Here is a 140,475-nt window from a genome sequence, read left to right on the forward strand (position 1 = left end):
GATTCCCCTGCACTGCGTGCAGAGCAATTCCGGGCTCCCCATCAAACCCGAAAGGAGCCTTGATTTCCTTGATGGCACTCCAGAGAAACCCCAGGAATATTGACTCAAGTCATGTTGGATCCTGAGGTCACTGCAGCAACGAGAAAGAGCTCCGTGTACCCCCAGTCATCTCGAGGTGAGAGCTGATTTACTCCTTCAAATCAAGAGGAATGCCAACTGTCCACAGCACCACAAGAGGAGGCTTCTCTAAGCTGTACGTCTTTGAGAGAGACGCTGAATTTGCGGCCTCAAGTGGAATCGACCCCGAGGTGCCCTGACTCGAAATCAGGCCGGAATTCCTGCAATGACTTGACTGCAAGCTGGATTTCATCTCACAAGATGAAGGGATGTCTGAAGACCCTGGGGAGACACTAGGGAAAGCCCTAGCTCCCTGGCCATTCTCGAGAGGCGTCCTCCCATCCATTGAGCAGCTCGACAGCAACACGGAGTTCAATGATTCCAAAGGAGATGATGCCTGACTCCTCTGGAAAATGGGCAGGTATCCCAGGATCCCAGTGGCAACAGGAAAGGGACCCTGGGTCTGCCGCCTCACCTCGAGAGGTGTTCCTATGGCCCTTTCAAGCCGCGAGGAGACTCCCGAGGAGTCCCTCGCAACTAGACAGGAGTCCTGACGTCGCTGAACACACCCGTGTTTGGAAGGGCCATCCTTGTCGTAACTCGAGAATATACCCCAGGTTCCCGCCACAACTCGAGAAAAAGCAAGAGACTCTCCCCTTGCCGCGAGATGAGGCCCGATTACCCTGCACTGCGTGCAGAGCAATTCCGGGCTCCCGATCAAACCCGAAATGAGCCTTGATTTCCTTGATGGCAATCCAGAGAATCTCCAGGAACTCTGTCTCAAGTATAGAGGGATGCTGAGGTCACTGCAGGAACCAGAAAGAGCTCCGTGTACCCCCAATCATCTCGAGGTGAGAAATGATTTCCTGGCTTCAAATCAAGAGGAATGACAACTGTCCACAAGCACCACAAGAGGTGGCTTCTCGCAGCTGTATGTCTAGAAGAGGGACGTTTAATTTGCGGCCTCCACTGGAATCGACACCGAGATGCCCTGACTCGAAATCAGACGGGAATTCTTGCTGTGACCTGAGTGCAAGCTGGATTTCATCTCACAAGATGAAGGGATGTCTGAAACCCCGGGGGAGACAGGAGAGAAAGCCCTAGCTCGCTGCCCCATCTCAACAGGCGGCCTCCCATCCATTGGACAGCTCGAGAGGAACACGGAGTTCAATGATTCCAAAGGAGACGATGCCTGACTCCTCTGGAGAATGGACAGGAATCCCAGGATCCCAGTGGCAACAGGAAAGGGAAACTAGGTCTGCCGCCTCACCTCGAAAGGTGTTCCTATGGCCCTTTCAAGTCTCGAGGAGACTCCCGAGGGGTCCCTCGCAACTAGACAGGAGTCCTGACGTCACTGAACACACCCGTGTTTGGAAGGGCCATCCCCGTCGTAACTCGAGAATATACCCCAGGTTCCCACGGCAACTCGAGATAAACCATGAGACTCTCCCCACGCCGCGAGATGAGGCCCGATTTCACCGCACTGCGTGTAAAGCAATTCCGTGCTGCCCATCAAACCAGAAATGAGCCTTGATTTCCTTGATGGCACTCCAGAGAAACTCCAGGAACACTGTCTCAAGTCTAGAGGGATCCTGAGGTCACTGCAGGAATCAGAAATTGCTCGGTGTACCCCCAAACATCTCGAGGTGAGAACTGATTTCCTGGCTTCAAATTAAGGGGAAAGCCAAGTGTCCACAAGCACCACAAGAGGAGGCTTCTCGCAGCTGTACGTCTGGGAGAGGGACGTTGAATTTGCGGCCTCCACTGGAATCGACCCCGTGATGCCGTGACTCGAATTCAGGCCGGAATTCTTGCTGTGACCTGAGTGAAAGCTGGATTTCATCTAACAAGATGAAGGGATATCTGAAGCCCCTGTGGAGACACAAGAGAAAGCCCTAGCACTAAGCCCCTCACAACAGGCGGCCTCGCATCCATTGGACAGCTCGAGGGGAACAAGGAGTTCAATGATTCCAAAGGAGACGATGTCTGACTCCTCTGGAAAATGGACAGGAATCCCAGGATCCCAGTGGCAACAGGAAAGGAAACCTGGGTCTGCTGCCTCACCTCGAGAGGGGTTCCTATGGCCCTTTCAAGCCTCGAGGAGAGTCCCGAGGGGTCCCTTGCAACTAGACAGGAGTCCTGACGTCGCTGAACACACCCGTGTTTGAAAGGCCCATCCTCGTCCTAACTCGAGAATATACCCCAGGTTCCCGGGGCAACTCGAAGAAAACCATGAGACTCCTCTCTCGCCGTGAAATGAGGCCCGATTCCCCTGCACTTCGTGCAGAGCAATTCTGGGCTCCCCATCAAACCCGAAAGGAGTCTTGATTTCGTTGATGGCACTCTAGAGAAACCCCAGGAACACTGTCTCAAGTCAAGAGGGATCCTGAGGTCACGGCAGCAACGAGAAAGTGCTCCGTGTACCCCCAATCATCTCGAGGTGAGAGCTGATTTCCTCCTTCAAATCAAGAGGAATGCCTACTGCCCAAAAGCACCACAAGAGTAGGCGACTCTAAGCTCTACGTCTGGGAGAGAGACGTTGAATTTGCGGCCTCCAGTTGAATCGACCCCGAGGTGCCCTGACTCGAAATCAGGCCGGATTTCCTGCAGTGACAGGACTGCAAGCTGGATTTCATCTCACAAGATGAAGGGATGTCTGAAGACCCTGGGGAGACACTAGAGAGAGCCCTAGCTCCCTGGCCATTCTCGACAGGCGTCCTCCCATCCATTGGGCAGCTCGACAGCAACACGGAGTTCAATGATTCCAAAGGAGATGATGCCTGACTCCTCTGGAAAATGGACAGGAATCCCAGGATCTCAGTGGCAACAGGAAAGGGACCCTGGGTCTGCCGCCTCGCCTCGAAACGTGTTCCTATGGCCCTTTCAAGCCGCGAGGAGACTCCCGAGGGGTCCCTCGCAACTAGACAGGAGTCCTGACTTCGCTGAACCCACGCGTGTTTTTAAGAGCCATCCCCATCGTAACTCGAGAATATACCCCAGGTTCCCGCCGCAACTTGAGAAAAACCAAGAGACTCCCCCCTCGCCGCGAGATGAGGCCCGATTCCCCTGCACTGCGTGCAGAGCAATTCCGGGCTCCCCATTAAACCCGAAATGAGTCTTGATTTCCTTGATGGCACTTCAGAGAAACTCCAGGAACTCTCTCTCAAGTCTAGAGGGATGCTGAGGTCACTGCAGGAACTAGAAAGAGCTCCGTGTACCCCCAATCATCTCGAGGTGAGAGCTGATTTCCTGGCTTCAAATCAAGAGGAATGCCAAGTGTCCACAAGCACCACAAGTGGAGGCTTCTCGCAGCTCTACGTCTGGTAGAGGGACGTTGAATTTGCGTCCTCCACTGAAATCGACCCCAAGATGCCCTGACTCGAAATCAGGCCTGAATTCTTGCTGTGACCTGAGTGCAAGCTGGATTTCTTCCTACAAGATGAAAGGATGTCTGAAGTCCCTGGGGAGACATGAGAGAAAGCCCTAGCTCGCTGCCCCTTCTCAACAGGCGTCCTCCCATCCATTGGACAACACGAGAGGAATACGGAGTTCAATGATTCCAAAGGAGACGATGCCTGACTCCTTTGGAAAATGGACAGGAATCCCAGGATCCCAGTGGCAACAGGAAAGGGAAACTGGGTCTGCCGCCTCACCTCGAGAGGTGTTCCTATGGCCCTTTCAAGCCGCGAGGATACTACCGAGGGATCCCTCGCAACTAGACAGGAGTCCTGACGTCACTGAACACACCCGTGTTTTGAAGGGCCTTCCCAGTCGTAACTCGAGAATATACATCAGGTTCACGCCGCAACTCGAGAAAAACCATGAGACTCCCCCTTCACCGCGAGATGAGGCCCAATACCGCTGCACTGCGTGCAGAGCAATTCCGTGCTGCCCATCAAACCCGAATGGAGCCTTGATTTCCTTGATGGCACTCCAGAGAAACTCCAGGGACACTGTCTCAAGTCTAGAGGGATTCTGAGGTCACTGCAGGAACCAGAAAGAGCTCCGTGTACCCCCAGTCATATCGAGGTGAGAGCTGATTTCCTGGCTTCAAATCAAGAGGAAAGCCAAGTGTCCACAAGCACCACAAGTGCAGGCTTCTTGCAGCTGTACGTCTGGGAGAAGGACGTTGAATATGCGGCCTCCACTGGAATTGAACCCGAGATGCCCTGACTCGAAATCAGGCCAGAATTCCTGCAGTGACCTGAGTGCAAGCTGGATTTCATCTCACAAGATGAAGGGATGTCTGAAGCCCCTGCAGAGACACTAGAGAAAGCCCAAGCTCCCTGCCCTTTCTTGACAGGCGGCCTCCCATCCATTACTAACCCTAACCCTAACCCTAAACCCTAACCCTAACCCTAACCCTAACTCTAACCCTAACCCTAACCTAACCCTATCCCTAACCCTACCCTTACCCTAACCCTAACCCTAAACTTAACCCTAACCCTAACCCTAACAGGCTGCAGAGAGGGACTCCACTGACCCCCAAGAGACTATGATCATCCTCAGGAAGAAGAAGGAAAAGAAGATCCCGGATGAGCCCCTTCAGGATGAAGTCACATAATCAACTCCTGCTGCTTGGCCTCATCAACGTGATTTTGAATTTAACTTCCGTTTCAACTCAGGACAATATTTTCATCTCATGGGCACATTCCTACGCAGACTTCCACAACACCTCCAACTGCTGGGTGAACCCAGTGGCTTTGTGGGCCTAAACTTTGGCCTTGGTTACCAATCGGCTGGGTAGGCTGCTGCACACTGGGATTCCCTTTTGCCCATGGCAGCATAAAGCCTAACCTACAACAAGCCCTGGTAAATCTACCTTATTTACATGCTAGGTGGACAAGGTCTGTGTTTCAATGGTATGAGTATATTGCTGCCTTATTCATACCTTCTATTGGGACAACAGATATTATGGTTAAAGTAGAAGCCTTGACTAATTTCACAAAACAAGCCCTCCTATTTGTTGCTAAATCCATCCAAGCCTTAAGTGAAGAACAAATCTAAATGGGGAAAGTGGTAATTCAAAATAGAACGGCTTTGGACATGCTCACAGTTGCTCAAGGAGAGACCTGTGCTATAATTAAGGTTGAATATTGTATATATATTCCTGATTTATCTGGCAATGTATCATCTGCTTTAGATGACATAAAAATCAGGTAAATGCAATGTCAAATGAAAACATTACAGAAAGGAATGTCAAACTATATTACCATTGTTACAGTTGCCTTGATAATTCTGCTTTGTAGACCCTGCATTTTACAATGTATTATGAACTTTGTAACCCAAAGGTTGGTGTCGTTCTCCCAAATTGGCGGTCGGAGAGCCAGGGTGCAATATATCCCTATGAGTGATGCTCATACTATGAGTTAAAAGCATCAAGTGGGGGGAATGAAGCAGGAAACAGACAGAACAGTTTCCATCCTGAAAGCAGGACTCCATCTTGGGCCAGACTGTGGACTTTGAGCTATATGCCCAGTATCTATGGAAACGACATAGCAACTGGAAAACCATACCCCATCCCCCCATGGAAGAGCCCGAGGGCTCATACCTAGACTCTCCATAGACTAAAAGAATACCCTAATTATCTGTGTAAAAGAATAGAATCATAAATTCTATTATGCTTATTGGGGTATGACCACAGGCCTATTGATAATTGTCCACCGTTAACTACCTAGGCTTAAGGCATACGAATCATGGGCTTAAGGCATATGAATGACGGGTTAATTTTGATTGTATCTTTCTTTTCCTTTGTTGAGACTAGTTTCAGAGAATTTGGGGAGGTGGGTTTGAGCACATACACTTAGGGTATATAAAGTCTTCAGAAAAACACTGGTCGGTGTCCTTGGCTAAGAGGAGACTCTGCCTTGGGCCTGCCAGTGTAATAAACTGCACTCCACTACCTGCATTGTCCTTCTGAGTGAGTTTGTTTCCCAGAATGTGTGGCTACAACAGCATCTCCTGCACTGCAGGCAAACTCTTTACTGTTGAGCCATACGAGGGAAGACTCACTCATTGTTAAATCAATGCTAATCAAATCTACACAAAGGAATCCCCTCTCACCAGTCAGAAAGGCCATCATCAGAAAGATCTCCAAAGAATAAATGCTGCAGAGGATGTAGGGAAAATGGAATCCTCCCACACTCTGAGTGGGGATGCACAGGCATGCAGCCACAGTGGAAAACAGCATGGAGGTTCCTGAGAAAATGAAATAGAGGAGCCATGGGACCCCGCTTCTATGCTCAGATCCAGAGAACACCACAATTTGAAATGACATGTGCACCCCTGTTTTCAAGGAAGCACTATTTACAATAACTAAGACATAGAGTCCACCAAAATGTCCAGTGACAGGAACATGAAGTCTGAGTGGTCCATCTATACACTGGACTACTCCTAGGCTCCGGGAGTGGAATCAGGACGGGAGATTGTGGCCTTTGACCAGCAGCTGGTTGGAAGAAGGGTGATCGGTCCTGAGGGCAGGGGGTTCCCTGAAGTCTGTGGACCCCAGTGCCCTGATGGGCTTCATCCCCAGTGGGAACGTGAGCAAGGCCTGAGCCCCTCTGATGAAACCACAGCAGCACTGGCTCAGAGGTCTCCTGAGGGTGTCTCAAACTCTGACACCGTGTTTTACAAAGGAACAGGAGAATGAAGCTGAGCTCCTAAGGGCCAGTCCTGGCTCTGACTTGCTTCCAAAAGACTACCATCACCTGCATGGGGTAGGCTTTGACCCACTTTCCCCCTCCTGGTCTTTCCTCTTCCTCCCAGTGGTGATTGCAGTGACATTTCCAGCCTGGACCCCTCTCCCAGGCCACATGCATCTCTCCATCCACGGCCTCTACATCTCACCTTGGGGGCTAACAGGCCCCTCAAGGAATGTGATCCTGCTGCTCCCCATGCCCAGGAGGCAGTCCCAACTTCTCCAGCTGCTGAGCCCAGACACCTGGTGTAACCAAGCAGGAGCCTGTGGAGCCCTCCCAGGACAGACCCCGTCCCATATCCTCTGCTGTAGCTCCTCTCTGAAGTATGAAGATAGCAGCATCTGATGCACACTCCAGGAGTTTTACAGATGCTAAAATCCCCACTGAGTGTAAGAAGTTAACTACTTGATGGGCATGAACACTTCACCCCCAGAGCATCCAGTGCCTGAGGGTTTGTGAGGTTAGCCACCTGTTACCTCACCAACCAGAGAACCGTGCACCAGCGGATCACAAACTCTGTGACCCCCTCCCTCGTGCGACCTGTAAACTGCTTGCTGAAATCTTTCAGGGAGTCTGGGGTTGAGAGCACAACTATCTGTCCTCTTTGTATTGGTACTTTTATAATTATCACTTCCTTCACCGCAACCTGGTGTCGCAGACTGACTTTACTGCACTCAGGTGTGTGGGCCCAAGTTTGGTTCAGTAACACGGGGGCCTCCCAGGCTCCCACTTCCTTGTGCCCCAGGGACTGTCAGCACCTCCTCCAGAGCCCACGGCCTGTCCCCACACTAATTCTCCTCTACCCCCAATCCCATAGCTACTGGTTACATCATGGTACTGATGATGACATTCAGAAGAGCCAGCTTTGTGAGGTAGACATTTCTGAACTTGACACTGGGCCCCTTCCCATGGGTAGGATGGAGTGACTGCTCTCATGGGCCTCATGGTGCAGGAGCTCACCCGATGAAGACAGACCTGATCCTTTCCAGGTGATTGCATAGTCCTCATTCTCCCCAGACTCCTACCCACATGGCTGCTGCCTGTGCTGGTCTATATGGGATCTTAGTAATCTAAAATGAGTGTGATTTTATACACAGATAATGGGCTTCCCTGGTGGCTCAGACAGTGAAGACACCTGCAGTGTGGGAGACCTGGGTTCGATCCCTGGGTTTGGAAGATCCCCTGGAGAAGGGAACAGCTACCCACTCCAGCATTCTGGCCTGGAGAATCCCATGAGGATCCTGGCAGGCTAAGCCCATGGGGTCACAAAGAGTCGGACATGACTGAGCAATTTTCACTTTAAATGGATTGAATGGTGGCCCCAAAAGATGTGTCCTCCCCAGAATATATGAACTAGACCACATCTGGGAAAAGGGTCTTTGTAGGTGCATTTGAAGATGTTGAGATAAGGTCATCTTGGGTGTGGGTGGCTCTCAATCCAATTAGCAGGTTCCTTGTAAGAGACAAAAGAAGGGAGACAGACACAGAGGACAAGCTGCATGAAGACAAAGGCAGAGACGGGAGGGAGGGGGCCAAAAGCCCAGGAACCCCTGGAGCCCCAGAAACTCGAAAAAGCAGGAAGGACCCCATCCTGGAGCCCCTGGAGGCCCACACCGCCTTGATGTCAGGTGTCTCCAGAACTCAGGGAGGATGAACTTCTATTGCTTTAAACCACCCAGCTTGTGGTCATTTGTTAGAGAGGTCACAGAGCAGCCACACAGCCCCTGCTCTGTAGGATCCTGGAAGTGTGGGTCTCAGTAAAGGCAGATGGAGGCTGGATTATGGAACCCTGCACTGGGCCCTCAGAAATGCTAAAGCAGTGGCTGGACCCCGGTCAAGTCTAAAGCCTATCCCCTAGGGCTGCACATGCCTCCCCAGGTTCTTACACCTGAACAAGTGGTATAACATGTCAGTCCTGACTGAGGACATTTAATGTCACTGTTCACACTGCTAAGTTCATCAGTTACACAGGCGAAAACCCAGTTAGGATACTTGCCACACTGATGATCAATTCTGAAGATGGTCAGGGGTGGGGCCTCACATGCAGCCAGCAGCGCTTCCACCAACTCCACCCCCTTATCCCACCCCTTCCTCCACCCCACCCCCCAAGGAGCATCCTCAGTGGGAGCGGGGGCCCAACGGAGGCCTCTCTAAGTAAACCTTGGTTGAGCCCCAGGTGAGCTGCTTCTGAACCTCATCCATCATTCCCAGATAAAACACCCTAATATGAGCAAAGACTTCACAGGCTGGAGAAAAGGGTTGGGGCCACCTCAGCGACACCGTGCTTCCCAAGTTGGTACTGACCCAGGGGCTCTTCTGGAAGCTTTCTGTTCCCCTACCTGAGTTACCTCTCCAGTCCTTCTCCCACTGCCTTTTCTCTTGCTTCCTCACCACCACCACCCCCCGACCCCGGGGAGATGTCCAACAGCAGGAATGGGTGACACACCACTTCCTCACCTGGCCTAGAGAAGACCTGATCACAAACAGCAACCGCAAGGCCGTCTCGCCAGCCCAGCCCACACACCCCGCAGAGTATGGCGTTGAGTCCAGCTGCAGGCGCTCTGACACCTGCTTACTGAGACCTCAGCCCAGGCACACCTGGAAGGGATGGCCGGCGGCTCAGGGGAGCCACCTCCCCCACCAGGGGCTCCCAGGTGCAGAAATGGGCCTTGCTGTGCCTGCCAGGTGCAAGGAACAGGAGTGGGTCCTGAGGGTCAGGATTCACTTGGGGCTGGAGCTCTGGCTTGTTTTCTAATCATTTTATCTGGCCCATGAGTGGGAGGTAATTTCAACAGGACCCTCTCCTAATGAGGGGAATCCACAAGTCAGGGAGAGGAGGGGTGGGGTGTTGAGACAGGCCCCAGTGCCTGGGTGAAGCGGAAGTCTCTGGAAGACTCAGTGGAGGGAGGCTGCATAGTGAAGCCCAGGGTCACTGCCCTGTCCAGGAGCAGCTGTTTGTTAGTTCAGGTCCTGCTCTGAGGGGCTCAGGGTCAGACCTGACCAACAGGTGGGCTGGGGGTGCTCTGAAATGAGGGCTCTGTACACGATTCCTAGGTGCTAAGCCCTGTGGATACCTGCCCAGGTGAGCCCCATGCCCTTGGAGGAGCCTGCCCACCAGAACCCTGTGCTCCTGGGAGGGGCACGTGAACGAGCGCCCCCGGTGCAGCAGGCGCAGAGTAGCTCCCCTGCGGGCAGCGCCAGGATGAGATGAGCACCAGGCACGCAGTGGGGCGCTGAGCCCACCCTGGGCCCATGCAGAGTGAGGAGGTGGGGAGGCGGGTGTGGCCGCTGTGCTGTATGAGGGAGGCCCCACCTGACACCACGGGGCCTCCCCAGGACAGCAGACAACCTGCCCCGGGTGGTGGGAACGCCTGGTGACCCTGCAGGGGCCGTGAGAGAGGGAAGGGCCAGGCCAGAGGGGAGTGAGTGCCCAGGCAGAGCAAGGGGGCACAGGGCCCAAGGGGGCCTTTGTGGTCTGAGGGGGAATGTGCAAACAGGCGGTGAGTGTGACCCTGGGAAGTGGCCCTGGTAATGGGAGACTGAATCTGCCTCAGAGGGACAAGGCTTCCAGATGATCCCAGGACAGGATGTGAGACAGGAGTCCTGGTAAAAGACAGTGAGTGAGACCCTCTAAGAGGAGGCTCTGTGAGCTGCCCCAGGAGGGGGCAAGGGGGCAGACGTGAACCTGCTGTGAGAGGGCTCTCACTCTGGGCAGGGGTGACGGGGGCACATGTGAACCTGCTGTGAGTGGGCTCTCACCCTGGGAGAGGGTGAAGGGGGCACACGTGGGTGGGCACTCATCCTGGGTGGGGGGCACACACCCCGCTCCATGGCTGCACGTCTGTCCTTCTGGGTGGGTCACTTGGCTGCTCGGAGCCTTAGCCTCTCAGCCTGCTTGTGGGCTGACGGTAGCACAGACTGACCAGTCATTTGCTCAGAACAGCACAGAAAGGGGCGTCATGGAAACTCCACAGAGCGTCATCAGGACGGGACTCACGGCCCCTGTTTCCTGCAGGTCTGTCTGCAGGACCCAGAAAGCAGTCTTGCAGCAGAGCCTGGGACTGGCTCAGTCTGGTGGATGGTGGAGTGACCGCTCCTGTCCACAGGCCCTGCCTGCATTGGCCCTTCAGGCTCCAGGTCGGGGAGCCCGTGGGGTGTGGGTCCCGCTGTGCCCACCAGGGAGGCCTGGAGGACCTGGTGAGGAAGCACTGGTGTGGCCCTCACCTGTCCAGAAGCTTCCAACCCAGGGTCCAGCGGGAGCTCTTGCCCTGCACGTGGGTTTCGAGCCCGCAGCACACACGAGTTTCTACGGCTCTGCTTGTTCCCTGCACGCCAAGCCCTGACACCAGGACGCCCACCGCCCGAGAGGAGGCTCGGCCGACCTGGCTCCAGCTGCTGCTTCTGGGCCCCTCCTGACCGCGTGCCCCGCAGCCCCCGTCACCGAGTCAGGCCGTCGGGTGCCGTCAGGGTGTGGGGATGAGAGCACAGGCCAGGCCCGGGGGGCCACGCCAACCACGGCCGGTGCTGCGGCTGTAAATGCGCCCTCCCCGCCCCCCAGGCGGAGACCACCGCCCCCTACAGACTGTCACCAAGTCAGTGCACGGACCCTGCTCGGGCCCTAGCCTGGCCAGGGCTCTCTGCCTCAACAGGTTTACTTCTTCCATTCGGGTTCAAGTAGGCAACTATGAAACCAAAGCTGAGGCCAACACAGCACGGGCTTTGTTCAGAGGCCAAAGAACGGAGAAGTGGGAACAGAGCTCACAGCTCAACTTCTCGCCCACCTGGAGAGAATGGTTTGATTTTAAAAGTAAAGACAAAGGGGGAAGGAGGCTGATCCTGGGAAGGCAGGTCCGTTTAGGGGAAGGGCAGGCCTTTCGGAGTCAGTTGGGTGCCACCTCCTTTTTACTATTTTTGGTTCTTCATGTTCCGTCATGGCCAACGGCTGGTGTATCACTTAATATAATGATCAAGTTAGCAGTGAGCAGTGACCTGAAGTGAGATCTTAACTCCCTGCCCAGGAATGGAGCCTGGGTGCGAACCAGGAATCCCAGCCACCAGACCAGCAAGGGCTAGAGGCTAGAAGCTATTTTTCCTCAGATCTTTGCCCCCAGTGAAAAATGTTTTTACCATGGAGGCAGAAACTGTAAATGCAGATATAAAATTTATTATTAGGGCCAAAGCATAACAACAGGCGGGAGAACACATAGAGAAATGGTTTGTTAAGACAGAAGCACGGCAGGGAGCAGGTGTGGGTGTCCTCCCAGTGAGGGGGAGCGCAGCAGAGGCGGTTAAGTCATTCATACAGAGCAGTTCTTCCGGGCCTTTGTCTTCCTTCAGGCTGATTACCTGGTTTCTCTTCCCACACCTGACCTACTCTGGGACCCTCCCCTGGGTGCACACTCACCTCTCAGGCAGGAAGGGTCTCGAAGTGAAGGCTTCTGGGAGGAGCAAGTCTTATTATGGCCTTATTATTAACTCTTGAGTTCTGACCCAAGGAGCTTTTCTGCGCATGTGTAGTGTCTCCCTTGTCCCAAAAGTCTGAGGGCAGAGATCCCTGAATCCTTTACTCACACAAGCTTTCGCCCTCTCTCTGTCTTTGTCCTTGCCATGACTATTACCTTAAGGTGTTTACAAGAGACAACACTGGCTATTTACTCTCTGTTGTTACTTCCATTTCAGAGGGCAAACAGGAGGCTGACTGTAAATACCTAGACTGAAGCCCACCTCTCTCTTCTCTCAGAAATGCTAACAGTTCTAAGTATCCAGCCTGAAGCCCACTTCTTCATGTCCCATGAAATGCAAACAGGAGGCCAGTTATAAATGTCTAATCTGGACCCCATCTATCTGTTACATCAATAATACACTAAAATCACCACACAATGAGACTCAGGGTCTGCTGTTGTTTGTAGCTTCCTCTCTTCTCTCTAGACCCTTTACCTTAAAGACTTTTGTTACATCCTGCTAAAGGTGTGAACAAGGTTAAAGGGTTGAGAACAAGGACACCCCTATTAAAGGTTTCAGATGCTGCTACAGTACCCCCTGATCCTTTCCTGAGAATACTGCGGGGTGGGGTGGGGGGGTGCGAATTCAGGCTGCAGGGCAGACAGGTTGCTCTGGATGCTCATGTGGGAAGGTGGGGTACAGCAACAGGCTCTGCCTGCAAACCCCAGAACCACTCCTGGAGTGGCAAGAAGGGGTGGGGTCTACTAGACCTGGAGGAAGGGGCGGGGTCTCAGGGCTCCTGGAGTGACAGGGGGAAGGGGTGTCCCCCTGCAAGACCTGGAGGAAGGGGTGGGGTCTGCAGGACCTGCTGCGAGGCTCCAGGCTCAGCACAGGCTGGGTGCCTCAGGGTGCAGTGGGGCTGCCCAGGGGAGGGGCCCTGAGCCACTCACTCACCACCCTTCCTGCACCTCCTCCCTCGAGGGTGTCTGGGTGTGTCTTCCCCCAGCGACAAAGGGCGAAACCCTGACAGTCACTCCCACCCCGTCCCCTCAGGGAAGTGCACTAGAGACTTGATACCCGTCTGGAGGCTGGTCACATGGTGGTCTCTGCCCTCACCCTCCAGAATCCCAGTGCCGAGAAGGGGAGCCAGGGCTCAGCATGAACCTCATGGTTGATTCAGACAGCATAGGTGCAGGGGGCTGCCCCTAATGGGAGGGAGGCTTTAGATCAGGGCAGGACCACCTGCTGCATGAGCTTTCCGGGGCAGCGGTGACAAACCACCACACGCGGACACTCTGAACAACAGAAGCCTGCCCTCTCTCAGTCCTGGAGACCAGACGCCTGAGGTCAGGGTGTCCCAGCGCCGCACTCCCTCCAGAGGCTCCAGCCAAGGGCCCTTCCTGCCTCTTCCAGTTTTGGGGGGTCCAGGAGTCCCTGGAGCCCACACTGTTTCAATGTGTCCAAAGTGGTTTGTGAAGTGTTATGCTGGAGATTTCTCACTGGGTGATACTTCACATTCAGGTAGACCTGCTGAAGTTGACTGTGATCAAACAGAGACATTAACTGAGAACAATCAACACTATACCAGGCAGGCGATAGACGACATATTTGAAATAGCCAACTCAAGTACTGAAAATCACTGCATTAACTTGGTTAATCACTTTGATGTTTGGGCCTGCAGCCCTCCACCCTCAGGCCTCAGCTCCCAGAGTGTACATTTCACAGGAGAAATTGATTTCCTGCTTCCAAGCGGACAGACAGGAGATGAAACCCTTAACCTTACCTTGAATTGTGCCGTTTAACATGACCCTGGGGACGGGAGGAGGACTGGCCAGTCTCTAGGACCTGCAATGGTCTGTTTTTTTTCTTTATACTTCTCACTAGCTTTGCCTGCTTACTCAGATGTGGGTTGAAGTTGTTCTTTGTGTGCTCACAATTTACTCACTTCAGAAGCCACATGGAGCCATCAGAGAAACTGAATTTCAGAAGATATAGCTAATCAGAAACCCAAAGTTCATTATTCAGAATTGTTTGTTTTTCCTGGAGTAAATAGTTACTAGAACCACAAAGTAAATAATAAAAGTTAATGCCACTACAATATAACATTTATCATGGATTCATTTGAGCTTTATTTATTTACACACAAAAGTGAGCATCTGAACTGCCCCTTGGTGTGGGCAGCAAAACCTTTCAGTAAGCTCCCCCAGGTTGAGTAAGAAATAGGAGAATTTTCTCTGCATTTATCATGCACTAGGCTGGGTATGAGGAATTCACAGATACTGCGACTTTTAATGATCTGAGGTATACGTGTTACCGAAGCAGGTCTGTGTTTCCCGTAGGGCATGTGTTCTCCAGCATGCTCAACCCTTTGTGATTCCATGGACTGGAGTCCGACGAGCTAGTCTGTCAGCGGGGTTTCCCAGGCAAGAATTCTGGAGTGGGTTGCCATTTCCTTCTCCAGGGCATCTTCCCGACCCAGGGAAGAGGAGTTAGGACATGTCCTGTGGATCAAGGGTAAGGGGGAACACCAAACCTTTGGGTGTTTGGTGTTTCTCCTGGCCCAGTTCAGTTCAGTTCAGTTGCTGTCGTGTCTGACTCTTTGCAACCCCATGGACTGCAGCACTCCAGGTCTCCCTGTCCATCACCAACTCCGGGAGTTTATTCAAACTCATGTCCATCGAGTCAGTGATGCCATCCAATAATCTCATCCTCTGTTGTCCCCTTCTCCTCCCGCTTCAATCTTTCCCAGCATCAGGGTCTTTTCCAATGAGTCAGTTCTTTGCATCAGGTGATCAAAATATTTCAGTCTAATTGATGATCCACACACAGGATTTTCCCTGACACTCTGCTTGGCCAAGGAGCCAGTTGAGCATGAAGAACTGCTGCCACCTTGTGGCTACATCTAGTAGTACAACTTTAAAACCAGTTCTCAAGGAGTCTTGCTGTTCAGTCGTGTCCAACTCTTTGTGACCCCATGGACTGTAGCCTACCAGGCTCTTCTGTTCATGGGGTCTTCCAGGCAAGAATACTGGAGTGGGTTGCCATTTCCTTCTCCAGGGGAACTTCCCGACCCAGGGATCAAACCCAGGTCTCCTGCATAGCAGGCAGATTCTTAACCAACTAAGCCATCAGGGAAGCCTAATTCTATTCAAAAGGCCCAAGAGGCTGTAGATGACACCTGCCCTTCAAGTAATGTCCCTAGGAAAATCATCAGGAAAAGAACTCAAAGCAGGGCCCAGTCTCAAGAGGTACATTGTACTCACACAGTCTATGGTCCAAAAGCATTTGGAAACATACTCCACATGACCACCTTCAAAAGCGAGGAATCACCTCATATTGCTCAGACAGACCAGTATCAAAAGATCTACTGAAACTAAGTCCCACAGAGGGCTTAAGAGAAAAAGATATCCTCCTTTCCTCTTGTTGGTATGCAAATGCATACAGGAAATATGCAAAGTAGCACAGGGATTTCTTTAAAAAAAAAAAAAGACTAATATATTGCCCTTACTTTTCTAACACAAGTTATTAGAAGTACGACCTAGCTTTTTAAATACACTAATCAAGTACTTAAATACATAAGGCTCATAGAGACAGACAGTCCATAGTTTTGACATTTACTAGGAAGAAAATAAAAAATAAATTTTAGCGATACCATCTCACAGCTGTCAGAATGGCCATCATTAAAAAGTCTACACATAAATGCTGGAGCAGTTGTGGAGAATAAGGAACCATATATAATTGATCAGTGACAATATACTGATGTGAACATTTTAGTGGCATGTATAAATACATATTGAGTAGTGTTATGATAACTATTAGTGTTGGCACAATGATTATTTTCTCATGTCTTTTTCATATATTCCTTTTGAGATTCTGTTCCATTATATGTTATCACAAGATATTAACATAGTTTCCTACACTATAGAGTGGGCTTCCTTCACAGGTCAGTCAGTAAAGAATCTGCCTGCAATGCAGGAGACCTGGGTTTGATTCCTGGGTTGGGAAGATTCCCTAGAGAAGGAAACAACAACCCACTACAGTACTCTTGGCTGGAGAATTCCATGAAAAGAGGAGACCGGCAGGCTACAGTCCACAGGGTCACAAGAGTCGGGCATAACTCAGCAACTAAACCGCCACCACCACACTATATAGTAGGTCCTGGTGGTTTCTTTCGTGTGTAGTATGTATCTGTTAAGAATACCAAACTCCTAATTAATCCCTTCCTACCTTTTCCCTTTGGTAACCATACATTTGTTTCCTATTTTTGTGAGTCTACCTCTGTTTCATAAATAAGTTCATTAGTATCATTTTTCTTACATTCATTCCACATATAACTGATACCGTATGATATATGTCACTCTCTGACCTCACTTAGTATGATAATCTCTAGGTCCATCTATATGTGGATGTAAAAGGCATTACTTCATTCTACTTTATGGCTCAGTAATAGTCCACTGGTATGTGGTTGTCTGTACATGGAAACACATAAATATATCACACCCTTTCCATCCATTCACCCGACAATGGACAGTTATTAGGTTGGCTCCATGTCTTGGCTGTTATAAATTCTACTGCTATGAACGTTGGGGTGTGTGTATCTTCTCAAATTAGATTTTTTGTCTTTTCCAGATATCTGATCAGACATGAGACTGCTAGATCATATGACTATACTTTTAGCTTTCTACAGAATCTTCAAGCTGTTCTCCATATTGGCTACACCAATTTATATTCCTACCAACAGACCAGGATGGTTCCTTATTCTCCACAACTGCTCCGCATTTGTAGACTTTTTAATGATGGCCATTCTGATGGCTGTGAGTTGGTACTGTCTCTGTGAGCCCTACATATCTAAGTACTTGATTAGTATATTTAAAAAGCTAGGTCGTAGTTCTAATAACTTGGGTTAGAAAAGTAAGGGCAATATATTTGTCAGATGAGTCAACAGAATCTTACTATATATAGTTATATGTTGACCTTATTTTAGGAGTCTGGCAGGGTGATGGTGGCAAACAAAGGATGAGATTTAATAGGAGATAACAGACTGGTTCCAAATAGGAAAAGGAGTACGTCAAGGCTGTATATTGTCACCCTGCTTATTTAACTTATATGCAGAGTACATCACGAGAAACGCTGGGCTGGAAGAAGCACAAGCGGGAATCAAGATTGCCGGGAGAAATATCAATAACCTCAGATATGCAGATGACACCTAAGATGACCTTAGGGCAGAAAGTGAAGAGGAACTAAAAAGCCTCTCCATGGAAGTGAAAGAGGAGAGTGAAAAATTTGGCTTAAAGCTCAACATTCAGAAAACTATGATCATGGCATCCGGTCCCATCACTTCATGGGAAATAGATGGGGAAACAGTGGAAGCAATGTCAGACTTTATTTTTTTGGGCTCCAAAATCACTGCACATGGTGATTGTAGCCTTGAAATTAAAAGACGGTTACTCCTTGGAAGGAAAGTTATGACCAACCTAGATAGCATATTAAAAAGCAGAGACATTACTTTGCCGACAAAGGTCTGTCTAGTCAAGGCTATGGTTTTTCCAGTGGTCATGTATGGATGTGAGAGTTGGACTGTGAAGAAAGGTGAGCGCCAAAGAATTGATGCTTTTGAACTGTGGTGTTGGGAAGACTCTTGAGAGTCCCTTGGACTGCAAGGAGATCCAACCAGTCCATCCTAAAGGGGATCAATCCTGGGTGTTCATTGGAGGGACTGATGCTGAAGCTGAAACTCCAATACTTTGGCCACCTCATGCCAAGAGTTGACTCATTGGAAAAGACCCTGATGCTGGGAGGGATTGGGGACAGGAGGAGGAGGGGACAATAGAGGATGAGATGGCTGGATGGCATCACCGACTCGATGGACATGAGTTTGAGTAAACTCCAGGAGTTGGTGATTGACAGGGAGACCTGGCGTGCTGTGATTCATGGGGTCGCAAGGAGTCGGACACGACTGAGCGACTGAACTGAACTGAACTGATACTTATATATGTAGAAGGGCATATAATTCTCCAAGCAAACAGTACTATTTGCTTTTATGACATCAATTTTGAATGCTTGTGTGCCACTTAATGACAGTGTTTATGTCCTGTAAGCAAATTGTTCGGGAAATAGTTTAAGCTGAATTTCAATTTTCTGTGCTGATGGCAGAGTTAGAGCACCTTCCCTGAGTCTTAAGGGGATATTTTACATTTCTGACAAAGTCTCTTACACTTTAGCGGGTTACTTTTAACAATGTTTATTAGTGCTATAACTACAAAGATTACAAAAAAATATAGAACGGATGCTAGATCTCCAATGATAATATATCGGTGATCAAAGGAATCTCTTCCAATTCATGTGTGTTAATAGGTCCACTACTGGGAATCAAAAAAAAAAAAAAAAAATTAGCTAAGAGGTATCAATGTTACACCTTATTGTTTTGATATACAAACTACTGGGACAATTGCCAAAATGACAGCTGGGAACATTAGGGATAAGACACCCATTTAGTGTGATGTGAAGGGGGAGTGTTGAAGGAGTTAGCTAGCATATAATTCTCTGGGTCTCCTAGAGGGTCAGATGAGAATACTGTTAGAATTATTAAGACTAAAAATAAGAACAAAGCAACCAAGGAATCCTCAACTTTGTAGTTTGGATGAAATGAGATTTTGCTAGAACTGGATGAGATCCCTGTTGGATTACTAGACTCTGTTTCATGAAAGATTAGTAGTTAATCGGCTGCTAAAACTGCAATTAAAAAAAAAAAATGGGAAGATAAAATGGAAGGCAAAGAATCCAATGAGGACCAGAATCCTCCTGTGATCCTTTTGAATAACTCAGTGTCAATGGGAAGAATGGCTAAAACAAAACTTGACAAACCTGTTTCTTCTCAAAGGGACATTTAGACTCATTGCAACAGGTAACACATAAACACTACAGCTATTAAAGAAACAGTAAGCTGGTTCTAATGTTCATAATTCTAATACAGTGTAAAATCCACATACAGGCTTCTTGCCACATGAATAAAGAAACAAAGAACACGGAACCTCCATTTCCATGTAAGTAACAAATAATCCATAGATTGTCTACATATTGGTACACATGACTTGTACTTCATGTACAATGTATTGCTAGAAATAAATCTGTTGTGATTTCACTTGCAAAAGTAAACAAATACAAAGCAAACAATGGGAATTTCATAATGATATTTGATGGGGACAGTAGATCAATAAATGCACTGTTAACAATTATGATTAACATCTTGAATTTTCAAATGTTCATCATTACTGTTTTTACAGTCAAAACACAATGATGATTTTTCCTTTCATTGCCATGTTTCAATTCCAAGTAAGAATATTGATGACATTCATTGTGTTGTTAGTTTTATAAGGTTTTTTCAAAAATTTTCATAAATTTGTAGTAGGTTTGGATTTATTAACATGGTAGAATTGTTTGTGTTATCCTAATGAATTTGGATGAGTGATCTTGGGGATTAATTTTTTTTTTAATATATAGGGTAACTGTTAGTAGTCTTGGGTAATGCAAAAGCTATGGCTACTAAGCATGATGCTGAGGTTTGAGTTAAAAATTGTCTTGGGTATATTCCCTTTCTGTAATGATGGAAATACAGATTAAAGTCACAATGCAATATCTGTTCACATTCACTAAACAATTAGAATCAAGATCAAATATTAACAGCAATGTAGAAAATCAGAAACCATACGCTTTGCTTGTGGATATGGAAAATAGCAGACTATATGCATAATAGTTTGGTATTTCCTCAGAAAGATAAAAATACACTTACTGTTTATTTCACCAATTGTTTATTTCTCTGCTCTTGGATACACATGTCAATAACTGAAAACAGCTGTTTAAACGACAACTGGTACACAACTATTCCTAGCAACATTATTCACAATAGCCCAAAGGTAAATGAAAGGTTGCTGCTGAGCTGTGAACAATGCCAGGATTCTTGGCCTCCAGAGAGGAATTCAATCCTGGGCCAGTGACGAGGCTTGATCGCTCAGAGTTTTTGTGTATTACAGTTTTATTAAAGTACAAAAGAGATAGAGAAAGCTTCTGACACAGACATCAGAAAGGGGCGGAAAGAGTGCCCCCTGCTAGCCTTTAGCCAGGTGATACACAGCTACTAGCAGGCTGCTGATTAGAGGACGGCAATGTCTCAAAACTCAGGGACTGGCACCAGGCCTCCCACCCACATGTAACAGTGGCACAAGGTGAGCTGTCCCAGCCCTAAGTGATCAACAGGAATCCTGAAGAAAGACAGGCTTCCAAGCAAAAACAGTCTCATTAACATAGCTTAAGAGAACATTTGCATGCGTAAAACACACTGGTTTGTCAAGTCAGTTCTGAGTCTTAGGCGGAACTGACTTGAAGAAAGACAGAGTCTAGGGTAAATACATAGTTCATTAACATAGCTTAAGAAAAACATTTCCATAAGAAAAATGCATTGGTTAGCTCAAGGTTTGAGAAAAGTTAAGTTCAGGCGGAACCAGGGGTCATCATGGCAACACAGAATTTTATTTTATTTTTTTTGTTTGTTTGTTTTTATTTTTATTGGGCTCTAGGGGATGGGATAGGGAATACCTCTGTAAGTTATGTCCCACTAGGAAGATGTCCATTCTAACTTTCCTGGGATAGCTTTCGGAGCTTTTTCTTTTTCTTGGAGCCACTGCTCTTGCTGGCAGCAGCCTCTTCAGGTCCACTGCTGAGTGGCTCCTCCTTGGACAATTTCCGCTTTTTCTTGGGGACCATCTTGTTTTCTGACTCATCAGGGTCAGTAACTGTTTCCTCTTTGGGAAAAGATTTCTTCCTCTTGGGAAGACTTCCAGTACCGGCTGTCTCTTCAAGATCACTACTAACTAGCTCTTCCTTGGAAAAAGATTTCCTTTTTTTTGGGTTTGGAAAAAGAGACAGATGGGTCTTCCATTCCATTCTCCTGAAGAGCCTCCTGGGGCTTTTGCTTTTTCTTCTTTTTGGGTCTTTCACTTGTCTCCTCACACTCCTCCGAGGCACTGCTATTTTCTGAAGAAGCCAGGGCAATTGCAGCCAGCCTTTTCTTTTCCTTCTTCAAGCGTTTCTTCTCCTGTTTCTCGAGCTTCCTAGTAATCTCAGCAGCCGCTTCCTCTGCCTGAACCATTGCCTCCTTCATGACATCCAGATTCTTTTGGGGAATCTCTCCAGTCTCATAGAAGGACAGCCGCTCCTCAACTTGTTCTCGAAGCTTCTCCCCAAAAACACTGGTGGGCACCTCAGAGAAGCAATCGATTCGTGAGGCAATACTCCATTTGTTTGCCAGGTATCAGAAGATTCGACCTTTGTTCTTGGCAGCTGCTCGGCCAATGAAGGTAGAGTGGAAAATGAGTCCATATTTTGGGGTGTTACCCCTTGTCTTCAAGGCTCTGGAAACTTGGTCCCTTTGCTGGGCCCAGGGAATCACTCAGACACCAGGACTGGCCACAACACAGAATTTTAAAGAAACCTCTTTTTAAATTTGCATTTTACATTTACATTTAAAGTCGCTCAGTCGTGTCCGATTCTTTGTGACCCCATGGACTATACAGTCCATGGAATTCTCCAAGCCAGAATACTGGAGTGGGTAGCCTTTCCCTTCTCCAGGGGATCTTCCCAACCCAGGAATTGAACCGGGGTCTCCCGCATTGCAGGGGGATTCTTTACTAACAGCTATCAGGGAAGCCAAAAATCTGACACTTGTAGTTTATTTCCTCCATTCGGAGACGCCTAGGCCTTCCTACCTGTTACCCTCTCGTTCCCCCCTTTTCTTTTAGGAGAATTATGTTGCCTAAGGAAAGGGGCATCATCTCTAAATTGGTAAGGCAACATATTCTCCTAACCCTCATATTGAGGGTCTCTGATCCAGGGGCCCCAAGTAGTAGTTGGAGGAGTGGCAGGAGTTTGAGCAACCATTTGTAACTTAAAAGCCTTCATGCAGCTAGAAACAAATCCAGCTACACAGTTCCAGATGCAGGGAGCAACAGCAAAAACAGAACAATCAGCAAAGTTGAAAGTCACATTATGTCCACAATTAAGATACAAAGCGTTGCACCAGTCCATATTAGGGTTATTAGATGTCATCAGATTAAGAAGAGGCATCACGTATGGTTGCTGTTGTTGAAGGTATTTGCAGACTTGGAGAAAGTCTTTTCCTTGAAGTGGAGATGTCCACCAAGGGAAGCCTTCCACTGATGAAGACCCAGCAGTTAGACCAATTGTGGAATGTGGCATAGGAGTGAGCCCAGGACAGGAAGGCACTGTCTTGAGGATCAAACAGCAGACTCAGGACTTGTGGAGTCAGCAGAAGCAGGCTCACATAGATTATCAGGCCCATCTGAAAAGTAAAGTCAGAGCATAGGAAGTAAAGACATAAAATGACATCACTTAGTTCTGGTCAGGGTGCCACCTCTTAACTCAAGTGTGATGTACCCACAAATCAATTCCTGGCCCTTTGACTGCTGTGGGAGGAGAAAGAATAACGTGGTAAGGGCCTTCCCAGAGGGGCTCGAGGGATGGGTCCCCAGACCCCAATGTTTTTATCAAGATCTTGGTTCCTGGCTCAAATAGAGGCTTGCTTGACTCAGAGGCTGGGTCAGAAGTCACCTCCCAGAGTTCCTTTAATGCCCATTGAAAAGCTGAGAGCTGAATTAAATAGTTAGTTAATTCTAAGGCTACAGGGTCTAAAACAAATGTCTGTGAATAAGAAGGGACTTCCATAAACACATTCAAAGGGGGACAGTCCCTCCTTTTGGGGGGCAGTTCGAGCCCTCATTAAAGCTATGGGTAGAACTTTTAAGCATTGCCCTGCATCTCTTGAGTTAATTTGTGCAGAGGTCTCTTAATAATGTCATTAGCTTTTACAACCTTTCCTGAGGATTGGGATCTCCAGGAACAGGGTAAGTGACATTCTATTCCTAGAGCTTCTGACAACCCCTGAGTTACAGAAGCTTTAAAGGCGGAGCCATTGTCACTCTGAAGGCTCCGTGGCAGCCCAAACCTGGGGATAATTTCATGGATTAAAATCCTTATAACCTCCTTAGCCTGTTCACTACGACAGGGAAAAGCCTCAATCCATCCAGTAAAAGTATCCACCCAAACTTGTAACCAAGAATGACCATTTGCTTTTGGCATATGAGTAAAATCAATTTGCCAGTCCTCTCCAGGATATTTTCCACTTTGTTGTAACGCAGATTTTGCTAGCTTTTCTGTCTTTCGGTAATTTTTCTGACAACCCTCACATCCTTTGATAATGCTCTTTAAAGTTTTCATTATATTTTTACCTTCAAACAAACGAGAAGCCATCTGGTAAGTACTTTCAACACCTAAATGAAAACTCTGGTGTAAACCCTTAAGAATTTTCCATTGAACATTTTCAGGAATTATTAATCTTCCATCTTCGGACCGTAACCATCCTTTATCAGTAATCTTTGCTCCTCTTTTCTCGTATCTTTCTAATTCTTCTGCAGTATATTGTGGTTTTTCCTGTTTCATAGGACCTGTCCAGATCAAAGGCGTCTGCAGTGAAGGAGTTTCGTAAAGTGCTGCTCTTCTGGCTTCACGGTCAGCGAGTTGACTATACTTGGCTACTTTACTCCCATCCTTGCTGTGCCCTTTGCATAACAGCTACTTCTTCAGGACAATATATAGCAGTCAGAAGTCTCTCGATCTCTCTGAAATGCTTTATAGGTTCTCCTGTTGCCATTTTAAACTGTCTCTTTCCATATTGCACCATGAGCATGGAAAGTCAAATAAGCATACTTAGGATCAGTGTAGATATTTACTCGCTGCCCTTTGCTTAACTCTAGAGCTCCAGTCAGAGCCACAAGCTCTGCTGGCTGAGCACTTGTTCCCTGGGGGAGAGATTTTGCTTCTAAAACCTGTTTAGCTGTCACCATGGCATAACCTGCTTCCCATCCCAAACAAAAAACTGCCATCTGTAAATATTTTCATGTCAGGTTGTCAAATGGAGTCTTCCCAAGCTGCATAGTTTAAAGTTAGAAATTCCCAATGGTGATTAGGTGTCTCATTTTCCTTCTCAGGAAGGAAAGTGGCAGGATTTAAGTTCCCACAAACTTTAAGCTTAGCTATTGGTCCTTCTAACAACAGTGACTGATATTTAAGAAGCCGACTGTCTGTCATCCAAGTATTAACTTCACAGTTTAAGATTCCACCCCTACAGGCTGCTGGTGAGGCCCTCAGGGTTGCGTCAAAACACCCAAGGCCATACCTTTTCTTTCAGTGTCAAACAAATTAAAGTCTGACCCTGTGGGCGAGCTCAAAGCAGGAGCTTGCAGGAGAGCAGTGTGAAGAGCCTTAAAAGCCTTGTGAGTATCTGGAGACCACACCAGTTTGTCGGTTTGGGCTTGTTGAGTTTCAGTTATAAGTTTCTATAAAGGCCAGGTAAATTCCCCATAACCCAGAATCCAAATGCAGCAGTAGCCTGTGATTTCAATTGTCTTAAAGTCATAGGTAGGGGATGATTTAGTATAGGTTTAATTCTAGAAAGCATATTGAAAAATATTTGGCTCGTTTAGGGATTTCAGACAATAGAGTATAAGAATTAGGCACCATGGGGTGTAAAGGAACTGCAGCCTCATTTATTATTTGTAAATCTTGAACTAGTCTCCACTTATCATTTGACTTCTTTATACCCAAAATATGAGTGTTGCATGAACTGTTATAGGGAATTAATAGTCCCTGCTCCTTTGAATTCTTGATGATGGGTTTTAACCTTCCTTAACCTCAGGTTTCAGTGGATACTGCTTTTGATGTGGAAATAAGTGCAGGTCTTTGAACTTGACAACTACAAGAATAGCATTCTGTGCTCCACCCACAAATTTTCCATCAGCCCACATTCTAGGATTTACATTTTGTTCAATTAATGGGAGAGAAAGGGAGGGCTCCATATTCATGAAAACAGAGGCATGGACCTTGCTCAGTATATCCCTCCCCAAAAGGGGTGAGGGAGACTCTGGCACGATCAGAAACTTGTGTGAAAATAGCACAGAGTCCCAGTTGCAGCTTAGAGGACGAGTGAAATAATAACGTTTGGCTCGTCCTGACCTTCCCACTATGGAAGCAGATCAGAAAGAAAGTGGACCTGGACCAGGGGCTTCAATAAGCACAGAGTAAGTTGCCCCAGTGTGTAAAAGGAAATCGACGGATTGGCCCCCACAGTTATTAGTAACTGGGGTTCCTCACGTGTGATTAGGATGGGAGCTTGTGTGGGGACCCCTGGGGACCTTCAGTCCTGGTTTTCTTGAAACCTAGGTCCCTGAAACCTATGCTTCTGGGGGCAGTCTCTTCTCCAGTGTGGTCCCTTGCAGACAGAAAATGGAGCTGGGGGCGGCTTAGACACCTGAGGGCAATCCTGCTTGAGGTGCTCCTCCTTTCCACAGTAATAGCAAGCCCATCCCTTTTCACCTGGGTCCCTCTAGGCATTTTTCTCAGGCTGTTTAAGAACAGTTCTGACAGACATAACAAGGGCTTCCGCCTGTTCCCTTGTCTTTCTCTGCCTTTCTTTCTTTTCCTCATATTCCCTGTTCGAGCCAGGTACAACAGATTATCTAAAGACTGCTTTGGTCCATACACCTATTTTAATAGCTTATGGCGGATACCTGGAGCCAACTGAGTGAGAAATCTATCCTTTAATCTATCTATCTATCACTCTCCCCTCTTCACTTTCAGGATCAATCTCAGTGAATCTGTGATGGGCTTCCTTCAGTCTATCTAGGAATTTACCAGAAGCTTCCTTCTCTTCCTGTTCTGTGTTTGCCAATTTGGCAGAGTTTAAAGTCTTAGCACGCGCTTGCCTGAGTCCTTCAAGAACACATCGGACAAAATGACTCTGATCCCATCTTCCTTTAGCCGTGTTATAGTCCCAGTCTGGTTCTATAGTTGGGACCGCCTGATTCCCAGTAGGGAGGGGAGCTATCTCGTCCTCCCTCTTCCCTACTGATTCATTACCAAGCCATTCATCTCCAAAGCAACAGCTTTCCTCAAAACTCAAGGTTTTGAGTTGGGAGTTAGTGTTTGTCCCAGAACATACATCAGTTCAGTTCAGTCACTCAGTCGTGTCCAACTCTTTGTGATCTCATGGATCACAGCATGTCAGGCCTCCCTGTCCATCACCAACTCCCAAACTTTACTCAAACTCATGTCCATTGAGTCGGGGATGCCATCTAACCATCTCATCCTCTGCCATCCCCTTCTCCTCTCACCTTCAGTCTTTCCCAGCATCAAGGGCTTTTCAAATGAGTCAGTTCTTCACATCAGGTGGCCAAAGTATTGGAGTTTCAGCTTTGACATCAGTCCTTCCAATGAATATTCAGGACTAATTTTCTTTAGGATGGACTGGTTGGATCTTCTTGCAGTCCAAGGGACTCTCAAGAGTCTTCTCAAATACCACAGTTCAAAAGCATCGATTCTTCAGCACTCAGCTTTTTTTATAGTCCAACTCTCACATCCATACATGACTACTGGAAAAACCATAGCCTTGACTAGACGGACCTTTCTTGGCAAAGTAATGTCTCTTTTTAATATGCTGTCTAGGTTGGTCATAACTTTTCTCCCAAGGAGTAAGTGTCTTTTAATTTCATGAGAATTAAAAGTATGAGAATTATTTGGAGCTAATTAATTTTTTTAGAGGACACATGATCATCTCTGAAACCCAGGTCAAGATTGCTCTTCTGTGAGTCACACTGACAAGAGAAATCTCATTTCAAAGGAAGTTTCTCTCTATAACAGATAGAAGGAAGACAGTCTTGAGAAACTCTTTATCAATAGGAGAGGCTAAGATGTAAATCTGCACAACAACCATACCCTTCTTTCCTTTTGTTTTTATTTGTTTATTTGGCTGCACCGAGTTGACCTTCATTTAGTCAAGCCAGATATTTAGCTGCAACATGCAAACTCTTAGCTGTGGCATGGGGGATCTAGTTCCTTGATCAAGGATTGAACCTGGGCACACTTCTTTAGGAGGGCAAAGCCTTAGACACTGAATGGTTTCTCCAAAGAACACACAAGGTACACACATTACTAAACTGGTTTGTGCAAGTCCATTAGTTCATACAACACTGCATGTTTACAATGATTTAAATGGTAGATGGCATGCTATTTATTTTTAATTACAATGGGAAAAACAAATGTAGTATTGATACATGTTACAACATGAATAAACATTACAAACATTTTTAGTGAAAAAAATTCCATACAGAAAAGGCCACTATGATCACATATTCACCTTGTCTGCTTTAAGTCCACCAAGGTTGTCCAAATGACCAAAAATCTCAGGAACACTCCAAACAAAAACTAGATGAGGATGGGAAAAAAGATATATTCATACAACTGGGACACTGCTAAAAGTGGAAGTAGGCCTGTGAATTACATTATAATGTGGAAACCATATGATTTCCTGATTTCAGTGGTTATGTGCTGGTTCCGCAGAAGAAAGCGTTCATTTTGGATAAGACACATGGAGTATTTTAGGTGATGTGGTAAATGGAAGTACTTTTTACCATTATTAGGAGCTTTCTCTACATTATAGATTACTGGAAAGTAACTTATTTTTCAAAACAACCACATCAATACACAAAAGAAAATCAGGTAAGACAGGCATGAAACTTTCTTATAGAGGCCAAGACTTACCAGATCAAGTTCAAGGGAAGCTGTGATAATCATTGTCCTTGCAGGAGTATGGCATGAAGAAGCACCGTGGAAAGAGTCCATTAGTAGCCACCATGTCTTAGGTCCTCTGGATGACCTACTGCAGGAGAAACAGACTTTACAAATAAAATTTTCTACATAACTTCATAAAAAGGTGTTTAGAATACATTCAGTAAAGTTGAATAACCTGAAATCAATATACAAAAATCAGTTGTGTTTCTATACACTACTAACAATCAGAAAAAAATTAAGAAAATCACACTTATAATTGCATCAAAAAGAATAAAACATCTAGCAACAAATTTAACCAAGGACATAAAAGACCAGTAGTCTATTTCCATATGATAGAAACTAGATAACTAGAAAGCACTGATAAACCAAAGAAAACACAAATATATTTATTCCACACTCAAGCACTGGAACAATGAGTAATTAGAATGTCCATTCCAACCAAAGCCATCAGCAAATGCACTGCAATCACAAAAAAATATCCAATGGCATTTTTCATAGAAATAGAAATATTCCTAATATTAGTCTGTAACAACTAAGGACCTTGAAAAGCCAAAAAGACTGAGAAAAAGAACACACCTGCTAGCATTTTCCTCTCCAACTTCAAACTACATCACGGAGCTGTAATAACCACAACAGTGAGGATCTGGCACGAACACAGACACATGGACTCGAGGAAAGAATAGAGGGCCCAGGAATGAACCCTCATGTACGTGGTCAGTTCATGAAAATCAAACCAGGAACGTGCCAAGAAGAAAGGACAGTCTTCTCAAGAAACAGTGACAGGAAAACTGGCCACCTACACTAAAGAACATCACTGGTCATCCTCTAGATCATCTAACAGAAACTTAACTAAAACCCCACCATTTGGCACATGGACCGCTTTCCCCCCTGAGTCTGCTGAGATGGACCTCCGGTCAGCGATCAGCTGGACACAGGAAACGTCTACTTTGTCCTCATTTTTCCCTCCTGCAACGCCTCCCTGCTGGCGGGCACTGAGGCAAGCCCGCTCCTCTCAGCCTGGAAGCAGCCCCGTTATCCAGAAGCCCGAGCCCTGATGGCCCTGAGACAAAGCTCCCGCCAGCTGGTCACCGAGCCCAGTCTGAAGGCAGAGCGTCCTGCACCGGCGGGTCAGAAGAGGCTTTGGCGCCCCCTGCGGGCCGCCGGAGAAGAGCGGGCAGCCCCGCGCTCACACAGCCCAGCGGGCTCCCCAGAAGCAGCTCTGCGGCGAGCGCTCAGACTGGAAATCCAAACTGAAATGGAGCAGAACAGCTCCATGACCCTCCTCAAAACACGGTAAGGAACAATCAGAGCCTGTATGGAATGCCGCCATAAAAAGGAACACATTTGAGTCAGTTCTAATGAAGTGGATGAACCTAGAGCCTATTAGGCAGTAGTCAGAAAAACGAGTATCATACATTAACGCATATATATGGAATCTAGAAGGCTGGTACTGACGAATCTGTTTGCAGATTAGCAATGGAGAAGCAGACAGAGGCAACAGACTTATGGACAAGGCTGGGGGACAAGAGGTGGGGGGGTGAATGGAGAGCAACATGTGCACCAACATGGGTGAGTAAGATGGCCAACAGGAATCTGCTGTACCACTCAGGGGCTGACACTGGGGCTCTGTGATGACCCAGAGAGGTGGGACTGGGAGGAAGGAGGGAGGGATAATCAAGAGGGAGAGGACATATATACACCTATGGTTAAGTTATGTTGATGTATGACAGAAATCAAACCAATACTGTAAAGCAATCATCAATCAATTAAAAATAAATAAATTTTCTGTTTGGCTCAGGAAACTCAAACAGGGGCTCTGTATCAACCTAGAGGGGTGGAATGGGGAGGGAGATGCAAGAGAGGTTCAAAAAGGAGGGTATATATGTGTACCTATGGCTGATTCATATTGAGGTTTGACAGAAAACAGCAAAATTCTGTAAAGCAATTATCCTTCAATTAAAACAAATAAATTTTTTAAAAATAAAAAAGTAAATATGTTTAAAAAAAATACGGAATGAAATGAACATAAACACAAACTCTGCAACTGACACCATAATTAAAAAACTATAAAAATTTTAGAAAACAACAAAAGGTCTACATGACCTGTGGTTTGGTGATGAGTTCCAACACACAACAAAAAAAGCCAACTTACCAAATTTTTAATATAAATTAATTAAATCACTGACTTTTAAAAATGTATACCTTTACCTGGTGAAGGACCTTATTCAAGAAAACCAAAAGACAAACTGTTAAGGGAACCACTGACCACCCACCCTTGCCAGGCTCCAGAGAAACCACTTGCAGGAGTCATCCTGCAGCAGGAGGTCCTGGTAAGGAACCAGGAACTAACAAGCTACCACCAACCAGGATTCTGGAGAGGTCAAAAGGAGATGGGAGACTCCAGTCCAGAGGTCCTACCAACTTTCCAGGATCCTCCTCACTGGAATCCATCTCGGCTGAGTGACGCGTGTGCCCCCAGGAAGGATCCCAATTCAGAATGACTGGCAAAAGACAAACCAGAAACTAACCCAATGACCATAAAACCTGAGACTGTGAGGCACGTGGCAGAGCAGTTCTTTCCGTTTCCCTCACCCTCCTGCCCTCTGCCCCGGCAGCCCTTCCCAATAAAGCCTCTCGCTTGGACAGCACTCCTCTCCTCGAACAACTCATTTCCAAGTGTCAGACAAGAACCCACGCTCAAGCCCTGGAAGGGATCCGCCTTCCTTCATGAAAACCACATTCCAGGAGAAAGTATCTTCAAAACACTATCTTGCAGAGAAGGAAATGGCACCCCCTCCAGTATTCTGGCCTCAGAAACCCCATGGACAGAGGAGCTTGGTGGAATACAGTCAAAAAGCCGGGCGTTTCTGAGGGGAGGAAACAGTCCCAGGAAAGTTGAGGCGCTCACCAAAAGCCCCAGAGCTTTTGATGGCACAGCCAGAACTGCAGCTGAGGATTCCCAGCTGCCAGGCCTCTTGATCCTGGCCTCTCTCACCAGATACATGGGTGGGAAACTAGAATCTAAAATATGCCCTGGTGGCTCCGTCGTAAAGAATCCGCCTGCCAGTGCTGGAGATGCAGGTGTGATCCCTGGGATGGGAAGATCCCACGTGCTATGGAGCCCGTGTGCCAGTGCTGGAGATGCAGGTGTGATCCCTGGGATGGGAAGATCCCACATGCTATGGAGCCCGTGTGCCACAACTGCGGAGCCTGTGTGCTAGATCCTGGAAACCACAACGCCGAGCTGACATACTGCAACTACTGAAGCCCGGGAGCCTGTGCCCCACAACGAGAGGAGCCACTGCAGCAGTGAGATGCCCGCACACCACTAGTTATGGCCCACGCTCACCCAAACTAGGGAAAAGCCCACACACAAAGACCCAACACAGCCAAAAATAAATACAATCGTTTTCCTAAAAAATGCATGTCTGACAAAGAATCTGTACTCAAACTGTCCAAGAACACTAGAGTAAACAAGTCCATTCATAACTGGTAAAGACTGAAATAGACACCTGGCCATGGAGGGTATACTGATAGTAAACTATCATACAAAAACATACTCAAGATGCTAGTGGAATACACGCAGAGCGTGCAAAGGTGCCTAAATGGAGGGCAGGGAGACCCAGTTAAGAGAAGGGACTCAGGATCAGGAAAGGAAGTGAGGGAAGGAGGCTCATCGTCATATTCAGAAAAGTCCAACCAGAGAGTTCTGCAGGCGGAAGAGGAGGAAGCAGGCTGGAGCTGTGTAGGGGATGAAAGGGGGAACTAAAGCAGCGGCCCCCAACCTCTAGGATCTAATGCCTGCTGATCTGCAGTGGAATTGGTGTAATAATAATAGAAATAAAGTGCACAAGAAATATAATTCACTTGAATCATCCCAAAGCCTTCCTCCACCCCTGTCCATCAAAAAATTGTCTTCCACAAAAACGCCTGAAGTCAAGGAAGGAATTTCAAGTGTACTCAGCTGTCCCAGGTTGCTGGCTTAGGAAGATGCCAAAGCAGGGGTGTCCCAATAGGTAGAACCTCCCTTGCGAGGGGTCCTCAACAGACCTCCAATAGCCTTGGATATGATGGGAGAGACTTCTTTCATTTTTTAAATATCCATGTGGGATAAACTTAAAACCTAGCAATTCTATTACAGTCCTCATAATAAAGTTTTCTTTACTGATCTGTGAAGTACCAACTGTGAAGACCACTGTTCTAATAGACCTCATAGTGTTACTGACCCTTCCATGGATATAACTATGTGAAACTGAACTTATTCAATAAAAATTATGAGGCATCTGCCCTGAGCCCAGCACTCTCCCGAGGTTGGGGATGCAGGGAAAATACTCCGTAAGACGCACAGCTGGTAGGCACACTCTTTAAAGAAGCTGTTTACCTTTTCACCCATAGTTTATCCTCAATGTCAACACTTGCTGATTAAAGACCGTGCTGTGTAGAAAGTTCATCAAAAACCCAGGAGCCAGGGTTCCTGGAAGGATATCCCATTCTCCCTTGGACAGTCCTCCACCCTCTCTGGGTCTGTTTCCTCATCTGTAAAAACATGGACATCTGACTATAATTCATTCCTAGAAACCAAGCCTATTGAGGGAGAGGGGAAATATCACCCAGGCCTACTCTAAGGCCTGCAATGATGGGCCAGATTTACAGAAAAATATGTCCTCACTGGTTTTCAGTTAGACAGACAGATACAATGCAAGAAGGAGCCCCTGGCCCTGTGGGATTTGCCTGGGAAACTTGTCTAGGAAATTCTTACTCATCAGGAGATGGCTCTGAGCTGAATTTCCACAAACAAGGGCACCCATGCAAAGGACAAGCCTGCAGAGCTCTGTGCCCATCAGCCACAGGAAGAGACTGCCTGAAGGTTCCCAACAGCTCAGCATTTACAAGTGACCTCCCAGAGCCTTTGCCAAACTGCTGGGGCACCATTGGGTTTTCCGTTTCCTTCCCTTTTCTCACTCTTTTCTCAAAAAACGCACATCTCTTCATAGAATGCCACAGTGGAAGGAAAATAGACCTTCAGTTTTTAGCCCTCAATTTACAAAAAAGTTAGAGGTTCCAGGGGTTTTGTTTTTAAGCCAAAGAACAACATAATTTAAAATTTTTAAACGTTTAAAATGAATTTTTATTCAGTTCCAAGATACCAAACTCATTGCATACGGTCTCCATAGAAAGGTCCCCTCAGCAGGACAGCCACAACTCCACATTGAAAGGACAGCAAGGTGCCCTCCCCCCTTCTGTTCCACTGGGTGGCCACCAGGTTTTTTAATCCATGCCCCTCTAAGGGGTAATTCTGAAACCTTTCCCTTTCCCTGGGCTTCCCTGATAGCTCAGCTGGTAAAGAATCTGCCTGCAACGCGGGAGAGCTGGGTTCAATCCCTGGGCTGGGAAGACTCCCCTGGAGAAGGAATAGGCTACCCACTCCAGTATTCTGGCCTGGAGAATTCCATGGACTATAAGTCCACAGGGTCCCTAAGAGTCAGACATGACTGAGCAACTTCCACTTTCACTTTTCCCTTTCCCATTCCAGCAAGAGGTCAAAGGCTGGCAAGACTGCAAAAGAGAAGGAAACAGCGCTGAGCCAGCCGTCCAGAGTGGGGCTTCCCGGGGTCCCAACAGGTGAGATCTCCATGAAGGATAAATACCTTGGACTCTCCATTGGCCAAAGGCAACACTCTCACAGCAACGGCCCCTCTCAGGTTCTGCTTCCAGAGACCTCACTGGGGGCACTAGGCTGCTTGGGAAAACCATGACTGAGCTTTATGCCAGGGGGTAGGCTTGGGAATGCCCTCAAAGCCTTATCCCAAGGGTGAGCCCTTCCCAGGACCGCCAGGCTAGGGGGTGCCAAGGCTGTGCCAGCAGGTGGATGTAATATGTGTTTCCCTGCACGCACCACCTCTGGGCTCCAGGCCCCTCACCTGCGGTTCACGCGGACCCTAGTGGGACAGGAACCCACAAAAGGGGCACACGCGTCCACCGTACGCTGGCTCCCAAGGCCCCCGCCAGCTCGCCTGGGACACACGGCAGGAGCTGGGAGGAGGCGCACAGGTGCACCAGGCACCCTCGGCCCCAGACCCACGCAAGGGGCGCTCCTGGGAGAGGCGTGGGCCTCACTACAGGGCCCGGAGGAACCGCAGCCAGGGCCAAGCAAGCCCCGCCGCACCCGGACCGCGTCCACGTGTAGCTGGAGAGTCCATGCACTCGCTGGCCGGGCGTCTGTCCCTTTCCCGCCAGCACCAGGGAGGAAGCGTGCCCATGCCCCACCGCAAGCAATGTGCGGTGCATGAATTCCCTCCGCACGCACACCATGCCAGGCTGGACTCGCCAAGGCCAATGCCGCCAGGAGAACCACGTGGTGGGCCTGGCTTGGGCCAGCGGGGCTGCAAGCCCTTGCAGACAGCCCAAGGTTTTAAATGGAAAAAGGACTTGAATAGACCCTTCTCCAACTTTTCCTCACCTTTTCCTTCAGCACCTCCAGCTCCCGGCAGGTCCTGAGGAGATGGGGCTCCTGTCAGTGTGAAAGGACGCCACAGGGTCCCAAAGGTGAAGCCCCAGTGCGTCCTGAGGAGACCCAGCTTCCATCAGCATCGTCTCCCCCTCCAGTTGTCTGGAAGCCCAGGTCTGGTGTTTCCATCTCTTGAAGAATTTTCCACAGTTTATTCTGATCCACACAGTCAAAGGCTTTGGCATAGTCAATAAAGCAGAAATAGATGTTTTTCTGGAACTCTTTTGCTTTTTTGATGATCCAGTGGATGTTGGCCATTTGATCTCTGGTTCCTCTGTCTTTTCTAAATCCAGCTTGAACATCTGGAACTTCACAGTTCACATACTGTTGAAGCCTGGCTTGGAGAATTTTGAGTCATTACTTTGCTAGCGTGTAAGATGAGTGCAATTGTGCAGTAGTTTGAGCATTCTTTGGCACTGCCTTTCTTTGACCTTTTCCAGTCCTGTAGTCACTGCTGAGTTTTCCAAATTTGCTGGCATATTGAGTGCAGCACTTTCATAGCACCATCTTTTAGGATTTGAAATAGCTCAGCTGGAATTCCATCACCTCCACTAGCTTTGTTTATAACGATGCTCCCTAAGGCCCACTTGACTCCGCATTCCACAATGTCTGGTTCTAGGTGAGTAATCACACCATCATGGTTATCTGGGTCCTGAAGATCTTTCTGTATAGTTCTTCTGTGTATTCTTGCCACCTCTCCTTAATATCTTCCACTTCTGTTAGGTCCACACCATTCACACCACACCTGTGAGCTCTGTTAAGCTCCATACATATGCCAGCACCCACTGCTGGAGGGTGAGGAATAACAGGAACTCCCCCTCACTGCTGGGATGCATGCACAGTCACTCTGTAAGACAGCTGGGCAGTTTTTTCCAAAGTTGAACAAGTTTCACCTTGGTATCCAACAGCCATGCTTTCAGTCTTTAGTCAGCCGGTTTGAAAATCCATCCCCAAATTCAAACAGGGACACAATTAGCACAGCAGCACTAGTCATGATAACCAAGAACCTGAAGAAACCGGGGTGCCCTTCAACAGAAGCATGCAAGCCAAGTGAGTACATCCACGTCAAGGCAACTAGAATATGCCACCCCAAAATACGACTCTCTGGCGTAAGGATTACTTCAGTGTAAAGCAAGAGAGAAAACTGAGTAGTGATTACCCTTCTGTGAAGGACATTTACAATAGAGAAAGCTCCGCATTTAAGGGCTGTCCCTCTTTGCACCAGAAATAGATGATTAAATCTCAAGTAGCTCTTATCAATGGCAAAGTCCAGGCTTAAATCCGCAAACAATCATTTGCTTCTTTACTGCGTTTTGCATGATAACCTGTCATAATGGCTTCCCTCTCCCCCAAGGTCTTTCTTTTGTTTGCATCTGAAGATGGCATTTAAGGTGATGAAAGTGAAAGTCGCTCAGTCTTGTCCAACTCTTCGCAACCCCATGGGACTATACAGTCCATGGAGTTCTCCAGGCCAGAATACTGGAGTGGGTAGCCGTTCCCTTCTCCAGGGGATCTTGCCAACCCAGGGATGGCACCCCGGTCTCCCGCATTGCGGGCGGATGTAAGGTGATGGCTTTGAGCATTTCAGGGAGTGACTCAGTTTTCCAGGGTCAGTTCAGTTCAGTCGCTCAGTGGTGTCCGACTCTTTGCGACCCCATGAATCACAGCACTCCAGGCCTCCCTGTCCATCACCAACTCCCGGAGTTTGCTCAAACTCATGCCCATCGAGTCAGTGATGTCACCCAGCCATGTCATCCTCTGTCGTCCCACCATCTCATCCTCTGTCGTCCCCTTCTCCTCCTGCCCCCAATCCCTCCCAGCATCAGGGTTTTTTGCAACGAGTTAACTCTTCGAATGAGGTGGCCAAAGTATTCAAGTTTCAGCTTCAGCATCAGTCCTTCCAATGAACACCCAGGACTGATCTCCTTTAGGATGGACTGGTTGGATCTCCTTGCAGTCCAAGGGACTCTCAAGAGTCTTCTCCAACACAACAGATCAAAAGCATCAATTTTTCGGCGCTCAGCTTTCTTCACAGTCCAACTCTCACATCCATACATGACCACTGGAAAAACCATAGCCTTGACCAGACGGACCTTTGTTGGCAAAGCGATGTCTCTGCTTTTCAATATGCTATCTAGATTGGTCAAAACTTTCCTTCCAAGGAGTAAGCATCTTTTAATTTCATGGCTGCAATCACCATCTGCAGTGATTTTGGAGCCCCAAAAAATAAAGTCTGACACTGCTTCCACTGTCTCCCCATCTATTTCCCATGAGGTGATTGACGGGACCAGATGCCATGATCTTAGTTTTCTGAATGTTAAGATTTAAGCCAATTTTTTCACTCTCCTCTTTCACTTTCATCAATAAATAGGAGGTAGACATGTTATTAAACTTCTGGGTTTTTTCCTGGTAATATATTTTTTCTTTGTTGTGTTTTTTGTGTGTGTGTTTTTTTTTAATGGGGAAGTCTCAACTAAGAACCTAGAATAGTACAGGAAAAATTTTTTTCCTCCCACACACATGCAATGAAATACTGCTTAGCAAAAGAAAGGAATGAGCCATCACCCCAAAGAAGGACAAGGATAAACATTATCTAATATGTACATTGTTAAGTGAAAGAATCCAGTTTCAAGAAGCTGGACACAATATGATCACCTGTGCAGAAGCTTCGGAGCCAGTGTCCACTGGGAGATCTTGCCCTGCACATGGGTTTCAACTCCACAGCTCGGATCAACTTCCAGAGACTGTTTGCTTTTTAGACACAAAGCAAAGTCCTAATATCCAGTATGTCCACTGCCCATGAAAAGGCACATTTGATCTGGCTACAGTGGCATATTGGGCACCTACCAACCTGGGGCGTTCATCTTTCGGTGTTGTACGTTTTTGCCTTTTCGTACTGTTCATGGGGTTCTCAAGGCAAGAATATTGAAGTGGTTAGCCATTCCCTTCTCCAATGGACCACGTTTTGTCAGAACTCTCCACCATGGCATGTCCCCACATGGCATGGCTTATAGTTTCATTGAGGAGTTAGACACTGTGATCCAAGTGATCAGTTTGGTTAGTTTTCTGTAATTGTGGTTTCCATTCTGTCTGCCCTCTGATGGAGAAGGATAAGAGGCTTATGGAAGCTTCCTGATGGGAGGGACTGGCTGTGGGAGAATCTGGGTCTTGCTCTGATGGGTGGGGCCATGCTCAGTAAATCGTTAATCCAATTTTCTGTTGATGTTAGTGGGGCTGTGTTCCCTCCCTGTAGTTTAGCCTGAGGCCAAACTATGGTAGGGGTAATGGGGGTAATGGCAGTAATGGCAACCTCCTTCAAAAGGACATATACCAGGACTGTTGTATTCAGTGCCTCTGAACCCATGGCAGGCCACTGTCAACCCACGCCCCTGCCGGAGACTCCTAGACCCTCACAGACAAGTCTGGTTCAGTCTCTTGTGGGGTCGCTGCTCCTTTCTCCTGGGTCCTGGTGTGCACAAGGTTTTGTTTGTACCCTCCAAGGGTCTGTTTCCCCAATCCTGTGGAAGTTCTGTAATCAAATTCCACTGGCCTCCAAAGTCAAATTCCCTGGGGGTTCTCAGTCCGTTTGCCAGATCCCTAGGTTGGGAAATCTGCTATGGGTCCGCGAACTTTCTTAACAGTATGAGAACTTCTTTGGTGTAATTGTTCTGCAGTCTGTGGGTTGTCTGTTCGGCAGCTCTATGGTGGGTAACCCTGAGTGACCCAGGTCTGCTGCAGCCAAAGCCCCTGTCCCTGAAGCAGGCCACTTCTGACAGATTAATATATATATATATATTTTTTTTAATCTATTTTAAAATAGACTGAAAACCTCTTAATAGTCACAAGGCCTGCAGGGCTCTAAATGACACTTGCCCTGAGGAAATGCCCAGGGGTAACTCACTGGAAAGTAACAGTTGCTCAGACTCAAAGTGACCCCTCACAAAGCTGCTGCTGGCCGTCATCATCATTATACAAAGCTCAGGCCAGCAACGTCGATCTAGAAGAAGCAAGGGTGGAACACAGCGCTCACCAACCTGCCCTATCTTCTGAAAATGGACACAGGGACTTCTCTGGTGGTCCAGCAGCTAAGACTCTGCACTCCCAGTGCAGGGCGTCCAGGTCTGACCCTTGGTCAGGGGACTAGATCGCACAGGCCACAACTAAGAATTTGCATGCCACAACTAAACATTCTGTGTGCCGCAACTAAGACTCGGCGGAGCCAAATAAAACTTTTAAAAACAAATTTAAACTAATAAAAATAAAAATGGATATAAAATCTCATCAGTAAGCCAGGCACCCATGACAGATAAAGCTTCAACCTGAAAAAATATCAGAAAAAGGCCCTGCAAATTGCAATGCTTCTCCCACTTAATAGTAACCAGAAGGCAAGGCAGACGCATGTCACACTTGACAGCAAAAGCCACCTTCTTTCTACAAAGAATGTGATGATTTTGGAAGAGCAAGCTGGCTTTCATTGAGAAAGAAGATAAAACATGACAATTCCACAGGAAGGATTAGTCGCTCCCATGGTATTAGTTAAGATCGAGAATCCGAAATAAAGAAGTAAGTTGAATACTATTAATAATTATTAGGAGGTAGATGTATGTGTCTGAACTTCAATGTAGCACACGGTTTTCATGTGACTTTTTCTGGGTTTGTTTCTTCATTAGGGTTAGTGACTTTGAAGGTCCCGTCTACTGTTCAGATTTAAAAAATGTTGAGTAAATGATTTCATTAATAAGACTGCAGATTACAAATGCATGCATTTGAAATATAACAGATGCCATGTGAATGAAAATAAAAATGACATGTGTACCTAGCACTGAGCAGTTTTGTTGTTTTTTTTTTTTTCATCTAAAACTTTCCTTATAGTGGAATTCTTAAGATTTCCAACAGGAACATGAACTATATAGGACATGAACATCAACTATGAACTACATACTGGGACTTCCCTGATAGCTCAGTTGGTAAAGAATCCACCTGCCAATGCAGGAGACCTGGGTTTGATCCCTGGGTCAGGAGGAAAATGGCAACCCACTCCAGGATTCCTGCCTGGGAAATTCCATGGACAGAGGAGCCGGGTGGGCTACAGTCCATGGGGTCATAAAAGAGTCAGACACAAATTAGCGACTAAACAACAACATAGCATACCAGGTACCCCGGCTGACTCTCACTACAAACAGCTACCAATGTTGAAGGAAAACTGTATGACATCTTTTAAAATGCATCAAAGAACTGGCAAGTCAGCAAGGAATATACATGTCAAACAAACTTAAGCAAAGGTTGGAATTCAGATAGCAAGTGGAGCTTTGAGAGTGGGCAGCGAGGGCACCTTGCAGAACAGAGTAAGTTCTCCCCCTCCCCCCAAAAAGGGAGGTCTCTAGGGAGGGCCCTCCAGAATAAGGCAAGATCCCAAAGGGTTACATCTTAGTGGAAAGAAGATGGTACAGAAAACAGCCTATATCAAGTCACGGCACCAGATGGAGAGGGGTACCGTCCCCCTGGGAGAATCTGTAACCACTAGACAGGCCCCAGGGACTGCAGCCCAAAGTCGCACACTGTACAAGATACACTTCAGGTAGATAAAGAGAAATCCCAAAATGAAAGGATCCAATGCAAGAAGGAGTAAGGGCCAACTAAAGTAGTCAATAAGAAATAAGTGTATCTAGGGGATTCCCTAGTGATCCAGTGGTTAAGAATACGCCTCCCAATGCAAGAGTCATCGGTTCAATCCCTGGTCTGGGAAGATCCCACACGCCACAGAGCAACTGAGCCAGGGCATCACAAATACTTAGCTCACGAGCTGCAACTACTGAAGCCCGTGAGCCTCGTGCCTGCACTCAGCGACAAGAGACGCCACCGGCCGCCACAAGGAGGAGCAGCCCCCGCTCGCCCTAACCAGAGAAAGCCCATGCAGCAGTGAAGACCGCACAGCCAGAAAATGAAATCAAACAAATAAGAAACAAGTGAATCTGAACAAATACAGGACTAATGCTGTCTTCCAAAATTTAAAAAGAACTAAACTACACACCTATGGAAAAAAAGTTAAGGCAGGAGTACTAGGAATTAAAGTGTGTTAAGGTCCTAACTGCTTGGGAGTAAAGAGTAAAGACACTGACTAAAGTTAGAATTTGCAAAGTTATGTAAATTGAAAGATACGCTACGTTCATGAAACAGAAGATCAGTATCATAAAAACATCACCCCTATCCAAATTGATATGTGATAAATTCAATTCTAATAAAATTCAAAGCAATTCTAATAAAAGATTCCAACAATTTTTAGGGAATTTGATAAGCCCAATCTAAAATGAAGATAGCAAAAAGCCAAAGCCTTACCAGATACCAAGAATTGTTATATAAGAACTTAAAGGGACTCCTCTGGTCCCTTTGGCTAAGACTGGCCCAGTGTTTAAGACTCCTGCTCCCAGTGTAGGGGACCTGGGTTTGACGTCTGGTCTGGGAACTATATCCCACATGCCGCAACTAAGAGTTTACAACCTGCAAGTAAAGATCCCATGTGCCACAACTAGAAGATCACAGACCCTGCGTGCCACATCTAACACCTGGCACAGCCAAATAAATAAATAAAAGTTAGGGGAAAAAAAAGAATTTAGAAATTAAGTCGATGGGATATTGGCACACAGACAGAGATAGATGGTAAAGAGCCCAGAAAAAGACCTATACATTTGTGGACACTTGATGTACAATAATGGTTACTGGTGACTTTAATGATCCACAAGAAAGGAATTTATTTTTCAATACATAGTACTGGCTTAATCTGAAGTGCTTATCAAAAAAAAGGAAAAAAATTAGCTCCTATCTCAAACCATATAAAAAATTACTATGAACAGACTAACGGCTTTAGTGTAAAAGGAAAAAATCATAAAATGTTTGGAAGACAATATATGGGGAAATACCCTTATAAACTTGAAGTAGGGAGGAAGTTCTTAAAAAGAAATAAGAAGTGCTAACTATTAAGAAAAAGTTAATAGATGACATTAAAATTAAGAATTTCTGTTCATTAAAAAATATTAGACTGACAAGACAAGCCACAAACTGGAAGTGGATGGTTTGGGGCGGGGGGGGGGGGGGTGTCTCTGTATAATAAAAAGACAATTCAATAAAACAATGAGGGAAAATATTTAAGCAGCTGTTTCAGAGAGGCTGAAAGCTGAACAATCCATTAGTGCATGAAAAGATGCTCAACCCACTGATAACCATGAAGATGCAAACCGAAACCACAGGAGCTATCACTGAGCTTCCAACAGATTAGTACAAAGCTTAAATCTGACAATACCGATGTTTGGAGGACATGAAGTGGGAAGAACTGTCCCTTGAGCTGTAAACTGCGGACACCACTCTGGAAATGACCTGGTGTAACTCTAGTCAAACTGAAGGTGCACACACTCTAGGATTCAGTCCTCCTCCCTGGGGTGTATCCTGAGAGGCTGCACACATGCGCCCCAGGAATGGTCATAGTATCACTGTCTGTCTCAGCAAAGTACTGGAAACAAACGTCCGTCAAAAATAGAAAGAATACGTAAATTCTCACACAACAGAACATGAATCAGTGAAAACGATATGCAACATGGATTACTCTCAAGAACACGTTAAGCAAAAAATTTAGACCTTGGAAAAAACAAGATGATGTACTGAGTTCAAAAACATGCAAAATTAAATAAAGTAACGTTGTTTAGCAACACAAACACATGTGTTAAAACTAAAGAAAAGCAAGAAACAGGAATTCCCTAGCGCTCCAGTGGTTAAGACGCAGCACTTGCAGTGTCATGGCCTGGATTCAGTCTCTGGTCAGGGGACTAAGATCCCACAAGCCACGGGACCAGAAAACCAGTAGAGAAAAAAGAAAAGCATGAAAACAGTAAAAGCGAACTCCGTGATTCCGTGGGAGGGAGTGGGGCGGGAGCAGGGAGGGGCGCTGCAGAGGCAAAGGCAGCACTCTTCTGTGAGGGCTCGGTGGCAGGTGTACGAGTGCTCCTCGCATGCTCACCCTTCGGGCGCTACCTACTCTTTTCTATCTACTCAGTATTCAGCAAGACAGCTTACAGAATTAACCAGTGTTATTTCTGACTTTAAGCCGTGACTTGAAGCATTAACCTGGGCCACTGACTGAGTTATACTCAACCAGGAGCGTCTCTGACAGGGGCCCACCCAGCCCTGAGACTAGAGATGAGGAAGGCCTCAGCGTCGGCTCCTGAGCTGGAGACCACTCCCCACTGGGCCCTGGAGCCTTCCCCTCAGGACAGGAAAGGCAAGGTCAGCAGAGGAAGTGGGGTGGGTGGGGTAGGGGGAACAGGTTCTACTGCCAGAGCTTTTAAGACCAGAAGCTGAGTACATTTCTGAGGTGACAATGAGCCCACCAGGGCTGCTTTCGGCAGACTCCCAGCAGGAAGTGCCGCCTCTGAGCTCCTGTCACTGCTCTTTAGAGTCGAGTGAGCAACTCTCAGCGCTAACCCTGCCCCCCGCTTCCTTCCTCTGAAGCTCAAGGCTGACCTCTCCAACTCCTAACAAGCGGGTAAGAGCCCACGTCCGGGCTTTCTGTACCATCTGTGACTACATCGTTGAGGTCAACCATAGGCGACCCTCAGACTCTTAAGCTACTGATCCCCACGAGGACCTCTGAGAGGGCCAGACACCTGGAGCAAACGCCAAAATCACTCGCTGCTAAAACGCCTACTCTTTGTGACCTCTATTATTTCAATCATTGAAAAATGTGGCTGGTGAAAGTAGATTATGGTAAATTATGGTCTCTAGGATGATATGCTTTGTGCACAAAATGTACTTGGAGGTTTTCATTTCCTGTGAGGTTGGAGTCCCTTCCTCTGGTGGTGTCCATTACCCTGCCATACACCAGGTCTGAGAACCTATGCCACCCGTGTGGCACTATCCTTGGGGGAATTCCAGGATGGTAGAGACTGGGTTTTTTTTGTGGCAAACTGTATCAACTGAAGCTCTGTCCACAGAGGCTGCCCTTTTGGCATTCTAGACTGAAGGCTCAGTTTATGTGCAACAAAATCAAGGCACGTGACCCTTTAAAATATCTCCCCTCCACACACATACAGACACGCATGAGCACACAGACGCAGCCAAGAGTTACCTAGGACGGGAACCGGGTCAGACCTGAGAGGGTCACTCACTTTCCTATCCTAGGCATTTTTCTTCCTCAACTCTGCACGTTTTCTCTCTTCACCCTCACAGGTTGTTGTTAGATCATCCTCTCCTAACTAACACATGGTAACACTAGATACCAACTGTGGACTCAAAGACTAAATAAAGCATTTTACATGCATTACTTCATTAATAATTCCACCCAATAAAGCTAGCGTGAGGTCATCATTATTCCCACTACACAACCAAGGAAATGGAGGCTTAGAGAGATCAAGTACTTCGTCCAAAGGCTCACAGCTAGTAAGTACAAGGACCAGATATGTTAGGCTCAAGTATCTTTGACTTAGAAGTTCATGCTTCTAACCAGCAGCCTGTACCCCAGAGATTCTCTGCTGTTTTTTGTTGTCAAGTTGCTCTATTGTGTCTGACTCTTTGCAACCCCATGAGCTGTAGCCCACCAAGCTCCTCTGTCCATGGGATTCTCCAGGCAAGAATACTGCAATGGTATTGCCATTTCCTTCTCCAGAGGATCTTCCTGACCCAGGGACTGATCCCACATCTCCTGCATTGGCAGGTGGATTCTTTACCACTGAGCCACCTGGGAAGCCCTCAGAGGTTCTTAGTTGAGGGCAGTTCTGCCCTGGGAGACACAAGGCCTCCTCTTGAGACATTTCCATTTGTCACAGCTGGAGGTAGACGGGAGCTGCTGGCACCTGTGGGCAGAGGCCAAGGGTGGTACTCAGCACCCTGAAGTGCACAAGACGGCCCCCATGACAAAGACTCAGCAAGCCCCAAACGGCAACCACGTCAAAGCTGAGAAACTGCTCTACTGGAAAAAGACAGACAGAAACAGTCTCTGACCTAAACTCTCGTAGTTTAGGTCATGGTTCACCACGTTCTCATGCCATGTTACACACAGATACCAAGGAAACCATCACGTGTCCTCTTTCATCAACAGCATGCCAAACCCTCATCACACTGGAGGTCTCGCTAGCCCCACTGGCTGAGCATCCATTCATTCCAGTGTTTACTGAGCACCAGCTCCATGCCAGGAAATGATCCACACAGTGGGAACACCTAGAGAAACAAGGCCCTGTCACTGCAGGGCCTGAGCTGCTTGTGGTCTCACAGGCAGACAGGTGAGGAAACCCGTAACATCACAGGAGGTAAGAATGTACCGTGAGACCTTAGATGGATGCTAGGAAGTCAGAGGAGGAGCTCAAAGTCAGCTGAGGAGGGAGTGGGAAGGGTGGGTAGGACTAGGAGAAAGTTTTCCAGAAGCATTTGAGCTTGAAGCAGTTAACCAGGCAGAGAGAATCCTTTCCTTCCCGAAGAACCCCTCACCAGCCCTTTCAGAGGACAGCCTCTGAAAATCCAGATGGACCACCTTAATTAGAAAGCTTGGCAGAACTCCTGAGAAAAACAGGGAGTACGCAGAGCAGTCCCTAATCCTCTGAGTACAACCTGGACAACCTGTCTCAAGACAGACAGACCACAACCTGGCTTCCCCAGTGGTTTGGGCCTTCTTTGACTGCAGTCTGAACCAGTCTCTCTGGCTTCAAACCATCCCGCACCCTGCAGCAGGAGGAAACCGACATGTTCACAGCAGGCCCTGTGAACTACATGCTTGATTTCCCATAATTCTCAAAACAGTTCTCTGAAGTAAACACTGTTACCGCTGTCCCACAGATGAGGAAACCGAGGCACAGCAGTGGAGTAACTGGCCCTCAGGACAGAGAGCCTCTAACCAGGGAAGCAGAGATACACACCTGACCCCACAGTCCTTGCGGCCTCCATCTGCAGGGACCTTTCTAACGCAATCCAAAGCACGTCGTGGACTGTGACTCTTCACCACCTCACAGAGCCCTCCAACATCGGTCATCCTTCTGTGCTCCACACAACTTCTGAACAGACTGCTGGCATTTCCAACACTGTACTGTGATTGCACACGTGCTCAGCTGCATCTGACTCTTTTTGACCCTATGGACTGTAATCTGCCAGGCTCCTCTGTCCATGGGATTTCCCAGGCAAGAATACTGGAGTGGGTTGCCATTTCTTCCTCCAGGGTCACTTCTTGACCTCCAGGGGCACTCCCGCATCTCCTGCATTGGCAGGTGGATTCTTTACCACTAAGCCACCTGGGAAGCACATACCATGATTACCATGTGGCTAAGAGCGCCCTGATCGCGGGATCCAGCTCCCTCATCTCCACAGCCTGAGCCCCCAGTGCAGTGTAGACACATCAAGCACAGAAAACACCAGCTGTGTAAGCAAGCCTGAACTCGCTGGGCCCAAGCAACATGAACAACTCAAAGCCAAAGGGGCCTGCCTCAGGGGCCCAGAGGCCTAAGGAACACATCCCACTCCGTTTCACCAGTGAGTGGACTTCCCTCGGGCCTACTGTCAGAGTCAGCAATCCAGTCACACTGGGGACAGAACAGGTTCTCTCAGCCAGCTTTCCCTCCAGCACTGGAACAGTCGTGATTCCTCCTTTGGTGTACACCAGAGGCGGGGGTTTGGGGACACATTGTACAAAAATAAGTATATTTAAACATTAGAACCTTAAAAGGAAAGGGTATGTGCTCCCTACTCGTTCTCTCTCTGCCACACGGCGTGCATACACAGTGGCAGGGCCAGAGCAGCCTGCTCAGTCCACGAGACAGAAGCCTGGGTCTGAGCAAGGAGAGCCACACGATCAACGGACCCTTGCTTCTGGATGACTCACAGAACAGAGACAGCTGCCCTGACCAGTTCTGGACTGCCCACTTCCAGACTGTTACGGGACAGGAATAAATTTCTATATCCTTTCAACCACTGTATTTTGGAGCATTTTAGATTGTATGTAATTAAAACAAGGTGTGAACACTGCCCAGGGATTAACCTAGCAAGATCTTTGTCAGCAAAACGACAACATTATCAACATTCTCCTAACCAAACTACCTAGGGTTTTGTCATTACTGTACACTTTTAAAGAAAAAGTTTTCTTGAAAAGGTGAGTTGAATCACGCTGTGTCTAGAGGAGGACGAACAAACTGACCTCCTGGTTTGTTTCATCCTTGAGTCTTAACAGACATACCTCAGATTTCCAAGTAGCCCAGGCTACTCTGGACAGTTTGACGGGGGAAACTCCAGCTTGGCTCTCCTCCTCCAGATCATTACCTGAATCAAAAACCAAGTGGGAAATCTGATGAGAACCTGTAGGATTCTAAGAGCTGCTCTGTATCCACCAAACACAGGCAAATGCAGAGCACTGAGCGCAGAGCCTGGCACAACAAAGTCAGTGCTCAATAAATGTTACACTGGATTGTCACTGGGCTGCTGCATGCCAGACCCTGTGCTGGAGAGCTGGGACACAAAGATGAATAAACCTAGTCCCAGTCCCTACAACTCAGGAAAGCCCCCTACACTCAGGAAAGCCTGCTGACCGAAAGACATAGCACAAGGTTGATAAGCAAAAGCAACGAGGCTGTGCCCAAGGAGTCTTGCAGCACTAGCATTCCCCTGGGATGTCCCAGATCCCGTGCTTCTCACTCCAGACCCTCACCCCGGTGACATGTCCCTTCCCATAACTGTAGAGACCTATGATGGATGCTAGATCACCACAGGACAGCTCCATCTGAATGTTTTACTGCATTTACTACAGACATGTTCAAAACAAAATTTATCTTCCCTCCTTAAACCCCCTCCCCATTCTGTTCCCTACCCCAGCGAGCAGCATCACATCCACCAGTTAAAAACTCGGAGCCAACCCGGACCTCTCCCCCAGCCACTAAATCCCCCATCTAAGTCATCACCAACTTTGGTCAAGTCTACCTCCAACACATCTCTCCCCACGTTCTGCCTCTAGTCTAACTCGAGGCAATGGTCATCTCTCACTGCCACAGTTCTAATAGCCTCTTAACGGGTCTCCAGGGCCATTCCCTTTAGTCTTCACTAGAGTGATCTTTCTAATCCACAAATCTGATTCTTAAATGTGTCCTCACTAACCCAAAACTGCAAGTCCACAACTAGGTTTAAAAGCCTCCCTAGGGGAGATTCCACTACAGGATCCGTGGTTGGTGAACTAAGGATACCTCATGCCCCATGCCTGCTTCCCTTCCCCAAAACAAGACCCCTGAGGACCAGACCATAGATTAGTCTCTTTTATCTCTGTCCCCAGGCAGCTTTCTCACACATTCCATCTTCAACTAAGAATACTCTTCCCCTTTTCTGCCTGCATTTCCTTCAGTTCTGTTTCCTGGGGAACAGAAGCCTTCCTGGAGTCACCTAAACTGAGTGAGGTGCCTCTACTCAGTGTTTCCAGAGCAAGAACTTTTCTGCTTTTCTTCCATCAGATCAGAATTGCCTACATTTCTGTATGTCTCCCACGTGAGTTTCTGAGTTCTGGGTGATGATGATGATACAAAAAATAACAGCAACAAACACACACAGCATTTACTTTGTGCCAGCAAGCCTTCTCTACACTTTACCCCTGTTATCTCACTGAACCTTTATAATCGGTTTAGGAGGCAGATTTCATTCTCAACTCTCTTTAAGAATGAGGAAACTGAGGCAGGAGGCGAGGAACCAACGTGCTTAAGGACACAGTTGGCAAGCACCGAGACAGGATTCAAACCCGGCTGCTTGGTTCCACAGCCGAACTTTGAAACCACGACGCCGGTCTGGGTCACTCGCTCCATCCTCAGAATCCACGAGGAGCTGAACCAGTCTGCCGAGCGAACGAAAGAATGAAATGATCCCATACGGGCAGCATCGGTCTCCACCACGACCAGCTCCTCCAGGCCCTCGCAGGCATGTGTCCTCGACCCCGCCGGCCAAAGAGCGCGGCGCCGGCAGCCCGCCAGCCCGCGGCCTCAGAAGACCCACCCGGCGGCGCGCCGGCGCGAGGGGCGGTGACAGCCGCGCGGCGGGGGCGGAGCAGCTACCAGCTGGGTGTCCGCCCGGAGTCGACTCGCGCTGCCTCACCCGGACGACGAGTCCGGCCCGCCCGCTCGCCGGGCAGCGCCCTGCACCCTCAAGTTGTGCGGGTCCCCCTCAGTCCGGGATCCCCTCAGTCCCGGTTCCGGTCCCAGTCCACCTCCCTCCGTTCACCCACACAACCGTCCCCGGCGTCCCGCCGCGCCCCATCCTCCGCCGCCTCCGCCTGATTCCTGGGACAACCCCCCACCCCCACCCCCGGCCCCGATGCTTGCTCACCCTCACCCGCCATGTCCCGGACCCCACCGCGGCGGGAGGGGCGTCACGGCCGCGAGAAGGCGGGACGGCACTTCTGAACAGAGAAAGGGCGCCGCCATGTTAGAGTCGGGAGGAACCGACCGCGCTGGCTTCCCAACGCAACTTCCGGCGCATGAGCAGCGCCCGCCCTAGGAGTAGCTCTCGGACACGCGCATGCGCCTAGTAATCCAGCCGGTCTGTGAAACAGACTACGCTTAGAAATGTCCTTGGGTTAGGAAGCGTTCAACCCTTCCTTGAAAGTTTTACACTTCAAACGTAAAAGTAACAGCTTTTACGTGTTCAGCGCTTCCTGTGTGCCAGGGACTGTGTTAACCGCTTTACGAGCATTATCTCAAGTCCTCTCACCATCATACAATAGTATTTTTCTCCCACTTTGAAGAAGGGAAAACGTAGTTTCAGGGTAAATGAATTGCTCGTTGTCACGCTTATTGCGAGTGGTGAAGCAGAGATGTGAACCTAGTTGTGGCTTCAAAGCTGTTACGTTTTTCTACCTTCTGAGCTAAACATCACCCCTTTCCCTGTTTAGGAGATGTCCAGGGTTAGCCTGTGTGGGAATGAGGGTGCCTGAAAACAAAAGTCAGCTTGCAGACTTCACCAGCGCCTCTGTGGTGTCGTCCCAGCTTTTCAGCACCACCAGGCCATTGACTTTTCTACTTCCTAGTTCTCCTTTCTTCATTTTTGACCCTGTTTATTTTCATGATCCATAGCTTTAACAACACCCTTGCAACCACCCTGATCTCTTTTGCTCTCTTGTCTGTTTGTCACGTGGATTTCGTTAAGAATTTCAACCCTGGATGAATCTGTTGCAGGAAGGGGGACCCCTTCCAGGGCCCAAAACTGGGCTCTTGTCTAACACCCAGAAATGAATTGTCCAAGGAGACACATGTGCTGATAAAGCAAGAGATTTTATTGGGAAAGGGCACCCGGGTGGAGAGCAGGAGGGTAAGGGAACCCAGGAGAACTGCTCTGCCGAGTGGCTTGCAGTCTTGGGTTTTATGGTGATGGGATTTGTTTCCGGGTAGTCTTTGGCCAATCATTCTAATTCAGAGTCTTTCCTGGTGGCGCACGCATCAGCCAAGATGGATGCTAGCGAGAGGGATCCTGGGAAGTGGACAGACACACGGTGTCTCCTTTTGACCTTTCCTGAACTCTTTTGGTTGGTGGTGGCTTATTAGTTCCGTATTCATTACCAGGATCTCCTGTCATAAAACAATTCATGCAAATGGTTACTATGGTGCCTGGCCAGGGTGGGCGGTTTCAATCAGTGTGCTTCCCCTAACAACTCCCCCCCGAGAGACTTCATACTCAAGATGCTTCTTGGGAATTGGGGCTGAGGTCTCTTTCTTCTGTAACTTCCTGCTGTGCCTGGGCGTAGGTCTGCCTAGCAGAGCAGAAGTCTCTCTCTACCTGATCTAAGTTGGGGTGTTCCATATCTGAAACCAGCTTTCACTCTTGTAATAACAGCATTTTAGTTTGAAACTGTTGGCGCCTCTCAGAGATGAAATAGACAGGGGCCAAACAGGAGACCTAAAAGTATGGTCATCACTGGTCCCCAGAAACAGGAGGCAACATTTGGGGTGAGGGCTGCAGGGTTTGTGACTTTTTTTTTTTTTTTTTTTGATTGGCTGTTGGTGAAGCAACTGAGCTGTGCTCCAGGAATCTTGTGTTTAGTCTGAAGTTACCATCCTCCACCTGGATGGGGGCTCCAGTTCTGTAGAAGAACTCAAAAGACATTGTTATGCATATTTCTTTGAGTAGGAACTAGGACCCTGTCTCAAGGCTGTACCACCATTTGATTGTTTCTCCTCTGTTTCTGTATTCCCTCCCTTCCCTGATTTGCAATTGTTTGAATCCACCCTTTGGAACTCAGGGAAAGTCAAGGAGGCTGAATGAAGCCTATATCCTACAGATAAGAAATGGAGAACACACAGCAGATCTGTACTCCCGAATAGCCACCCCACAGAGTCCTGTTCAGTTTTAATTTAGGGAACAGGGCAACTATGACTGTGATAACTTCCTGTCAAAATGGAGCATAGGACTGCCTCAACTGGGAGAAGAGACACTGAATTGGAAGTATTCCTGAGTTCCAAGTCCTAGATCTGAGCCCTGTATGATTAAAATCTCAATCTCTTGGTCTGCCATTTTGTTGTAACAGACCCAATTAGTCATAGCTGGAGGAGGGATAACTGGAATTTTAGTAGACAAAATAATTTTTTTTTTTTTTAGAAGAATAGATCTGAAACCCAGTCTGTACCTGGCACTTCGGGGAGACTTTTAGCCAGGTGGCCAGTTGCCTAGTTTTATAAAAAGTAAGGTATAAGTTACTAGCTTCCAGCAGACATTGTTTTGAGAATGGTGGCATCTAAGCCTGACACGACTCAGAAAACTCAAGTGTTTAGCAATACAAGGTCTAGTCTGAAATTACACCCATAGTAACACCTGGTTATTCCCCAGGATGTCTGAACCATAGCTGAGTACTCTATTTTGACTTTTAGTTGTAAAATTTTCCTTAATAGCCAAAGCAGATGTCACCATTAATGATGTCAGTTTTTCTCTAGGTATGAGAAGATGCAAGAATTGGGACTCATAAAATCTCTTGAAAAGATCTAACTATCTGAAGGCCTGTTCTGCCAGGTTTTTTTAGAGCACAGAGTGCCTCATTCCTGATTTTCACCCTGAGCTCCTTTCAGGGCCGTTGAAAGTCAGCAGTTGCAGTGGCCATGACTTACTCTCTGTAGATGCAGATGGCCAAGTGTCAATCTTCAGTTGGCAGAGCCCCTTTTTGCTCACAAACTTGACCATGATTTTGAGGGGGGCATTTCATAACCATTTTATCCCATGGTGCTGAGAATGTCCATTCTCAGGTTTGGCAAAGGTTTTGTTGTCAGGCCACTCAATGTGCTATTACTGGACTAGGCCATTAAACAGTATCCAAAATTCTCTGGACCACCTGTCTTACTAGCCTCTTGGTCCAGGAAAACATTCCCTCTTGTTGCCTTTTCTCATATCTAGAGTTACACTTTATCATCATTGATGTCATAGGGAACTATATATTATTCTATCAGAGGCCTCAGTCACACATTTGGCAGTGTAAGAAACAGCAATTTTGTAAAACAGGTGAAATATAAAGAACATAGCCAGCAGTATTAGTAAAGTCACAAGTAAGACTTAAGAGCTTCCATTAGATGTAGCCCAGTATATCCCAGGTCATCTGACTTAGTCTACCCTGTACGAATCTTTATCTTTCAGGGAAATTATACATTGGCACCACCGTATAAGGCACATAGCCCAGTTTTCTAGTGTTACTAGACTGATTATCCTTAGTATGATTTTTCCAACACAGAGGAGACTTTAAACCTAAATTACCATAGCCTGGTGTTATCTATATAAATCCTTCTCATAATTGTGGGAGATTTCTTTCTCCTTTGCTGAAACTTTTCTTGCTGCTCTGATTGAGCTTGAGTAATAGAAAAAAGCTCAAATTTATGGCCAGAGTCAGAGCAGGCATTATTAATTGGCCCAGTGAGGGGATCCCATCTAGTAATATTACAGTGACCTGAATACGACTATAATTTTTTTTAAGTGAATTTTCTCAGGGCCAACCAGTTAGAGCCTTGTAGTAGAGAAATTTACTAAAGTAACCCAGAGCTAGACATAGGTAATTGGCCACAAACCCAACAATTGGATTGATTTCTAAAACTAGCATAGGATCAGGCCTATGATAAAAAAGCATTTGATTTATATGCAAAGGTCTAAGAAGTCAAGAAAACATTATAAATGATCATATGAATCAGATCCAACCTCTTGGGCAAGCTGTCTACCTCTGATGTCGTTGTCTTCTCATCCTGGTGTAGGGTAGTTTCTCTTGTTTGAGCATCATTAAGGTGAGATCAGGTCAGCCGTCTTCTCTATAGACCAATCCAGGGCCTTAAGTGGGAATTAATCTAAGAGTTAATTTCCCTTCCGTTTCATTGTGCAAGAGCTAGTTAAGAGTACCTGATAAAAAAAAAAAAAAGAGTACCTGATAAAAAGTCCTTCCATCCAGGTTGAAGACAGTCCCTTAAATTATGTCTTTTTCCAGTCCTGGTTACAGGTCATGAGGCATCTGATCTTTATCCAAAGATAGATTACTGAGATAAGCTTCAGAAACAAACTTAGGGTGTTCTTTAAGAATTCAATTAAATTTTACATTAATATCACATAACAGCAAAGAACTATCCAAGAAGTGAGTCTTACTACATGCAGACCTCCATTAACAAACTGGGACTTAACACTTTTTGAAATATCTTTTTCTCCCTAAAGTTACCCTCATTTTTATCAAATACAACCAAATTAAGGCTAGTTTGTTTGCAAAATAGATCTGTTCTCACTAATTTTGGTCTGATGATTTATATAACCATAATTGATTATAGACTTTTTATTTTGCTGAAACACTTACAGGATCTCAGACTGAACTTTTAATATAAACAGGGCTGGGAAACTCACACCAGAGGCTCATCACAGATCTTGCCTAACAAACCTAGGTGAACTCTTCCCTTTTTAAGGTCTCAAAAATTCCTTGAGATTTTTGTACCTGTTAGTGAGACAGCCTTCCTAGCTCATTTGATAAACTTACTGGAAACCTAAGAGTTTCAAATTTCTGGAGGAGTCAGATAGAGAGGAAATATAATTGTTTTGTTCATAACGTATAATTTTACCAAATTATTTTCACAATTAGTTTGAGAGGAAGGTTTTCCTTACTCCCGGAAAACACGAGATTCAAACCTCGTTATGGTTTCAGATAGAAACCATAAAAGTTATAAACATATTCGCTGGTTCATTTAGTCCTTTGTTAACTTTTGTGAGGTCATCAGGTTTCTCATTAGAACACCAAGACATATCAAAATGTTAAGAACTCCATATAATTTCTAGGATATCTGTATTAGTAATTTTACCATACATTATAACATGACCAGATTTATTACACATTTGATAATCTTTTTCATGTAATTTAACCAACCAAATAAACACACTTTAATATCTCTCTTTGGGATGTTTCAGGGGCCCTCTGAAGCACCTCAAATTTAGCTAGAGGTCAAAGGAACTTCAAAAGAATTCAATTTAGGAAGTTTTATCGAAAAGATCAATTAAAAGCATTTAGAACATTTGGTCAGATTTAGTCAATGTTGATAGGTGTATCATCTAGCTTGTTGATGTGTCACAATGGGCTAAATACCAAGGCTCAAGGTCTAGTGAAAGTCAGCTCAGCCATCTTGGACCTAATTGACTCTAACCAGTTTTCTTATGACTGTGTCATTCCTAACAAAATCCATTTATCTAACTAATTGTAATCCAATTTTAGAAAATCCTGATCGTGCATAACTCTTTTTAGTATTTTTTCATACTTTTTTACTGAAAGCACACTTCCTGCTTTCGTTTAGCAACCAAGAGCTAACTTTTATATTAGCATTTTATAGATTGGTGAGCATAAATACCAGTGATAATTTCTAAAACCCTTGCTTTCTTAAAACATTTTAGGATGACATCAAATATTATTCATTTATAGTCCCAAATCTCTTTAGTTTTTCTGTAAAAGGAAATCAGTGTTTAGTAGTAAATGTTTCAAAATCTTATTTCATTTGGAAATGACCTAATTATTTAATAGACTTCCAATACTTAGTTTAGCACAACCCTTAGAAATTCAATTTATGCCAATTTGGGGAGACTATTGTAGACAGATATTCTTAAAGAATAATTATTCTTAATAGAGTTTATATACAAACTCATACCTCATTTACATTTTTTGGAAGTTTTTTCACTCAAGGTAATTTCCTTGTTGACAAACTTGTAACAGGTATAATATTTAACTTATATTAAACCTAGGTACAATGAAAATATTCTACTTGATGCTAATTACTCTAAGACATGTCTATATTAGATAGGCCAACAAACAAACATTAATATCATGTATTTAATACTGAATATTTCCCAGTTCACCTGAACCTGGAATTTATTGTTTAATTTAGAATCATTTGATTTGTAAGCGCTTACCTTTTTTTAAGCCAATTAAATAGAGCTCATTTACAAATTAACCTAAAAAATATTACCCAGAAACAAAGACATACCAAGACATATTTAGACAGACACAGTGCAAGATCTAGCTTCATTTTCTAAGTTTGGTCATGAATTAGATATTACAATATAAAATTAACTAGTTTATTTAAAAAGTTGAAATAAATAACATTTTTAAAGGCTTCTTTCCTTTTTCTCTCAGTCTCAGGAGTTAGAGATGGTCTAGATGAGTGGTCCTGAAAGCCCTGGTCTCAAGGCACAGGGAAAGAAAATCAAGTTCTAACAAAACGGCGGCAGGTCTAAGTGGTGACCAGACAAAGCAAAATGGCCGTCACAAATCACAACTCAGAACAGAGTTAAAACACACACATATAAACCTGGCAGTCCTCATCAGACACTCCCTTAAATACAAGAATACAGTCTCTCAGAAAACCTTCTATTGAGACACAAAACTTCAGATGTCTTCAAAGATTTCAAAAGGAGGAAAGGAAGCCAGGTTGAAAGAAGGAGGAGGAGGAGGCAGGAAAGGGGGGCAAAAGGGGTGGCCTTACAGACGTCTCCTGCCACCTGCAGACACCCAGGCGCTACGGGACTTTCCCCTGGGCTTCCAGAAAAGGGAGGACTGGAACTCGGCCCTACCAGAAACAAGACCAGAAAATTCGAGTTCTCTGCCAAGAGGAGGTGATCAGTCTCCAATCCTCAGCTCAAGCTGAGGCCCTTCGACCAGACTCCTGCATCCAGGACCGGGGGACTAGAAAAACGGGAAGGATAGGAAGGGCTAAGGAGGGAAAGAGAGAGGGAAGGGGAGGGAAGTCAATAAAGTCTCTTGTTCCTTACCGGTCAGGGCACTCTGGCCAGTTGTCCGTGTCAGGAGCAGACCAGGGAAAAAAGGGTCCCAGTTGCGGCTGCTGGGTCTGGTCCATTGGCGGGCAAGCTGGCCCCTGAGTACCCCGAGTGGTCAGGATGTCAGTCTCAGCGAAGAAGAATCCCACCAGAGTTGCCATTTGTTGCAGGAAGGGGGACCCCTTCCAGGGCCCAAAACTGGGCTCTTGTCTAACACCCAGAAATGAACTGTCCAAGGAGACACATGTGCTGATAAAGCAAGAGATTTTACTGGGAAAGGGCACCCGGGCGGAGAGCAGGAGGGTAAGGGAACCCAGGAGAACTGCTCTGCCTCTTGGCTCGCAGTCTTGGGTTTTATGGTGATGGGATTAGTTTCCGGGTGGTCTTTGGCCAATCATTCTAATTCAGAGACTTTCCTGGTGGCGCACGCATCAGCCAAGATGGATGCTAGCGAGAGGGATCCTGGGAAGTGGACAGACACGCGGTGTTTCTTTCTGACCTTTCCTGAACTCTTCTGGCTGGTGGTGGCTTATTAGTTCCGTATTCCTTACCAGGATCTCCTGTCATAAAACAGCTCATGCGAACGGTTACTGTGGTGCCTGACCAGGGCGGGCGGTTTCAGTCAGCGTGCTTCCCCTGACAACTCCAACTGCTCCTCTCTCCCTTTGCTGACACCTAAGGAGCCAAGCACAAGCGGAGAAAGTACCCAGTGGGGCAGACTGTTCTCTACAGACCCATGGCTGCTAGCCTTAAGAGGGACTTCCACAAATGCCAGTCTGGCCAGTTCACTGCTCCTCTCTTCACAAAGGCTAGAGATGCTTAGCAACAGTTGACTTCACCCTTTCTTTTACAGGAAAATATTAATAATAGCAAATCTGATAGGAAACCCTTGTCTTCCCAACACTAAACATGTAAGTTTCTACTTCTGAGTCCATCTGTGTTGTTGGATCTAGTCAATTGAGACTTGCCATCCATTCCTTTCAGAATCTAAAAAGTTAAAATTTTATTTCCCAGACTCAGCAGCAGTTGGAATCCCAGGTATAGGTAGGTTCTGCCAGTAGGTAAGATTTGGAAGCCATTGGCCTGCTGATGTTAGCCGATTTTTGCTGGTAAGAAAGGTCATACAAATGTGAGGTGCTGCAGCCAGCAGTACACTACGGCCTGTCTGCAGCTTCCTGAGTGTTCAGAAGCATCTGTGAGATGGGGGCCGCCAAACTCAGCGTTCTGGTGCCTGGGAACCAGTGTCTAGTCCCAAATCTGGATCCATGGACACGGTGTGGTGATGTGTTTGCTTTTTCAAGTCTTAGAAATCACATTTATTTTTCTTAATGTTTACTTCTATGCATTTATCTGGCTGTGCTGGGTCTCCATGGCTGCGTGGGCTTTCTCTAGTTGCGGCAAGCAGGGGCTACTCTTTGTTGAGGTGCACGAGCTTCTCACTGAGGCGGCTTCTCTGGTTGGGAGCCCAGGCTCCAGGGCTCGCTGGCTTCCCTAGTTGCGGCTTCTGTGCTCTACGGAACAGCCGTGGCACACGAGCTTAGTTGCCCTGAGGCTTGGAGGTCATGCTTATTTTTACCTTTTACCCCATGACAACAAAAAGTACACAGTGGAGAAGTGAATAGTTACATAAATTAATCAAAGGCCTAAAAGACAATGCAATAGAGAAGATGAAAATGAATGAACAAATAGTTTTTTTTTTTTAATCAATGTAAACCCCAGAGGGAATTAACGGCAAATGATCCACAAGAGAAATTGGAAAAATCCGTTAGATGCAGGCTACACATGAAGCCTCCAGTTATGAGGATAAAGTCAGGATCTGGAAACATGTTTGTTATACCTGCATTTCAACTCACTGTTTGGGGAGCGAGTGGTTGCATGTATTAAAAAAAATCACAGTAACTGTATTTGTAATCACTCATTCACTCACTTTTTAAGACAAGTGGTTTTATAATTCACAAAGCAGTTACCCGAAACTTGCAAAAGACGAGCCTCTTGGAGCCATGAGGACACCACCAGCCTCTCCTTTCCAGGTGACCCCACCACGGTGACTGGGCCCAGGCACCCTGTTCATTAGTCTCAGGTTAACCATTCTTACATTCAGAAGAAAACGACTTATCTTTCCCCAAAGGTGCTCCAAGGAGGCTGGAGGGCTCAGCCCCAGAGTCTGCTCAATTGACGCTGGGAGCCTGAAAAGGAAGCTCAGGTGTGAAAACTAATTCTGGCAGAAAATGAAAAAAATCTGGAAGCCCCCACCAGCTTGACCAAGGAGCTACAATTGAGCCCCACATGGAACACCAAGTTTGAAGCTGCTCTGTATTCCAAAGGACTCCAAGGTAAAAGGAAGAAAAAAAAATTAAGATCAAGTTTGTGGGAGGGAGGGGGAATTTACAGTTAAAAAAGGACACCTGAAGACTCACTGCATCCTGGGCAAACCTCAGATGTTAGGCAGAAGCCACCTCCTAAGTTCCCATGTTGTGAGACCGTGGATCAGAAAGAGGCAGAGCTCAGGCAGGGAGGGGGCCAGCGGGTGCAGAGGCTTCCCGGGGTGAGACTGTTCTACAGTCCACTGAGTGCCCGTGGACCCACGCACGGGAAACAGGTGGACCACCTCATGGTCAAGGACACCTGCCAGAGAGGCATCCAAAGGAAAGACACCTCCTGCGTGTCCGGGGAGGGTCAGGTGAACCCAGATTTCCTACACTACTGCTGACAGCCTCCTCGGGGGAGGGAGGTGTAAACCTCACCAGGCGGGCCCATCTGCCTCTACCCACAGGCTCGGCCACAGCAGATAGGTGCTCCTGGGCCATACTTATCGTGGTGGGCCCGAGGTAGGATCCTCTCCACCCTCAACCCGACTCCTGTTTGTGGATAGAAAACCAAAATTAAACCCTCTAATGCTTCCCTGGTGGCTCAGATGGTAAAGAATCTGCCTGCAGTGCAGGAGACCTGGGTTTGATTCCTGGGTCGGGAACATCCCCTGGAGGAGGGCATGGCAACCCACTCCAGTGTTCTTGCCTGGAGAATCCCATGGACACAGGTGCCTGGTGGGCTACAGTCCAACAAACTGCCTGAATCCTAAAAGGACTATAGGCCTGAACTCACTGAGGGCTCAGGAACCACAGACCCCCCAGCCGCAGCCCAGAGCAGCACTGGCAGAGCCCACAGGCATCCCAGGGTCATCCATCGGTCCCACCAGCGACTCAGCCTCAATGCCCAGCTCTGCCCCACAATGGGCGTTTTCTCTCCCCTGAAAATCTGAACATTTACTGAATGTTGTTTTATCCTTGGATTACATCTTACTCTATTTTCCTAGGTTTGCATTGCAAGTTACAAAAAAACACCACTTCTGCAAAAGCAGGTGTTCATGCTACAGACTTGGGTTTTTAACTCTCACCTGCTGTATCCTGCGTACATGGGCAAAACTTGGGGCTCACTGTCCCACTAATGACCACCAACCTGCCGAAGTCAGCAGGCCTTCCAGCCTGCCATTCCCTTAGTGTACAGAGACCCCAGCCCCTCCCCAGCCCCACCACCTCCTGCCCTACTGGCCAAGGGCTGACTTGGGTGGAACCAACACAGTGCCAAGCACAGTCATGTCTTGCCCCTGGGAACCCGCATCGAGAAGGCAGAAATCCCACCCAAGTGAAGCCAGCATACCAACAAGGGTGCCTCTCAGAGCCTCTTGAAGGGCACCAACAGGGGAGCCTAAGAGGGTGACTTCCCAACAGTGGGCACAACCGTCCCCGGGACTGAATGCTCCCAGGGAGACAGCAGATGTGCAGAGTCACCACTCGAGGGAAGTCTGAGCACTCTGCCTCTCTGTTTAGAGCCACCAGGGGCACTCACAGAGCCCTTCCAGATTTGGTCTTAAATGTGTAAACGCTGCCAATTCCCAAAAATAGCTCTGAGGTGAAAGAACCCAATGGACAGTAATGAAGGGAGTGCCAACAAGCAAGTATAACCTGTGTTCATTTTTCTCATTGAGTTCAAGAGTTTTTAAAAATCAAATGGTGCTAACTGAACAAGAATCTTCAAAGATTGACAAGTCTCAGGATAAGTGGTGGCTCTGACAGTAAAGAATCTGCCTGCAATGCTGGAGACTGAGATTCCATCCCTGGGTTGGGAAGATCCTCAGGAGAAGGGAATGCATACCCACCCCAGTGTTCTTACCTGCATGGTTCCATGGACAGAGGAGCCTGGTGGGCTGCAGTTCATGGGGCCACAGAGTTGGACACCACTGAGTGACTTTCACTCTTTCACAGGATAAGCTTGTCAACAGCGAGAACTAGCAGCCTGCAGTTAGGGTCACAGTGTTCCCTCGGGGATGTGCCTCTTGGCAAAGCCAGGGCAGTTCTCACCACACAGCCCTCAGGGGAGGAGTCTTTCTGAGACACCAGAGCCCATCACCTCCATGAGGAGACCAGGACTCGGCGGGCAGCTCCCCACAAGTGCTTGGAAAGTGTCACTCACTCAGTCGTGTCCAACTCTTTGTGGCCCTGTGGACTGTAGCCCACCAGACTCCTCTGTCCATAGGATTCTCCAGGCAAGAATACTGGAGTGGGTTGCCATTTCCTTCTCCAGGGGATCTTCCCAATCCAGGGATCCAAGCTGGGTCTCCTGCACTGCAGATGGATTCTTTACCATCTGAGCTACTACAGAAGCCCACAAGTGCTCAGACTTGTTCCTAATTCAGGTTCTGGGGCTTCTGAGAAAGGGGGTCATGGGGCAGGTATGCCAAGAGAGCCTTGGGGCGTCATGGGGGGCTGGCCCTGGGGGATGGGGTGAGTCCTGGACCCCAAGCATCAGTGCCCAGCTGTGGCACTGACACAGAAATACCTGTTACTGCCCCATGGCACCCACCAGTGTTTTCCTTGCAGCTGGGAAGAAGTGGGCACGGGGCAGAGGGTGCAGCAGCCGCCAGCATCCAGTGCATTTTGCTGGAATGACCTCCAGGGCCCCTCGAAGCTAACCAATTAATCTGCACATGTGCAGAGAACATTTGTAGTTTATTCAAAACTGCAAGAGTGCCAATGTGAAAACAATTTTCCACACAGTGTCTATGCTCCTTTTGCTTGGAACATTTCTGAGCTTCATCCTAAGAACCATCATCACTCATAGCCCAAGAATCTAAAGTGGCTGAGTTGACCTTAAAGTGCCTGGTCAAAATCCCAAGGGCAAGGATGACTTTAACATCCATAGGCCAGGGTCACGTTCATAAGAACGTCATGAGTCTTAGGGAGCAGACCTGTCATGGCAATCTGATCGCAGGTTGGAAAAGAATTTCCAGACACAGAGCATTTTTGAAGGGAGTGAGTTTATTAAGAGCAAGGAGCAAAGATAAGGAAGGTGCTGTCAGCACAGTGCCCCGACCTCCCGACAGTCCAGGGAGAGCCAAGGGGACACAAATATATGAGACCAGGGATCAATTTCTGGTTTGGGAAGATCCCCTGGAGAAGGAAATGGCAACCCACTCCAGTGTTCTTGCCTGGGAAATGCCATGGACAGAGGAGCCTGGTGGGCTAGAGTCCATAGGGACGCAAGAGTCAGACAGGGCTGAGAAAGTGAACAACACAGCAACAGGGGCGAGCGCTGAGTTGGGCTGTTTTGCCTAATGTGGAGTCAGGAAGCCTGCTGGTGGTGTTCCGGGGGCTTCCGGCAATGGTTACGAAGGGGCTCAGTCAGTTCTGGAGATGACCTTGTTTCTGGGTTCTGCTTCTGAGCCTTGGTTCAAGGCCTCCCACCCGTGGTCTTGGGATAAACGCCACAAGACCCAGTCTGCTTTGTCTCTTCATGAAATAAAGTCATCTCAAATTACCTGCATCTAACACACTTCCTCTGGCAGCCCACATGGCCCTCTCTTGATCTGATCCTCCAGAGAAACCACCGGAGTGAAAGGCACCCACGTGAACCAGTGCACACATGCATACACTACTGTCTGCAGTATGCAAGGCCATGGGGCTCGAGGCCCCACCTTCCTCACCTAAGCTGCTCTGATACAGCTCCAGAACCTTCCTCGACCATGTCCCCGAGGACTCCAACCCCTGACTGACCCACGAGCACCACAGTAGAAACCCAGTGGCCCCGCACATCTCATGCAGGCCCAATCTCACAGATGCCCCACAGGTGATGCCTGCCAGACATGCAAGTGAAGTTAAAGGGCCACCGCTGGGATGCAGCTCTTTGTCTTTCCTAAGGAGATCATTTTGTTAGTTGCTAAGTCCAATTCTTTGTGACCCCATGGACTGTAGCCCACCAGGCTCCTCTGTCCATGGGATGTTCCTGGCAAGAATACTGGAGTGAGTTGCCATTGCGTCCTCCAGGGGATCTTCCACATCCAGGGATTGAAGCAGTATCTCCTGCATTGGCAGATGGCTTTTTTTACCACTCAGCCACCTGGGAAGGCCATAAAGGATGGGGAAGGGGATGGAATTGTGTATCATTTCTTACAATTGCATGTGAACCTACAATTATTTCAAAATGAAAAAATTGGGACTTCCTTGGCAGTCAGTTCAGTGGTCAAGATGACATTCTTCCAATGCAGGGTGGGGGGAGGGCTGAATCCCTAACTAGGGAACTAGGATCCCACATGCCCCATAGTACAGCCAAAAAATATTTAAAATTTTAAAAAATCAAAATAAAAGGTTTAATTAAAGAGAAAGCCCTGAGATTTCTACTTCTGCAGGAAACTGACCTTCAAAGATGGAAATCAGGGCATTAAATTTGAAGGTAATTCAGATCTAGTCTATTTCATTCAGGGGAAAAAATAGTACAATAAGTACTGTTGCCTAGAGGAAAGTGTCTACTGAAGATGAAGCTTTGGTGGATGGAGCAGTTGCTGTTCAGTTCAGTTCAGTCGCTCAGTCGTGTCCAACTCTTTGCCACCCCATTGATTGCAGCATGCCAGGCTTCCCTGTCCATCATCAACTCTGGGAGCTTGCTCTAAATCATGGCCATTGAGTCAGTGATGCCATCCAACCATCTCATCCTCTGTCATCCTCTTCTCCTCCTGCCCTCAATCTATCCCAGCATCAGGGTCTTTTCCAAAGAGTCAGTTCTTCTCATCAGATGGCCAAAGTATTGGAGTTTCAGCTTCAATATCACTCCTTCCAATGAATATTCAGGACTGATCTCCTTTAGGATGGACTGGTTGGATCTCCTTGCAGTCCAAGGGACTCTCAAGAGTCTTCTCCAACACCATAGTTCAAAAGCATCAATTTTTCAGTGCTCAGCTTTCTTTATAGTCCAACTCTCACATCCATACATGACTACTGGAAAAACCATAGCTTTGACTAGACAGACCTTTGTCACCAAAGTAATGTCTCTGCTTTTTAACATGCTGTCTCGGTTGATCACAGCTTTTCTTCCAAGGTGTAAGCATCTTTTAATTTCTTGGTTGCAGTCACCATCTGCAGTGATTTTGGAGCCCAAGAAAATGAAGTCTGTCACTTCCCATTGTTTCCCAATTTATTTGCCATGAAGTCATGGGAGTGGATGCCATGATCTTAGTTTTTTTAATGTTGAGTTTTAAGCCAGCTTTTTCACTCTCCTCTTTCACTTTCATCAAGATTCTCTTTAGTTGCAGTTGCTGTAACTGACCATTATGATGGGAGTGAGGGCTATAAGAACTGTGGGGTGAACTGTGAATTATTATAACTGTGATAATTACACTGAAGATGTTCAAAAAAGAAATAGGATTTAAAATTCCAAGACAGAGCCAGAGAACTAGGCCATTCCTGACTATTCTACGTTTTCTTATCTCTTATAGCCACAGGGCTTGTGTAGTCAAAAATTCAACAGAAGTGATCAGGGGGTTGCTAAACTGTAATATAATTGTGATATAATTGCACCTGGCCAGATACATTGAATGGGAACAAGGTGCACTTAGGAATTGAAATGGGGATGTTTGGGTGGATGCAGATGACTGAGTTCCCCTGATTCCTGAAATCCAAAATTCAAGGAAACGCCCTTACCAGCAGAGGCAGCCCCTCCCCCCAAGGCATGAGGCCAAACTGCTTTCCCTGGAGGACATGTAACAGCCTCATGTGAAAATGAGAGTCCTCAGTGTCCAACTCTTTGAGACCCTGTGGACTATACAGTCCATGGACTTCTCCAGGCCAGAATACTGGAGTGGGTAGCCTTTCCCTTCTTCAAGAGATCTTCCCGACCCAGGGATGGAACCAAGGTCTCCCACATTGCAGGCAGATTCTTTACCAGCTGAGCCACAAGGGAAGCCCAAGAATACTGCAGCAGGTAGATTATCCCTTTTCCAGTGGATCTTCCCAAACCAGGAATTGAACCAGGTTCTCCTGCATTGCAGGTGGATTCTTTAACAGCTGAGCTATCAGGGAAACCCAATTAGGAAGTTATTTTGTTGTGTTCCACACAGTCAGAGGCTTTAGTGTGGTTAGTGAAGCAGATGTTCCTCTGAAACTTGTTTGTTTTGTTCATGATCCAACAAGTGTTGACAATTTGATCTCTGGTTCCTCTGCCTGTAAAACCTCCTCTGTAAAACCCAGCTTGTACATCTGAAGTTCCGGGTTCATGTACTGCTAAAGCCTAGCTTGAAGGATTTTGAACATAACTTTGCCAGCATGTGAAATGACATGAATGGACTTGAATCTGGGCAAACTCCAGGAGTTAGTGGAGGGCAGAGGAACCTGATGTGCTACAGTCCATAGCGTCGCAAAATGTTGGACATAAGTTAGCAACTGAACAACAAGCAGCAAGGAAGTTGTTTTGCAAGGAGATGCTAGTTCCTCTCAGAGACCACTCACTCCACCATCCTTCTTTTGTCTCCAGATCTATACAGAGAGTCTAATTCCAAAATGCCCAGTCTGATCTTGGAGGTGGCTTACACACAACAAGGAAAGGAAAGGAAGGAAGGAGGAAGAGGAAGAGACAGAGAGCAGTCCTAACTAATAAATGAGCTGAAACCGGGGAATATGGGTGTAACTGGATTCTAAAGGTGCTAGGTCCAGGAGGAAGGGAGCTTACATTAGACTTGGCAGAATGTATCAATATATAAATGCATGTTACAGAGATTTGGGTGTTTTAGTGATTCAGCTGAGAACAGTTCTAACAGCACAGTTGGTTGAATAAAATCTGGACTCACTAGTGGTCTTCATTAAACAAGACTGAGATGCCAGAAACTCTTTAGAGTAATAGAGAAGAAGAAATCCAGAAACCTGGGATGGGTGGTTGGGATAGGGTAGGAGTAAGTCCACAGGCATTGGTTGAATGAGTGAAGGACTGACTTGCCTGGTTTCTCACTACGGGCTAGTGCTCTGCTGTGTTACTAACCAGCTTCCTCACCCTGAGCTTCTCCCCTCCAGAACCCCCTCCCCTCAGAGTGATGGCACAGGGCCCTTCACCATCTCCAGAGCTTCCAGCCTAAAACTCACCCACCCCCTACCCTAAAGTCTTCCCAACGCTCAGGCACTATTTACACGTGGGCTGCCTTGAATTTTCTGAATAAGTAGAATTTTTTTATTTGGTTGACCAGCCTGAGGATATAAACCTGAAACATTGTAGATAAACTGACAAATGTCTATTTATACAATTTAGTTTATCATGTTGACTACAAACATTTTACAATCATGAATTATATAACAGTATTTTAATTTATAAATGCTCCTTTTATGTTTTCTCTGCTCACTTGTCATGTAATGGTTTTCTTTACTCTTCACAGACATCCTCGGCACACACCCTTGACGTACACTTGTAAACTCCTTTTTGTTTTGGAAATTCTCTGGGACTCCCTTGGTAGTCCAGTGGTAAAGCATCTACCTGCCAAAGCAGGTGACCCCAGTTAAGTCCCTGGTCCAAGAAGATTCCGCATACTTCAGGGCAACTAAGCTCATGCACGCTCACAGCTAACAAGCCCTGTGCTCTGCAACAAGAGAAGCCACTGCCACGAGAAGCCTGAACACCACAAGTAAAGAGTAGCCGCCCCCAACTCACGGCAACTAGAGAAAGCCCACCTGCGGCCACAAAGGCTCAGTGAGCCAGAAATAATACATTTTAAAAACTTGTTAAAAGAAAAGAAAACTTTGTAAAGAAAACAGAGTAGTGAAAACAGTGAAATATTTTCTGTACATCTATCACCCAGATTCTATAGTTAACTTTTGCTAAATGTACTTAAGATACCCTTCTTCCCCCCACCCCACCCCTTCCCCACCAGGGATCAAACCCATGCGCCCTGCAGTGCAAGTGAAACTGATTACCTTAGATTGGGACTTGAACTAATATCAGTTCAGTCCAGTCACTCAGTCATGTCCGGCTCTTTGCAACTGCAACACTCACATGGCTGGGACCAGAACTCAGCCAAAGTCCAGTTTGGGACTCTAACCCATGTGACTGGGACTTGAACCCAGCTAAAACCCACAGTACCTGGTTTCAGGACCTAAAGAAGCTTGATGTCATTGCAGAAAGAATTCAGTGAAAGACAAGGTGACAGATAATAAGGGATTTATTTAGAGAGGAACACACACTGTAGAGAGAGTGTGGGCCATCACAGGGGGTGAATCTGACAGCCCGAGATGTGGTGTGGTTGGTAATTTCATAGGCTTAATGATGGAGGGTTAAGAGCTTACGAAGTGAAAGTGAAAGTCGTTCAGTCCTGTCCGACTCTTTGTGATCCCATGGACTATACGGTCCAAGGAATTCTCCAGGCCAGAATACTGGAGTGGATAGCCTTTCCCTTCTCTAGGGGATCTTCCCAACCCAGGGATCAAACCCAGGTCTCCCGCATTGCAGGCAGATTCTTTATCAGCTGAGCCACAAGGGAAGCCCATAGGCTAATAAGTGGGAGGATTATTCCAACTACTTTGGGGAAGGGGTGGAGATTTCCAGGAGTTGGGCCACCACCCACTTTGATGGTGCCTTGGAACTGTCATGGTTCCTTTGGGTGTGCCATCTAACTTGCTGGCTGAGGATCAAGGTCTAATCAAAGTCAACAAGTCTGCCATCTTGGGCCCATTTGATTCTCATCAGTTTATGTTGTATCCTTGGGCTATGTCATTCTCTCAAAAGCTGTGTCCTCTCCCTTTCCTCTTGTTTCAGAAGTATAGAGTCTTAACCACTGGATGGCCAAGAAAATCCTTTCACTTACTCACTTTTTTAAAAGATTTGCTGAAGTGTTTTAAAGCAAATCCTAGATATCAAGTCATTCCATCTTTATATATTTCAGTGTGCAATTATTTTAAAAAGATCTTATGTTTATACAATGCCCTGATCATGCCTAACAAAATGTTCTTTGGAATCATTTAATATCCAACCAGAATCAAAATTTCCCTTATTGTCTTGAAATATCTTTTTATTATTTTTTCCAACCAGGATTTATACAAGGTCGTCTTTCACTGCAGTAACAATTGGGTGGGGTGTTTGGGGGGGAGTTGCTTTGTCAGCTACAAATTGGCACTTACCAAGAGCATTGCCAACTGAACAACAAAGGCATTTGCCATCTGCCTCTATGTTGACCTTCAACAATCCCTGAGGGAGTTCAGGCACTCTGTGCTCCAGGGAATCTGGTGGAACAGGTCTTTAGATGGTTGGATGTTTTTAGGAACAGATTTTATGACCTCAATCCTTGCATCTCCTCATTCCTAGAGAAGCACTAAATCCCTTCATGGTGACATCAGATTCTCATGGCTAACAAAAACCTTTTGTAAAATGAGTGCCTAATGGTATTGAACTCCCCCTTCAACAAAACCTTATATACCGACCTTCCCTGACAGCCGCTTTGCAGCAGTCTCTCAGAGCTATCTGAGGTGCTGCCTCCCAGGCTGCAGTTCTCTTTTTGCCCCAAATAAAACTTAACTCACAACTCTCAAGTTGTGTACCTTTTTTAGTCAACAGTTTTGGCTTTTGAGTCACTTTTGTTCCAAAGTAATCTTTTCTCCTTGTCTCATTTTTTTGGTTTTTCTTTTATCTTTTTGTTTGTTTGTTTGTTTCATTGCCATTTCATTGCTTTATTGCAGAAATAGGGTCACTTGTCCTATAGAATGACCCACATTCTGGGTTTTTCTATTTCCTTCCTTATGCTGTCTTGTAATTAGCTCCTTTGTCCGGTTCCCTGTAAAATAGCTATAGATGCCTAAGTAGATTCAGATCCAATTTTTTTTTTTTTTTTTTTGGTAAGAAGGCTTCCTAATTGCTGTTGAGTGTTTTGTGTGTTGTTGTGTATGTTCAGCTGTGTCTGACTCTTTTGAGACCCCATGACCTGTAGCCCATCAGGCTTCTCTATCCATGAAATTTTCCAGGCAAGAATACTGGAGTGGGTTGTCACGCCCTCCTCCAGAGCTTTTTCCTGATCCTTTAGTGATGATAAAATGGGTGGTTTGGGTGGTTTGAGTGGCAGCGGCCTGATTCTTTCTTTGGAAAGTTTCTCATCAACCTTCCGTAGTACTTTCTTCCTTTGAAGATGCTTGTCTGAGTCAATAACTTCATTAGAGGTTGTAAAATGATGCATTTCTGATCCTATTATTCTTTCCACATTTATTAGCTGAAATTCTGTAAACAAGAGCTTTCCCTCAGCCAGGGCCACATGATTTTCTAGAAAAACAGTTCATCAGGGAAGATAGGAAAGCACTCATTTTTTAAAAGATAACAGCTCTATTGAGATTATAAACATATCATACATTCCACCATCTTGAAGTGTAAAATTCACTGGTTATTAGTATATTAACAGTTGCACAGCCAACACTGCTATCTAAATTCATAACATTTTCCTCACTCTGCCAAACCCCATTTCTTCCTTCCCCCAACTTCTGACAACCACTAATCTACTTTTGGTCTTCACAGCTTTGCCTATTCTGGACATTATATAAAATTATAAAATGGAATGAAACAACATGTAGTCTTTAATGACTGGCTTCTTTCACTTAGATTTTAAGCTTCATCCACATTGTAACATGTATCAGTACTTCACTCTTTTTTACAGTGAAATAGTATCCTGCTGTATGAATATACAACATTTGGTTTATCTGTTCAACAGCTGATGGACATTGGAGTCCTTTCACTCTGTGCTCAGTGACTCAGTCGTGTCCAGCTCTTTGCGACCCTGTGGACTGTAGCCCGCCAGGCTCCTCGGTCCATGGGATTCTCCAGGCAAGAGTACTGGAGTGGGTAGCCTTTCCCTTCTCCAGGGGATCTTCCCAACCCAGGGATTGAACCCAGGTCTCCCGCATGGCAGGCGGATTCTTTACCAGCTGAGCCACAAGCGAAGCTGTTGTGAATAATGTTGCCATGAACATTTGTGTACAGGTTTTGTGCGGACGTGTTTTCACTCGGGTATACATATTGAGCCAAATTGCTTGGTCTTATGATAACTTTGTTAAGCACTATGTCCTTTATATTTTGATTCATCATACTGGAACATGAGCTCCATATTACAGGATTTTTTGTGGGTCTTTTTGAAAACTTGTTTCTTTCTGGCTGTGCTGGGTTACCTTTGGGCTGCTCTTCACGGCAGTGCTGGGACGTCTCACTGTGGCGGTGTCTCTGTGGAGCCTGGGCTCCAGGGTGCGCCAGCTTCAAGAATCTCAGCGCCAGGGCTCAGGAGCAAAGTGCTGTGGCTCGCGGTCTTAGTTGCTCTGCCACACGTGGGATCGTCCCGGATCAGGGATCAAACCCACGTCGTCTGCATTTGCAGGCGGACTCTTTACCCCGAGCCACCAGGGAAGCCTATGATGACTCGATCGTTAACATTTTGAGAAACTGCCAAATTATTTTCCAAGATGACAGCACCATTTTTAAAAACTGAATTACGATTGATTTACAGTGTTTCAGTGGTTCAATTATACATACATACATATTATTTTTAAGATTACTTTCTATCATAGATTGTTACAAAACATTGAACATAGTCCCCTGTGCTATACAGGAGGTCCTCACTGTTAATATATTTTATATATAGTAGTGTGTATCTGTTAATCCAAATTCCTAATTTACTCGCCCCAAAGTGACTGAAACACTTAACAATCCCACTAGTAATCTAAGAGGGTTCCAAATTCTCCAGACCCTCACTTGCACTGTCTTCCTGATATTCATTTCCTTTGAATTATCAGAGAAATGAGGTGTCCCAGTTACCTCCACTAGCGTCCAATGAGAATCTTCCCCACTAACTTTTTAAAAATACTTTTTAATTTTTAAATAATTTTAGGCTTATTGAAAAGCTTCAGAGTTAATGCAGAGAGTCCGTGTACAGTCCACACCCAGTTTCCCCACTGTTCACATCTTACATGACCATGGAATATTTGTTAAAACCAAGGAAACAACATTGGTACGTGACTACTCACCAAATTCCAGGCTTTATTTGGATTTCCCAAGTTTTCCTGCCAATAACCTTTCTCTTTTCCAGGATCCAGCCCAGGATTCCACATGGCATGTAGTCATCACGTCTCCTTCAGCCTCCTCTGGTCTGTGGTATTTTCTCAGTCTTTCCTTGTTTTTCACGATCTTGACACTGTGAGGAGTACTAAATGGGTATTTTGCAGAATGTCCTTCAGTTTGGATCTTTCCAGTGTTTTTCTGACAATTAGATCAGGGTTATGGGTTTTGAGGAGGGATGCTTTACAGCTTCTGGGCTTCCTGGTGTCTCAGGGGTAAAGAATCTGCCTGCCAACGCAGAAGACATGGCTGGATCCCTGGGTCAGGAAGACCCCCTGGAGAAGGAAATGGGAACCCACTCTAGTATTCGTTCCTAGAAAATTCCACGGACAGAGGAGCCTTGCAGGCTACAGTCCATGGGTCACAAAGGAGTTGGACATGCCCCGGCAGCGAAACAGCAGCAAAGCTGTACAGCTGAAGCTGACACAAGGCTGTAAATAAACTAGACCAAACTAGTTTATAAAACAAATACAGGGACTTCCCTGGTGGTCCAGTGGCTAAGACTCCATGCTCCGAGTGCAGGGGACCCAGGTTCAATCCCTGGTCAGGGAACTAGATCCCACATGCCACAACTAAAGAGTTTGTATGCCGCAAGTAAAGACCTGGTGCAAATAAATAAATAAATATTTCAAACAAACAAACAAAAAAAAAAAACAAATACAAACTAGTTTATAAACTAGTTTGTAAAATAAACTAGTCTAAACAAACCAACTCTAAACAATACAGCAATCACTTATACAAACCCTAAACAATACAACAATTTCTACACTAAGCTTCATATCACCAAACAAAGAAACAAACAAACCAACCCTAAACAACACAACAACTGGTTATACAAATCCTAAACAACACAACAATTGCTTACACTAAGCCTCACATCACCAAACAAACAAACAAACAAACCCTAAACAATACAACAATCGCTTACACTAAGCCTCACATCACCAAACAAACAAATCAACCCTAGACGACACAGCAATCGCTTACACTAAGCCTCACATCACCAAACAAACCAACCAACCCTAGACGATACAGCAATCGCTTATACAAACCCTAAACAATACAACAATCGCTTACACTAAGCCTCACATCACCAAAGGAAGATTTAGCTTCATTAGCGTTTTGGCTCTTCCAGAAGTGGAATCTTAAACCAGTCAATCAGGAATCACCTGATTGGCACTAGTTAGGTGCCTGATGAACCCTTGCTGTCTCCAAAGGGAAAGTAGCCTTGCGATAACCAACCCACTTTCCTGCCTAGTGTAACTTCCAATTCTGCTCCTTTCTGCCTTTGTACAACTACTCAGAGTTCCTTCCTATCTTCTAGATTGGATGCTACCTGATTGAAGTCGATTTTTATTCAAATAGACTCTTAAAATGTTCAACACGTCCCAGTTTGTCTTCTAACGCCATCAATGGCAGACTGCGTCTCTCACTTTGTTTCACTCTGGCCTTGTCCCATTGTCACATCTCTCTAGCCCAGCTTGGAAAACGGTCCCATTTTAAGGACCAGTGTGATTAGGGTGTATTCACTTAGATAATCCACTCAATATCCCTACATCAAAGTCCATACCTCTGTAAATACGTGCGTGCCAAGTAGCTTCAGTCGTGTCTGACTCTTTTCGGCCCTACAGACCGTGGCCCACCAGGCTCCTCTGTTCATGGGATTCTCCAGGCAAGAATCCTGGAGTGAACTGCCATGCCTTCTTCCAGGGGATCTTCCTGATGCATGGATTGAACCCAGATCTGTTAAGGAAATGCATGTTTGGTCTTCCTACTGGGTCCTGGCACAGAGCTCCTACCAGCCTTGGAATTTCCCAGTTGAGAAGAGAGGAAAGGGTGGCTTTTGTTGTCATAATGAGGTGACTATTAGAAAGGCCCTACATCCACCTGATGTGAAGAGCCAACTCACTTGAGAAGTCCCTGATGCTGGGAAAGATTGAAGGCAAAAGGAGAAGGGGGCAGCAGAGGATGAGATGGTTAGATAGCCTCACCAAATCCAGGGACGTGAATTTGAGCAAACTCTGGGAAATAGCAGAGGACAGAGGAGCCTGGTGTGCTGCAATCCATGGGGTCTCAGAGAGTCGGACACTGAACAAGAACAACAGCACCTAAGCAGGGAAGCCGGAGAACCAAGCGCTGGATTAGAGGGTTGGAAGCGTCAGTCCCACCCACCCACTGACCAACCTTCAGAGAGTGAGAGGGACTGGAGATTCGTGGCCAACAATGGCCAATGGTTTAATCAATCATGATTATGCACTGAAACCTCCATCAAAACCCTAAAGAACAGGGTATTGAGAGCTTCTGGGTTGGTGAACTCGTGGAGATTGGGGAAGAGTGGCATTCTCAGAGGTCGTGGAAGCTCCTTGCCCTTCCCACACAGCTTGCCTGTGCATCTCTTCCATCTGGCTCTTCCTGAGTTACAGTCCTTTAAATGTATATACATTTATTTATTTATTCAGGCTGCCCAGGTCTTAGTGGCAGTATGTGGGATCTTTGATCTTCATTGAGATATACAGGATTTTCAGTTGGGGCATGTGGGATCTTTCATCTTCCCTGCAACATGCAGGAACTTAAGTTGTGGCATTCGAATGCTTAGTTGTGGCATGGGGGATCTATGTTCCCTGACCAGGGATTGAACCTAGGCCCCCTGTGTTGGGAGTGTGGAGTCTTAGCCACTGGACCACAGGAGAGTCCCCTGAGTTATATCCTTCTATAAGAAACTGGCAATCTGATAAGCAAAACATTTCTCTGAGTTCTCTGATCTGCTCTAGCAAACTAATTGAATCCAAGGAGGGTGTTTTGGGACCCTCCCATCTGTAGGTCAGAAACCCATCTGACAACCAGGACTTGTGATTGGTGTCTGTGCCAGGGTCAGTCTTGTAGGACTGACCTCTTAATCTGTAAAATCTGAAGCAATCTCCAGGTAGGTAATGTCAAAAAAATGTTAACTGCTTGGTAATGTGGAAAAAAGCAATCATCAGAATTGGTGTCAGAATGGGAATACCCTTAATCACACCTGCAAAAGTTTCTTTTGCTGTGTAAGGTAGCATTTTCACAGGTTCCGGGGATTAGGGCATGGGCTTCTTTGGGGTAGCATCTTCTACCATACATATTTATTTATAGTAGTACTACAACAAAGAATGTCACCTGCCTTGTCAGTAAACAAACAATGCTGCAACCAACAAGCCAGCCACCACTGCAACCACCCCAACTGTGCACCCTGACGGGATTCAGGAGGGAGAAAAACAGGATAGTTAAGGTGCATGTTAAAGGAATAATTTCAATAAACCCAAACTTGTGCATCTTCCCATACATAAAAAAGCACTAAATTCACTAATGTGACATGTCTGATTTTCTTTAACTAACAGTAATCTTTTTCTTTTCTTTTTTTTATTTTTTGGCCACACTGCACAGCATGTAGGATCTTCATTCCCTGACCCAGGATAGAACCTGAGCCCCCTGCATTGGAAGCTGGCAGTCTTAACCTCTAGACCACCAGGGAAATCCCTGACAGTAATCTTTTGATGTTTCAACTACCTGGTTTATTTTGTTTTGGTTTGTTTATTTTTTTTTTTAACTCCTATATATCCTGGCTCTACACTTACCTCTTTTGATCAGGTTTTCTCTTGGACTTAAGTCCTCAGTAAATCCACTGAAAAAACATAACTCTGAACTTTAGGCTGTACTTTTTTTTTTCAGTAGACAAATATTTCTCTTTTTCAGTAAAAGAAAAAATTGACTTAAAATTTGATTGACCTAAAAGATGCTGTAGATAGAATACATCCTCCAAAAATTGATATTTTGAAACCTAGAAAAGGCAGATGAACCAGAGAGCAAATCACCAACATCTGCTGGATCATCAAAAAAGTGAGAGAGTTCCAGAAAAACATCTACTTCTACTTTATTAACTACGCCAAAGCCTTCGACTGTGTGGATCACAATAAACTGTGGAAAATTCTGAAAGAGATGGAAATACCAGACCACCCGACCTGCCTCCTGAGAAATCTGTATGCAGGTCAAGAAGCAACAGTTAGAACTGCACATGGAACAACAGACTGGTTCCAAATCGGGAAACGTCAAGTACGTCAAGGCTGTATATTGTCACCCTGCTTATTTAACTTATATGCAGAAGTACATCATGAGAAATGCTGGACTGGAGGAAGCACAAGCTGGAATCAAGATTGCCGGGAGAAATATCAATAACCTCAGATATGCAGATGACATCACCCTTATGGCAGAAAGCAAAGAAGAACTAAAGAGCCTCTTGATGAAAGTGAAAGAGGAGAGTGAAAAAGTTGGCTTAAAACTCAACATTCAGAAAACTAAGATCATGGCATCCAGTCCCATCACTTCATGGCAAATAGATGGGGAAACAATGGGAACAGTGACAGACTTTATTTTTAGGGGCTCCAAAATCACCGCAGATGGTGATTGCAGCCATGAAATTAAAAGATGCTTACTCCTTGGAAGAAAAGTTATAACCAAACTACACAGCATATTAAAAAACAGAGACATTACTTTGTCAACAAAGGTCCATCTAGTCAAGGCTATGGTTTTTCCAGTAGTCATGTATGGATGTGAGAGTTGGACTATAAAGAAAGTTAAGCACTGAAGAATTGATGCTTTTGAACTGTGGTGTTGGAGAAGACTCCTGAGAGTCGCTTGGACAGCAAGATCCAAACAGTTCATCCTAAAGGACATCAGTCCTGAATATTCATTGGAAGGACTGATGTTGAAGCTGAAACTCCAATAGTTTAGACACCTGATGTGAAGAGCTGACTCATTGGAAAAGACCCTGATGCTGGGAAAGATTGAAGGTGGGAGGAGAAGGGGACAACAGAGGATGAGATGATTGGATGGGATCACTGACTCGATGGACATGAGTTTGCTCAAGCTGTGGGAGTTGGTGATGGACAGGGAAGCCTGGCGTACTGCAGTCCATGGGGTCACAAAGAGTCAGACACGACTGACTGAACTGAACTGAACTGAAGAGGTGGGCTCTTCGGGGAGGGGTAATTAGGTCATGAGGGTAGATCCCTTATGATGAGGTTAATGCCCTTATAAAAAGAGATCCCAGAGACCTCTCTTGCACTTTCTGTGAGGTGAAGACACAGCTAAAAGATAGCTATTTATGAACCAGTAGGCAGGTCCTCGCCAAACACCAGAATCGACAAGCACCTTGATCTTGGACTTCCCACCATCCAGAACTGTGAGTAATCAAAGATTTGTGGTTTAATTCCCCTAATCTATCGCCGCTCAAACAGAGTATGACAAGGACATGTTGTCAGTAATATTCCTTATAGTTCTTTGTCGCTGTTCAGTCGCTGAGTCATGTCTGACTCCCTGTGGCCCATGCACTGCATGATCCCCACTCCTCTGTCCTCCACGGTCTCCCGGAGTTTGCTCAAATTCATGTCCATCGAGTCAGGGGCACTATCTACCCATCTCACCCTCTGCCACCCCCTTCTCTTAGGTGAGACCAAAAATAATAAATAAAACAGCTAAAAACTGGGAATGCAGCCAGGCAATGGCTGAGGTTCGGGAAACTGAGGCCTGGAAGAGACAGTTCCCAGGCTGGTCCCAAGGGAGGAAGCCGCTGAGCTTGGAAGAAACAGTGTATGTTTGGTAGAAGGCCTGCCTCCCAGCCACCCGACTGCAATCCTGTTGACATAAACCCGTTGATCAAAGCAATCCCCCAACTGCTCCAGGCCAGTTCCTGTGGCTCCTGGTGGAATTCACTCAGCAGATCCGGATCTGGTAAATATAAAAGGTCTGGTCCTTGGGTGCGGACCCGCATTCTGGACACGGCTGCTGAAAACGGCTTCCTCTGCCAGTGCCGAGCCAGGCGCCAAGGCAGCAGTCACGTTCCCCTCAGAAGACCCCAGAGAGCCGAGCGCCCACCCCGGGGGCCTTGAGATGAACCTGGAGACCAGCTCAGGTGAGAGGTGACAGAGGGGACCTCAGCCCTGCAGCTGAGAGGGACTGGGGAGGCCGTGGAGTGGGGAGGGCAAGAAGGGAAAGACAGCCTCCCTCCGGGGCTGCCAAGATTCTCAAGCCACAGAAGTGCTTCATTTACAGTTGACCCTTTAACAACTTGGGGGCTGGGACGCTGATCCTCCAAGCAGTGTAAAATCAGGCTATAACTGCAATCATCCCTTTGTACCTGAGCATCCACATCCACAGATTCAACCTACTATGGATTGTGCAGGAATGGGTATTTATTGAAAACAAATCCACATATTAAGTGGATCCACAGTTCAAACTGGCATTGTTCAAGGATCAGCCACATTTCCTGCGTTAACTAACTTAGCAAAAGAGAAGCTTCCTTCTGAGCCTGGGTCGTGGTGACGAGCACGTAGTCAAGAGGATGGTTTTGTTTATCATTTGGGCAACTTGAAATGTTCTTTTTGAAGAGCAAAGGCTTTGGATTCAGAGAGACCTGCTCTGGCACTTGCTTCATTGATAAATCCCTGGGTTGATTCATTGATAAGCCCTTGGGTTGGCTCATGGCTGCTCCCTGTTTGGTGGGGAAAGACACAGCAAGGATCCCCGAGGCAGAGAGGACAGGTAGATAAGAGTATGGTGGGGGAGGACGGGAGCACAGCAGTGTTTCCTGAGGCCACTAACACCTGCACACTGAGCCTCAGTTCCCTCACATGTAAAAGGAGGTCGGGCTTTCCTCGTACCGCTCACCGCAGTGTGGTCCATGGGCCAGCAACATCGGCATTCCCTGGGAGCTTCTCAGAAATGCAGACCGTCAGGCCCCAGCCCAGACCTGCTGCACCAGAAAGTGAAGTGAAAGTGTTAGTCGCTCAGTCATGTCTGACTCTTTGCGAGCCATATACTGTAGCCCGCCAGGCCCCTCTGTCCATGGGATTCTCCAGGCCAGAATACTGGAGTGGATAGCCATTCCCTTCTCCAGGTGATCTTCCCAATCCAAGGACTGAACCCAGGTCTCCCGCATCACAGGCAGATTCTTTACCATGGAGCCACCAGAGAATCTGCATGCTAACAAATTGCCCAGGCAGCTTGTAGGCATGGTGGGGCTGAGAGGCTCTGATGTGGTGGACTCTGTGCTCCCAGAAGGCAGAGGGCTGATGGGGGTGGGGAGGAGAGAGGTTTATATTCAGGCCTCCCCAGTGCTGAAATTCATGCTCTTAAGCCCCACCGTCTTCCCATTTTTGCGTGTCAACTAACCCACAGTTAGAGCTTCCCAGGTAGCGCTAGTGGTAAAGAACCCACCTGCCAATGCAGGAGACGTAAGAGATGTGGGTTGGATCCCTGGGTTGGGAAGATCGCCTGGAGGAGGGAAAGGCTACCCACTCCAGTATTCTTGCCTGGAGAATCCCCAAGGACAGAGGAGCCTGGTGGGTTACCGTCCACAGAGTCTCAAAGAGTCAGATACAACTAAAGCAATTTAGCACGCACAACATACAGTTAAATCCCTGTTGAGGGAACTCTACTTAGTATTCTGTGATAACAGGACTTCCCTGGTCCAGTGGCTAAGACCTCGTGCTCTCAATGCAGGGGGCTTGGGTTCGATCGCTGGTTGGGTAACTACATCCCATACGTCTTAACTAAAAGATCCCACATGACACAAAGGTAAAAAATCCAGCATTCTGCACCTCAGACCCTGTGCAGCCAAATAAATAAGTAAATACATATTTTTTACAAAATTCTGTAATAACAGATACGGGAAAAGAATCTAAAAAAGACTGGATATATGTCTGATATATATATATATATAACTGGATCGCTGTGCTGTTCTCCTGAAACTAACACAGCATGGCCGACCAACTTCTATTGTTCTTTGGTTGATAAGACTTTTACGACCCCGTGGATGGACTGCAGCCCGCCAGGCTCCTCTGTCCATGGGATTCTCCAGGCAAGAATACTGGAGTGGGATGCCATTTCCTTCTCCAGGGGATCTTCCCAACCCAGGGATCCAACCCCTGTCTCCTGCATGGCAAGCGGATTCTTTACCGAGCCACCAGGGAAGCCCAAATCAACTATATCCCAATATAAAATAAACATTAAATTAACACAAAAACTCCCGGTTGAGTGAACGAACACGCGAATCACTGGGCCGCCCCGCGCTGCGCCAGCACAAACCTTCGGCCTTCTCCTCCCTTCCAGGCGGAAGGCCGGCGCGCCAGCAGAAGGCCATCCCCAGAGCTCACCTGACCTTCGTCATCGACTGTGCGCGAGGGAAGCAGATCTCCCTGGCAGCACCCCCGGGGCCACCCCGCACCCCCAGTCCCAACCCGGGACCTGCCGTCCCTCCGATGAAGACCTACATCTTGTTATGCGGGGAACAGCAGTCCCCCAACCTGACTCGGGAGGCTCCGCTAGGTGGGGGGGGCCTTGCGCAGGCCAGGGGGCCCTGCCCAGGCCCCCCCTGCAGAGGGACTACGGCCCAAGCTGCCCCCCCAGCCAGCCCAGGAGGCCTTGCGGAGGCTCCCGAAGCCAAGGGGAGCCCCGTGAAGGCCGTGTCCTCGCGGTCCTCCGCGTGGGGAACAGTCATCGGCTCCCTCAAGGCCCTCTCCTCCTGCGTCTGCGCGCAGGCGGATTGACTGCAGGAGCCGGGCCGTGGGCGGGGAGGCTCGGGGATCCGTGCAAGATTCCCCAGGTCCACGCCCGCCTCCCCAGCCGAGCAGAAGGCTTTTCTACCTGAGCCAGAGAAGGAGAGTTAGATCCGAAAGGACACCTGAAACCGCCCCAAGCATCCTACTTCTTCCTTCCTCTCCATCTTCGCCAGCCTTTCAGCGGCAGCAGGATAAGGCACCGCCAGGTAGAATGAGGCTGACTCACACAGCATATTCTAACGCAGCATCTCCCAATTCCCAGCCCTGCAAAGCAGCTTTCTTGGAGTTTGTATTCTTGAGGGTGGGGGAGAAAGGTTAAACAACCCAATAAAGACTATTTGAACAGTATAATGAGTGCTGTATAGAAACTGAGCAAGGTGGTGGGATGGAAGATGGTGGAACAAAGAGGTGGGGTTTTTGTTTTGTTTTTTTTTTTAATGGTTGCTCCTCTTGACATGCAGGGTTTTCTCCAGTGGCTCAGCGGCAAAGAATCTGCCTGCAATGAGACACAGATTCGATCCCGGGTTGGGAAGATGCCCTGGAGGAGGGCATGGCAACCCACTCCAGTATTCTTGACTGGAGAACCCCATGGACAGAGGAGCCTGGTGGGCTACAGTCCACAGGATTGCAAAGAGGCGGACACCACTGAAGCAATTTAGCATGCATTGCATGGCATGCAGGATCTTGGTTCCCCAACCAGGGATCGAACCTGTGCCCCCTGCAATGGGAGTGCAGAGTCCTAACCACTGGATTCATAGGGAATTCCTGGCAAGAGGTTTTTTTGATATTTTGGTTGGGAAAGGCCTCTCTGAGTGGGGAACAAAGCATGATCTAAAAGATGATCTAAAAGTATGATCTCTTGATGAAAGTGAAAGAGGAAAGTGAAAAAGTTGGCTTAAAACTCAACATTCAGAAAACTAAGATCATGGCATCTGGTCTCATCACTTCATGGCAAATAGATGGGGAAACAGTGGAAACAGTGACTGACTTTACTTTTTTGGGCTCCAAAATCACTGCAGATGGTGATTGCAGCCATGAAATTAAAAGATGCTTACTCCTTGGAAGGAAAGTTGTGACCAACCTATACAACATATTAAAAAACAGAGACATTACTTTATCAACAAAGGTCCATCTTGTCAAAGCTATGGTTTTTCCAGTAGTCATACATGGATGTGAGAGTTGGACTATAAAGAAAGCCAAGGGCCAAAGAATTGATGCTTTTGAACTATGGTGTTGGAGAAGACTTTTGAGAGTCCCTTGGACTGCAAGGAGATCCAACCAGTCCATCCTAAAGGAAATCAGTCCTGAATATTCATTGGAAGAACTGATGTTGAAGCTGAAACTCCAATACTTTGGCCACCTGATGCGAAGAGCTGACTCATTGGAAAAGACCCTGATGCTGGGGAAGATTGAGGGCAGGAGGAGAAGGGGAAGACAGAGGATGAAATGGTTGGATGGCATCACTGACTCAATGGACATGGGTTTGAGTGGACTCCGAGAGTTGATGATGGACAGGGAGGCCTGGTGTGCTGCGGTTCATGGGGTCGCACAGAGTCGAACATGACTGAGCAACTGAACTGAACTGAAAAGATGAGAAGGAGCCGGCACTGGGAACTATCCTCCCCAGGATCACCTGGTTGGTTTCTCATCCAGAGTAGGAGTCAGAAGCTCCCAGCACAATGGGCAGGGGTGGTACAGTGACTGCAGTCACCTTAGCTCACCGTGCAAGGGTGTGGGTCCCCAGGGATCACCGGGAGGGCATGGGACTCAGGATGGGAGATTTAAGGACCCAGACGGGGTGAGAAATAAGGGGAACTGGCTTCTCAGGATGGGGTGGAAGTACTCAGAAAGGGAAGGGTTAGATGAAAATGAGATATTACTTATTGAGCATCCACTGCATACCAGGCTTATACTGCCCCTAGGGACACAGAAAATAGGTGGGGGAACTTTGTCCCTTTTCCCCAGGGCAATCCTGGTCCTCAGCAGGAAGTGGAAGTTGCTCTGAGGGAAGATGAAGGTCTAAGAGATGCTGATGAAGAGGGTCTCAAGGCTCTTGGATTAAAATTGTTGAATATTCATTTATTCACTAATGTCTTAGTAGGTTCCTACGAACACTGGTGGGTTTCCCAGGTGGCACTTGTGGTACAGAACCTGACTGCCAATGCGGGAGACATATGAGACACAGTTTTGATCCCTGGGTCCGGAAAATCTCCTGGAGGAGGGCATGGTAACCCACTCCAGCATTCTTGCCTAGAGAATCTCGTGGACAGAGAAGGTTGGTGGGTCACAGTCAATAGAGTTGCAAAGAGTCAGACATGACTGAGCAACTTAGCATGCACACACAAACACTGGTGGCTAACATGTATTGACCATTTGCTCTGTGCCAGGGAAATGCCTGTTCAGAGAAGCGCCTTTCTTTTTTTTTTTTTTTTTTTTAATCCATTTCACATATTAGAGAACCATGGCACAGAGAAGCTGAGGAGTGCACTCAAGGCCCATAGACATGTGAAGTTGGGCTTAGAACCCAAACCAGCCCTACAGCAGATGGCCTCTCCTCCCGGTAGTGTCTCTTCTAAACAGAGGGGATCTAGAGAGAGCAGACCCTGTCCTCAAGGAGCTCATAGCCAAGTAGGGGAGGTGAGAAAGAAGACGACTGCTGATTGTCGTAACTTCTGGTAAGTGCAGCAATAAGGGCACACAGAATGAGATTGGAGCTGGAGGAGGGTGCCCAGGCCACTCAGGAGAGGAGATCAGGAGGGCTTCATGCAGGAAGTAGCATCTAAACTAAAATCTGACCAGTTGAGTGAGTCATACCAAGGCGAGGGGCAAGAGTGGGGAGTGCTCCAGGGAGAAGGGCCAGTCTGGCTGGAGTATTTGTTCATTCATTCACCAAGTATTTGTTGGGCGCCCACTGTGTGCTAGGCTCTGGGCTAGACCCTGGGACGAACAGTGACAGACAGACAAGGCTTTGCCATCAAGGAGCTTGTCCTCCAGCTGGGGGAGAGAATGCATGTACACACTCCAAACAGAGGCCGGAGAAGTGACAGGGACCATCTCACGGGAGGCCTTGCAGGCCTCTGAGATGGGGACTACTGACCCGCCTTATAAAAAAAGATGCCTTAGCTCTTGTGCTGGGAGAGGAAGGCAGGGGAGGAAGCTGCATCTTAATCCAGGCAAAGGCAGTAATGACCTGTCCTAGAGAGGTGGTGAGAGAGGAGTCTGGACTGTTGACATCCCCTCCTCTGTCCGCCCCTTGCTGAGAATCACTGAACTAGCAGAGCCCAGAGGCAGGGCTGGGAGTCTGGGACCCGGCAGGAAGAGGGTAGGGCTGCAGGCCTGGCTTCCTGCCAGCAGGTGTCGCCCCAGCACCAGACTGGGCAGCCCCGCCTTCCAGGCTGGGAGAGGGCCAAGCTCTCAGAAGCCAGGCTTTTACCCTAATCAGTGTCCCTTTCCTCTCGCATAGTCACTGTTGATGGTTTTATATACACCACATGCCACTTCAGTTCCTCTCACACTGGACCCGTGAAGACACTGAGGCACAGAGAGATGAAATGACTTACCCAAGGTCACCAAGGCCAATCCGCAGACAGTGTGACTGTGCAGTTACAGCGTCATGAGCCTGTACTGTGCTGTAGGTGCTCTGCTCCTGTTTGCTGAAGGAGTGAGTGAACAGTCCCCAGGGATCATTCCCCAAGGAACAGTCCCCAGGGTCTGGCCGTGTGCGGGGGTGTCTGAGGGTTGAACAAGTGACTGAGGCCCTCACTGAGCTGGGCACACAGGTGGAGGAGAACACCTCACCTCTTCCCCACAGTCCTGTGGGGGCCGCCCCATTGTACAGATAAGGAGACTGAGGCCCGACTGGGTGGAGTGACTGGCCCAAGGTCATGCAGACAGCGAGTGGCAGAGCCAGGGCTGAAGTGGAGACGGCACGTCCTCAGAGTTTTATCTACCCATCATAGCACAGAAACTTACTGAAAAGCTGTTGAGAGGATGAACCAACAAAGAAGAAAGACCTTCCTGAAGCAGCAAGTAGAAGTGTGAATCGGTGAGTGTGTCTCCAGGTCGGCAGCCACGCCTATCAGGACTGTGTCCCCAGTGCCCTAAAAGTGCCTGGTGCATGATACGTGCTCAAGAACTGTGTGGGAAGAAAGGGAGGAAGAAGCAGAAGGAAGGGAGGGAAGCAAGGAGGGAGAGGCAGGTTTGCGGTCTGCTCTCTCCCCTCTGGCTCCCTGGGGCCAGCGGCCCGGCTTCATGCCCCTCAGGAAGGCTCCCCAGGGCCCCCATCCTGCCAGCAGCCCCCAGACCCCCAGGGAAAGCTGCCCCTGGGTCCAGGCGCTGGAAGGCCCCAGAGCTCAGGACAGGTCTGGGGCTGCTCGGGGTGAGCCCAGGCCCGCTGTGCTGACTATAAACAGCACCATCCCGCTGCCCAGAGGCTCCTGCCTGGGACCCCAGCCTGGCAGACTCCAGCCTCCCTGCTCCTCAGGACGCTCTCCCGTGTGAGGGCAGAGTCAGGGGGTGGAAGCTTGGGTTTCCTCATTCAGAAAACAAACACAGAGATTCTAACAGGAGCTTAGCATTTCCCGAGCTTACACTAAACACCATCTGGCTCTGGCTGTCACAGCGGGCCTGGGAGGGTGATACCTGATCTTTGTTTGTGGAAGAATAAACCAAGGCTTCCAGGTGCTTCTCTTGCCCACCTCCCCCACCCCCAGGGCCCAGACAGGTCTTCCAGGAGGGCCTTGGAGAACTGACCACTTTATTATTAGTAGTATTAATTTTTTTTTTGGTTGCACCGGGTCTGTGTTGCTGTGCTCGGGCTTTCTAGCTGCGTGAGCGAGGGCCACTCCTTGCAGTGCTGGGGCTTCTCATTTTGGCAGCTCCTCTTGTCACAGAGCATGGGTTCCAGGCTCAGGAGGTGCAGCGAGAGACCTCTAGAGCTCAGATTCAGTGGTTGTGGTGCACAGGCTGCAGTTGTCCGTGGCATGTGGAATCTTCTGGGACCAGGGATTGAACCAGTGTCCCCAGTGCTGGCAGGTGGATTCTCATCCACTGTACCACCAGCAAGTCCCAGGAACCTACCTTTTCCGTCTGTTTCACCGGCTTTTCCTGGAAAGAGGACCCCAGGTACAAAGCAGCTCCTCTGCCCTTCCAGTCCAAGTCTTCATCTTAATGGAGCCAGAGATGGAGTGTCAGGATTCAAACAGAAATGAGATTAGGGGGCTCTAAATGAGCCCTTCTGGGTGTTTTCAGCGCATGGCATATGTGAACTGTAGTCAATCATATGTACCAAGCCCTTTAAGTGTATTACAAAACAACCACAGCAGGTAGAACCTGTTAGCACCGTTTTATGGTGCAACAGTTCAGTTCAGTTTAGTTCAGTCGCTCAGTCGAGTCTGACTCTTTGTGACCCCATGGACTGCAGCACACCAGGCCTCCCTGTCTATCACCAACTCCCAGAGTTTACTCAAACTCATACCCCTTGAGGCAGTGATGCCATCCAACCATCTCATCCTCTGTCATCCCCTTCTCCTCCCACCTTCAAGTTTTCCCAGCATCACGGTCTTTTCCAATGAGGTAGTTCTTTGCATCAGGTGGCCAAAGTATTGGAGTTTCAACATCAGTTCTTGCAATGAATATTCAGGACTGATTTCCTTTGGGGTTGACTGGTTGGAACTCCTTGCAGTCCAAGGGACTCTTAAGAGTCTTCTCCAACACCACAGTTCACAAGCATCAATTCTTCAGGGCTCAGCTTTCTTTATAGTCCAACTCTCACATCCATACATGACTACTGGAAAAACCATCATAGCCTTGACGAGACAGACCTTTGTTGGCAAAGTAATGTCTCTCTGCTTTTTAATATGCTGTCTAGGTTGGTCACAGCTTTTCTCCAAAAGAGTAAGCATCTTTTAATTTCATGGCTGCAATCACCATCTGCAGTGATTTTGGAGCCCCCCCCAAGAATAAAATCTGTCACTGTTTCCACTGTTTCCCCATCTATTTGCCATGAAGTGATGGGATTGGATGCCATGATCTTAGTTTTCTGAATGTTGAGTTTTAAGCCAACTTTTTCACTCTTCTCTTTCACTTTCATCAAGAGGCTCTTTAGTTCTTCTTTGCTTTCTGCCATAAGGGTGATGTCATCTGCATATCTGAGGTTATTGATATTTCTCCCGGCAATCTTGATTCCAGCTTGTGCTTCATTCAGTCTGGCACTTCTCATGATTTACTCTGCATAGAAGTTAAATAAGCAGGGTGACAACATACAGCCTTGACGTACTCCTTTCCCTATTTGGAACCAGTCTATTGTTCCATGTCCAGTTCTAACTGTTGCTTCCTGACCTGCATACAAATTTCTCAAGAGGCAGGTCAGGTGGTCTGGTATTTCCATCTCTTTCAGAATTTTCCCCACTTTGTTGTGATCCACACAGTCAAAGGCTTTGACATATTCAATAAAGCAGAAATAGATGTTTTTCTGGAACTCACTTGCTTTTTCGATGATCCAGCGGATGTTGGCAATTTGATCACCAGTTCCTCTGCCTTTTCTAAAACCAGCTTGAACATCTGGAAGTTCACAGTTCATGTATTGTTGAAACCTGGCTTGGAGAATTTTGAGCATTACTTTGCTAGCATGTGAGATGAGTGCAATTGTGCAGTAGTTTGAGCACTCTTTGGCATTGTCAACTTTGGGATTGGAATGAAAAGTGACCTTTTCCAGTCCTGTGGCCACTGCTGAGTTTTCCAAATTTGCTGGCATGTTGAGTGCAGCACTTTCACAACATCATCTCTTAGGATTTGAAATAGCTCAACTGGAATTCCATCACCTCCACAAGCTTTGTTCGTAGTGATGCTTCCTAAGTCCCACTTGACCTCACATTCCAGGATGTCTGGCTCTAGGTGAGTGAGCACATCATCGTAGTTATCTGGGTCGTGAAGATGTTTTTTATACAGTTCTGTATATTCTTGCCATGGTGCAGCAGAGAGGTTACGTTACTTAGTCAAGATCACACAGCTCACAAGCAGCAGAGACAAGAGTTGAACCCAGGTGGTGTGGCTCCAGAGTCTACAGCTGATCCTCCACTCTTTGTTTTAATGAAATCTATACATCACACACATTCGATAGTTAGTCACCTATCCATGTCTAGGGCCCCGCTTGAACTACGCTTTTTAACTTATTTTGCTGCATCAGGTCTCAGGTGCAGCGCACAGGATCCGCACACCTTGCGGCTTCGCGGACTCTCTGGTTGTGGTGCGCCAGCTCGACAGATGCGCTGCGTTCTGGCTTAGTTGCCTCTCTCCCTGTCCTGGCATGTGGGATCTCAGTTCCCTGACCAGGGATCAAACCCAAATCACCGGACCACCAGGAAAGTCCTCAACCTCCACTCTTTTTTTTTTTTTTTAAGGAAGTTTTTAGATTTTATTCGTGTATTTTTGGCTGCGCTGGGTCGTCGCCGCCGCGGCGCTCCGCTTTCTCTAGTTGCAGTGGGCGGGGGCTGCTCTTTGCTGCGGTGCATGGGCTTCTCTGTGGAGCACAGGCTCCAGGCGTGCAGGCTTCAGCCACCGCAGCACTCGGGCTCAGTAGCTGTGGTACATTCACTTGGTTGCTTCGCAGCATGTGGAATCTCCCAGGATCAGGGATGAACCCACATACCCTGCATTGGCAGGTGGATTCTTATCCACTGGGCCACCAGGGACCTGCCACTCTTCACTAAGGCTTCTGAGCTTTTTTATAAAATTCCACAATCATTTATTTAGCTCCTTTCCCATGCTGGGCTTGGGAGCAAGAAGGCAGAATAAGGCATCTTCTGCCATCGCAGAACTGGGATCCAAGGCAGACAGGAAGCGGATGGGGGTGAGGGAAGATGGAAGGGTACAACGGGGAAGTGAGTCAGGGAAGGGTGGTCTGGGGATGGGGGGTGTTCTGGCAAAGAAGCTCTGGCCGGAAGTTCTAGAGGCCTGGTCTTCATCCCGTCTCTGACACTGACTTGCTGTGTGACGGAGGGCAAGGCCCTACCCCTCCCAGGCTCTGGGGCCCCCATCAAACCGTGAGGAGTTGGGAGTGACTCCCAGAGGATATGGGGCTGGCCAACCAAGGCTCAAGTCTGCCCTCAGCCCCAGGCATGTGCTCATCTCATCTGAATCTGAGCTTCTTTTAAACACAAGTTTTGGGCCTAGGGTTCCTTGAGCTCTGTGACTCTGACCTGGTAACTCTGGAGGACTTTTGGGAGGAGGAGGCTTTTGATCTGGGTTAGGCCTTTGAAAGTGATGGCACCTCCTAGCTCCTCCACACCCATCAGGCACTGGACCTGGACTTGCTCACAGATCTCCAGCCCTGGAAGGCTGCGTGTTTTCAACCTCCCCTGCCTCCTGCCCACGCCCTCGGCTAAAGCTGTAAGATGTAAGGGTTCCCCTTCCCTATACAGGAGGGCAGGGAGTGGGGGACTGATCTGAGCTGACCCAGCAGAAGACATTCTAGAGCCACAGTGATTCACATTCTAGCCATGCCACTTCCCAGCTGTGTGACCTTGGGCCAGTCACTTGACTTCTCTGAACCGCCTGTCTTGCTTGGTGCCCACCTTGCAGGATGGTGGGCATGAGCAGGTGTTTGGCACACACTAGGAGCTCAATGAATGGGGCTGCTATAATTATTTTTCACGTGGTGGGGGCGGAGCCCAGGACCCGCAGCCAGGTCTATTTTTAACCTTGAAAGCGTAGGGGTCCAGTGGAGACAAAGAGCCGCCGCCTGCCCCGCGCCAGGGGGCGGAGCCAACACGCTGAGCCCGCGGTCCCCAGCCCCGCCCTCCTCTTCCGCGGGTCACCTTGGCAGGAGAGCGCCTTCAGTCTCCACCGGCTCCCTCAGCCTCTAAAAGCCCCGTCTGGGGAGGGGCCGCTGGGGCCCTAGGGGTGGGGAACATTCGGCCCCATTGGCCACCGGGGAGCTGCCCCCTTTCCTGGCCCAGGGAGGGACGCCGCTGGTCTGGGGACGCCAAGGTGAGCCTGGCCCCAAGTAGGTGTCGGAGGAGTGGGAGAGCTGGTCCCTCCTCCCCCCAACTCCTCAGCGATGAGTGTCGGGGCTGCAAATAGCCCGGTGGAATCAGTGAGTCACAGAGACTGGAAATACCGCGCCCCTTGCCTCCCTTCCCTCCCCTCCTCCAGACTGCCCCGAGCTGCCTGTAACTCCGATTTCAGTAGCGCCTGGTGGTTTGTGTGGGGCGTCCTTCCAAAGGGCGCTCAGACTCCCTGAACCGGTCCGCTCCCCAGCCAGGTTCCAGCCGGCCTCTGCCCGGGCTGTGTGCCCCAGGTTAGTCCCTCAGCCTCTGTGGTCCTCCAACCCGGCTGGTACAAGACTGGCTTCAAAAGCCGCCCAGTGCAGCTGGCCCACTCTTGGTGTCCCCGTGCCTGGGACAGCGCCTGGCAGGTAGGAGCAGGGGCTGGCAGTTGGAAGAGAAGGCGACTCAAGTGTTTCAGGGAAACCATTCCCAGAAGGCTGCCCAATGAGCCCGGGAACCAAGGCAGGAGGCCAAAGGAACCCATTCTTCTGTGCCATCTTGACCTTTACTTGAGCTACCACCCCAGCCCCCCCAATCTCAAGAAAGACGACGTTTATCCAGCTTTCCATTCCTGCCCTACCCCAAGCTTGAAAACTTCAGGCGGGTGACCTCCAGAAGCCGGTGATTCTGCTGTTTATTGTGTGTGCAGGATACAATGCCAGGACCCACCCCACCCTGGGTCATCCTGAGGGCCCCAGAACGGCAGGGATGAGACCACTTCACAGAGCACTGACCCAGGAAGCGCAGGAGGCCGGACAGACAGGGACCCACCCTCCCTGCTCAGCCCTACCTCTGAATGTAGGAAACTGCACCAGGGTCGTGGAGGGCAGCTGGGGGTCCCCAGAATGGAGGCTGGCAGGAGGTCCTTGTCCTGGCCTAGGGATGAGGAGGGACAGGGGTGGGGCATTCTCTATCAGGAAGCTGTGGGGCAGGTGCAGAGCGGAGAGGCAGAACAGGGGAGCTCTTCCCCTTTGCACAGAGGGGCAGGTGGGGTTCGAGAGCGGCTTCCAACATCCTGGGTTCAAACCCAGGCTTCAGTGTGCAAGCTGGCTGCTCAACTGCTCAGACTCCGTCCCCACTGATAAAAGTAACAAGTAGAGATTGTAAACCTGATTTCAGAGTGTTCTGAGAGTTTCCTGGTGGTCCAGTGGTTAAGGCTCTGCCTCCCCACGTAGTGGGTGCGGGTTCAATCTCTGCTTAGGAAACTAAGGCCCCACAGGCTGCAGGGTGGGACTAAAAATTGAGAAAGAAAGAATGTTCTGAATTGGGCTGCAACCAATGGTAACGCTTAGTATTTGAAGGACAAGGGTAACCGGGCATGCGTGTGTGTGTGTGTGTGTGTGTGCGCGCCGCGCGCACCTGTTTCTGTGTGTGTGGTATACACACACTCCATGCCTATAGTTTCACACATAATAGATAGGGAGGATGGGGGAGGCAGACGGCCAGAAGGGAAGGCTGGTGGGAAGCTGGGATCCTACCTCCAGGACTCAAGCCCCATCCATGCTTCCTTTTGTGGGTGACTTGTCTGCAGTGGAGACAGTCCTAGGAGCCCAGGTCTCCGGGTGGGAGGAGGAAGGGTCGGCCCCGCCCCCCGGCCCAGGCTTCCCTGGAGGCATGAGCAGGTGACACAGGTTCACACAGTTTATCACGAACCAGCTGTATTGGAAAAACCCCATCTATATACAGACACAACATGGCCCTGCCCGGGGGCAGCGGGCTGGATGGGGCACCTTGTGAGCGAGCAGCCTGGCAGCGGGCTCCGGGCTTGGAGAGCGGCCGCAGGGAAACGGACCCTCAGGGCTGTCTCCTGCCTCTCCGTGCCTGGCAGTTGGGTTTCATGGGCGCCTCTGCCAGCGACCTCCCTCCGCCCTCCTGCTCCCCTTGGCCAAGGGGGTCCCGGGTACCCAGTTCCCCTGCCCTGCAGCGACTCCAAAGATGAAATAACATGTCTGTCTGTCCTGCAGATTATTTGCCCAGATTGCCTGTCCCAACCCCCTTCTCCAAACCGGGTTCTCTGGGATCTCCTGTTCCCATCCCAAACCCTTTGTTCTGGATTAAGGCCGTATCTGCAATCTGGGGGCCACGAGTGAGGCAGGGGGATCCCCAGCCTGCCCTGGGTAGAGCAGAAGCCCTCATTTGGGGGTGGGGATGACCCACCTGGGGTCTGGGGTGGGGTGGGGTGTCAGGGCTGGGAACCTGGGCTGAGACGTCCCCAGAGCTGACACGAGGGGATCAAGAGAGCCACTCTGGCTGGCCGGAGGGGGAGAACGTGACACGGGGCAGTGGGGGGTGGGGCGGGGCAGCCCTCAGATCTTGATCTCTGTCCGGAAGGTCTGCTGCACGTGCTCCGTGGGGGGCTGGCGCCGGGCCCGGATGGTGAGGCTGCCGTCCTCCCGCAGGGCCGAGGTCACCGACGTGGGGTCCACATCCTCCGGCAGCTGGCACTTGTGAGCGAAGGTGTTCATGACGGTGCCGTCGGCTGCCAGCTGGGGAAGGGCCGAAGGATCAGGGCGGGCTGCCCACCCCCCACACCCCCCAAACCCCTCCGCCTGTTCACGTCAAGCCCCAGCCCCAGCCCTTGCTCCCTGCTCCGACCCCAGCTGGGCCCCACGCGCCCTGGGCTCCTGCTCTCAGGTGCGAGGGCTTGGCGTCGGAGCTGCCCGGGACAGCGGTGGCCTCTGGCTGAGCGCAGAGCTGAGCGCCCAGCGGCACCGGACCGTACAGAGGAGCTCAGAGGACCCCAGCGGGCAGGGGGAGGGCGGGGCTCGGTGGGGGAGCCCGGGGCTCGGTGGGGGAGCCCAGAGGAGGAGTGGGGAGGCGGGGGGGGGGGGGCCAGTTTCCGGGGCTCCGGAGCAGCAAGGAGACGGCGCAGAGCCACGCTCGCATTCCCGTGCGTGGATGTCCGGCAGCCGCTGGCAGCCGCGGCCCCTGACGCCGCCAGCACACAGTGTCCAGCGGAGCCCGGGCAGCTGAGTCACTGGTGGGGGCAGGGCGGGCACGTGCTGCCCACTGGTCCTGGCACCGCAGGGCCTGGCTCCCTGATGGGGGCCCTCTGGGCTCAAGGGAGGAAGTCAGGCCATCAGAGGCGGCCGTGGGCAGCCCCTCTCCTCTAAGGGGCACCTCCCTGTTCAGCCGCAGGCACCCCCTCCTCCAGGGCGCAGGCCTCCTGACCCTGAGCCCAGTTCAGGGGTCCAGAGATGAGACGCTAGCCGGGCCCCTGGGTCTGGGAGAAACAAGGCCTTGAGGGGCGTCAGGGGCGAGAGCTCGTTCCCCAGCCTCCCCCGGGCATGAGGCGCGCACCACCCACAGGCCTAGACGGAGGGCCGTCCTCCTCCTCTCAGCTCCCTTTCTCGCCTCGCCCCCTGGGGCCCCTCCCGCACCCCCTGCCCCTCCCCCCTCCCCTGTGGCTCCCTTGGCTCCTGAAGAAAGCTCCTGGGAGCCTGGGGCAGAGAGGGGCAGTGATAGCGTCCTGTGGCCCACCAGCCGCAGAAGAAAGGCCTCCTGTTTGTCCTGGGGGTTGGGGGGCGCGGTCAGGGTGCAGGGTCCCAGGATGGGACGTGGCGGGGGGGGCGGGGGGAGGGGGGGCTGTGCAGAGGGTGCGGGTGTGAAGTCCAGGGTCGCGGCGGGGGAACAGGCTCACCTTCTCAGCCCGCACCTCGATGTGGTTGTTGGAGGTGGTGACGATGATGTCTTCAGGTGAGAAGTCACTCACGTCCACAGCAAACTCGTAGGCGTCTCCCAGGGTCTTGATGTTGCCCGGTCCCCCTGCGCGGTCGGTGGGGAGCGCTGGGTGGGCAGAGCACAGGGCAGGCTGGTCCCCAGGGCCAGGTTTCCGGCTCCCTCTCGGGTGCGGGGTGAAGGGGCAGACCCTGAGGCCCTGCCGCCCCCTCAAGCATGGCTCCTAACCCGCCCGCCCCCCTCACCTCGTGCGGCCCGCCTTCTGCACCGAGGGGGCGGGGCCTTGCCCAGCAGAGGCCGTGGGGGAGGGTTGTGCGTGTATGACGCTCTGCAGGGCCCCGCCCCAGGCCTGCAGGAGGGGGTCTGCGTGCCTCCCCCGAGGCTTGCAGATCTCAGGACTCCAGAGAGGACCTGGCCCCAGGCCCCGCCTGACCCGGGCACCAGAGCTGACCCCAGGCCAGCACTGTCTCCTGAAGGCCCGCCCGTCCTGGCTGCGTCTGTCTGTCCGGCCACATCTGCCCCGGCGGCCGCATGCGGCCGCAGCTGTAGCACCTGTCGCTGGAGGTGCGGCGGTGGCCACGCCATTGCGTGTCCCGCCCTGCGCGGCTCCTCTCCCCACGGGGCCCCGAGCACTTGCCTGGAAAGGCCAGGGGCTCCGAGTGCGGCCGCATGAAGCTTCCAAAGTCCTCGGAGAACATGCTCAAGGCCTTCTCCATGGGTGGGTCCTGGGCCGGGAGGCTGTGCGCGGCCGAGGAAGAGGAGGAGGAGGAATGGAAGCTCCGCTCCGCTCTGAAGGTGGAGGAGGTCCTGCGGCTCATCCACTGCTGGCGGCAGGCCCCGCCGGCGGGCTGGGCGGGCAGGCAGCGCGGGGGGCAGCGGGCTCAGGGAGCTGCCGGGCCCCGGCTGCCGCCGCTTTATAAGGCCCGGCCGCCCCGGGCGCGGGGCCAGCCTCTTGTCTACCGGCTAAATTTAGTCCTCTCCGTGGCCCAGAGGGGCTGGGGAGCTTCTCCAGTGAGACAGCCCTGTTGACAGTTTAACGCGGGCGGCCGCGAGGCTGAGCTCACCGACTGGCATTCCAGGCCGATAACTCCAGCCCTGGAGCCGCCGAGGCAACCGCGCCCGGCCCGTGCTGTCGCCGCCCCCCGCCGCTCAGACCGGGGCCTGCCTCAGGACCCTGTGGACGCCTGTCTCTGAGTCTCTGTCTTCCCCCAGCAGTAGAACTGTGCCTCCCTCATCAGACTGCAGACCTCTTGCAGAGAGTTTTCTCTCTCCTGCCCCCTTTCCCCCGAAGTTTCAGTCCTTGGTGCGAGGGATCAGGGCAGAGGACCAAGGCCCTGGATCTGAGGAGGTCAGGAGATGCAAGGTCAGGGGTGCATGGGGGACCCCCACCCATGGGAATCCCCATGTGAGGCAAGGGCTTCCCCAACCAGGACGGATAACGTTCACAGTCATCTCTTGGGAGGCCTGAGACAGCCCTAAAGGGGGGAATAAAACGTGCAGCTGTTCCCCTCCCAGCCCCCCAGGGGACCCAGATGTCAGGCTTGTCTCTCTGCCCCCCTGCCCCTCCCACCACCCCGACTCTGGAACGTTTCAAGACCCAGAGGAGAAAGCTGAGGCAGGGTGGGTTGGGTCTGGACTCGGGGGAGGAGAGCAGATGATTCAGGAATGGTCCTTAATGATATAGAAGGTTCTGTTCCCAAGAGCTGTCTGCCTGACCTCCAGCTCAGAGGAGAGGCCGGGGAGGCAGCAGGAGAGGTTTCAGTTGGGGGTGAAGGAGGCCCGGCTAGACGGTTATTCTAGCTCTGAGTTCTGAGGGGCCTGCTGGGCCTGGGCTCCTGGCTGGGGGCTTTCCAGTGTGGCCTCATTCAATTCCTGCAAGGAGAGGTTGCTCCCATTTTAGAGATGGAGAAACAGAGTCTCACAGAGAGCCTGGGGCTTGCACCCCAGAATGGCAGAGCTGGGATCTGAAACTGGAGGTATCTGACCCAAACCCCCCAGGAACCCAGAGCAACCTGAACATCCGTGTAAGGAGACAGGCTGGCCCAGAGCCCCCTGAGAGGCCCCTGCTCACACACAGGTCAGCGGGCAACCTGAACATCCATATAAGGAGACAGGCTGGCCCAGAACACCGAGAAGCCCCTGCTCACACACAGGCCTGCGGAGCCTGGCCTGACATCACGAGGCATCAGGGGGTGAAGCCAGGGAAGGCTGACCTCGGAGGCTGGGGCCCCTGCTCCCCTCCTGCCTAGACAAGCGCTGGTTCTTCCTCCCCATGGAGGCCTCTCTGACTGCTGCAGCCCACGAAGGAGGTCCTGCCCCGGTGCACACTGTACCAGCTGGCATTGCCCACCCTGGCGCTGGGTGTGACTCGGGCTTCCAGTGTCCCCGCTCCCATCTGAGACTGGCAGTCCCCTGAGGCAGGTCTTCGCCTGTCTGCCCCATCAGAATGGGGGTTCCTGAACATGGAGACCGTTCCCCTCTTGTCTGGGTCCCGCACAGCCTCCCCCTTGGTGTGTGTGTGGCGGGGGTCCAGCTACATGTGTGATGACTGGGGCTGGTGGTCCATGCAGTGGGGTCAGGGTGACGGCTGGAGCAAGAGGGTTCTGTGTCTCAGTGGAGATTCCTGCCTGGCTGGGTCATCCCCCACCAAAGAGGGGCTTCCAGCAGGGCTGCCAGGAAGTCACCAGCACTGAGGTGAGACAGAGGGACAGTGGGGGTGGGGCTGGGGGGCCAGAGGCCTGCTGCCCGCCCGCCAGGAAACAGGAGCCCATGGCTAAATGCAGATACACGGTCACGGTGCGGAGGCCTGAGTCACTGCTCCTGGACGTCAGATCTCATTACCCACCCCCGCCCACCAAGCCTCCCCCCTCCCCCTGCCCCGGGGCATCACCCACACAGGCACTGGATCTACTGGCTTCAGTGGCCAAGAGGGACCCTGTAAGGTCATTAAGTCCATTCCCCTGTCTCTACACCTGTCTCTCCCTTCAGATCCTAGGGAGAGAAGGGGCTTCAGAGATGATACGGAGTCTTCAATCCCAAAGCTGCCAGGGCACCTCAGTCTCCTGCAGAAACTTTTAACAAACACAGACTCTTCCCACGCACCCAGAGACTGATGGGACTCTGCTCCCGTCAGTTCCCTACTCAACCAGCCCACAGGCCAGCGTTTGGAAACCACTCATGGCTCAGCAGGTAACGGCTGAACAGCTGCTCTGCGCCAGACATTGTCCGGGTTCTGGGGGACCCGTGAAGGTAATGAATGAGGCAGAGACAGGGCCCTGCGCCCATGGCTCTTGCGCTTCCCTCGTTGAAAGAAGTGAAGTGTCAGTCGCTCAGTCGTGTCCACCTCTTTGTGACCCCGTGGATTGTAGCCCACCAGGCTCCTCTGTCCCTGGAATTCTCCAGACGAGGATACTGGTGTGTGGGTTGCCATGCCCTCCTCCAGGGGATCTTCCCAACCCAGGGATGGAACCTGGGCCTCCTGCATTGCAGGTGGATTGTTTACTGTCTGAGCCCCCAGAGAAGCCCTCACTGGACAGAAGAGGAAACTGAGGCTCCGAGTGGTGAAGGACCGGTCAGGGGTGAGAGAGCTGTTCCAGCACCAAGGCTGCCCTCCACCCTCACGGCCTGACACAGAAGCAGGAGAAGCCGGGGGCTGCAATGCGGGGACTGCTCTGCGGGGACTCACCGCAGGCACGGTGTCCACCCACCACCCTCTCCCCAGGTTCCTGATGCTCGAAGGGCTGGGGGATGAGGTGTGGCCATGTGCTGCTGGCTGGCCAGCCGAGGCTGCCTAAGAGCAGAGACGCAGGTTTGGAGTGTCAACAGGGCAGCTGGCAACGCTCACTATACACAGGGTGGAGCAGCTGAGCAAGGCTGGGCTCCGGTCTGTGCAGAGCAGTGAGCCCCCACCCCACCCCTCACAGCACACATGTGCTCCTAGCTTGGATGGACTTGGTCTGACATCTAGGGGCAGAGGGTGGCTTGGGGTCTCAGGAGTTTAAGTCACTGAAGGGCCATCGTGATTTTCAGAAAGGGGGCACTGTCTGGAAGAGGGCAGGAGTTATCCCAGATCTCTGGCCCAAATCTTCAAAAAGTGATATTGGACAGAGATCCTCTGCTCTCTGTGCCTAAACCCTTGTCCTGAATGCTTAAGCCACAGGAGCTGCGGGACTCTGGGCAGAGGAAGAGCCACAGAGTCTGAGTTTGGGTTCAGCGTCTGCTTTGTGATCTTAGATGAGTGACTCACCTCTCCGATGCTCCATTTCCTATTTGCAAAATGGTGCTAGTACGACTGCATCTTTGCGTGTGCCAGGCACTGTGCTCAACCCTCCTCCAGGTTAGTGAGTGCCCAGGGAAACCCAAGCAGGTGAGAAGTGTCAGCCCATTTTAAAGAATGGAGCCTCAGAGAGGCGAGGGTGCTTGCCCAGGGTCACAAAGGCCAAGGGACAAAGCCCAAAGTTCCACCCTGCTTTGCCTGGCTCCCAAGCCTGGAGATCTCTTCAAGATCCTGCCTTGATGACCTGCCTCGCTCAGAGCTGGTGGCAGGGGGCCGACAGGCTGAAGCAGGAACAGGGAATTGGGGCAGCGGGAGGAACTTGGACTAGATCCTCACGTCCAGACCCCCCAGTCTTCGAAACTTCCTTTCCCACCACAGCAACTCAGGGGCAGTGGTTGTGCTTGGGGCTTCTGGGTAAAGGCCACAGACTTTATCCCACCCCAACAGAGCGTGGGAACGGGTGCATCAAGGTCCTCCTCCCAGCAGCCCTGTGGGTCAGGGACAGCATCACCGTTTGGGTGGGCCCTTCCACTCTCTCTTCTCTGATCTTCCAAATCCCTCCCGTGCCCAACTCTGAGAATCTGCAGCCCTGACCTTCAGCCCCAGCAGAAGACCCCTACGTGACCTGTTGCATCACAAGCGTCACCCTCCCAGGCCCCCTGACTCCAGCCTGCATCTCAGGTGGGCGCCCCCCGCCTCTGCGTGGCTCTGGCAGGTTGGGGAGCCCCTGCCCTGGCCCCTCCTGGCGGCTCTGGCCTGTACTGCTCCGCTGGCTGGGGCAGTTCCAGTCGGTTTGTCAAGGACATTCTTAATGGCCAGGGTAAACCTCAGCAGGGAGGGGCAGGGGTGGGGGGGTGGGCAGAGTGTTGATTGGTGGAATGCACACCTGTCCAGGTGCACCTGAGTTGCAAGCAAAGGAGTCTCTTGTCAGAGGCGCACTGGCTGGGGTCACAGCAGAGCGGACTGACCGAGGTGAGGGGCCACGGGGTACAGTGCCGGGATGGACTTGGATGAAACCTGCCCGGACCAGTGCAGGGCAGGAGTGGGAGGCTGGGGGCAGGGAGCCAGCGCTGCCTTTTGACCCTCAGGGACTCTCCCTCTGGACCTTGGGTTTTCCTGATTCAAGCCTCAGCTGCGGGGGCAGAGGCTCAGGGATGGGTCTGGGGACCCCATGGTGAGACAGTGACTCCCCTGGGTGAAGAGGCTGCCCCAAACAGCGGTAACAGTCAAGCGTCCTGGGAAGGCAGAGTGATGGCTCCCAGAGAGCCGGGGGCCCGGCCTTGGTCAACCAGCTGCTAGACATGGAAGGGGTCTAAACCCCCCATCCCCACCCTGAATGTTAACACGCACAAGCGCAGCCTCAGGGTACCCCCTCAGGAACAAAGGCACATAGGAGCTGTGTCTGCTCCTGAAAATGCCTCCTTTCCTTCCTATCCGGGAAGCAGAGATGGGAAGGGCCCAGTGGCAGGGAGGGGAAGGGCCTTGGAGCCGCCCACCAAGGGTCCATCTCCCCATGCACTCCCTCAGGGACCTGATGGAGGAGCTGGTGGGGCTTCGTGAGGGCTCCTCGGGGAACCCTGTGACTCTCCAGGAGCTCTGGGGCCCATGTCCCCGCGTCCGCCGAGGCATCCGAGGTGAGAGCTGGGCTCCCCACCCCCAACTCCCTGTGGGAGCCCCCTCGAGACAGCACCCTGCCCAGCCTGCCTCCCGACTCGCCTTGGCGCCTAGGAGCAGCCCGCTCCTTCCCCGGGTCCAGAGTTTCCTGGGTGACGGGAGGGAGGGAGGGAGGTGGGTCTGTCCGCCTGTCTGTGGGTCAGACATGCTTGCGGGTGGCTCTCTGCTTTTTGGGAACATGGCCCCCAGGCCTGCTCGCTGGGGGCATTGTTGGGGGCCCAAGGGTGCGCTCGGCATGACCCCAGGACGGCCCCCAGGTCCTGGGACGACAGAGCAGTCTCCTTAGACGCTGGCATTCTCTCCGCTGTGGACCTTGCGGAGACACTGAAGAGAGCACCGCTCCCGGGCCCGCACGCCCTACTCCCCCTCTTCCTCCATCAGAACCTCAGGAAGGGGCCGGGGTGCGGGGGGGGGGGTAGACGGTCAGAGGCGCCCTCCTGGCAGGGCCTGGCACCCACTGTGCTACCGCCTCCACTTGCCACAAATCCTGCCGTCCTTCAAGTGAGGCAGAGCCCCCTCCCAGCCTCCCAGGACTGGCCCACCTGACCCCAGCCCCACACAGCACCTTCCCTCCCTGCCCTCCTGGGCACTGGGCTCTGACAGCTGCCCCCGCCCCAGGTGGCCTGGGCTGGCTGAAGCGGAAGCTGTTCCGCGTGGGTGAGGACTGGTACTTCCTGACAGTCCTCGGGGTACTCATGGCCTTGATCAGCTTCACCATGAGCTTCACCATCAGGCGTGTGGTCCGAGGTAACCCCCCACCCCCACCCTGCCGACACACACACCTGCTCTGGAGTCAGGCCTCCTAGCACGCTCTAGAGATGCCCGGGGGTGGGGTGGGGGGGCGGGGCGGGCTGCCAGGTGCAGCGGGGGCGGGGAGGGCCCTGGGTCTGGTCCTGGCATGCTGGGTGACCCTGGGCACCTCCCCGTGCCTCAGACTCCATGTTTGTACAGTGACGAGAGACCAAGTCATCCCCCTTTCTCTGAGCTCCATGCCCCCCACTTCCTACTGCCCCCACTCCCCCTGCCCTGGTCTCAGCTCAGTAACCCTGGCTAGGGCCCTCGTCTAGACCACCAGGCACAGAACATTCCCTCCCCATGCTCCTGCAGGCTCCCTCCACCCGAGGCGCCCCTGCAAGGGCAGAGGGGCAGGAAGCCGCTCTGGCAGCCTTACGGGGGCACCGCAGGCCAGGGATGGCAGGGCTTCTTACGAGGTCCCTGTGAGGGCGTCACCACCAGAGCCCAGTTGACAGATGGGGAAACAGAGGCTCAGCGGCGTTAATAGCTTGCGAAATGCCACTCAGCTAAGGAGCGGCAACACTGGGATAGCGATCCAGGGTCCCGCTCTTCCTCCTCTGGGGGGTCTGCCGCTCACGGGGTAGCCCTGGCCACCCTCTGTGGGCGGCCTCTGGGCCAGCAAGTGGGTGTCTGAGGGCTTTGCAGTCTGTGCAAGGCTCCCTGACACCCCGCTCTCCCCAGCACACCAGTGGCTGTACCGGGAGATCGGGGACAGCCACCTCCTCCGATACCTCTCCTGGACTGTGTACCCCGTGGCCCTGGTCTCCTTCTCCTCAGGCTTCTCTCAGAGCATCACGCCCTTCTCGGGAGGTAAGCCCAGTCGCCACGCCATCCGCCTGTGTGCCTTCCCCGGCAGTGCTTGCTGGCCAAAGGCTGTCCCGTGGGGCTCCTGCTGGGGGATGGCAGGAAGCGGCAACCTCACCTCTCGGCAGAGAAGCCAGGCTCAGGAGAGTCGTGTCACTTGTCCGAAGTCACACAGTGAAAAGGATAGATCCTGCCCCAGGTCGCTGCTGGCTCTGCTTTGAGGGGCTCATGGAGGCATACGTCTCTGCCAGGCCTCGCAGCTCTGCCTCCGGTCCAGGCCAGCAGAGGGGGGATGCAGGGGTGTGTCACGGGGCCGAGGTCTGAGAGTCCCTCCTAGTTCCCCTCATCCCACAATAGCGTCTAGCAGGCCCAGCTGGAGGAAGGTGAACGGTTCACATCCCCTCTCTGGCCCTCAGCTTCCTCATCCGCAAAGTGAAAAGTGTTAGTCACTCACTCATGTTCAACTGTTTGTGACCCCATGAACTGTAGCCCCATCAGGCTCCTCTGTCCATGGAATTTCCCAGGCAAGAATACTGGAGTGGGTAGCCCGTTCCTTCTCCAGGGGATCTTCCCCACCCAGGGATCGAACAAGCGTCTCTTGCATTGCCGATGGATTCTTCACTGTCTGACCCACCAGGGAAGCCCTCATCCGCAGAATGAGTTTATAAACCCTCACTGACGGGTTTAGGAGACTTGACAAGACCCAAACGTGAAACCCTGTGCAGGGCAAAGGGATAAGGCTAATCTAGAGACGGTCCCTCCCCTTGCCCCTGTCCATCCACCCCACCAAGGTTCTGGAATTCCGGAGCTGAAGACCATCCTGTCAGGCGTGGTCTTGGAGGACTACCTGGACATCAAGAACTTCGGGGCTAAGGTGGTGGGCCTCACCTGTATCCTGGCCAGCGGCAGCACCATCTTCCTGGGCAAAGTGGTATGGACGGGCGTGAGGGCACCACTCCCCCCACCCCACCCTCCAGCCACAGCTGCCTTTTCTCCATCACCACTGAGACTGGGTCAGCAGCGACTCAGGCCGGTGCCCGCCTGAGGGCGGAGGCAGGCCAGGTCCCCAGAGTGTGACTCAGGAACCTGGGAGAGGGGGTGGGGGTGGGGGCACGCCGTCCCTGGATGAGCTTGGGGGGCCTGGGACCGAGGGAGGGGAAGGGGAGGAGCAGGGCTGGGGCTCCCCTCAAGGCCCGACGGGTTCCCTGTGCCCACACCTCCGGGCAGGGCCCCTTCGTGCACCTGTCCGTGATGATTGGCGCCTACCTGGGCCGCGTGCGCACCAAGGCCACTGGGGAGCCCGAGGTAAGGGGCTCGTGGGAACCCCCTCCATTGGAGAAATGAGAGGGAGGGGTGGGCAAGGGCTGGCTCTCAGCCCAGGACTCTGGATCCCTCCAGAACAAGAGCAAGCGAAACGAAATGCTGGTGGCCGCCGCGGCGGTGGGCGTGGCCACGGTGTTCGCAGCGCCCTTCAGCGGTGAGGCCCCGCCCGGCCCCCGGTTCCCACACCCCGAGTTCCCACACCCCGGGCTCCCCAACACCCGGCCCCCACAGCCCTGGCGCAGCCCGCCCACTCCGCCCGCCCGGCGCAGGGACCTGGGGCAGATGGGGGCGGTCGCGATCCTTCCGCCGTCTTCGGGGAGCGCTGACCATCCCCGGGGTGGAGGGGCGGCGCGGGTGGGCGCCGAGACGCGCGGCGGTCCCCTGGACAGACTTGGGCTTTGAACTCGGCGCCCCTGCGCGTTCGCGAGCGGTGAGCCCGGCTCTCAGCCTCACTCTCGTCTGTGAACTGGGGGCGGGCACCCTCCCCGCCGCAGCGGTCAGGATGGGGGCGCCCCCCCGCCGCAGCGGTCAGGATGGGGGCGCCCCGCCCTCGGCTTCAGCTCAGACCAGGAGCCGGTGGCCCTGCCCAGGAGGCCGGCTCTCAGCCCCTTGTCGCCCCCAGGCGTCCTGTTCAGCATCGAGGTCGTCTCCTCTCACTTCTCGGTCTGGGATTACTGGAGGGGCTTTTTCGCGGCCACCTGCGGGGCCTTCATGTTCCGCCTGCTGGCGGTCTTCAACAGCGAGCAGGGTGAGCGCCGCTGGAACCCTGCCCCTGCCCCCTGCCCCCTGCCCCTCCCCTCTCCCATCTCTTCCCCTCCCTCCGTGCTTCCTCCTGTTCACTCCCCTCCTCCTAGGGGCGTGGAAGGAACTGGCCTGTGTTGGGCGAGAAGAATGGAAGCCCTCAGGGTAGAAGCGGGAGAAGCCAGGCTGGGAGGCGGGTGGGGAGGAGTCTGGGGCACACCTGCCCCGCCTCCTCTCCTGCCATTGATTCTGAGCCTTTGGCTGGGCAGGAGTGCCCACCCTGACCCCACTCCCCGTCTCCCCAGAGACCATTACCTCCCTCTACAAGACCAGTTTCCGGGTGGATATCCCCTTCGACCTGCCAGAGATCTTCTTTTTCGTGGCGCTGGGGTGAGTGGGGACGCCGCCCGCCTGCACAGCTGCCCTGGGTCCGGGAGGGGCTCTGGACTCACCATGTGCCCCTGCAGGGCCGTCTGTGGCGTGGCGAGCTGTGCTTACCTCTTCTGCCAGCGAAAGTTTCTCGTATTTGTCAAGACAAATCCAGTCCTCTCCAAACTGATGGCCACCAGGTGGGCCCTGGATGGGGGCTGGGGACCCATCAGGGTGATGCCCCAGACTCTCCCTTCCCTGCCCCCGCAGGGTCTGCCTCCCCACTTACTGGGCCACTAGCATCAGCATTCCAGCCCTTCCTCGCTAACGGCCCCCCCACTGCCCACGAAGCCCAGGACCTCACTGAGCCCTGTTCCCCCAACCTTGTCTGAGCCCTGGCGTTGCCATTTCAGACTCAGCCCTCCTCCGCCAGGCCGGTCCTGGCAGACAGCGGCCTCTGTCCCAAACTCTCCTATAGTCCCACCCCGGTCATCCAGTGGTGTGGGGCCGCCCCCCCCGGATCACTGCCTTGCTCCTGCCCCCCCATTCCTGCCTCAGCGTCGCCCCCAGACTAGGGGGGCTGCCCCGTGGGGTGGGGTGAGGGGAGTCGACGGCTGGCCCGGTGCTGACCCCCACCGCCCCACAGCAAGCCTCTGTATTCAGCACTGGTGGCTTTGGTCCTCGCCTCCATCACCTACCCCCCTGGCGCGGGCCGCTTCATGGCTTCTCGGGTAAGGGCCTGAGCTGGGGGGCCGGGGGGTCATGCCCATCGTTGTCCACTTTATGTCCATCATCTCCCTGAGTCCTCTCAACACCTAGAAAAGGAGGGCTGTGTGGCGCTTTTCATATGAGGCCACAGCAGTTCCCTGGGGGTTCAGATGGCAAAGAATCCACCTGCAGTGTGGGAGACCTGGGTTCGATCCCTGGGTTGGGAAGATCCCCTGGAGGAGGGAAAGGCTACCCACTCCAATATTCGTGCCTGGTGAATCCCATAGACAGAGGAGCTTGGCGGGCTGCAGTCCACGGGGTTGCAAGGAGTCAGACATGACTAAGTGACTGAGCACATAGCGGCTCCTGCAGTGACAGAGCCCTTGCCAAGGAGTCCCCCAGCAGGAAGTGACAGCGGAGGGTCTCAGGCCGTAGCGGGGGGCACTGCTGCCCGGGAGGAGGGTCTCAGGTCGTGGGGGTGGGCACTGCTGCCCGGCCCCCAGGCAGAACCCTGACCCCCTTCCCCTCCAGCTGTCCATGAGGGAGTATCTGGACTCCCTGCTCGACAATAACTCGTGGGTGCTGCTGACCCGGAACACGTCCCCACCCTGGCCCATGGGGCCTGACCCCCAGAACCTGTGGTTCGAATGGTACCACCCACAGTTCACCATCTTCGGGACCCTCGCTTTCTTCCTCATTATGAAGGTGGGCCCCCAGGAGTGTGCACAGAGCCTGGGTGGTCTGGGGTGCCTCCCCATGGCATGCATGCAGCACGAGGCCTGCATCTTCCCCCAGACCCCCTGTCCTGACCTCCGTCCGCTGTGTGTTCCCCGGCAAGTTGCTCCAACTCTCTGAGCCTTGCTTTCCTCATCTTTAAAACTGGGGTCATCACCGGGCCTACATCACAGACGGTTGGGAGGGGAGAAAGGAGAGGCTCTGGTGCAGTGCCAGGCACACAGTAGGCGCACTGCCAGGGCAGAGGCCCTTCCCCGACTCACATCTTTGCTCACACCAGCCGCTGGTGACGGGTGTGTGCCTGGGCCTCCTCCTCCTCCTCCCGGGACACTCCCCGCCCCAGCCGGTCCCTCCTCTGCCTGCTCTGGTCTAGCTGCTGCTAACCTCCGCCCCCATTGCCCCCCATCCCCCCGCAGTTCTGGATGCTGATTCTGGCCACCACAATGCCCATACCTGCTGGGTACTTCATGCCCATATTTATCTATGGTGAGTGTTGAGGGTCCGAGAGGCTCAGGGGACTGGGACAGGGCCGTGGCCGCGCGTCCACCTGCCTCCCCAGTATGGTGCTGAGACTGGTCCCCAGGTGGGGAGGGCTCTGGGAAGCGGGTCAGCCTGGCCCCCGTCCTCACCCCAAGTTTGTGGCCAGGAGCTGCCATTGGGCGCCTCATAGGAGAAGCCCTTTCTGTGGCCTTCCCCGAGGGCATCATGGCCAGAGGGGTCACCAACCCCATCATGCCTGGGGGGTACGCGCTGGCAGGTGAGTGGACTTGGTTCTTACTGGGTGGGCATACATCAAGGGTCTGGGCTGGACCTGGAGAATCAGCCAGCAGTTCTGCAGGGCATAGGGAGGTCAGTAGCCGCCCGTGAGCCCCGCCCCTCCCTGGACCCCTCCTCTAAGCCCCCACTACTCTTTCTAGCTTCTCTCTGGGCCCTGATGCCCCCTCTCCCTTACTGCTCTCTCCCTCACCAAGCCCAGGCCAGAGGCATTTCCAATAGTAGCCAGTTGTAGCGTCTGAATTATTCCCACCTGAGCCCACGGCCATCCTCACAGCAGCCTTGTCCTCTGCACAAAGCTGTCTCCTAGCCTGAGCCCCGCTCCCTGGCTGTTCATGCCCCCACCCCACCCCCGGCTTGCAGGGGCTGCAGCGTTCTCAGGGGCCGTGACCCACAGCATCTCCACTGCACTGCTGGCCTTCGAGATGACCGGTCAGATCGTGCACGCGCTGCCCGTGCTAATGGCGGTGCTGGCGGCCAACGCCATCGCCCAGAGCTGCCAACCGTCCTTCTACGATGGCACCATCATTGTCAAGAAGCTGCCATACCTTCCGTGGATCCGGTGCCGAAAACTCAGGTGAGCGGTGCCTGCTCAGGTTGGTGGACCGAGGCGACGGTGTCCAGGTGGGCTGACCTCGGTCCTGGGTAAGTGTGGGAGGGGCTGACACACGCTGCTCTCTAGTCTGCTGCTCTCCAGCCCCCCGTGTGACCTTGCGTGAGTCCTTGGCCTCCCGAGCCTCAGTGTCTTCCTGGTCATCAGTCTGTCTTCACAACAGGAGGACAGATGCTGGGGCTCAGAGAGGTGCCATGTCTTCATCCAGGTCACACAGCGAGTCAGCACCAGCTCGGGGGGGTCCCACCCCTCCCCCTGCTCCTGCTTTGCGGTCCTCACTGGGGTCTTGGGAGCTGGAGGTGGGGCTGGAATACTAGAATGGAAATAGGCTTTGAGGTCCTCACTCGACCACATAGGGTCGAGCAGCCTCTGTCCCCAGAGAAGCAGGACTAAGAGAGCAGGACTAAGCCTCTGAGACTCCTGGGCCCAAGGCCCAACTGAAGCATGTGCAAGCTGCTGACTTCTCCAGACTCAGTTTCCCCATCTATTAAATGGGGGTGGTTACTCCAGTTATTTTAAAACTTTAAAGTTTTTTTTCCCCCCCTTTATGCCATAAAGCTTTTCTTCAAATGAAATTCTCCAGGGATAGCTTCTGAATAAAACAGATGAAACTGGAGCTGGTCTTGGGGAGATAGAGATCCAGTGGCTGGGAATCCAGAGCCAGGCCGTAGGCGAGTCGGTCCCCAGGCTCCTCCCCACCCTGGGATGTGAGCAACTGTTCCTCCTAGGAATCCCTTAGTCCCTTCCTGCACTGGAGAACCGGCGGAACTCCCCGGGCCCCCCGCCTTGTCCCGGGGTCTGGAGGACACACTGCTTCAGACCCTGATGGGAGCACGCCTCTGCCTGCAGCTCTCACCGGGTGTGTGTGGAGCACTTCATGAACCGAGCCATCACCACACTGGCCAAGGACACACCACAAGAGGAGGTGGTCAAGGTCGTGACCTCCACAGACATGGCTGAGTATCCCCTGGTGGCGAGCACAGGTGCGCAGCAGGAAGCGGCTGTGAATGGGGAAGGGGCTGCCGTCTGCTCCCTCTTGCCCCTGGGGGACTCAGCCTCAGGAAGGGTGAGCAGGGCCTTGGAGCTGTCAGGAGCCTGAATCGAGACCCAGGCTCTGCACTATGTGCCCTGGGGCAAGTCACCGCACCTCTCTGAGCCTCAGATTCCTCATTGGTAAAATGGAGATAGTAACCAACCTTGGAGTGCTGACCTGTTTATTTGTTTATTTTTTTTCTGCTTGTAGTCCTTTTCTTTTAAAGGTTTTTGTTCTTTTTTTTATGTAAAGTCTTTATTGAATTTGATACAATACTGCTTTCAGATTTTTTTAAGGTATCTATTTATTTTTAGCACAGGCCCTAGGGCTCAAGGGCTTCTGTACTTGGAGCACTCAGGCTCAGTGACCGTGGCTCCTGGTCCCCAGCACTCAGGCTCAGTAGCTGTGGCTCCTGGTGCCCAGCACTCAGGCTCAGTAGCTGTGACTCCCGGTCCCCAGCACTCAGGCTCAGTAGCTGTGATTCCAGCACTCAGGCTCAGTAGCTGTGGTTCCTGGTCCCCAGCACTCAGGCTCAGTGACCGTGGCTCCTGGTCCCCAGCACTCAGGCTCAGTTGCTGTGGCTCCTGGTCCCCAGCACTCAGGCTCAGTAGCTGTGACTCCTGGTCTCCAGCACTCAGGCTCAGTGACCGTGGCTCCTGGTCCCCAGCACTCAGGCTCAGTATCTGTGGCTCCTGGTCCCCAGCACTCAGGCTCAGTGACCGTGGTTCCTGGTTCCCAGCACTCAGGCTCAGTAGCTGTGGCTCCTGGTCCCCAGCACTCAGGCTCAGTACCTGTGGCTCCTGGTCCCCAGCACTCAGGCTCAGTAGCTGTGATTCCAGCACTCAGGCTCAGTATCTGTGGCTCCTGGTCCCCAGCACTCAGGCTCAGTAGCTGTGGCTCCTGGTCTCCAGCACTCAGGCTCAGTGACCATGGCTCCCGGTCCCCAGCACTCAGGCTCAGTAGCTGTGTCTCCTGGTCTCCAGCACTCAGGCTCAGTGACCGTGGCTCCTGGTCCCCAGCACTCAGGCTCAATAGCTGTGGCTCCCGGTCCCCAGCACTCAGGCTCAGTAGCTGTGGCTCCTGGTCTCCAGCACTCAGGCTCAGTGACCATGGCTCCTGGTCCCCAGCACTCAGGCTCAGTAGCTGTGTCTCCTGGTCTCCAGCACTCAGGCTCAGTGACCGTGGCTCCTGGTCCCCAGCACTCAGGCTCAGTAGCTGTGGCTCCTGGTCTCTAGCACTCAGGCTCAGTGACCATGGCTCCTGGTCTCCAGCACTCAGGCTCAGTAGCTGTGGCTCCCGGTCCCCAGCACTCAGGCTCAGTAGCAGTGATTCCAGCACTCAGGCTCAATAGCTGTGGCTCCCGGTCCCCAGCACTCAGGCTCAGTAGCTGTGGCTCCTGGTCTCCAACACTCAGGCTCAGTGACCGTGGTTCCTGGTCCCCAGCACTCAGGCTCAGTAGCCGTGGCTCCCAGTCCCCAGCACTCAGGCTCAGTAGCTGTGGCTCCTGGTCTCCAGCACTCAGGCTCAGTAGCTGTGACTCCCGGTCCCCAGCACTCAGGCTCAGTAGCTGTGGCTCCTGGTCCCCAGCACTCAGGCTCCGTAGCTGTGGCTCCTGGTCTCCAGCACTCAGGCTCTGTAGCTGTGGCTCCCGGTTCCCAGGACTCAGGCTCAGTATCTGTGGCTCCTGGTCCCCAGCACTCAGGCTCAGTAGCTGTGGCTCCTGGTCTCCAGCACTCAGGCTCAGTGACCGTGGCTCCCGGTCCCCAGCACTCAGGCTCAGTAGCTGTGGCTCCTGGTCTCCAGCACTCAGGCTCAGTAGCCGTGGTTCCCAGTCCCCAGCACTCAGGCTCATTAGCTGTGGCTCCTGGTCCCCAGCACTCAGGCTCCGTAGCTGTGGCTCCTGGTCTCCAGCACTCAGGCTCCGTAGCTGTGGCTCCCGGTTCCCAGGACTCAGGCTCAGTATCTGTGGCTCCTGGTCCCCAGCACTCAGGCTCAGTAGCTGTGGCTCCTGGTCTCCAGCACTCAGGCTCAGTAGCCGTGGTTCCCAGTCCCCAGCACTCAGGCTCATTAGCTGTGGCTCCTGGTCCCCAGCACTCAGGCTCAGTAGCTGTGGCTCCCAGTCCCCAGCACTCAGGCTCAGTAGCTGTGATTCCAGCACTCAGGCTCAGTAGCTGTGGCTCCCGGTTCCCAGGACTCAGGCTCAGTATCTGTGGCTCCTGGTCCCCAACACTCAGGCTCAGTGACCATGGCTCCTGGTCCCCAGCACTCAGGCTCAGTACCTGTGGCTCCTGGTCCCCAGCACTCAGGCTCAGTAGCTGTGGCTCCTGGTCTCCAGCACTCAGGCTCAGTACCTGTGGCTCCTGGTCCCCAGTACTCAGGCTCAGTGACCATGGCTCCTGGTCCCCAGCACTCAGGCTCAGTACCTGTGGCTCCTGGTCCCCAGCACTCAGGCTCAGTAGCTGTGGCTCCTGGTCTCCAGCACTCAGGCTCAGTACCTGTGTCTCCTGGTCCCCAGCACTCAGGCTCAGTGACCATGGCTCCTGGTCCCCAGCACTCAGGCTCAGTACCTGTGGCTTCTGGTCCCCAGCACTCAGGCTCAGTACCTGTGGCTCCTGGTCTCCAGCACTCAGGCTCCGTAGCTGTGGCTCCCGGTTCCCAGGACTCAGGCTCAGTATCTGTGGCTCCTGGTCCCCAACACTCAGGCTCAGTGACCATGGCTCCTGGTCCCCAGCACTCAGGCTCAGTACCTGTGGCTCCTGGTCCCCAGCACTCAGGCTCAGTAGCCATGGTTCCCGGTCCCCAGCACTCAGGCTCAGTGACCATGGCTCCCAGTCCCCAGCACTCAGGCTCAGTGACCGTGGTTCCTGGTCCCCAGCTCTCAGGCTCAGTGGTTGTGGCACATGGGTTAGTTGCACCCCAGCATGTGGGATCTTCCCAGACCAGAGGCGCAACCCCTGTCTCCTGCATTGGCAGGTGGATTCTTATACACTGCACCCCCAGGGAAGTCCCAATATTGCTTCTCTTCTTGGGGGTTTTGTTTGTTTTGGCCATGAGGCTCCCTGACCTGGGGTTGAACCCAGACCCCCTGCATTGGAGGTGAAATCTTGACCACTGGACCACCAGGGATGTCCTGACATGTTTGAATGAGAGATGAGAGGGGCCTGGTAAGTCACATGTGAATCCTAGAAATCAGGGTGGTGTGCTTGGGGTAGAGTGATGGGAACATATCTTCCTCCCAGGAGGCTCCTCCCTCAGCCTTCCCGTCCAGTGTTCCCCAACTGAACCTCCCTCAGTCCCGTCACCATGAGAAAGACATCTTTTCACAGAAAAATGGATGAGGGCCCTTGTTAAAAGACTCGTAAGCTGAATCTTGAGGGAGGGCCTAGCTGGAACATCATTTCCCTCTCGGACAAGTACAGTGTGAGTGGGAAGGAAAAGCAGAGGATTAGGGAGGGGACAGCTATGTCCACTCAGGGACTCCGTCAGCCCGTATGTCCCCTTTGTATAAATGAAAAAAGGTGCACACTTGGCAAGCATAGCTTGGCTGGATTTTGGTCCCTACTTGTCCTTTGGGCAGGTTTCTTGGGCATTGAGCAACCTGCACAACCGTATGTGTCATCCACATACCTAACCCAAGAAGCATAAAGCTATTTATGAGCAGCAAAATTGTAGATAAACCCCTTAAGCTCTATGAACTGCAGTTGCCTCAGCTGGAAAGTAGGGAGGACAGAGTTGTCAGAGGTTCTCATCCCAAATGCCAGGCCCTTCTTCCCACTCAAAGTAGGACACCTATAGCATTATCCCATAGACCATGCCAGATATCCCATTAGAAAATATCTGCACAGGAGTGTCCCCTTGAGAAGCTTCACTCCCTGGAAAAGAGACTGAAGTGGTGTCCAAGACCAACTCCAAATCTACCCTTAGAGTCACAGGAAGCAAATCACTCCTAACTAGCACAGGCCCAGGCTGTGAGACCCAGCTGCTCATCCAAGAAATAGCTTTGTTTTTTGTTTTTAAAGGGGGAACATGTGTATGTCCAGTTGTGACGTTTTTCTTTTACTGGAAAAGGAGCAAAACTGTCAGGCTGTCTTTCAGAACGGAGTACTTGCAAACTCCAGGGACACCCTGAAAGCTTGCGACCCCTCCCCCAATAGGAACAAGGTGGCCTTCTGGATTCACGCCTTCACTGGGAAATGAGGGGCAATGCCCAGCCCCAGGGCACGGCTGTCTTCATGGAGGTCTTCCAGACCTGCTCCTGCTTGAGGCCCTGCCACATGGGGCATTTCTGGGTGGGCAAGTGACCTCCTGACCCCTGGCAGCCTTGCCCAGCTGCCCTCAGAAGCTGAGTGACCTTGGGCAAGACAACTAACCTCTCTGTGCCCCTGAGCCTCAGTTTACTTTTCTGTAAAATGGGCGATAATAGCTCCTGACTCACAGATTGCTGCAGGTTCCCGAGAGTCACAAGAACACCCAACACAGTTCTTGGCACATCACAGAAGGCCAGGAAACAGAAGTTCCTTTTTCACAGTGCGGCTCTTTCCGTCTTCTCTCTGCCTGTCCAGAGTCCCAGACCCTGGTGGGCACGGTCCGAAGGGCACAGCTGGTGCAGGCCCTCCAAGCTGAGCCACCCTCCTGGGCTCCAGGACAGCGGGTGAGTGCTCACGTGAGGTGTCTGGAGGGCGTGGGGAATCAGGAGGGCTAGCGCAGAGTGGCCAGCGGATCACCTGTGGTTTGAGAGGGGCAGCCCGGGACGGGGGGCTAGCCTAGGCCCCCATAACACTTCCCCCATCCCCAGTGCTGCCTCCAGGACATCTTGGCGGGGGGGTGCCCCGTGGAGCCAGTAACCCTGAAGCTGTCTCCGGAGACCTCCCTGCACCAGGTAATGGGCGAAATTCGGGCTGTGGGCAGACCTGGGTCCTGGGATAGAGGGGAGGAACCTGAGAGGGAAACTCTTCAGCAGGGAAAGCTTCCGGTTCCTCACCACAGTGTGGCTCTCTGTTCCTCCTGTGTCTACTTCCTCATCTTGTGGAAGGGGCATGCAGTCCCCGCCTCTCTGCCCCTCAGTCCCAGGGTTGTTGGGACATAGAGACTCGGGGAGAGGGAGAGCTTAGGAAGCTGAAGACTCTGGATGGACAGAAATAGTGGTTAAAAGTGTGTCTTTGCATCAAGGCACACATGGGTTTCTATTCCAGGTCTCCCACATCCTGCCTGTGTAATCTTGGGCAAATTACTTAACCACTCTGACTGCTGATCCCTCCCCACTGCAAGCACAGAGCCTGCCACATGGGGTCATGGAGGGACAGAGCAGGTTGGGGACCTAAAGGTGGCCCCACCCCTGTGTACATGGGCGATGCTAGGTGATCCTGAGTAGTGAGGCCCACTGATCCCTTGTGTGGACTCTTGGGACCCCTGCTGGTCATATTGGACATTGCAGGCCCGCCCCAACCGCCCAGCCCTCCCAGGCTCAGAAACTGGCTCCGCAATGGCTCAGAACCAGCAGGGAGCAGGGGCAGCACCAGGACAGAGCCTGGCAGGGCCTTCATCTCGCTCGGGGCTCGCCGGCCGGGAAGAATGAAGCCAGACGGGTGGGTGGGAGCCTGTCCTCCAGCGCTTCCTAACCCCCTCCTCCAGGCACACAGCCTCTTCGAGCTGTTGAATCTTCAGTCCCTCTTCGTGACGTCTCAGGGCAGAGCTGTGGGCTTCGTCTCTTGGGTGGAGGTACCGTGGCCTCAAGGGTGAAACAAAGGGGAGAAGCCACGCTTGAGCAGCCGAGGGGTGGGGGGGGGGGCACCAGTAACCCACAGTCACATTGGGGGGGGGCCTCTTGGGACTTTGATGAGCCTCACTTCTGGCCCAGAGGAGCCGGCCACATGGTCCAGCTACATCTACCTCATCTTGTGGCTACTGGCCAGCCCTGCCATTACCTCTGGGTCTCAGTGATCCCATCTATGCAGTAGCAAGGCACTGGCTCTAAAACTCGCTCCAAAATCAGCCCTTAGGGGAGGTAAACTACACTGCAGCCTCCATCTTCAGTCTCCTCTACACTCTCCCCCTCTCTGCTCTCTGTTCTAGTTGGAGAAAGCAATTTCCAACCTGACAAACCCTCCAGTCCCAAAGTGAGCCAGCCTGGCAGGACGAAACAGCCGCTCAGCTACCCCCGTGAAGGAAGCAGGGCAGAGACCCTTCCTGTCTCCCCCACGAGAACACACCCCTCTGCTCCAGCCCAGCTCAACTCGGCAAAGCAGGCAGCTGACTAGCAGTGAGGAGGACCCCACAGTCGCCATGTCCCATTCTCATGGGGCAAGTGCCACATGTCCTAAAAGACAGATTCCACCCTGGGAAGCTCAGAATGTGAGACAGCAGAAAGCCGCCATGTGGTGGGTACTGCAGGAAAGCATCAGATTCATAGATGAAGAGCCTGCTGTCCTCTGTCGGCAAGGGCAGGCACAGGTGCCCTCTGGGGGCTGTGTGACTCCCAACCAGAGGCTTCCAAGGCAAATAAAGCCGGTTCCCAGAGCTGTGGTTCGCGCTCATCTCAGCACCCAAGTGTCTTGCCACCTTAGCGCCTCACCTGCGCCAACCCCGACTGAGCTCTCGGGGGCCCCTCGGGGGCCGTGTGGACATTGCAGGCCTGGACCCTGGGCCCCCCACTCCTTGTGCCCCCTTCCTGGCAGGGAGCTATGGGGTAGAGGGGGTTCCCACTGGGTCTTATGATGCCTGTCCTCAGGGGTACCATGACCCTGTGATCCAGTTACCTCCACTCCAGCCTCAGCCTCCTCCTTGGCTGAGCCTGGGCTGACAAAGTGGGCTCCCCATATGGGGCTCCCTAGAGTCCACAGAGCCTTAAGCCTCATCCATGGGGACCATCTGGGCCACCAGCAGCAGGGTGACCGGTGGTCTGTGTGTTGAGGGGTCGGGGCCCTCTCCCGCGAGCCGGGAGCCCAAGGACACGCGTCCCCTGCAGAGACCAGGCCAAGGTCATTCAGGGAGGATCCACCACTTTAATGTCTGCCGAGAACCTTCCTGCAGGTAGAGGGGGTGCAAGGAGGGGAAGCAGGGCCCCGGGGAGCAGGTCCAGACAGTGAGGGGCCGGCAGACACCTCGAGAGACAGTCCCTGTGAAGAGCGCTGAGGAGCAGGGGTCAGCGCCCCAAGGAGCCGCCGCCTCTGATGGGGCTGGAGCACGGGCAGAGGGCTGAGCCTGGGGCTGAGCAGGGTCCCCACCCTCGTCTGTGGCTGTCGGCTCCTCTGGGCAGTCTGCCCGGATGTTTGCTGAGAGTCCTCGAGCCTGCCTGTGGCAGACACCCTGAGGGGAAGGCGCCCTCCTGAGCCAGGTGGAGAGGCGGAGGGGATCACAGCTCCCACGGGGGAGGCGGAGGAGGTCCGGGAGGCACGGAGTGTCCACAGGAGCGCCGCCCCACCCCACGCCTGCCCCGAGGGATCATGAAACGCCCACCCAGCGTCCGGAGTCCTGATGGCTCTGGGCTGCCCACCGGGCCACAGCGGGAGCGGCCCGGCCCACCTCAGTTGTAGAACACCTCGTCCTCCTCCTCGGAGGGCGGGTCGCCGTCCACGGAGCGCAGGGGGCCCTGCAGGCCGGCCCCCTCCTCGGGCCCCAGGGCCCCCGGGAGCCGTGGCCAGAGCTGCCTTGCGGGGCTGGGGGGCTCGTCAGGGGAGGGCCAGCTGTCGGGGGAGGAGAAGGCCAGAAGACTGTCGTCCTGCGAGCGGACACTCAGAAGGCTATCCTGGAGGTAGATGCTCCCCAGGTCTGCAAAAGCAACGGGGGGCGGGGGGTGAGGTTGAAGCTGGAAAGACCCTGCCCCTCGCCCTCTCTTGGGTAGGAGGCAGGGGCAAGCGGCAGAGGACCTGCTTCCAAATCCTGCTTTATCAGCGCCAAGCTGTGGCCTTGGTCATGTCACTGAAGCTCACTGAGTCTGTTCTCCCTGGGTGATGGCATGGTGGTAGCAGTGAGCAGAATGGTTAACGGCAGACTCGAGCCAGCCTGCTGGCCTCACATCCCTCTGTGCTCTGAGAACTGGGCGGACCAGGGCTCTCCCCAGGCCTCCGCCCCTCCCTTCGCTCATGTCAGGAGGAGGAGCCACAGTGGGTCTGCGAGCTCCACCCGGGACCCAGGCTCCCTGAAGCCCTCAGGGGCAACTGGGGTATCTACACAGGTGACTGATGGTGTCTGAGGTGAGGTTCAGATCTGGATGCCTCCAGCGTGTGTAATCTGAGGCTTCCCTGGTGGCTCAGCTGGTAAAGAACTGCCTGAAGTGTGGGAGACCTGGGTCCGATCCCTGGGTCGAGAAGATCCCTTGGAGGAGGAAATGGCAACCCACTCCAGTACTCTTGCCTAGAGAATCCCATGGACAGAGGAGCCTGGAGGGGTACAGTCCACAGGGTCGCTGAGAGTCGGACATGACTGAGCGATTAGCACACAGCACAGTCTGAGCCAGTCTCCTTTGGGCCGCGCTGTGCAGCGTGCAGGACCTTAGTTCCCTGACCAGGGATCAAACCCGTGTCCCCTATAGTGAAAACGCAGAGTTTTAACCACCAGGGAAGTGTCTGAGGCAAGTCTCCTGATGCCTCAGTTTCCCTTATTTGTAAAATGGAGATAATAACAGCTCTAGTTCTCAGAGTGTCATAGGATAAGTTGAAATAACACATGTAAAACACTTAGCACAGTGAGCACTTGATTCACGTTATCTGTCACCTATTTATCATCTAATCTATCACCCCCCTCTCTCTCTATCTGTGTTTCTCTCCTTTATGCTCATGGTGCTCCAGGGGAAATGGGCAGGGCAAGGATCACCAGCCCCATTTTTCAGACGAAGAAAAACTAAGGCTGAGGGTTGGGGGGGCTTCTCTGAGGTCCCAGGGCACAGGCAGCAGAGCAGGCCTGCACGCCGGCCCTGCGGCACCCCACCCCGGCCCCCAGGCCGTACCCTGGAGCTGGAGCACGTCCAGGGGGCTGCTCTCCGGGCGTAGCTCTCCGTCGTCCAGCGAGGACCAGGCGCTCAGTGTGGCCTCCGTGATGGCAAACTGCTCGGCAACCCCTGTGGGCATTGACCCAGCTCAGCGGGGGCACAGAGGGTGCGGGTGGGCAGGCACCACATGCTGGTTCTCGAGGCTGCCCATCCGTGGTCCAGGGGATCGGAGTTCCCATCAATGCCCCCAACACTCAGCACTGTATTTCCCTGCCCAGACCAGTGGTAAAGAACCCGCCTGCCAATGCAGGAGACGTAAGAGACACAGGTTGAAACCCTGGGTCAGAAAGATCCCCTGGAGGAGGAAATGGCAACCCACTCAGTATCCTTGCCTGGAGAATCCCATAGAGGAGCCTGGCGGGCTACAGTCCATAAGAACTGAACACGACTGAAGAAGAACCCCGACAGCGCACGGGGGGGACCCCGGGGCCTCTCAGGGCCAGACCCGGACAGTCGTCCCCCGCCCCCGCCCCCGCTGACCTGCAGCAAAGCGGGCCTCACGCAGCTCGTCCGGGAGGCGGCAGTAATGCTCGTCGTCCGCTGGGGGCAGCTCCCAGCCAGCCCGCTGGGCGCTCCAGCCCTTCCACTCGATGAGGTGGGCCACACGGCCGCGGGCCATGGCCGTGGGCTTTGTGATGTGGTCCTTGATGCTCTGCACCACCCCTGCGGGGATTGAGGGCGGCTGAGCCAGGGATCTGACCCAAGGCTCAGCTCGGTGGCCCCACCCCCAAGAGCCCAGCCCTCCCAGAACCTCCAGCTGGTCCTCACGTCCCTCCAGAGCCCGGGTACTCAGAGTCCCACCCCGCAATGCTCATACCCACCCAGCTCCTCATACCCGGTCAATGCTGCGTCCACACCCCGCCTGCCCACACCCTCCCACACCCCGAGTCCCCTTGCACAGACGTTCCCCACCCACCTGCAGGCCCCACGCCCTCCCAACATCCTGCTCCCAGGCAGTGCTTCCGCCCACCTGGCCCTTCTTCTCCAGACCTGCCACACCCCTTGCTCCCTTCTGACCAAGTTCACACCCGTTTGCTCAAGGAGATTCACTCGTGGATCCTTCCAGACCCACCAGCTGTCCCTTCCTCCAGCAGCTAACAAGCTTGGGGACAGTGTCTCCTGTGCCTGGGACACTGCCTGCTCTGCCGAGGGTGGGACCTGTAGCAGGCAGGGAAGGCTTCCTGGAAGAGGTGGGCTGGAGGCAGGCTTTGAAGGCAGTTTGGATTGGATAAAAAGAGGCAAGGCTGGAGGCTAGTTCAGAGATGAGAAGAGACTGAAGACATAGAAGGTCAGGTGTGGATCCAGGACTACCAGGGGGCAAGGCACGGGGCAACACTGGGAGCAGGGTGGCGGAAGAGCCTGGGAAGCCCAACAAGGTCCAGACTGGGGCAGACCACCCCTCTCCTTACGGCAAGAGGGCGGGCCTGCCGTTGAGGAAGAATGTCCTCACTGGAGGACGAGGGCCAAGAGTGGGCATTAGGGGCCACTGAACGGGCCAGAGAGGGACAGGACAGGGTGGGGAGATGGGGGGCAGGGCCTGGGGGGGCTCTTGGCAGCAGACTCACTGGATGATGGACAAAACGCTGTCAAGGACGATCCCCAGCATTTCCTCAAACCCAGGCTGAGAACAAATCTGCGGATCACTGGTCCCAGAAAGCAGGACATGAGGAAAAGCAATATTTAAGAAATAAAGGTGACTTCCCTGGTGGACCAGTGGCTAAGACTCCACGTTCCGAAGGCAGGGACTCAGGTTCGATCCCCGATCAGGGAACTAGATCCCACATGCAACAGCTGAGCTTCCTCATGCCACAACTAAGAACTGGCACAGCCAAATAGACAGATATTTAAAAATAATAATTCAAAAAAAGCTAATGTTGATTTGCTTTAGGAAAAAAAAAAAGAAAGGAAGGAAGGAAGAAAGGCATCAGTGAAGGAAGCTGAAACAAAACTCTGGGAGAATGGGAGAGATGAAGGTCGGAAAGAAGATGGAGGCCCCCAGGTTGGGGAGCGCTGGCAACCGGAGGTGGTTTCTGGAGGGGGTGGTTCAGTGGCCCCCGAGGGGCAGGTGAGGTAGAGGGAAGGGGTTTTGGGTGGAGAAAATGGGGGGCAGCTTCTGGGGGGCTGCGAGCGATCAAGGACGTAGCAGCCTCTGAGCAGAGCCGGCTGAGCAGAGCCTGGAAGGCCACGCCAGGGCGACTACACCCTGCTGCTCCAGGCGCCAGGGCACACCTGTGCGCACATCTGCTCCCTCGGGAGCCCTGCCCTCAGCCGCGCCACCCAGAGAGGCCTGGAAGCTGGGAGTCCTCCCGAGTGGCAGCCGACACTGACGGATGGAGGAGCCGTGTAAAATCAGCCACGGCCTCAGAGCACCACGGGTTCTGTGGGTCAGGCTGGGAGAGACCTGCACGCAGCCCTCTGCGAGCCCCGCCCCTGCCCTGACCTGCTCCCCTCGCTCCCTGCAGGCTTCCTTCACGAACAAGCCCTCGGTATATCCCCAGCACAATTCCCCTCTCAGCTCTGCTTCTAGGGAACCCGTCACAAGTTGGCTGATTTCATCTGCTGCAGAGAGGCAGGAATACGACCAGGGAGACACCCGAGAAGTCGGGGGAGCCCCTCAGAACTTCAGGAGAGCCCAGCAACTATACCCCGGGGGCAGGAACCCCAAGCCCTGCAGAGCCCCGCATGGAGCCTGGCCTTTAGAAACTCGTGCGTCCAGCAGGGCTGAAGTCCTTCCAGCTGCGATTCCGCTCTGACCTTCCCACCGGCAGTGGCTACGGGGCACTGTGCAGGTGGGCGGGGCAGGAGGACGAGCCGGAGCTCACCCACGAGGGACGAGGTGGCCAGGGCTGCCACGTTGTAGGTGCTGGAGCAGGACCTGGAGTCGGACAGGTAGCCGTTGGTGGTCTGGAAGCACCTCTGTAGGAAGGGGAGGGGGGTGAGCAGGGTGGGCAGACCCACAAGATGACTCCCCACTCCTCCCACTCCACGACCCACCCTCCCCAGGTCCTGGGAAGTCCTGCCAACCCCCACAGGACCCTCCCCAGCCCTGTGTCCATCAGACCCCCCGCAGGGCTGGCAGCGCTATGTGCCCACCTGGGCCCAGGAGAGAGGGCCCATGGTCTCAGCTGGGGCTGGCTAGCCTGGGGGAGGGGTGAGTGCACTGACCTGCCAAGGATCCCAACAGAAATCCATCTGTCTGTCCTACAACAAGAGGAGAAAGAGGAACAGGCGGGGCCTGGCACCCTGTGCCAGCAGACAGCACGGATCCTGCAGCCCCGGGAGTGGTGCTCCCTGACTGAGTCGGCGTCTGCCTGCTCCTGGGTCATGCCCTGCTGTCCCCTGGCATGCAGAGAGAGAAGCGGGTGGGTGAGGGGTGACCATGGCTCTGCCGGGAGAGGCAGCAGGTGTGGGGGAGCAAGCAGGCCTGGGCTCAGACTCTGACTCTGCCATTGCTGCCTGGACATCCTTGGACTAGTCACGTAACATCCCAGAACCTTAGTCTGGGCCTCTCTAAGACAGGATGTGCCATGCATCTCACAGGCTGTGCTGAAGCATAAACGGCATAAGGTCAGCAAAGTGCCGGGCACGAGACTGAGCCCGTGGTGTGGGCGCGCGCTCTCTCTCTCACTCTCTCTCTCTATATATACATACACATACATATATATATACACACATACATATATACACACATATATATACACACACACATATATATACATACATATATACATACACATATATACATATATGTATGTACATGTATGTTACACATATACATACACACATACATATATAGACACACACGTATATATATACATACATATATACACACACACATATACACATACATATACACACACACATATATACATACATATATAGACACACACATATATGCACACATACATATACACACACATATATATACACATACATATATACACACACATATATATATACACACACATATACACACACACATATGTACACACACATATATAGACACACACACACATATATATACACACACATATACATATATAGACACACACATATATACATAGACACACACATATATATACATACATATATACACACACACACACATATAAACATACATATACACACACACACATACATACATATATAGACACACACACATATATATACACACATACATATACAGACACACACACACATATATACACATACACATACATAAATATACACATACATATATAGACACACACATATATATGCACACATACATACATAGACACACACACATATATATACACACATACATACATAAACACACACACACACATATATACACACACATACATATATAGACACACACATATATATATACACACATACAGATATACACACACACATATATATAGACACACACGTATATACACACATACATATATAGACACACACACATATATAGACACACATACATATATAGACACACACACACACACATATATACACACATACGTACATAGACACACACACACATATATATATACACACATACATATATAGACACACACACATATATATACATACATATATAGACACACACATATATATACACACATACATATACAGACACACATACATAAATATACACATACATATATAGACACACACATATATATATACATACATATATACACACACACACACATATATACACATACATATACACACACACACATATATACATACATATATAGACACACACACATACCAGTTCTTTACCACTGAGCTTCCCAGGTAGCTCAGTGCTAAAGCATCTGTCTGCCAATGCAGGAGATGCGAGCTCAATCACTGGGTCACAAAGGTCCCCTGAAGGACAGCATGGCAACCCACCCCAGTATTCTTGCCTGGGAAATCCCATGGATGGAGGCGCCTGGCAGGCTATGGTCCATGGTGTCAAAAACAGTCAGACATGACTTGCAGATTAAACAACATAATTTCGTGCTAAGTAGCTTCCGTCGTGTCCGACTCTTTGCGACCCTATGGGCTGTAGCCCGACAGGCTCCTCTGTCTATGGGACTCTCTGGGCAAGAATATTGGAGTGGGTTGCCATGCCCTTCTCCAGGGTATCTTCCAGACCCAGGGATCAAACTCACGTCTCTTACGTCTACTTGTATTGGCAAGCAGGTTCTTTATCACTAGCGCCACTTGGGAATCATGTGTGTGTGTGTGTTTGTGTGTGTGTATATACATATACACTTGTGTATGATATACATATCATATATATATACTTGTGATATATATATATATCAACTTGTCAGTTCAGGCCACAGCTTCTGGGGCAAAGGTGAAAATTACGCAGCAGATTTGAGGCCCCTAGCGAGATCGGCCTGATCTGTCTGAACTGAGAATTCCATTCCTTTACACCCCAGCCGGCAGCGCAGGTGGCCGAGGAGTCATGGGCTCATAACAGAACATCTTATCTGCAGGACTGAGTGACTCTGGGTGGGAGGCCCTTCAGGATAGGACTCTTTTCTATATAGAGCAGGTTCAGTGTCTGGATGCCCCGCTCCATTCAGAGCTTCATCCAGCTGAATACAACCCTGGGCGGCCCTGACCCTGCAGAAAGGAGCCAGGCCTGGCAGGGATAGGAGGCTGAAACGGTTTCTGCTTCCAGGGCACAGCCCAGGAACCAGGGGGACGAAGCACGACCAGTTACCTTGCCAGTGACATGATCTGGAGCCATAATGGAGGGCAAGTCTGGGTTCAGGGGGGCCGTGCCCTGGGGCAGGGGGCAGTCCTTGTGGGCACTTGTGAGCAAATCTGCAAAAAGGAAGATACGAGGAACTTAGACAAGCCCAGAGCTCTGTTGAGTATGAAGTCCATTCAAGCCGGTTCTGAGAGATGGCATTACTTTATTATTACATCATTTTGTCGGAAACAGACTCAGGGACTTCCCTGGTGGTGCAGTGGTTAAGAATCTGCATTGCCATGCAGGGGAGGTGGGTTCAATCCCTGGTAGCAGAACTAAGATTCCACACACCATGGAGTAACTAAGCCGGCGCAGTTCAGCGAAAGATCCTGCGTGCCGCAAGTGAGACCCAATGCAGCCAAATAAATAAAATTTTAAAAAAGAAAACAGAGTCAGCCCCGCAGCAGGTGAGGAGTCCAGCCAGATCCCACCAGTGGGATTTGCCTGCCCTGTCCTTGTTACTCCATTTTGACTAACTCTAGTCCTCACACTCCAGCGATTCCTTGACCTCACGGAGACCTCCAATCCGTTTGTTCACCTGTCTTTTGTAAGACACTCATGTCCCCAGTTCCCTCCTGGCCCAGCTAAGACTCCTTGGCATATCTTTAAAGCTCTCCTTTGCAGATGCCCTTGACTCACTTCTCTTAACCCTGTTTTGGCCTAACCCTCCACCCACTTTGTAGGGACCCTCAGAGCTACTGGCTGCCGGGGAAAGTCATGGGCGTCAAGTTAAATTGGTGCCCACCGGTCTACCCAGGGATCCCTCTATGTGTCTCTGATTCCTGCGAGTTTGCATCCTGTGAGGTTGACCACTTCATCCTCTTTCCTTCTCAAACGTTCACACTGACACCCCTGCTGGTCCCAGCACCCTAGTGCTGGCTGCTCTCTGGCTCTCAGTGCAATCCGGGAGCCCTCGGCAGGTATCGATCACCCACTCTCTCCACCTCAAACCACTGCCCCGCCCACACGCCACACCGTCTGCTTTCCCTCTTGTGACAAAGGAAGAACTGTCCCCCCAAGTCCAAGCCCAGCCGCTCCACCGGGGCTCTGTGCTCTCTCTTTCCCGTGTTGTCTGTGTTTCTCTCCCCAGAGTCGGCCCATAGGTGTGGCTGTGATACCTCTGGGCTCAGGCACTCTTGCCGGCATTGCTTCTCCTGTCTCCTGCCATGGGGTCCCCTCACCACTGGGCCGGCCCCAGCCCCTCCCGTCCTGGCAACCCAAGCCTCTCCACCCTTGGAAGACCTTCTCCCGACCCCTGCTCCCTCCACTCCTTGCTCACTCCTCTGCCCCCAACTTAGAGCTGTATCCAGCCTCTATTCCCCATCTTCTCCTGTTCTCCTGCACCGGTTCCAACCAGCCTTCCTTGAGACAGCCCTTGGCAAGTGGCCAGAAAGCTCAGAGTGATCCTCCGGCCCATCCTTGGAGGCCCCGCAGCAGGCACGAGGGTGCCCCCCCTCTCCAGCCACATCCTCTCCTGACCCCCCACCTCCACGGCCGCTTCTCCTCCTCCTCTGCTCAGCCCCAGAGCCAACCCACCACTTGTCCCGGGCCCCTTCTCACCTCCCTTCTCCCCTCTCCCAGGAGGTCTCACCCCTGCAGCTGACACCCACATTTATGCCTCCAGCCCCGACTCTTTGCTGGAGCTCCTGACTGAATTTCCAGCTCCCGACCTGGTTGCCCACTAGGCATCTGAAGCAAACCAGGCAAAACGGAACTTGCAAACCAGAGTCCATCTTCCTTTCCTCCCTGTTTTAGAAGATGATGCAATGGTCCACCCACCAAAGAAACACCCAGGCGCTTTCTCAGAGTCCTGCTTCCCCAACTCTTCCCACCAACCCCATCCAATCAACCAGCAAGTCCCCCTGGCCCTCTCTCTGACCTCCACTCCAGATTTAGCCCTCTCCATCAGCACTTCTGCTCCCGCTTTGCCCGCTTTGCCCCGTGAGAGCCGTGAGAGCCCTCACCTTCTCCACCAGGAGCCTCCTCCCTCCCCTGCTGGGCCATCCACTCTGCACCAGCAGCACAGGGACATCAGGGCCCACCCAGGCTGTCTCCGTCTGCCCGGCTCCCTCCCTCCCGTCACCTTCAGGAACAGAGCCAGCCACAGCCCCAGCCTGGGGGCCGTCAGCCCCCCCGCACCCGTGCTCACTGTCCTCGGCACTCTGCTCCCATCACCTTCAGGAACAGAGACAGCTGCAGCCCCAGCCTGGGGGCTGTCAGCCCCCCCGCACCCGCGCTCACTGTTCTCCGCACTCTGCTCCCATCACCTTCAGGAACAGAGCCAGCCACAGCCCCAGCCTGGGGGCCGTCAGCCCCCCCGCACCCGCGCTCACTGTCCTCGGAACTCTGCTCCCATCACCTTCAGGAACAGAGCCAGCCGCAGCCCCAGCCTGGGGGCCGTCAGCCCCCCCGCACCCGCGCTCACTGTCCTCCGCACTCCGCTCCCATCACCTTCAGGAACAGAGCCAGCCACAGCCCCAGCCTGGGGGCCGTCAGCCCCCCGCACCCGCGCTCACTGTCCTCGGCACTCTGCTCCCATCACCTTCAGGAACAGAGCCAGCTGCAGCCCCAGCCTGGGGGCTGTCAGCCCCCCGCACCCGCGCTCACTGTCCTCGGCACTCCGCTCCCATCACCTTCAGGAACAGAGCCAGCCGCAGCCCCAGCCTGGGGGCTGTCAGCTCCCCCGCACCCGCGCTCACTGTCCTCGGCACTCCGCTCCGTGCTGCTCCTCAAACAGCCAGGCCTGCTCTTCGTCCTTGCTGCCCCCCTCCCAGCTGTGCCTGGAACTCATTCCCCAGATCCTCCTGAACCTCATCATCCAGCGCTCAGCTCAAGAGATACCGTCCTGGCCACCTCCCTGTTTCCATGCCGGCCCCCAGTCACCCCCCATCACCACCCCAATATCTGTATTTATTTAAGTGTCCAGCCTCTCTCCCCACGACGGGTGTGAACACCACGAGGGTGGGGACCACGGCGGCTCTGCTTGGGGCTCTGCGTCCACAGCACCTGCACTTAGTAGGTGCCTGTAAACACCTGGGGGATGGCTTCTACCTTTGTGACAGCATCCAGCACAGGATGCCTGGTACAAGTACTTGTGTGTGGGAGGGCAGGGATCGGCCCACCACTGACGAATTATCAGGGCCTACCACACACTAGGGTCACAGTCGTTGCTGAGGGACTGAACACCTTGAGCCAAGCAACTAGAACTGCTGGACTGAATCCTTGCTCTAACTTAAAGAGGAATCCTCCAGCCCCCCAGGATGACAGGGAACACTTAACATTCATTCGATTAATGTGTTTACTTACTCTTCCATTCCCCGAAAGGTATTAGCTTAGCAACTACTATGCACCACCCACTGTTCTGAGTACTAGGGACACAGCGGTGAAGCCTGGGCTTCCCCGGTGGCTCAGATGGTGAAGAATCTACCCGCAATGCGGGAGACCTGAGTTCGATCCTGAGGTCAGGAAGATCCCCTGGAGAAGGGAATGGCTACCCACTCCAGTATTCTTGCCTGGAGAATTCCATGGGCTGAGGAGCCTGGTGGGCTACAGTGCACGGGGTCACAAAGAATTGGACACAACTAAGAAACTAACACTTTTACTTTCTTTCACTGGTGGTCCAGTGGTTAAGACTCTGCACTTCCACTGCAAGGGTTTGATCCCTGTCTGGGGAACTAAAATCCCATATGTTGTGCAGCATGATCCAAAAAAGAGAGAGAGAGAGATGATTTCTCTGCCCTCGTGTAGCTGACATTCTAGTAAGTGAGACAGACTATTAACCCAGAACTCCCAAGCTCTGAGAGCTGCTCAGAGCTGAGGTCTGGGTATCTAGAAAAGCCTGGTTACATGAAGATCTGTAGACTGATCATTCATTCATTCACCCATGCAGCCATTTATTCCTTCAGCCACTAAGCATTCATCTCCTGGATGTCTACACTGTGCAGGCACCTGGGGACCGAGATGGGATCAGCTGTCCCTGCCCTCAGGGAGCTCACAGTTACACGCAGGAAGCCCCCCAAAGGCCCTCACTCAAACCCAAGGCTGAGCGGTGGGAATGGCAGCACCCGCAATCTGCAGTTCTCTACACGCTCCGGTCCCAGCGGGACGGCAGAGTCCTCACCTGACCTAGAGGGAGGGCTCCGCGGTCAGCCTGGCAGGTGAGGAAACCCAGGGCAGGTGGGGGTTCACAGCCCCCGGCACATGGCCCCGGGCAGTCAGGACCGGAACCCTGCGGGTCTGATGCCGAGGCGCCTCAAGCACAGGAACTGTGATGACTTCCGGCGGGGTCTGGGGGCTGCGTGGGAGCAGTGAGGGGGCAGGTGGCCAGGAGGGGGTGTCTGGAGGTGGACGGTTTAGGTGGGCGCAGGGATGGTGGGGAGGGAGGAGGGAGGTGGGCGGGGCTTGCGCCAAGCTGCGGAGTCTGGAAGGAGCGGTCTGGGGCGATGATGGGAGGGGAGCCTCTGCAGGATGCTCGTCCCGGCCTCCACCGTCCTGCCCTGGGCATTGGCTCCCGTCACCCTTTCCGGCTGGGGGCCACCTGGACAGAAGCAGACGAACCGATGGCGTGGACACAGACGGGGCTTCCTGGAGGAGGCGGAGGCCAGGGAGGGTCTGACGCTGGAGGTGGGGTGGGGGGGGGGGGGGCACCAGGCAACGCCAAAGGCAGGGCTGGGCGGAGGCGAGTGGGCAGAACTGGAGACTCAGAGATGGGGGCTTACAAGGAGGGGAAGTGGGCAGAGGAGGCTGTGGGCGCTCCACCCAGCCCCCCAGACCCCCGTGGACCCCCGTCTGCTTCTGTCGCCCACAGTCCCCACCCCGCAGGCTGGGCTTCCACCAGGCAAACCCTGAGGCTCTTCTTAGATGGCTGTCCAAGGGAAACTGGGCTGAAACTAGCCGAGAAGCCATGCTGCTCCCAGTGGAGCAGGCCTCGCCCGTGACTGGAGGGGCAGGGCCCCAGCTACTGTATTTCAGGTGGGACACTCTGAACTTCACTCTCATCCCAGAGTCCCAGGTGGGATCAGGCTGAGACCACCCCCTGCAGGACCACGGACATCCTCTCCTGGCTGCATCTCCTCCACCCCGCTCTCTCCACTTCTGCAATGGTTTCCTCTGGAAGGTTCCCTTCACATTCCGGTCGCATCCAAATCCCAGTTTCAGGGTTGGCTCCCAAGGAACTGCTCTGAAGACAGCTGGCTCAGGCTCCCAAGTCCGCCCTTCATTCCTCTGGGCCCTAAACAAGTGACTTCACCTCTCCTAGCCTCCACTTTCGTATCTGTAAAACAGGCAACTGAGGGAAAGGGTTCTCGTTCCTCGGGAACTGTCTACTCGGATCCAAAACTGAGACCCAGGAGGTTTTGAGGGCCCTACTTTTGAAGAAAGCCACTCAGAGGGTGGACGTGGGGTTGGGGGAGCGGACGCCCTCTTCAAAGCGGCTGAAACCAGCTCTGCTGCCCAGCCGTCAACCCACTTTTGACTCGTTGTTCAGCCGCCCAGTCGTGTCTGACTCTCTGCGACCCCGTGGACTACAGCACGCCAGGCTTCCCTGCCCTTCATTATCTCCCAGAGCTTGCTCAAACTCATGTCCATTGAGTTGGTGATGCCATCCAACCATCTCATCTGGTGTGCCGGCCGCTCTTTCCTCCATCTGGGACTCTCTCACCCCAAACACGGTTCACGCCTCACTCTGCCCACGTCTCTGCTCAGATGGTAAAACCTCAGTGAGGCCTCCCCACCATCTCATTTAACAGGACACCGCCCCTCTCTAGCCCCTCACCCTGTTTTACACCCATCACTCCACAAAGCATGTGTCTGTTTCCTTGTTCATGGTTTCCCCCTAGAACACGCACTCTGGAGGGCTGGGACTCTGTCTGTTTAACTTGCCATGATGGCCCTAGCACCTGCCCAGGGCCTGGCACAGTCAGCTCAGTTCAGTCACTCAGTCGTGTCCAACTCTTTGCAACCCCCATGAACCGCAGCACGCCAGGCCTGCCTGTCCATCACTAGCTCCTGGAGTCCGCCCAAACCCATGTCCATTGAGTTGGTGATGCCATCCAACCATCTCATCCTCTGTCGTCCCCTTCTCCTCCTACTCTCAATCTTTCCCAGCATCAGGATCTTTTCAAATGAGTCAGCTCTTCGCATCAGGTAGCCAAAGTATTGGAGCTTCAACTTCAAAATCAGTCCTTCCAATGAACACCCAGGACTGATATCCTTTAGGATGGACTGGTTGGATCTCCTTGCAGTCCAAGGGACTCTCAAGAGTCTTCTACAAAACCACTGTTCAAAAGCATCAATTCTTCGGTGCTCAGCCCTCTTCATAGTTCAACTCTCACATCCATACATGACCACTGGAAAAACCATAGCCTTGACCAGATGGACCTTTGTCGGCAAAGTAATGTCTCTGCTTTTTAATATGCTGTCTAAATTGGTCATAACTTTCCTTCCAAGGAGTAGGCATCTTTTAACTTTATGGCTGCAATCACCATCTGCAGTGATTCTGGAGCCCAAAAAAATAGTCAGCCACTGTTTCCACTGTTTCCCCATCTATTTGCCATGAAGTGATGGGACCGAATGCCATGATCTTAGTTTTCTGAATGTTGAGCTTTAAGTCAACTTTTTCACTCTCCTCTTTCACTTTCATCAAGAGTCTCTTTAGTTCTTCACTTTCTACCATAAGGGTGGTGTCATCTGCATGTCTGAAGTTACTGATATTTCTCCTGGGAATCTTAATTCCAGCTTGTGCTTCCTCCAGCCCAGCATTTCTCATGATGTACTCTGCATATAAGTTAAATAAGCAGGGTGACAATATACAGCCTTGATATACTCCTTTTCCTATTTGGAACCAGTCTGTTGCTCCATGTCCAATTATAACTGTTGCTTCCTGACCTGCATACAGATTTCTCGGGAGGCAGGTCAGGTGGTCTGGTACTACCATCTCTTTCAGAATTTACCACAGGTTATTGTGATCCACACAGTCGAAGGCTTTTGCATAGTCAATAAAGCAGAAGTAGATGTTTTTCTGGAACTCTCTTGCTTTTTCGATGATCCAGTGGATGTTGGCAATTTGATCTCTGGTTCCTCTGCCTTTTCCAAAACCAGCTTGAACATCTGGAAGTTCACAGATCATGTATTGTTGAAGCCTGGCTTGGAGAATTTTAAGCATTACTTTACTAGCGTGTGAGATGAGTGCAATTGTGCAGTAGTTTCAGCATTCTTTGGCATTGCCTTTCTTTGGGATTGGAATGAAAACTGACCTTTTCCAGTCCTGTGGCCACTGCTGAGTTTTCCAAATTTGCTGGCATATTGAGTGCAGCACTTTCACAACATCATCTTTCAGGATTTGAAATAGCTCAGCTGGAATTCCATCACCTCCACTAGCTTTGTTCATAGTGATGCTTCCTAAGGCCCATTTGACTTCACATTCCGGCATGTCTGGCACACAGTAGGTGCTCGTTAAATATTTGATGTAAGAATGAAGGAATGAACATTTGGGTGCCAACTACATAGAGGAGTCACCAGTGAGCCAGGGGTAGCCAAGGGAGACTGTTAGAGCTCCAGATAGGTAAAAATACAAAATGGTCTCTGCCCCATTTTTTCTCAAGTTTTTTGTGCTGAACTCCAGCATGCCACAGGAGAATGGGACCCAAAGGAGAGAGAGGCCAGCAGAGCAAAGAGCAGACCATGACCTTTGGGTGCGGCCAGCTGAGCGCTGAAGAACTGATGCTTTCCAACTGTGCTGTTGGAGAAGATTCTTGAGGGTCCCTTGGACTGCAAAGAGATCAAACCAGTCAATCCTAAAGGATATCAACCTTGAATATTCACTGGAAGGACTGATGCTGAAGCTGAAACTCCAGTTCTTTGGCCAACTGATGCAAAGAGCCGACTCACTGGAAAAGACCCTCATGCTGGGAAAGACTGAAGGCAGGAGGAGAAGGTGACGACAGAGGATGAGATGGTTGGATGGCATCACCAACTCAATGGACATGAGTTTGAGCAAACTATGGGAGATAGTGAAGGACAGGGTGGCCTGGCGTGCTGCAATTCATGGGGTCAAAAAGAGTCGGATACAATTTAGCAATGGAACAACAACAAGCCTCAGCCATGGGGGATGAGGGGAGGGTCAGATGGGACGGTAGAGGAAAGCTGTCATTCAAACTGGATGGACTAGACTTGTGTCCAAAAGAGGTGAGAGGGTTCTGTGATCTGCCCGAACGGTGTTCCGGGCCGGCAGGTCGGGGCAGTTCAGTGAGACTGTCTGGGGCAGGGACTGGAGAAAAGGGAAGTGGGGTCAGGTTAAGCTGCAGCCCTTGGATCCAGAGCTCAGCGTTCCGGGAACTAGGAGCAGTGAGGGCAGTACAGGACCGTGAGGGCAGAGCCGGGTGCACCCGGAGCGTGCAACACACTGCGCTCCTTACCCTCAGCTCTGGCCGCGTGACCCTGGGCAAATCCTGCCCCTCACTGGGCTTCAGGCTGTTCAGTGTACAGAGGCCATGCTCCAGGCCCTTCAGAGTTGATGTTCAAACCAGGCGGGGGGCGAGGGGAAAACCTTCAGTGGGTCAAGCAAGCAATTTCCTAGATTGTATTTTAAAAGAATGAAACAGAATGGGGTAGAACAGAAAATATGAGAACCCACTATACAATCAGTTTAAGTCTTATTTCATGAAGCCTCTTTTGAATTGGAAAGACACACATGTGTGCACAGTAAGAATTTTCTATGTGTATGTCCTGATACAAGATACATTTATTCTTACGGGTTCAGTCAAAAAAGTTTGAAAGTTGCCCTCTGAGGGTTCCCGCACCCACAAGCCGGGGCCTCCAAGGTGCAGGCCAGGTGATGCTGGCTACCAGCTGCCCCAGGAACTCCCGAGGGTGCAGGGCTCCCTCCAGGCCCCCACCTGTCACCGGAAGCTATTTGGAAACTGCAACCACAGAGCAGGAATGAGGGGAGCTGGCAGGTGACGCTGAAGCCTGGAGGAGATGGGACTCAGACAAGGCCATTTGTCGACGTGGTGCAGACCTGGACTCCTGCACCCAGCCCCCCTCTCAGCTTTCCTGCCCCCCAGCTCAGGAGAGGTGCAGATGCTTCTGCTAAAGCTGCCTTCTCCCCCTGAGGACTCTGGCCCTGTGATGTCATAGGCTGGTTGCCATAGAGACGTCAGTAATGAACCCTCCCAGGGTGAAATTACAGGCTTCACCCAGCTGGGACCGGCGGCCACGTCACCACAGGCAACTGGAAAAACACAGCGTTTCACGCGGGTGGGGGCTGGGGGACAGCCCGCGGAGACCCCCAGTCTGCGCTCCTGGAGGCGCCTTCCCCCCCATGGGAGCTGTGGGGCACCCGCTCTTTCCCAGTCCACAGCCCACTCCCCTGAACCCAGGGCCTGAGGTCCCTTCTCTGACTGCCCCTCCACCACAGGCCGGGCACAGAACAGGCCCGGGCCGCCGTGGCAGCATGGGGGCCTCCAGGCCCTGAAGGGGGGTGCCTCCTCTCCTTCCATCCCCCCACCCCCTGCTTCCCCCAGAACTGCTCAGCGCACCCAGGACGCCCCCTGCCGTTCCAGGCAGCTGCTTCCGATCTTCCACCCTCTTGTGGGAAAGTTCCCACACTGCTCCTCTCCACTCGTGCCTGAGGTGAGGCCGCCATGCAACCCCCCGGAGTCCGCTCTCTGCCTTCCAGCCCCTGAGCTGGCCCTTGGCGGCCCGTGCCCCCAGCCATCAGTCAGTGCCTGCCATCTGCCCCATGGCCTGGGGGGGACGCGGGTCCCAGGCTTAACCCTGCTCCCTCTCAGCGGCCCAGAGACGGTGAGGCTTCTCTCGAAAACACACAGGATCTGAGACGCAGCCAAAGCCTGAAGCCTCTCATGACACCCCCCCGGACCGTCTTGGGCCTCCCCCAAGCATCTCGGGGCCCCAGGGCTGAGTGCACGGGATGGACCACGGCCATGGCCGGCCGCCAGGCTCCAGCCCTGCCCTGGAGACAACACAGTGGGCACGGCCTTCCCCCCCACGGGCCTGCCCTGGGCAAGAATCCCAGCCCTCACTCCCTGGGCTGGTGTGCCTGCGCGACAAGAGCCCAACTTCTCTGAACACCCTGATCCAGCCTCTCCTCCTCCAGGCAGCCTGCCTAGATCAGCCTCAGCTGCACTAGGCCGTTACCTTACCAGCAGCCCTACTGGGCATGGTCTAGCGTACAGTGATTTGCTTTCACTGTTGACTGACCACCTCCTCTGCTAGGCCTTGCCATCCATTATCTCCCATTTTATCTTAACAACAACTCTGCAGGGAATTCCCTGATGGTCCAGAGGTTAGGACTCAGTGCTTCCACTGCTGGGGGCCCAGGTTCAATCCCTGGTCAGAGAACTAAGATCCTGCAAGCCAGGTGGCCAAAAGACAGAGACAGAGAGAGAAACAACAGCTCTGCAAATTAGGCACCACTATGCCCATTTTGACTTCCCTGGTGGCTCGGATGGTAAAGCGTGTGCCTACAATGTGGGAGACCTGCGTTCAGTCCCTGGGTCAGGAATATCTCCTGGAGGAGGGCATAGCAACCCACTCCAGCATTCTTGCCTGGAAAATTCCATGGACAGAGGAGTCAGGTGGGCTACAGTCCATGGGGTCGCAAAGAGTCAGACATGACTGACCTACTTCACTCACTCACTCACACCCATTTTACACATGGGGAAAGTGAGGCTCAGAGAGGTTAAGGTCACCTACTCGTAAGTGGCAGAAATGAGGCTCAAACCTGGGCCAGTCTGAGACTCCAGAGCTTGTGCTCTGACCGCTGACCAGTGTTGATCTCCTGAGAGGGTCCTCAGGCCGCTTTTCCAAGTGTGTGTGTCCTGCCTCCCCCACGAGACAAAACCGCAAGGACAAGGCGGTGTCTCCCGGCTCAGACTCGAGCTTCCAAAGGACACGGCCAGCCCCGCTCCCTCAGTCTCCCCACGGTGCCAAGAGGGACTCTGCTCACCGGCTCTGCCGGGCCATGGTGAGACGTGCCTGGGGTGCTGGGGGTGGGGGGTCACAGTCAGGGGTCAGAGCACTGGGGGTGGGGGGGGGGGTCACAGTCAGGGGGGATGGGGGGTCACAGTCAGGGGTCAGAGCACCGGGGGTGGGGGGAGGGGGGGTCACAGTCAGGGGGGATGGGGGTCACAGTCAGGGGTCAGAGCACTGGGGGTGGGGGGATGGGGGTCACAGTCAGGGGTCAGAGCACTGGGGGTGGGGGGATGGGGGTCACAGTCAGGGGTCAGAGCACTGGGGGTGGGGGGATGGGGGGTCACAGTCAGGGGTCAGAGCACTGGGGGTGGGGGGATGGGGGGTCACAGTCAGGGGTCAGAGCACTGGGGGTGGGGGGATGGGGGTCACAGTCAGGGGTCAGAGCACTGGGGGTGGGGGGATGGGGGGTCACAGTCAGGGGTCAGAGCACTGGGGGTGGGAGGATGGGGGGTTCACAATCAGGGGGATGGAGGGGTCACAGTCAGGGGTCAGAGCACTGGGGGTGCTGGGGATGGGGGGGTCACAATCAGGGGGATGGAGGGGTCACAGTCAGGGGTCAGAGCACTGGGGGTGAGGGGATGGGGGTCATAGTCGGGGGGATGGAGGGGTCACAGTCAGGGGTCAGAGCACTGGGGGTGCTGGGGATGGGGGGTCACAATCAGGGGGATGGAGGGGTCACAGTCAGGGGTCAGAGCACTGGGGGTGGGGGGATGGGGGGGTTACAGTCAGGGGTCAGAGCACTGGGGGTGAGGGGATGGGGGTCATAGTCGGGGGGATGGAGGGGTCACAGTCAGGGGTCAGAGCACTGGGGGTGAGGGGATGGGGGTCATAGTCAGGGGAGATGGAGGGGTCACAGTCAAGGGTCAGAGCACTGGGGGTGCTGGGGATGGGGGTCACAATCAGGGGGATGGAGGGGTCACAGTCAGGGGTCAGAGCACTGGGGGTGCTGGGGAGGGGGGTCAAAGTCAGGGGGATGGAGGGGTCACAGTCAGGGGTCAGAGCACTGGGGGTGGGGGGATGGGGGTCATAGTCAGGGGAGACGGAGGGGTCACAGTCAAGGGTCAGAGCACTGGGGGTGCTGGGGATGGGGGGTCACAATCAGGGGGATGGAGGGGTCACAGTCAAGGGTCAGAGCACTGGGGGTGCTGGGGATGGAGGGTCACAGTCAGGGGGATGGAGGGGTCACAGTCAGGGGTCAGAGCACTGGGGGTGCTGGGGATGGGGGGTCACAGTCAGGGGGATGGAGGGGTCACAGTCAGGGGTCAGAGCACTGGGGGTGCTGGGGATGGGGGGTCACAGTCAGGGGGATGGAGGGGTCACAGTCAGGGGTCAGAGCACTGGGGGTGGGGGGATGGGGGTCATAGTCAGGGGAGATGGAGGGGTCACAGTCAAGGGTCAGAGCACTGGGGGTGCTGGGGATGGGGGGTCACAATCAGGGGGATGGAGGGGTCACAGTCAGGGGTCAGAGCACTGGGGGTGCTGGGGAGGGGGGTACCAGTCAGGGGCGATGGGGGGTCACAGTCAGGGGTCAGAGCACTGGGGGTGCTGGGGAGGGGGTCACAGTCAGGGGGGATGGGGGGTCAGAGTCAGGGGTCAGAGTGCTGGGGGTGGGGGGAGGGGGGTCACAGTCAGGGGGGATGGAGGGGTCACAGTCAGGGGTCAGAGCACTGGGGGTGGGGGGATGGGGGTCATAGTCAGGGGAGATGGAGGGGTCACAGTCAAGGGTCAGAGCACTGGGGGTGCTGGGGATGGGGGGTCACAATCAGGGGGATGGAGGGGTCACAGTCAGGGGTCAGAGCACTGGGGGTGCTGGGGAGGGGGGTACCAGTCAGGGGCGATGGGGGGTCACAGTCAGGGGTCAGAGCACTGGGGGTGCTGGGGAGGGGGTCACAGTCAGGGGGGATGGGGGGTCAGAGTCAGGGGTCAGAGTGCTGGGGGTGGGGGGAGGGGGGTCACAGTCAGGGGGGATGGGGGGTCAGAGTCAGGGGTCAGAGTGCTGGGGGTGGGGGGATGGGGGGTCAGAGTCAGGGGTCAGAGTGCTGGGGGTGGGGGGATGGGGGGTCAGAGTCAGGGGTCAGAGTGCTGGGGGTGGGGGGATGGGGGTCACAGTCAGGGGTCAGAGCACTGGGGGTGCTGGGGAGGGGGTCACAGTCAGTGGGGAGGGGGGGTCACAGTCAGGGGGGAGGGGGTCACAGTCGGGGGGATGGGGGTCACAGTCGGGGGTCAGAGCACTGGGGGTGGGGAGATGGGGGTCATAGTCAGGGGAGACGGAGGGGTCACAGTCAAGGGTCAGAGCACTGGGGGTGCTGGGGATGGGGGGTCACAATCAGGGGGATGGAGGGGTCACAGTCAAGGGTCAGAGCACTGGGGGTGCTGGGGATGGGGGGTCACAGTCAGGGGGATGGAGGGGTCACAGTCAGGGGTCAGAGCACTGGGGGTGCTGGGGATGGGGGGTCACAGTCAGGGGGATGGAGGGGTCACAGTCAGGGGTCAGAGCACTGGGGGTGCTGGGGATGGGGGGTCACAGTCAGGGGGATGGAGGGGTCACAGTCAGGGGTCAGAGCACTGGGGGTGGGGGGATGGGGGTCATAGTCAGGGGAGATGGAGGGGTCACAGTCAAGGGTCAGAGCACTGGGGGTGCTGGGGATGGGGGGTCACAATCAGGGGGATGGAGGGGTCACAGTCAGGGGTCAGAGCACTGGGGGTGCTGGGGAGGGGGGTACCAGTCAGGGGCGATGGGGGGTCACAGTCAGGGGTCAGAGCACTGGGGGTGCTGGGGAGGGGGTCACAGTCAGGGGGGATGGGGGGTCAGAGTCAGGGGTCAGAGTGCTGGGGGTGGGGGGAGGGGGGTCACAGTCAGGGGGGATGGGGGGTCAGAGTCAGGGGTCAGAGTGCTGGGGGTGGGGGGATGGGGGGTCAGAGTCAGGGGTCAGAGTGCTGGGGGTGGGGGGATGGGGGGTCAGAGTCAGGGGTCAGAGTGCTGGGGGTGGGGGGATGGGGGTCACAGTCAGGGGTCAGAGCACTGGGGGTGCTGGGGAGGGGGTCACAGTCAGTGGGGAGGGGGGGTCACAGTCAGGGGGGAGGGGGTCACAGTCGGGGGGATGGGGGTCACAGTTGGGGGTCAGAGCACTGGGGGTGGGGGGATGGGGGTCATAGTCAGGGGAGACGGAGGGGTCACAGTCAAGGGTCAGAGAACTGGGGGTGCTGGGGATGGGGGGTCACAATCAGGGGGATGGAGGGGTCACAGTCAAGGGTCAGAGCACTGGGGGTGCTGGGGATGGGGGGTCACAGTCAGGGGGATGGAGGGGTCACAGTCAGGGGTCAGAGCACTGGGGGTGCTGGGGATGGGGGGTCACAGTCAGGGGGATGGAGGGGTCACAGTCAGGGGTCAGAGCACTGGGGGTGCTGGGGATGGGGGGTCACAGTCAGGGGGATGGAGGGGTCACAGTCAGGGGTCAGAGCACTGGGGGTGGGGGGATGGGGGTCATAGTCAGGGGAGATGGAGGGGTCACAGTCAAGGGTCAGAGCACTGGGGGTGCTGGGGATGGGGGGTCACAATCAGGGGGATGGAGGGGTCACAGTCAGGGGTCAGAGCACTGGGGGTGCTGGGGAGGGGGGTACCAGTCAGGGGCGATGGGGGGTCACAGTCAGGGGTCAGAGCACTGGGGGTGCTGGGGAGGGGGTCACAGTCAGGGGGGATGGGGGGTCAGAGTCAGGGGTCAGAGTGCTGGGGGTGGGGGGAGGGGGGTCACAGTCAGGGGGGATGGAGGGGTCACAGTCAGGGGTCAGAGCACTGGGGGTGGGGGGATGGGGGTCATAGTCAGGGGAGATGGAGGGGTCACAGTCAAGGGTCAGAGCACTGGGGGTGCTGGGGATGGGGGGTCACAATCAGGGGGATGGAGGGGTCACAGTCAGGGGTCAGAGCACTGGGGGTGCTGGGGAGGGGGGTACCAGTCAGGGGCGATGGGGGGTCACAGTCAGGGGTCAGAGCACTGGGGGTGCTGGGGAGGGGGTCACAGTCAGGGGGGATGGGGGGTCAGAGTCAGGGGTCAGAGTGCTGGGGGTGGGGGGAGGGGGGTCACAGTCAGGGGGGATGGGGGGTCAGAGTCAGGGGTCAGAGTGCTGGGGGTGGGGGGATGGGGGGTCAGAGTCAGGGGTCAGAGTGCTGGGGGTGGGGGGATGGGGGTCACAGTCAGGGGTCAGAGCACTGGGGGTGCTGGGGAGGGGGTCACAGTCAGTGGGGAGGGGGGGTCACAGTCAGGGGGGAGGGGGTCACAGTCGGGGGGATGGGGGTCACAGTCGGGGGTCAGAGTGCTGGGCATGCTGGGGGTGCTCTGGGTGGCCCCCTTAGAGCTTGCAGCCCCTCCCAGGCATCATCAGGTGCTTGACCCTCCAGAAGGAACTCCTCAGTCTCACAACTCAAGCTCCCAGGGCGCTGGACCCAGGGTGGGGCCAGGAGGGTGACGGGTGGTCTGGAGGAGTGGGCTGAGGCAGGAAGGGGCAGGCAGAGGGTTTCAGCCCCAGGGGCAGGAGATGGGCATGGAGAGACCTGGAGCTGCAGAGAGGCGGACAGACACAGATTGCTCTGTACAGACTGTCACCGCAGGTGGCAGCAAAAGCAAACCAAATGCTAACACTGGCGTTTTTCCAGAGAGCTGAATGTCTCAAGCACGGGCCACATGCTCGTACCCCTCTCCAAGTGGGGACACGAGAAAGCAAAAGGCAGGGTTTCTATGCTCAGGCTCCAAGATCATGCAGTCCTGGACTCAAATCCTGCCTCTCTGGATCCTGCCCGTGTGACCTCAGCCAAGACCCTTGCCATCTCTGAGCCCTATGCCCCCCTTTTAGAGTTGAATGGGGTCTAACAAGGTCAGGAGAGTGATGCCTCAGTCAGCTCAGGATAAGCACTCAAGACAACACAAAACAGCTCTGGGGAAAGGTGTTTGGTGCCTCCATCTGGGCCCAGTCACTTTCCCCAAATCCTCGGCTGCTCACATGTGTCTCTTCCTACAAGGCAGGATGGTGCTCAAAGCCCCTGCAGCTTCCCCTCTCCCAGCCAAGAGGGTCTGGATTAGCTGTCTGCACAGAAGCATAGTAATAAAAATCAAAAACTAAAGAGACAGCTAACACTTCGCGGGATTGCCACATGCAAAGTAGTGGTCTGAGTGCTTTACATGATTAAGTCACTTAATCCCCTCCCAGTGTCCCTGGTGGCTCAGCTGGTAAAGAAGCCGCCTGTAATGCAGGAGGCCTGGGCTCGATCCCTGAGTTGGAAAGGTCCCCTGGAGAAAGGATTGGCAACCCACTCCAGTATTTGTGCCTGGAGAACTCCATGGACAGAATAGCCTGGTGGGCTACAGTCCATGGAGTCGCAAAGAGTTGGACATGACAGAGCGACTATCACTTTCAGTACCCCTAAGACATCCATGGCAGTATTATTCCCATTTTAGAGATGAGAACACCGAGATATATACACAAGGTTAAGTAACTTGCTGAGGTCGCAGAGCAGGCTGGCCAGCTCCAAAGTCACACTCCTACCCTCTCAGGCCTGGCTTGAGGGAGCTAACTGCTGCCCAGGGCTGGGTGGGGTGGCTGTCTCACGTGCAGCCTGAAACATGGGGTTTGGCGGGGGAGTTCCAGCCGCGTGCGGGCTCTGGGATGGGCATGGTCAGCAGCAGGATGCAGTCTCTGGCCTGGCTTCGGGCTGCTGAGTTGGGCACGTGGAGTACGGGGCTGTTGTTAGCAACTGATGCGGGTGTGGAGACTCCCAGGGCTTCCCAGGCGGCGCCAGCGGTAAAGAACCCGCCTGCCAATGCAGAAGACGTTAAGAGACATGGATTCAATTCCTGGGTCGGGAAGATCCCCTGGAGGAGGGCATGGCAACTCAGTCCAGTGTTCCTGCCTGGAGAATCCCGTGGACAGAGGAGCCTGGAGGACTACAGCCCGTAGGGTTGCACAGAGTCAGACACGACGGAGCAGCTTAGCATGTGGAGACTCAGAGGCTCTTGGAAGCCTCGGACTGGAGAGGAGCAGGCAGGCCAGTCCTGGGTCCCACGGCTGGCTGTGTGGTACAGAGGACAAGGGCACAGGTTCCGAAGCCGGCATAACTGCGGTCAAGCCTCGCTTCTGCTCTTTCTTAACCAAGCAGCCCCAGACTCTGTCTCCCTGTCTGTGAAATGCGGGCTGTGTAGTGCAGACCCCGCCTGGCGAGCTGTGCCTGGAACGTGCCCACCAGCAGCTGGCGAGCCCTGCGCACGCTGGGAGGAGCAGTGACCTCTAGAGGGGCAGGTGGCCTCCACTCAGGGGTTCAGACCCCCAGAACCAAGCGGGCTCACCCTCTCTGTGCCCCTCTGTGCCTGCGGGCATGTTGGCACTGGGAGTGGGCAGACCCCCTCAGGACGGCACAAGGTCAGAATACACAACGAGGAGCCCGAGCCTCTGCAGGAAGGGTGGAGCCTCAGGGTGAGCTCACACAGAGGGCATGGCAGAGGGTCCCAGCACCAGGTACGGGGGCGTCAGAGGACCCGAGCCCCGGCCCGGCCCTGACAGCAGCACCCTGGTGTGCTGGACCTCCAGCGGCTGGCACAGGACAGTCGAGTGTGCGGGAGAGTCACAGGAAAGGGAACACCAGGACCCCAACACCAGGAGCCTGCCCAGCCTTCCGGGTTTCTGGAGACACACCAAGGGCCTGCTGGTTCTGAAGAAACTTGAGTCCTCTCTTCTCTTAACAGTGCCTTCCCCTCTGGCCCGGCTGGCGGCCTCAGGGCAGACGCTGTGCTGGGCTCAGTGCCTCTGGGCGCCCAGCATGTACACAGTGGCTGGCACACATAAGTGTCAGGCTGACATCAGTTTAATGAATGAATAAATGCAAGAGCCTCACACAGCCCACCTCCCACCCACGATCCCACTCTCCTGAGACATCCTGAGCCACTTGCCTCCAGAACCCCCAGGTGGCCTGGTGAGCAGAGCCCTCAGGCATCAGAGGACCAGGCGGGGCGGCGCCCTTTCCCCCCTTCTCCCGGGGTGGGTCCCCTGGAGCTGGCCCAGCCCCTTCCCAAGACCTGGTGACCCCTCCACACCTAAGAGCTGGGGTGCGGGGTGAGGCGGCAGCCCCCCAAGGCCATGCCTGGGGTCAGTGGGTTTGGCTTCACACCGCAGAGAGGGAGCCAGGGTCTGTGCCCCCTCACCTGAGCCCAGCTGCTCCCGCTGTGGGGTGAAGTGACCCTGCACAGCCTCCAACACCTGCCCACCCCTTCCCTGCCCCCACACCGCGCCCCCAGGGCGGCTCCCGGGGGCTCCCTGGTTCCTCCCTGGCGACAGCCAGGGGTCAGGCACCAGCGGGCAGCAGCAGAGAGCCGGGCGGAGACACAGGCCGCGGCTTCCTAGGGGCCCGGCCGTCTGTCCCCTCCTGTCCCCGCCTGTCCGCTGACCGGGCTGGGGTGGGGTGAGGCGCCTGCAGGGGTCGGGGCGGGGGGTTGGGGGGCCTTCTTCAGACGCTCTTCATCCCCTTAACCCTGCCGCGGGTGGGTTCAGGCACTCTGAAGACAGGGAGCGAGGTACGCGGACAGCGGTGGGCCCTGTGTCTCGGGGGTCGTGGGAACGGGGGTCGGCTTGCGCCGCGAGTGCCCCGAGTCCCTCCGGAGAGGCCGGGGCGCGCAGACGCTCCGTGTGCCCCGCCCCAGGCAGGGATGTGCGGCCGCCGCCGGGAAGGGAGCGACCCCGCTTCCGCCGCCTGGTGGGGTGTGGATGCAGGCGGGGCACCGTGTCTCCCCAGGCGCCGGAGGGGTGCGGCCGCCCGCAAGGGCGCGTGGTTCCCCCACCCCCACCCAGGCTCCTCGAGCGGTCGAGGGACTGCGCGCGACCCCGGCGCGGGCCCCCGTCCCCCAGGCACGGCCAGGGCCCCCTCACCTCGCGACACGCAGGAGCCCATCACGGGGCCGCGGGGCCGGGCCGCCGGGCGCTCATGTCTCCACTGGCGCGGGGCCCACGCGCGGCGCCGACGCGGACGAGCAGGGATGGGTCGGGCCCGCGGCTCCCGCCGCTGCCCGGGCGTCTGGATCGCACCGCCCGCTCGCCTGGCGCCGCCCCGCCGCGGTCAGCGCGGGCGGGGCCCGAGCACCCGTGGTCCGCGCACCGGTGGCCGCGGCGGGGGCGGCGCTGAGCGCGGAGGCGGAGCGGGAGGTCGGATCCCCGGCCCTCGGGCCGCCAGGGCGCGGGGTGAAGGGCAGGGAAGGGCGGCGGGGGCGGGGAGGCTCCAGCGTCCGGCAGCGGTGCGGCGCGCAGGGTGGGCAGTGAACCGCTTTGCAGGGGAGAAACGAGGTGCTCACACGCCTTGCCCAGGGACGCCGACTTTTGCCCGTCAGCCCCTCACTGGGGGTTGATGGGCCAGGCCGGGCATGTAGACGGAAGGGATGGTGAACCGGCAGGTCAAGGTCACGGCCTGCGGTCGCCTCCGGCGCCTGAGGGCGGGTGACCCGGGCCCCTCTAATCACTCACACTCAACCTCTCACATGCCTACCCATGAACACACGTGCGTACAGTCGCACGTGCGAGCATATGCTTCACTCACAGGCTCACCACCGCACACACCCACATTCACACACACTCACGTTCACACGCAGTCGTGCTCAGACACACCCCAGCTCCTCAGCCTTAGGCACGGAGTGCTCACTTTCGCCTCTTTTGGTCCATCCTGACACCTCCGTGCACCAGGCAGGGGGCGGGTGGCACGGTGCCCCTTTTATGAGTGAGGAGGCCAGGTTCCCTGGTGCCGGCCCAGCAGGGCTCTGAAGGATGAAGGCAGCTGGGGTGGCCGTGTGGTGGGCCTCAGGGCCTCCAGCCGGGCAGGAGCCGGGCCTGGGGCTGCCCGTGTAGGGGTGGGCGGTGGGGTGGGCGCTGGCATCTCCTCTTTCCTCAGGCCTGGTGCCTTCTCTGGAGAAAATTCCTGGTGGGGAGAGACCCCGGCCAGGGATGTCAGCACCACTGGTGAGAACGTGTGCCTGGCTCACACCCGCTGTGTGACCTGGGACAAGCTGCTTCCCTTCTCTGAGCCTCAGGTTTTTTTGCCTGTTAACTGGGGGTAGAAATCTTACCTCATGTGATTGCTGTAAGGATCAGTGAGATGATGTGTGCAAAATGACTGACCCGTAGTAGGTACTTAGAGCTAAAAATAGCAGTGATGGTGAACACGGGTGTGACATTTCCTCACAAAGTGAGAATGCTGAAGAACCTCCATGCAATGGACGTGCGTGAAGCGCCTACTAGGTGCGGGTGTGAGCACGACAGATGCGCTGGTCCTGGGGTGCTCAAGACCGTCCATGCCCTGCCCGCCTCAGACCCCCAGCCCCTCCCCACCGAGTCTGCTCTAGAGGGGAGCTCTGAGCCTCGCCCTCGTGTGGGGGTCCGAGCTCTGTGACCCAGGGTGGGGAGGCGGGGGTGCTTTCTCTTCCTCCCGTCACGGGGCGCCTGGCTCCGGCTGGAGAGAGGGCTGTGACT

The 140,475-nt window shown here is 52.2% G+C and overlaps 4 protein-coding genes, 1 long non-coding RNA gene and 1 other non-coding gene across 8 annotated transcripts; 3 read left to right on the plus strand and 3 right to left on the minus strand.

Annotated features, from left to right (window-relative positions):
- Nucleotides 1-19,182: 19,182 nt before the first annotated feature.
- Nucleotides 19,183-48,910, minus strand: LOC136164627 (uncharacterized). Its single transcript, XR_010662385.1, has 4 exons — nucleotides 48,784-48,910; nucleotides 46,664-46,746; nucleotides 27,924-28,041; nucleotides 19,183-22,611 (listed from the first exon to the last, which is right to left on the minus strand). It is a non-coding gene; the product is annotated as an uncharacterized lncRNA (long non-coding RNA).
- Nucleotides 48,911-58,327: 9,417 nt separating this feature from the next.
- On the plus strand, nucleotides 58,328-78,990 carry SRARP (steroid receptor associated and regulated protein). The gene is made up of 4 exons (XM_065928881.1): nucleotides 58,328-58,391; nucleotides 58,490-58,544; nucleotides 75,813-76,042; nucleotides 78,241-78,990. The coding sequence occupies exons 1-4, from the start codon at nucleotides 58,328-58,330 to the stop codon at nucleotides 78,675-78,677; spliced, it is 786 nt and encodes a 261-aa protein (XP_065784953.1). The 3' UTR covers nucleotides 78,678-78,990.
- A 10,382-nt stretch (nucleotides 78,991-89,372) lies between these two features.
- On the minus strand, nucleotides 89,373-92,619 carry HSPB7 (heat shock protein family B (small) member 7). The gene is made up of 3 exons (XM_065929859.1): nucleotides 92,052-92,619; nucleotides 91,377-91,522; nucleotides 89,373-90,222 (listed from the first exon to the last, which is right to left on the minus strand). The coding sequence occupies exons 1-3, from the start codon at nucleotides 92,230-92,232 to the stop codon at nucleotides 90,043-90,045; spliced, it is 507 nt and encodes a 168-aa protein (XP_065785931.1). The 5' UTR covers nucleotides 92,233-92,619; the 3' UTR covers nucleotides 89,373-90,042.
- Nucleotides 92,620-94,332: 1,713 nt separating this feature from the next.
- CLCNKB (chloride voltage-gated channel Kb) lies at nucleotides 94,333-111,792 on the plus strand. Of its 2 annotated transcripts, XM_065929857.1 has the most exons (21): nucleotides 94,336-96,371; nucleotides 96,585-96,662; nucleotides 97,218-97,324; nucleotides 97,983-98,111; nucleotides 98,841-98,969; nucleotides 99,755-99,894; nucleotides 100,191-100,268; nucleotides 100,362-100,440; nucleotides 100,909-101,034; nucleotides 101,333-101,417; nucleotides 101,495-101,596; nucleotides 102,043-102,127; nucleotides 102,636-102,809; nucleotides 103,256-103,325; nucleotides 103,486-103,596; nucleotides 103,977-104,190; nucleotides 105,076-105,209; nucleotides 109,822-109,910; nucleotides 110,055-110,138; nucleotides 110,891-110,977; nucleotides 111,332-111,792. In XM_065929857.1, the coding sequence occupies exons 3-21, from the start codon at nucleotides 97,225-97,227 to the stop codon at nucleotides 111,377-111,379; spliced, it is 2,064 nt and encodes a 687-aa protein (XP_065785929.1). In that variant the 5' UTR covers nucleotides 94,336-96,371; nucleotides 96,585-96,662; nucleotides 97,218-97,224; the 3' UTR covers nucleotides 111,380-111,792. The 2 variants fall into 2 exon arrangements, with proteins under 2 accessions (XP_065785930.1, XP_065785929.1); XM_065929858.1 differs by lacking the exon at nucleotides 102,636-102,809 and having other exon boundaries at nucleotides 94,333-96,371.
- A 456-nt stretch (nucleotides 111,793-112,248) lies between these two features.
- FAM131C (family with sequence similarity 131 member C) lies at nucleotides 112,249-139,104 on the minus strand. Of its 2 annotated transcripts, XM_065927472.1 has the most exons (7): nucleotides 138,889-139,101; nucleotides 119,956-120,059; nucleotides 117,411-117,446; nucleotides 117,068-117,161; nucleotides 114,726-114,908; nucleotides 114,204-114,314; nucleotides 112,249-113,026 (listed from the first exon to the last, which is right to left on the minus strand). In XM_065927472.1, the coding sequence occupies exons 1-7, from the start codon at nucleotides 138,908-138,910 to the stop codon at nucleotides 112,782-112,784; spliced, it is 795 nt and encodes a 264-aa protein (XP_065783544.1). In that variant the 5' UTR covers nucleotides 138,911-139,101; the 3' UTR covers nucleotides 112,249-112,781. The 2 variants fall into 2 exon arrangements, with proteins under 2 accessions (XP_065783544.1, XP_065783545.1); XM_065927473.1 differs by lacking the exon at nucleotides 117,411-117,446 and having other exon boundaries at nucleotides 138,889-139,104.
- On the plus strand, nucleotides 130,275-130,347 carry TRNAG-UCC (transfer RNA glycine (anticodon UCC)). Its single transcript has one exon. It is a non-coding gene; the product is annotated as a tRNA-Gly (tRNA).
- Nucleotides 139,105-140,475: the final 1,371 nt, after the last annotated feature.

Source organism: Muntiacus reevesi, chromosome 3 (assembly GCF_963930625.1).
Source record: "Muntiacus reevesi chromosome 3, mMunRee1.1, whole genome shotgun sequence".
NCBI classification, from domain to species: domain Eukaryota; kingdom Metazoa; phylum Chordata; class Mammalia; order Artiodactyla; family Cervidae; genus Muntiacus; species Muntiacus reevesi.

What these genes read in the sequence shown, in the direction of transcription:
- SRARP (XM_065928881.1), top strand. Translation starts at nt 58,328, where the DNA reads ATGGTCAAGGACACCTGCCAGAGAGGCATCCAAAGGAAAGACACCTCC. An exon ending in CTTATCGTGGTGGGCCCGAG is followed by an intron (nt 58,545 to 75,812) that starts GTAGGATCCTCT and finishes CAACTGCTCCAG; the next exon opens with GCCAGTTCCTGTGGCTCCTG. An exon ending in GAACCTGGAGACCAGCTCAG is followed by an intron (nt 76,043 to 78,240) that starts GTGAGAGGTGAC and finishes CCTCCCTTCCAG; the next exon opens with GCGGAAGGCCGGCGCGCCAG.
- CLCNKB (XM_065929857.1), top strand. Translation starts at nt 97,225, where the DNA reads ATGGAGGAGCTGGTGGGGCTTCGTGAGGGCTCCTCGGGGAACCCTGTG. An exon ending in CATCAGGCGTGTGGTCCGAG is followed by an intron (nt 98,112 to 98,840) that starts GTAACCCCCCAC and finishes CGCTCTCCCCAG; the next exon opens with CACACCAGTGGCTGTACCGG. An exon ending in GCTTCGTCTCTTGGGTGGAG is followed by an intron (nt 110,978 to 111,331) that starts GTACCGTGGCCT and finishes TCTCTGTTCTAG; the next exon opens with TTGGAGAAAGCAATTTCCAA.
- HSPB7 (XM_065929859.1), bottom strand. Translation starts at nt 92,232, where the DNA reads ATGAGCCGCAGGACCTCCTCCACCTTCAGAGCGGAGCGGAGCTTCCAT. An exon ending in GGAGCCCCTGGCCTTTCCAG is followed by an intron (nt 91,523 to 92,051) that starts GCAAGTGCTCGG and finishes CTGCCCACCCAG; the next exon opens with CGCTCCCCACCGACCGCGCA. An exon ending in TCGAGGTGCGGGCTGAGAAG is followed by an intron (nt 90,223 to 91,376) that starts GTGAGCCTGTTC and finishes GCCCTTCCCCAG; the next exon opens with CTGGCAGCCGACGGCACCGT.
- FAM131C (XM_065927472.1), bottom strand. Translation starts at nt 138,910, where the DNA reads ATGGGCTCCTGCGTGTCGCGAG. An exon ending in CAGATCATGTCACTGGCAAG is followed by an intron (nt 117,447 to 119,955) that starts GTAACTGGTCGT and finishes CTCTTGTTGTAG; the next exon opens with GACAGACAGATGGATTTCTG. An exon ending in TGAGGCCCGCTTTGCTGCAG is followed by an intron (nt 114,315 to 114,725) that starts GTCAGCGGGGGC and finishes CAATGCCCACAG; the next exon opens with GGGTTGCCGAGCAGTTTGCC.